This window comes from Sturnira hondurensis, unplaced genomic scaffold (genome assembly GCF_014824575.4).
Source record: "Sturnira hondurensis isolate 20B ecotype Veracruz unplaced genomic scaffold, ASM1482457v3 Scaffold0022977, whole genome shotgun sequence".
NCBI classification, from domain to species: Eukaryota; Metazoa; Chordata; class Mammalia; order Chiroptera; family Phyllostomidae; genus Sturnira; species Sturnira hondurensis.
In genome coordinates, this window is record NW_028095608.1 from 1746789 (window position 1) to 1890967 (window position 144179).

At 46.8% G+C, this 144179-nt stretch overlaps 2 protein-coding genes across 3 annotated transcripts; one reads left to right on the forward strand and one right to left on the reverse strand.

Moving 5' to 3' along the window:
• The first annotated feature begins 15043 nt into the window (after positions 1-15043).
• GPR137B (G protein-coupled receptor 137B) lies at positions 15044-65326 on the forward strand. Its single transcript, XM_037037314.1, has 7 exons — positions 15044-15589; positions 35752-35801; positions 43918-44140; positions 46099-46248; positions 49029-49157; positions 58046-58170; positions 59562-65326. The coding sequence occupies exons 1-7, from the start codon at positions 15221-15223 to the stop codon at positions 59680-59682; spliced, it is 1167 nt and encodes a 388-aa protein (XP_036893209.1). The 5' UTR covers positions 15044-15220; the 3' UTR covers positions 59683-65326.
• Positions 65327-65677: 351 nt separating this feature from the next.
• ERO1B (endoplasmic reticulum oxidoreductase 1 beta) lies at positions 65678-111234 on the reverse strand. 2 transcript variants are annotated; one of them, XM_037037313.1, is made up of 16 exons: positions 110951-111233; positions 103337-103456; positions 96206-96289; positions 92204-92245; positions 90579-90661; positions 89095-89168; positions 83620-83740; positions 83462-83508; positions 80731-80742; positions 78763-78789; positions 76365-76457; positions 75990-76236; positions 75123-75192; positions 72912-72998; positions 71846-71979; positions 65678-68209 (listed from the first exon to the last, which is right to left on the reverse strand). In XM_037037313.1, the coding sequence occupies exons 1-16, from the start codon at positions 111047-111049 to the stop codon at positions 68149-68151; spliced, it is 1401 nt and encodes a 466-aa protein (XP_036893208.1). In that variant the 5' UTR covers positions 111050-111233; the 3' UTR covers positions 65678-68148. The 2 variants fall into 2 exon arrangements, with proteins under 2 accessions (XP_036893208.1, XP_036893207.1); XM_037037312.1 differs by lacking the exon at positions 65678-68209 and adding an exon at positions 68255-68750 and having other exon boundaries at positions 110951-111234.
• Between the last annotated feature and the right edge of the window lie 32945 nt (positions 111235-144179).

Here is a 144179-nt window from a genome sequence, read left to right on the forward strand (position 1 = left end):
TCCCTCCCCAACCACCACCTGTCTCCAGGGTTTCTGCATTACTCCAGGTGCTTCTGCTGAGGAGAGGACTGTGGCTGTGCTCTCGGCTCGACCAATCCTCACACGAGAGGAGCTGAAGTAAAGGGAGTCCTTGATTAGGACGTGTGAGAGTGATCTTGCTCAGAGTCCGAGGGACCAGAATGAACTCTGCCCCTGCCCAGGGGACCGAGGAAAGAGAGGGTGGGTGGAAGGAGGTGGGCAGGGGGGCGATTTCCTCTCAGCCCCAGGCTGGTTTCTTAGCAGCTGTCCGTGGTTTCCTCAAAACCCACCTATCATTTAGGTAGAAGTCTTAATTAGGGGGCGCAGGTGTGGACGGCTGTCTCCAGCATCCTGCTCCCCACTGGGTGCAAATGAGGAGGTGAGGCAGAGCCTTGGCTCCCCAACCCCAACCCCAGCCCCAGCCAGTCGGCTCCACTACTAGTTGGCTGCGGGCACAGGGGTGTCACTCACCAAGGCTGTAGTTTTAGACTTTAATTCCTTTAACACCCACAGCCATGAAAGGCATGGAAAACACGACAATTCCCAAGTTAGGAAACTGGGAGTCAGAGAGGAGTCACCCCATGGCCGAGTCCAAGCCCCGATGGGACCGGTTCTGCCCCTCTGCCCACCCGGATCGCACACCCCATTTCCTGCCCGCTGGGCCGCTGCATCCCACCAGCTGCTGAGCAACCCACACCAGGGCCATCAGCCTCAAACACGCCACGACTGCTTCACGGTTACTTTTCCCTCTTCAAGTGGGGGAGGGCGGGTGTACGTTTCTTCAGGTCAAGGAGCACATCTCCTCCTTTGTTCTTCATCCCAAATTACCTGGCCAAGCCGGGCACATTACTACCTGTGAGCTGGGTGACGGGCCAGCAGGAAACCCACCTACTGCCACAGGTCCGCAGACCACAGGCTGGGGCTCCTGGAGTGACGCTGTGTCCTCAGCTTCAGTCACCTCGTGTTTCAGAGCCTCTTGCAGCCCCTGAGACCACAGCTGAAATGTCCCTCTCTCCGTCTGCTGCTACCCCTCCCAGGACACCTCTTTCTTTCTGTTTTTTTTATTCCCTTCCTCTATAAACGTATTGTTCTTTTTAAACATGTATAAACCGGGTCCTAAGCCACCTGTTTGAGTTATTCTTTCCCATGTGTATGTGAGATGCACATGTTGATAAACTTGGGGGCAGTTGTTTTGTGAATCTGTCTTTTATCACACAGTACCATCTGAGAATCTCTGATTGACAGGGGACTCAAGACTTGGCCAATTTTTAGCCCTGGCTGGCGTAGCTCAGTGGATTGAGCTTGGGCCTGCGAACCAGAGGATCGCGGTTCGATTCCCAGTCAGGGCACATGCCTGGGTTGCAGGCCGGTTCCTTGCAGGCTAAGTACCAGCAGGGGACGCACAGAAGGCAACCATACATTGATGTTTCTCTCCCTCTCTCCTTTCCCTCTAAAAGATAAATAAATAAATCTTCAAAAAAAAAAAGACTTGGCAAATTTTAGTTTAAGGTAAAAAGTCACAAGTCTAGCAAGTAATGTGTACCTTGAAGCTTTTGTTTCAGAAACTACAGATAAGGCCCATCCTGGCTCCTGGGAAACAGCCAGCCTCCTGGGGTACTGGCTAGAGATGACCTCCTGGGGACAAGTGGGGGTATCTGGACCTTTTGTCTTCCAGGGGAGCAAATGACCACCCTGCCTTGGGAACAGCTGACTGCTCAGGACAGGAACGTTGCAGCTTCTGAAGCTCAAAGCCCTCACGGCATTTTGTTTGTCCTCCCCCACCCCTTCATAGAAGATCTGGCCAGGAAAGAGAAGGGAAGATGGTTTGTTAGGGTATGAACCCGCCATCTCCTCGGATCGCAGGCCCTCTGAATAAAGCACCCGTAAAAGATTCAATCACTGTCATTGCTTATTGGACTTGGTAGTGACAGGCAGCCCGAACTCCGGTGTCCTTTCTGATTACAGACTCGCTGTGTTGCTAAAGCTAAAGTCTGATACAACGTGACTAATTATTGGTCCTTTGAGGGATGGGCTCATGTCTATCTTTTTTTCTTTTTAACCTAATTTTTGTGAGTGGGCCACATAAATAGCTATGTGGTTCAAAAAATACCAAAATACACAAAAAGGTGTACGTGAAGAGTCCTCCTTCACACTCTGTCCTCGACTGCCCAGTCCCACCCACAGCAAGCCACTGCTGGCGGTTTCTCCTGGTTCTGAAGTTTCTGACCCAAGTCCAGACACACACGGAACTACCTGCCCTGAAGGACCATGTCTTATACCTGCAAGCTCTCCAGCTCCCGGGCTCGGGGTCCAGCGCCTGGCAAATCCTCAACACATACCTGCTGAGTTTGATTAATGGGTGGGTATCAGACTAGAGGGACTGGAACTTCACAGGAAGACCCAAAGACAGGTAGACGCTGACTGCAGACCCACCGTGGGCACAGTCTGCCCGAGCCCTTCCAGCTCCGGGCCAGAACCAACCACTGCATCCGTTCTGTTTGTTTTGTTTTTTTAAATGGATGTAAGCAAGTCATTGGTTGTTACAAGGATGAAAGTGGTGACTTCATGAGGAAGTCTTAGAACAGTGCCTGGCACCCCAGCACTGGAAATTATCGTCACATTCCCTCTCATCTCTGGGCCACCACTCACCCCAAATGACCTGTTAATCCTATGTCCTGGGCTGAACTGTGTCCCCTGAAATTCAGATGTAGAAGCCCTAACCCATAGGATCTCAGAGAATGAGAGTATATGGAGATAGAAATCTTTGAAGAGGTGACCAGGGTCATGAGGGTGGACCCTAATCCAGTCTGACTGGCCACCTTACACAAGGAGGTGACTGGGACACAGATACACACAGAGGGAAGACCAAGTGAGGACACAAGGTCCCACCTTCGCTGGACACCTCTCAGGCCAGCCTCACCTCTGCCCTCCCTGACCTTTGGATCCTTGGCTCAAAGTTCCCCTTTGTGCTTAAGTTCATTAGCAATGGTTCACTAGGTTTGCTGCACAGAGTCACAACAGATACCGTCTTAAAGAATGAGACGCCGACTCAGCCGCTCCCAGTCAGTGGCTGCTGGCTGGGCTCCAGCCTCCCTCCTGCTCTGCCCCGTTAGTGCGGGGACATCCCTGCAGCCAGGGGGCTCTCACCTCTGGGCCTTCAGACAGGCTACCAACCAGAGCAGCTGCCCTCACGGCATGCCTGCTGACACCCGCCAGGCCTCCCTTTCTGCCATGCCATTCAGATGCTCCCAGGGGTGGAGGCCCCTCCTCCTGCTTCTCTGTGTCCCATGGGTGTGTGTCTGTGTGCCTTGGGCTCTTCAAGGCCAAGGCCAGGGTGGTACCACCTTTGCATTGTTGGAACCTGCCACAGGGCCTGGTGCATGGCACATTTAATTAGCTGGGGAACCCTATCTCTGGTGGCCTGTCCCTCAGCCCCTGGGATGCTCTCAGAGGTGGTGGCCACAGGCCAGCATTGAGTCAAGTGGGATCCTGGCCAAACCCAGACATATGACAGCTCATAGTGTAAATATCTCTACACAATGGTTATTGCTCAAGGGGCACTCAGACTGGGGCGAGACAGAGCCAGCTGCCTTCTGGCCCCAGACTCGGAGTCAGGCCAGGTTGCTACTGAAAGCCGGCAGGCCAGAGGGGACCGGGGGTGGGGGGGTGGAGCAGTGCTCACCCAGGGCGTGGTGGGTCCCTGTGCTCACTGTGTAGTGCTCAGCGCAAGACGCAGGCTTCCCAGGCCTGCTCTGCCCTCAGAGAGCTGCGTGTCTCCAGGGAAGGCCCCTGGCTTCCATGAACTTTTCCTCACCCAGCAGTCAGAGACAGCACTACTGCAGAGTGGTGGAATGAATGGAATACCGCACTTGAAATGGCTTAGTCTGACACCTTGAGAACCATTGTTACTTGGTTTGTTTGCCTGGTTTCCCTGGAGCCTGTTTGACATCAGTCCCTGGCCTCCTCACCCCCACCTCCCTATGTCCTCACCTCAGGATGGTCCCAAACCTGCTTGATATGCTTGATGTCCCTGCCGACAACCCACACAGCCTGTGAAATCGGACCCCTGGTCTCCCTCTTTACCAGACCTTTCTTTTCCTGCTCACACTCCCAGTTCCCACTTGTACCTCGAGCCCTCCCCAACTCTCTACTTCCTTCCCTTTCCATCTCGGTCCTGTGACCCTCAGCCCTGGAGCTGGGGAGTCATATGTCTCCTAAGGGGCTGCTCATCTCAGGGGCACATGCAGCTGAGTCACTTCTGTTACAGAGGGAATGAGGTAAGAGGAGGTGGACAGCCCAGCCCGCAGCCCTCACCATGATGTAAAGGCAGCTCAGGGCCCCTGTCACCTTGGCTGAGTTGTCTGCAGCAGCACCATTCACCACCCTGAGTGAGCGGCTTCTTTAAGACACAGGGCTCAGCATTCAAGTGCATGTCTTATTTCATTTCACCACCACCCTACGAGACTGATTGTCTAGTCTGGACAAGAAGAGCCATAGTGATCTGCAAGGCTATGGTAGAATCAGCAAGGGAGTCCACCTGGGCAGAGCCCAGAGCCTCTCACCTCCTGCCTGAGCAGCTCAGTGCCCGTGTGCCAGGGGCCTGCTTTCTCCTCTGGGGCCCCCACATACTCCCGGCTCCGTCTTGCACTCAGCTCGTTGCAGGAGACCTCAGGCTGCGCCTAATGCACCAGCCCGGGCGGGGGGTGGGGAAAGGGGTCGTCCTTAAGTTTCGTTGTCAAGCTTGCCAAAGCACAGGTGACAGTGTCCCATGACCTAGCCATGCTGAGGCAGTGCACGTTGGCAGCTGTGTCCACTTTGGCCTCAGGGCTGCTCTTCTTATGGCCAGAGGAGATGGCATTCATCCTCCCACTGGGCCCCTTCTCAACACCTGTGACTGCTTCTCCCCAACTCACCTGAGCTCCTTCCCTGGGTTTCCTCCTTCCCTCAGTTTAGTTGGTGCTACGCTGAGCTGGGTCCTCAAATCCTTAGGTGGAAGCCCTATCTCCCAGTGTGGCACAGTTGGGGACTTTGGGAGATAACTGAGTTTAGATGAGGACGTGAGGGTGGGGCCCTTAGGATAGCATTAGTGACCCTTCAAGGACAGATACCAGAGCGCTCCCTCTCTCCATCCTGTGGGGGCACAGTGAGAAGGTGGTCGTCTCAGACGAGGGCGAGGTCTCTCACCAGGACCACACCGTGTTGGCACGCGGACCTGGGACTTCAGCCTCCAGAACTGGGAGGAGATAAATTTCTCCAGTGCAGCATCCTGTCCTGGTGTCCCCAGCAAATGAACATGGTTAGTTTCCTTATTCTGAGTCCAGCACACGGGATCAAACATGATTCCTGCTGGAATTATTATCCCTAGTGCTGTTTTCATGTTTCAAAACCATGATTAGCAAGTACTTTTTTGAGATTTGCTTCTAGATGGTCCAGAAGAAGGCATAGATTTTCTGTCTATTTGAAAAGGGTCGGTCAGACAGTGTGATCCCAGGGCACCTGCTGGAATATGTGGTCCCAGCATTGCAGCTGCCCTGCCACCAGGGTCCATGGTCAGCCTCCCTGCCTCCTTCTCCTGCTCCCTTTTCTCTGTCTCCATAGCATGGGACACAGGAGGCTGCCCCCTGGCATGTGGACAGTGAACATATTCTTCCCTTTCTAAACACAAATCAGCCACTGTGCACACAGAAGGGAAATGCCAACGAGGCTCTGGGTGTGCCCAGGCCCACCACCCACTGGCTTGTATTTTCTGAAGCCAGCCTGTGTTTTCCCTTTCAGCAGATTGGGCCTGAGCCAGAAGAACAACTAAAAACTTCATCCTCCGTGACCGGGACAGCACAGCAAACTGGGTAATGAGTGTCCCTAATTCACAGGCTAAGACTGGTGGGTGCACAAGGCAGCCTGAGGTGCCCAGAAGACTGGGGATCAGAAGTGACAGAAAAGTTCACTGAAGTTTTCCCAACTGACAACAACCCTAAAAGCCTACAGGACTAACAGGAACACGTGGTGAAGATGAAACTCTCTGAATGTCAATAATAAAAGCAGTATCTGATCAATTGTGTAGGCAGAAAAAAACAAGCTTTCTATTCTCTCTACAGAAAATGATACTGCAGATTCTTTCTTACATGAAGACTACGCAGTCGGAAAGTGTAGGGAGGGGAATTTAGAGATGATGCCTCAGACCATCAGTGAGTAACAATGCTGCGTGATTCTGTAACCAGAAAAGACACTAGCATTCAGGCTGCCTGTCACTACCAAACCCAATAAGAATGACAGCGATTGAATCTATTATGGACACTTTATTCAGATGGCCGGTGATCTGAGAAGATGGAGGGTTCATATCCTAACAGACCATCTTGTCTTTTCTTTCTAGGCCAGACCTTTCATAAGGTGGGGTTGGGTGGATAAACAAGGTACAGTGAGGGCTTTGAAATCAGGGGGAATTACCTGAGCGAAGCTGCAACATTCCTGTTCTGGGCAGTTGGCTGTTCCCCGCAGAGGGTGGTCAGTCTGCTTTCCCTGGAACACAGAGGCCTGGATGCCTCCACTTGTCCCCAGGCGGTGATCTCTAGCCAGTGCCCCAGGAGGTCGGCTGTTTTCCCAGGAGTCAGGTTGAGCCTTATCTGTAGTTTCTGAAACAAAAGTTTTAACACACACATTACTTGCTAGACTTACAACTTTTTACCTTAAGCTAAAATTTTTCAAGGCTTGAGTCCCCTATCAATTCTTTTGAGTTTTGTGATGTTGGTAGCACTGGTCAGCTTCTCAAATTCGTAATTGGGGTTGTTCTATATAAACATTCACTTTAGTACCTACTTTTGTAGGTGCAGTTTTATTTTTCTTTTAATATTTTATTTCTTGTTTTATTTTTAGAGAGAGGGGAAGGGAAGGAGAAAGAGAGAGAGAGAAACATCAAGAGAGGGAGAGAAACATCAATGTGTGGTTGCCTCTCACATGGCCTCCACTGGGGACCAGCTGGTCAACCCAGGCATATGCCCTAACTGGGAACCGAACCATGATCCTTTGGTTCACAGCCTGAGCTCAATCCACAGCTACACCAGCCAGGGCTATTTTCCTTTTCTTAAACAGGGTCTCTAACATTGAAGAAGCTTCAGGATCTGTGAACACTGCCTGTGGTGCTGCCTCTAGAATGCTTTCTCAGAAGCACTTCTCCCAGCCTGCCCTTGCCCTTGCCTGTTGCCTGAGGCGGTCAGCAGGCCTTCCTCTATGGCCCCTGGGCCCAGCCACCACCACCCCAGCGCTCAGCGCAGGGTGTGCAGGGGGAGCCCTGGGACAGTCACTACAGCCAGCCCCCTGCTGGACAGTAAACTGGGAACCTGGGTCCCAGGACAGAGTTCCTGGTGGGAGTGGCTCCCTCTCCAGGTCCTGCGACTCAAAGCACTGTTTTTTCTGGAGATGAAAACGGGAACCTAGAAGAAGCACGTGGGCGGCAGCAGGCAGCTGCAAGGCCTTTCCAAGAACAGGGTAGAGAACGTGGGCGAACCACTTACGGTGGCCACCCAGGGCCAAGAGGGGAGTCCATCTGTTTTCAGGTGAATAANAGGCCTTCCTTTATGGCCCCTGGGCCCAGCCACCACCACCCCAGCGCTCAGCGCAGGGTGTGCAGGGGGAGCCCTGGGACAGTCACTACAGCCAGCCCCCTGCTGGGCAGTAAACTGGGAACCTGGGTCCCAGGACAGAGTTCCTGGTGGGAGTGGCTCCCTCTCCAGGTCCTGCGACTCAAAGTACTGTTTTTTCTGGAGATGAAAACGGGAACCTAGAAGAAGCACGTGGGCGGCAGCAGGCAGCTGCAAGGCCTTTCCAAGAACAGGGTAGAGAACGTGGGCGAACCACTTACGGTGGCCACCCAGGGCCAAGAGGGGAGTCCATCTGTTTTCAGGTGAATAAGCCTTGGAGCTCCTGACCCTTGTGGGCCCCCATCCATACTAAGTTTCCCTTTACCCCAGATCCACTTAATACCCAAGTTTTAATGAGATTATTGAACCATTAACAAAGCACTTCTGAGCACCACCCACCTGTCTGCTTCCTGGGTGGGCAACAACTGCTCTAGGCTGGACTCGTTATAAATAATTCCGCTGGGCCACCTGGCTTGGGTAAAACCTGACAGGCTTGGGGTGGGGCCAGCAGGACATGAAATACTCTAACCCAGATTTATGGGGAAAAATGCACCACTAGGTAAAACTACTGCAAAATCACTGAATGGCACACTTGAAATGGGTGAATTTTATTATCCTATAAAGTTTTTAAAAAAAATCTGGTATGCTTCCTGCCCTTTAAATTTAGGAATTACAAGCATGAGATAAAAACAAACAGGTGCATATTTCACAAAAAGTCAGAATTATTTGTTGAAATAGGACATTTTACACCAGAATGACCTTAGCCTGCAAAACCCTCACCGCTTGGACCTTCGCCCCCACTCTCCCTGGAGGGCCCGGCATGCTGAAACCTTCAAAAGCCCTGGCATTTACAGCTCAAGCTTTCGATTTAGACCAAAACCCACAAGGAATGCTGACCGTGTCCCGAATGACTAAGAACAAAAACTGTAGCCAGCAAGTCAGTGGCTCATTCAATAATAAATCAAACACCTGACACGTGTTGGTCATGGAAACACAAAGATCACATGACTTTGTCGTCTAGGCCTGACAAAACGTGGCACAGCATCGCTTAGAGCAAAACAAATTTTTTAGGAGTGAGATCTGGAGGCTGAAGCCACGTGACACCCAGATTCCAGGAGCTGGATTTAAAATACGTAAAAAAGCAAAACCCTGTGGCTACTGGAGCTCTCGAGTCATTTCATCTCACAATGTCCACCTGTCGATATGAATACGTCTCATTTCCACTGTCCGGGAGGCATGCCCTCTTAGTGATGGACACTCCCGATCCGTGTGGCCCTTCTTGGGGCCTGATTGAGCAGGACATGGTGCCGGGTCATGTGGCTCACTGGCAGGAATCAGCCGTACTGAACACAACAGAGGCCACTTTCCTGGGAAAACACCAGCAAGGGTTTGTTTACTGAAATGAACACCTACTTACCACCTTGGGAAGACCCAGAAGTGGAGTACAGATACATACACTCACCTGGCCTAGATCGAGGGTGGGCATCACAAAGGCCAGGAGCCAGGCCTGCTGTGGTCAGGCAGCTGGCAGGGGCAGTTGCTTGGTGGGGGTCCCAGGATTCCGTGTGTGGGTGTGCAGTAGTGATAAGGGGACTCAAGAGTTGGAAAATTTTAGTTTAAGGTAAAAAGTTATGAGCCTAGTAAGTAATGTACATGTTAAAGCTTTTGTTTCAAAAACTACAGATAAGGCCCATCCTGACTTCTGGGAAAATAGCCGACCTCCTGGGGCACTGCTAGAGATCACTGCCTGGGGATAAGTGGAGGCATCCCGGCCTTTGTGTTCCAGGGAGAGACAAACAAACACCCTCCCCCGGGAACAGCTAACAGCTAACAGGACAGGAATGTGGCAGCTTCTGTTGCTTAATGCTCCCTGAACTTCAAAACCCCTCACCATACCTTGTTTATTCCCTGCTATAAAAAACCTTGGCCTGGAAAGAAAAGACAAGATGATCTGTTAGGATATGAACCCGCCATCTTCTCAGATCACTGGCTACCTGAATAAAGCGCCCATAAAGATTCAATCACTGTCTCTGCTTATTGGGTTTGGTAGTGACAGGCAGCCCAAATGCCGGTGTCTCTTCTGGTTTCAGTGGGAACAGGAGGTTCAGAGCTGGGAGACATACCTGGTGGTAGCTGGACTTGATTTGATCCACTAAGGGCCAACGCAAATTTGTCTTTGGCCTACCTTCTTCTCACCTTTTTTTTTTTAAGATTTTATTTATTTATTTTTAAAGAGGAAGGGAAGGAGAGAAATATCAATGTACAGTTGCCTCTCGTGCGTCCCCTGCCAGGAACTGGCCTGCAACCCAGGCATGTGCCCTGACTGGGAATCAAACCGCGATCATGTGGTTCGCAGGCCTGCGCTCAATCCACTGAGCTACACCAACCAGGGTTCTTCTCACCTTTTAAATAAAGGAATTTCAGAGGACAACTGATAGATAACAGAAAAAAAGGCAATTCATGCAAATGTTACACCAGTCTTCCAAAAAGTTAATTCTAAACTTTTAGGTACGTGCACGCACTCGACTGGAAAGGGTTATAACAATATGGGAAGATATTTGTCATAGTGTTGGCCCGCAGACGAGGGAGTTTCCTTCTCTAGGAAGTCGAATCTGAAGATGCCAGCCCCTAGGTCCCCAGCCACTACTGCTGCTGGCTGGCATGTGGGCACACGGCCTAGGCTCTCCAACCAGATGGCGCTGCCCAGACTCTGCACTGGAAGCTCTTGACTCAGAGGTGCATGGAGTGCACCTCATCTATTCTAGAGGGAGGTCCCACGCCCCTTCGCCAAGCTACCCTGCAGCCCCCGCTTCAGAAGCTGGGCCTGTCAAGTCTGTGCCTTCCTATGCTCCTTTGTCTCCACCTCTAGGTGGCGCACGGTGCACTTCTAGGGGGGGATATAAGTGGAGGTCTGTCTGGAGATTTCTTGGAAAACTCTTGCCTTCCTGATATAGGAACCCTTCTGTCTCTTCTCCTACCTTCTGCCTTGAGTGCAAATGTGGCATCTAGGGCTGAAGCAACCATCTTGAGACCTAGAGGGGACCACTCTGAAGATTAAAGCCAAGCTCACGGGAATAGAGCAGAGGGGGAGAGCCAGGGTCCCTGGCAGATTTTTTTAGATGGCTGAATCCATGATTGCAACTCGACTTCCAGATATGTGAAAAAAAAACCCAATGCATTTATTTTAAGCGATTATCGCCAGGTTTTCTGTTCTTCGCAACTGTATTCATTTTGAACTAAGGCAGTGTCCAGCATTGTGTGGTCAGTGGTGCAAACCAGTGCGTCGCAGCCAGCATGGAGCTAGTGTTGTCAGACCAGTTCTGCAGCATTATTTCTGGTCACTCCTCTTTCCGAAGCCTGAAGATTTTATGAGCTATGTAACATGTATTTTAGTACATTCCTTTTCTGCTTAAATTCACCAAAGTTAAAAAAAAAGAAGATGAGGTCATGTAGACAAGGAGAGAACACTGTGAAGATAAAGGCAGAGACTGGGTAAAAAATTAACCAAAGTTTATTTCTGTTGTTTGCCACCAAGAATCCTGAGAAATCCAGAAACTGACCCCAGGGGTGGCGAGGATTTGAGATTGATTATGTGGTCTGGTTGGGTCTAAGGACAATAAAAATTCAGGTAGTATTAAGACAGTTCAGGGCACTAATGATCCTGTGGCCACTTGCAGTGAACGTCACCAGCATAGTGAAGTTAGGGCATCAGGAAACCAAGAGAACAGCACGGGGCACCAAGAATCCACAACTGTGGGCGGAGGGGTCATAGATGAGAGTGACTGGAAAGCGTAAGAAGTGAATGGCAGCGGCCTGCATCCTGGCTCGAGGACTTCGGCAACCACAGCTAAACCAACAGGGAGGTCTGTGGGTTCCTGATCACAGTATCTGCTCACTTCACAGCCTGCTCCCGTCCCATCGACTGTTAGGGGACTGACTGGAAACTGAGCATCGGTGACTCTGAGTGGGGACCTAGGAGAATGAGGACACAGACAGCACACAGCTTCCCTGCTCCCTGGTTAGAGACACTGCTCCCCACTTGCTTCAAGACCCATAGTGTTCTTACCTCACTTTACAAGTCACTTTACAAGGAGGAATGCCAGTCCCTTTGTGCCTCCCTCTTCTGTCTTCAGACCAAAACCCCAGTAGATACTAACATGTCCTTCATGTTGCGAAACCAAACCTTGACGGAGGAGATTCTGTTCCAAAGGAATGGTAATATGTTTCTCTTCATCTTGGTAAAAGCCTTGGGAACACTCGGTGGAATGAATCCTGGTGACCCACACCAAAAGAGGTCAAGATGCCTGAATTTCTTTAACATCATGTAGGAGCAGGAATCCAAGGAACTAGGAACGTCGGTGTGGACACATTGTGCATGACCCGCTCGCCAATCCCCTAACCCCAGCCCCCAAGAGGGACCAGAAGATACCCCTTTCATCAAGGCACTGAGAAATACATTGGTGAGGGAAGGGACACCACCTCTCACGAGCACTGTCACGGCTATTTTACATACGGTGCTGTGGAGAGTGGCTGGCGTTAAACAGACCCCAGGACCCCAGCTTTCAAGGATCCCCACCAGCGGGCGCAACCACCAGGAGAGGGGAGACCATCTCAGCGGAAGTCATGGAAACCACGCCCACGTCCAGGGCTTGTCTGGGGATCAGACTCACCTGCCTGTCAGATATCTTCGGCAAAAAGGAATTGATCGTGAGCCCCTAGGACCAAAACAAATGGGCAGTCCTGTGTGGTCTACATAACAGCCCATGTGACACAAGCAACCCAAAAGTTCTCTAAGTCAATGACAGACAAATCTGGTGCCCATCCTTAGATGGAGCTTGAATGCCACAGGAGCGACACATGCCTATAACACCCCCACAATGGTCCAGTTGATGTAGAAGATGCACAGTCTTGGAGAGTGGCCACAGGTCATCACAAACTTAACAAGGTGGTGACATCAGCATAGCCCCTCAAGGAGAATGATTTTTTTCTCATTCCCAGTGAACAAAACTCCAAAAGCTGCTTGGTCCTGTCTAGCAAGGATGACTTTCCATCCTGCTTCAGAGTTATGGCAGCCCTGGTGCCACGCCAGGATTCCATCTGTAGAAATCCCAGTCACCTTGACGTTCCTTAGGACATCACACTGTGAGGATCTTGGACCGGGAATAGCGGTTACCCTAAATGTTAGTGAGAAACACGCCAATTACAGCGTGAGAAATAAACCTCATGAACCTACAGGGCTGTGACCTCAGGGAGACTTTTCATCTTGTCCACAGTCTCAGCTGAACCATGGTGTCCCAGTGAAGGACGGGCGTGGAACCTCGCACGACTGACTCCGGGAAAGAGAGAGACAATGCTTGGAGGTCCCAGTTATGGGCACATTTGTCACAGCCAGGGCTTCTAATGACAAACTACATTCTTTTCAGTATAATAAAATAAAAGTTGGGGTGTTTTTTGATGTCCTGGTGAGCACAAGGAAGACACTGTTAAACAACACATCGTTTCTATCCTGAGGAAATGCCTAAACCAGTGGGGAGACAACATGCCAAAGATGCTCTGTAGGGGCACCTGTAAGTGCACAGGTGGTGCACCTCACCTGAGCCTGAGTGGATGGTGGCAGGGGTGGTCTGAGAAGACTTCTTGGAAGAAGGGACTCCCTTACAGTGGAGGATTTGTTGAGTTTTTGGAGGACAGGGTGGAGAGAGTTTTCTTGGCCCAGGGAGTTAAGAGGTGTTAACTCTCCTGTTAAGAGAGTTCAGCAGACAAGCTGGGGTAGGAGTTTGGCCTTGATCCTCAGAACAAGGGGAAGGTGAAAGGAATGTAAGCATAGGAATGGCATGGCCAGATTTATTCTTTAGAAAGAACATTCCAGCCACTCTGTGCAGAATGAATTGAGGTGGTCAAAATAGGAGATGGGGAGATTAATTCTCTCTAAATAGTGATATGGAGAAAAGGAAAGGGAACTTGACACGCAAGGTACACTTGCCCCTGATGAAGCACCGGAAGCACTTTGGGAGTGTGTAAACACTAAATAAATGGGAAGAAAAGCAGGGCTGGATTCGGGCTCTGAGAGGCCCCTGTTGGGAAACAGACCACCCAGTTAGGTAGGAAGCTGAATACAGCCATACCCCTTTGTTGGGCTTCACGGGTCTCGTGTTTTTTTTTACGATCTGAAGGCAATACCCTCCACCAGCAAAAAGATTAGCATTCGCTTTATTGTGGCATTCTGGAACCGAACTGGCAGTATTTCTAAGGTCGGCATGTAGTAACTTAAGAGAAGAAACTAAATCACAAGAAATTACCCGAGCTTTGAAGAATCGGGTTCCTCTCTTCTGTATACGGGAACTCCTGGTCTAGACCTGCTTCCAGAGGCAGCGGGGCATCCCCTCCTAGCGCAGAGCGCCCTACACCGCCCGCGCCCCCAGAATAAGGCTGGAGAGGCGTCCTGAGACAAAAACTTAAGTCCACTTCACTGCCTCTGAGCAGCCACTTGCTCAGCCGCAGCAGATGTGGGGTTTGCTGGTCAGGCGGAGGGACAGCCGTACTGGGCGGGTTGGATCGCAAAGGCAGGGCCAGAGAGCGGTGCTACTTCCCTCGGAAGTCCTGCGGCTGCGGCCCCCGCCGCCCTGCGCTCCCGGGCACCCGCTGCACTACTGAGAGGTGAGAGGCGCAAAGTCCCCACCGCACGCACTGTGTGCTAGGGCGCACTGCGTGGGGCGCGCGGCACGGGTCTCCGGGAACAAACGGGCGCCACCCGACCGTTCCTTCCTTCCCAGTTAACAAACTTGACCTCAAAAACAAAAACCGTCTTTGGCATTTCTAGATTTAGAAATAAGCATCACCCCAGCATGAGCAGGCACGGAGTCATAACGTTTTATTTTTAAAAGAAAAAAGACTTGTAAACTTTGTTGTTTTTGAAGTAAAAGAATTAACTTCTGCCAAACAAGTAGCCATCATAAAGTGCGAGGCGCGGAGCTCTACCCCAACAGGGACATGAGCGGGCAGGCGGTCTTGGGGGTCTTCATTGGCTGGGGGCGCGGGGCGGAGAAAAGCAAGGCACAGGGCGGAGCACCTGGGGAAGTGCTGGGGGAGTCGTGCATTGTGCGGGGTCCGGGCGCGGCACCTGTGGGCGCGCAGGGCGGAGACGCGCATTGCGCGGGGGGGCGGGGGCGGGGGCGCGGCACCTGGGAGCGCGCGGGGCGGAGACGCGCAGTGGGGTTGAGGCGCTGGTGGGCGCCAGAGCCGAACGTGGGGGCGAGTGTGGGGCGGGGCACGCAATGTGGGGCGCTGTGGTGGGAGCACAGGGCTGGCCTTGGAGCGAGCGCACAGTGCGGGGCGCGCGCGGGGGACGGGGGCGCGCAGAGCGTGCGGGGGCGCGCGCGGGGCGGAGGTGCGTCGCCGCCAATCCCAGACAAAGGCCGCCCCATAAATCATGTGGTGCCGGGAGGAAGTCGGCTTGTTTTCTTTCCTCCAGCAGCCGGCCGGGCGGAGCGATGCACGGAGACCCCCGTGGGGTCGGCCAGTCCCGATGAGGCCCGAGCCCCCGGCCGCGCCGCAGCGCCCTCGGCCAGATGGCGGCTCCGCGCTGGGACCCACTCCGAAACGACTCGCTGCCGCCCACGCTGACCCCGGCCGTGCCCCCCTACGTGAAGCTCGGCCTCACCAGCGTCTACACCGCCTTCTACTCGCTGCTCTTCGTGTTCATCTACTTGCAGCTCTGGCTGGTGCTGCGCTACGGCCACAAGCGACTCAGCTACCAGAGCGTCTTCCTCTTCCTCTGCCTCTTCTGGGCCTCCCTACGGACCGTCCTCTTTTCCTTCTACTTCAGGGACTTCGTGGCGGCCAACGCGCTCAGTCCCTTCGTCTTCTGGCTGCTTTACTGCTTCCCCGTGTGCCTCCAGTTCTTCACCCTCACACTCATGAACTTGTATTTCACTCAGGTGAGTTGGGCGGGCGGGAGACATCTGGCGAGGGATCATCTGGCAAGTCGCTCCTCACCGCGCTTGGTTGCGGGGGCGATGGCAGCGCGGGGGCCAGTTGCACGGAGACCCCCGTGGGATCGGCCAGAACCCCAGGGGTTGAGAGTGCGGGTCGGGGAGTCACTGGTTTTGGGTCGTCTGAGCCTGTCCTACCTACCTGCAGGCGTTTTTCAGGGAACGCCCTCTCATCCCCAAAAGAAGCGAAGGAGGACAGTGAGGGCCAGAAGGCCACCTGTGAGTCTGTGCCCTTAGTGAAGCACCATCCAGTGGGTGCCTGGCGCGCAGCATCTTCGTTCACGCATCAGAAGAAGTACTAGCAGGTGTGCCCTTTGGGAGATGAACTCTAGAATTTTCTCTCCACCTTCTCACCCCAGCCTGGAAAGGTCATCTGTACATTTGGACCAGACTGGCTTTTTTGAGGGTGGCAGGTGAGACCGTGCTTGCTTGGGTGAGACATTTAGAACCTCCAGGCCAGGAGCCCCACGGACTTAGGACTTACTAACTCACTCCCCGGGAGTGCCGAAGAGCAGTCCTGGGTGACGCCCATCGGGCGTCAGGCCCCAAGCAGGAGCTTAAACATTTGCCCTGGCGCCTTTACAGGAGTCATTTATGGGGAGCATTGTTAATAAGCTAATGGGAGAACACGCATTAGTGAAATCAGAGTAATTGTAAAGTAGTTCGCAAATGCCGTGTTAAGCATCGTGTAAAGTTTAATCACACCCACCACCGCCATCGTCGCCATCTCTGATTCTCACTGGCCTTCCAAGCACCGAAATGTCTGTTCCACTAGGACTGCGCCCAGGGGGAAGGCTCAGGCCTGTCACCTGCTGGGGGTAATTTTCTAGCTGTCTCCTGGGCAGAGTCTTGGTGCAGACAAGCACTCCATTCCTTTTAACCGTGTGTATTTCTCTAAAGAAAATGTCATTGATTAAAAAAGATAAGAAAGGGTAGAAAGAAGATGGATTGCTCTGGTGTAGTAGGAGCCCGACTAAAAATTTGGAGGAAATACTTGCCGATAAAAAATAGCCAATGTACTACTTAGAAGCTATTATACTCATAGCAAAATGGGTCAGCCCTAGAGCCTTCTTACTGGTCTCACGTCTCCACCTATTTCCCAGTGGACAAACGATGTGGGTGATGTCTCCAAATAGTACTCTTCAGCCCCCAAGCAGTTCAGGCAACCAGCTCCTCTGCAGACCCTCCAGCTTCTTAATTGGCTCGAAAGGGGTGGTTTCAGCCAGACACGAAAGTCAGGTGGAGTGATGTTACTTCAAGCACTGTGACAAGGGTCGTATTGCACATTGAGGTCCTCATTTCTGTCCCTTTGTGAGGCTGCCCTGGTAATCACATGCCAAGTCTGCAGGATTGGGGGCAGATGCTGCACGCCCCCCCCCCCCATCTGCTGGTTGGGAGTAAATGCTGAGCAAGGGAAAGAGTGACCAGGCAGACAGCCACTCAAGCCCAGAGGCCTGAGGCTCTGCCTTCTTTGTGTCTCCAGATCCTTTGTCCCGTTTCTAGGGCAGCTGGCAGGAGCCGGTAGTACCTGAGAGCTGGCATCTCGGACTGGCAGGGCAAAGCCATTCCCTGGCCACCTGACAAAACTGATGCTCTGGGGGGTCACAGACAGGCCACCCTTTGGCTCCCAGCTCTGGCACCACTCTGCCCTGCCCCCTCCCCCGACATCTGCCCTGAGACTGACCCAGGTTTTCAATACACTGGAAGCGCCAGGAGAGCTTAGGAATCACTGCTGCAGGGGTGAGGGGGAAGGTGGCATCTCTGAGCAAGTAAATCAGATTGTGGAGTGGGGGATGGGGTGCAGTAACAGCCACTATTTAAGTAGCAGGTGCTGCGTGGTGGGCACAGTTCTAAGGGGTGTGTCTTAGTTTTTCTTCCCCCCAACCCTGTGAGGAAAGTACTGACAGGGACCCCATGTCACAGAGGTGGGTCAGACAGGTCGGATGGTGAGTGCACGGTGGAGCTGTGGTCGCCCACGTGTGCATTATCTGAGCGTGAGGCTTGTCCCTTATGGTACAGTATTCAAAACCCCTCCCTGTGGGAAACACGCCCTCAGCTAAAGCGATTCCTGGTTCTTCAGGAGGCAACCGCCTGGGTGGGGACAAAAAGTGCGCCTGACCCAGTTCAGCAGCAACTCCAGGGATTTCCGGGGGGACAGCCAGGCTTTGGGAGACCTGAGTGGAACCTGGGTCCTCAGGGACGAGGCAGGTTTGCGCCAGCTCCTGAGGCCGGAGGAGAGGGCCTGGAATGGACTGGAAGGGGGTCCTGAGAAGTGAAGGAAGGCTCTTTTCTGTGCCTGTGATGCCCTTGACACTTCCCAGCGCCTGGCCCTGCCTGCTCACCTCCCTGACCGCCCCACAGAAGGGAGGGTCTCAGCACTCACTCCTGAGGTCTGGGGGGCAGGAGCGGCATGCCCGCACTGCAGCCCGCGTGGCACTGCCCGGGGTGGCCATGCTGCCACAGTCCTGTCCGGCCAGGTCTGAGGGCTGGGGTGTGTCCTGTGCCCTTAGCCTCTCTCGTTGTCATCTTTGGAATCTGGCTCTTCTGCGGCTGGCCCAGGGAGGGGCAGGGTTGTCTTGTGTGACTCTGTGCCTGTCCACCTCCGGGTCTTGCTCTGCCTATGCGAGGTGGCTGTGTCCACGTCATGGGGTCACCTTCATCCTGGCTTCCTTCCTCTGCTCTGTCCTAGTCCTTTCCCTTCTTCCATCCCAGTCTCTTCTTCAGGTGGGGCCACACAGGTGATGGGCTGTTCCCCACCCAGTGCCTCCCTGAGGCCTCCACCTGCCCCTTTTCATTCCCTGCCTGTCCGGGGGCCCTGCTACCTGCAGATCCAAGTTCCTGGGACCCTCAGACCTGCAGGCACAGGCTAGCCTCTGCTAGGACACTCTCCCCACGGCCACTTCACTCTGGTGTCCGCATCTGCGGGGCAGCGCATTCCCAGCTGAGCGAGGATCTGTCAGGGAGTGGGGCTGGACTCCTTTCTTCCTCACCCCAAGTAAGGTGCTGTGTCCTCAGTGACCTGGGGTGAGGGCTGGCATCACCCTGAGCACTGCACTCCTGGGCACAGGTTGATGACTTCTCTGCTGTCCTCTTCCTCCAACCTCTCCTTCGTCCGACCTCTTCCTCCTCCGACCCTCGGACCCTCCTATGGGCTGTGAAGGGGGAGGTGCTGGTAGCTGAACTGGTTCTGCCCACTCTCAGTGGCTGTGTGTGTGTGTTTTGGGGGGGACATGTCTGGCCTGAAGGCTCGAAGTTCTCCTGGGAACTCAGAGCATCGAGAACCTGGCGTTGCCAGCTCCGGCCGGCCTGCCTGCCAGTCCTGGGAGACCCCCAGCTCCCCCCTGCCCCAGCAGCAGCAGCAGCGGGTTAATGGGCCTCTTGATGGGGTTTCGAGTGGGGCAGGACCCTGAGGCTTGAGTGTTGTGGGGACCCCTGCCACCCAGCCGCAGCTCCTAGGCAAGCAGGTCTGTCTGCAGAGCTGGGGAGAGGGCCATGGGTGGCAGGTTGTGATGTGGTGGAGGGCTTATTGACGGCCATTGGGTTCCTGAGTTTGGTTGAATGGAGCAAGACCCTGCTTTGCCTGGGCTCAGCCTTGCCTTGGGCCCTGTGGCAGAGCCCTGCAGTGCAAGGCAGGAAAGGAGAAGTGAACCCTCTGGAGGGGGAGGTGGTGTGACTGATGGATGCTGACGCAGGAGCCCACACCACACTGTGCCTCAGAAGGTGACTGGGGAGCCACAAGGGGGTCCTTGTGGGGGCCAGGGGGCGTGGGGGGCCTGGTGCATGGTGGGTGTTGGCGCTCTCCATGAGGCCTGGGTTACCGTGTGCCCGTGAAGGCCTGTGACTCAGGAGGCAGCCTTGGAGGGGAAGGAGCAGGCACCCTGTGGGCAGAGCTCGGTCCGAATCCCAGCCTGGCCCCCAGAGCGCCAGCCTTCCTTGCCAGGAAAATGGCAGCCGTGCAGTTCCTGGTGGGCGGGGGCAGCTGAAGGGGATGCTCACCCCCCTGCTCTGCCCCCTCGGGTAGGCCGCCCCTCCTGGGTCCAAAGCCCGGACCCAGGCTCCTGAGGGTCAGGCCCAGGTGTTCTGCCCATACCAGTCCACATGTCATCTACTTGACTTGTCCACCAGGCTGCAGCTGTGTGTGTGACCTGGCTGCGATGCTGGCCTTGCCTCAGGGAGAGCGTAGGGGTAGCAGCTGCTCCCAGTGCAGCCTCTCAGACCTCAAGCCGAACATACCTGGAGCCAGCACGTGAGCCTCTGGGCCTGGAGGATTCTCGAGACTTGGCCCAGCTCATGAGCCCAGCAGGAGGGCAGAGCCTAGCTGGGCTGGTGCCCTGCTGCCCACACACCCTAACTGGACAGGCACCAGGGCCCTCACCCCTGCTCACTGGGAACCAGGTGGCACCGGACTGCGAAGCCGCGGCCCTCCACCCACCAGGAAAGGGGTGTGGGGTCTCACTTGTGGCTCAGTTTCATCAGGGGTGTTCACCAGACCCCTGTGGTGTGCCCCAGTCGGGGAGCTGGGAAGGGGGAGCCTCTAGGCCTCTTGGATTACGAAGACAGAGACTTAGAAACTCACGCCGCTTGCCAATCCCCGGGTGCCTGACTTTAGAGCTGGGGCCCATGGTTAGTCACTCCGTCCAGCGAATGGGCGTGGCTTCGCCTCTGCACTGCACACTGGCCCTGGCTCCTCCTGGTCACTCGGTGGCCTCACAGCCACCAGAGCTGTGTACACGGGGTGGACAAAAGTAGGTATATAGCTCTTTGTGTGGAAAAGAATATAATAATCAGTCAATAACAACACAAGGATGAACTCTGTGTTTACATACCGCTGTGAAGCTACCTTTGCCCCACTCTGTGTGTGCACCTGTGAGGGCCCGTGTGAACCCTTGTGTGTGGCTGTGTGAGCACGGGTGTATGTGCCAGAACACATGCCTGTGTGAATTCCTGTGAGTGTGGGTGTGACTGCCTGCATACACGTGTGTGTGAGCACAACGGCAATGGGACCGGAGACGTTTCCTATTAGCACCCAGTCTGCCGTCCCCACTGGCACCCCCAGGAAGCAGCAGCCGCAGCTCCCTAACTCCAGCTCACAGCCCGCTGTCTCAGACCTCTCTCCTCTCTGCGCTGACGTTGCTGCTGCAGTGCCTGAGGGTCCCCTGGTGACCTCAGGTGATCAGATGTCATGGGGAATGCCCTCAGTGCTCCTGGGGACAATGAGACTCTCATGGCGTGACTGAAATACAGCCTTGCTGACCACAAGGTCTGACTTCCCACCTGCAGCGGCCAAGCTGGCATGGCCATGTCGTCCTCGTGCAGGGCCCCACCGGCCCCAAGGAGGCCTGTACCGGGACCCACACTCGCTGGTGCCTGCCGGGGTTTGCTCCTGGGCCTGCCCCACAGCAGGACTAGTAGGAGACGGGGATGAGCCCTGGGCTAAGGTGGGCTTCACTCCCTGGGGTTGGGGGTTGTCAGGGCTTTGCCCATTGGCAGAGGCCCATCCTTGCCAGGGTGCCCACCACCCTAAGCGGCCAGTCCCAGGAGGGGCTCCTCTGGAGGTGACCAGAGAACACGACAGAATGGAAGGCTGCTCCTCCAAAACATCACGAAGATTCTTAGGGCTTGAAAACATGTCAGGTGATCCCCAGATCGGCGTTGCCTGTCACCTGGTCCAGTGAGAGGGGACAGCCCCTCCCTGGTGTGCGAGGCTGCCTGCGCCCCGACAGGCCGGCCTCCTCCAGACAGAAGGCGCCGTAGCAGACAGGTTGGACAGCCCGGCACACTCCGGCCATGCAGAGGTCCGTGTGGGCTGCTGGTCTTTCACTTTATATTTAATCCGGTGGCTGAAGTGGAGAGGACGAAGTGCACTCGTTCCGCTGGGCTGGCTTCCTCCGACTGGGCACGTGGGCTTCACAAAGGACACCTGGTCGGAGTCAGGTCAGGGCGTCAGGCCTGGGGAGCCATGCACAGCCCTGTCGCATATTTGTGTAACATCTCTTTAAAAATATAAAAACTGGCTGGTGTAGCTCAGTGGACTGAGTGCGGGCCTGCGAACCAGAGTATCGTGGTTTGATTCCCAGTCAGGGCACATGCCTGGGTTGCAGAGCAGTTCCCAGCAGGAGACACACAAGAGGCAACCCTACATTGATATTTCTCTCCCTCTCTCCTTCCCTTCCCCTCTAAAGATAAATGGAAACAGGCTTGGTGTCTGGTCTCGTAGTTAGAGGGCCATTCACATCTGCGGGGAGCACATCTGACCCATCACCCACCGACCATGTCTGGAGTCAGAGACAATTTCCGTGCTGAAGGGCCACTTGCTATTGAGAAGGACAGGTGCAGGCAGAGATGTGCCATGGGCCACCTGCCCCCACCCGCCCAGCACACAAAGGGAACCTCTGCCCTTGGGAGCCAGTGGCTCGGGACATGAAGACTGGGGTGGGCTGGGCGTCTTGGGCTAGCCTCAGCACCGCCCTGCCCCCCCAGTGGCAGATACCTGGTAAGCTCTGCAGCCAGCAGAACACCTGATGTCTGCATGTGACAAGGCCAGCTCCCAGGTAGCGCCCCGCCTCCTGCTCTGCTCTCCCTGCTTCCCACACCAGAAAGTGTCAGGGGCCGTGTTGCCCATCATGCGATATGACAGTTGCTTTGTCATGTGTGACCTGGGGCAGAAAGGGAGAGGCTCAGGCAGCAAGTGAGCCCGGGTCAGGACTGCCTGATGAGGCACACACACCTGTCCCCGCAGAGGTCCCCGTCCTGGCTTTCACACAGTGACACAGGTTTCCCCCGCCACAGGGATGTTCATTGCATCCACTCAACAAGCATGTCTTTAAAATTGGGGTAAAACTCTCGTGATACAAAGTTAACCTTTTAATATGAACAACTTAGTGGCATTTAGTACAGTCCATTATTTTGCAACTATCACCTCTATTTAGTTCCAGAACATTTTCATCACCCATAAAAGATGACACCCCGCACCCCCTCGCCCCAGCCCCTGGCAGCCCCCACCAGCCTGTTGTCTCTGGATCCACCACTTCCGGGTATTTCACATCAAGGGGATCACACCACGCGTGGCTATAGTGTGTGTCTGCTGTCACTTGGCGTCATATCTCGAGGTCCTTCTGTGTTGCTGTGTATGTCCTTCCTTTTCAAGGCTGGATAGCATTTCCGTGTTGTGTGAAATGCAGCTCATTCACTCCGCCTCTCAACGGACATGCAGGCTGCTTCCCACGTGGTTTTACGTGCCTTCGCTCTCTGGACGCTGTGCAGACCGGACTGAGGTCAAGCTTCTGCCTTTGTGGAACTTAGCGTTGAACAGGCAGAACAGGGTATATAAATAATGTGTCCTTTGTGCTGTGGGCCTTTATTACTTAAGGACAGCCCCTACTGTGGTGATGGGAACTGCGGGAGGTTTCTGGTTGAAGGTTGGGGGCTTAATTCACCCTTTCGCTCCTGTAGGAATCCCCTTCTAGGATACTGATTTTAAAAACAACCAGTGACTCTTGCTGCTGTATCAGTAGGAGTCAAATCCATTTGCCCTGGTTTGTTTGCGGCAGCTTCCTGGGGTCCAGACCAACAGGAGGACGGACAGGTGGTGCCTGCCTGGGAGGGTGCTGGTTGGTGCCATTCTCACCCAGCAGGTCTGCCCCTCCTCCACAGCAGCCCGCCCTTCACGGATTTGACGGCACATGCGGTCCCCACCCGAGGCCCCTCTGCTTCAGGTGGAGCTTTCTCAGTTCCTTTTATCTCTGATGGGATGTGGTTTCTCTCTGACCATCCCAGTCCCTGTCCCCAGAAGCCCTGCCCAGTGTCCACAGTGAGTTGGGGGCAGCCCAGGGACAGACCACCAGAGAGCAGTTTCTGTCACCACTCTGGAGGAGGCGTGACGGCTGGCAGGACACCAGGAGGGTCTTCTGGGAGAATCATCCGACTCTGCCTCAGTCAGCTTGAGCGGCTGCGGCAGCCGACACCCGTTCCTCAATTTTGGAGGCTGGACGGGCGAGGTCGGGGCGTCGGCAGGGCTGGGTTGTGGAGCGGGCCCACTTCCTCTTTGCAGATGGCTGCCCTCCCCTGCTGTCCTCACGCAGTGGGAGAGAGACAAGGACAGACAGACAGCTTCCAGCAAGGGCTGGAATTCCAGGCCACCCAGAATTGTCACTTCAGAGGTAGAAAGTTATTTAGGGGGAAAAACCGAGGAGTATTCCACGTGACTTATTTTGTGTTTTTTGCATAATTTAGCACTAGGATCAGAGTGGGTGGTGATATGATGCCCTGCATGGGGTGGGGGGGGGGGGGGGGCTCTTCCTTCCTGGAGTCTTTGCGCCTGGCTGGCTTGCTCAGCTGTGACACCTTGTTTAAGCTCATTCGGGACAACCAGAGGCAGGGCCCTGGCTGGTAAACGGAACAGCATTTGTGGTAGGAGCAGCATCAGAATCAAAATGAGGATAATGGTACCTCGTGTGGCCACAGCCCTGTCCGCTCATGAGACCGAGAGGCTGATCCACATGGTCTCAGTCCACTCGGGCCAGCGAGCAGGCAGGAGCTCGCCCCTCGGAGTCAGCAGGATGGCAGGGGCAGCTCGGGGCCTGTGTGACCTGGCTGCTGCTGGGCTGCTGGGCTGTGTCTGCCAGGCATCAGAACCGGAGGCTGCCCTCTTGGAAGGCCCTTCCTGGTGTAACGTTTTCAAAGGAGGCGCCTCAGAGTCTATGGCCATACCACCCTGAACGCGCCCGATCTCATCAAAGGAGGCACCTCAGAGAACAAGGTACTAACCTTTGACCTCACATATGGACACAGAGGTCAGGGGCAGAGAGAGTTCATCAGGGGCGGGTTCATGGCCGTCTAGCCAGCCACAGCCCCAAATCCAGATGCTCAGATGATAATGTGGAAAAGCAGGGAAAGTGAGACCAGCGGTCTGTGTCATTTGGTTCGTTTTGGGAGCCTTCGCAGGGAGGGGTGTGGCCCTCTGCCCCTCCCCGGCTTCCCAGTGCAGGCCCAGCCCAGAGCCGTGGAGGGTGGAGGAGAGAGGGGAACTGGAAACAGGAGGGGCCGTAGGAAGGGGGGAACTGGTGGAGATGGGTTCACCTACGGGGTCTCTGACGCCTCGCCATTTACTGAAGTACAGAGTAGGGTAGACAGGTAAGATGAGTTCCCACTTCATGGGACTCCTAGTCTTACTGGGGGTGACACACATGTACAATACATGCATGCACATGGGTATGTGCATGTATGCACTTACATGTGCACACATGCTGGAGGGGGGCTTCCCGGGGCTGGGTCAGCTGGGTGACAGGACACTGCAGCTCTTTGGGGCGCTGGAGAAGCCGAGGATACCCTCGGGGTGCTGGCCTTCGTGGAAGCCCAGAGGAGGGACAGTGTCAGTGTCACTGTTGATCTGAGGCCACAGATGAGGAAGTGCCCCTAAATTCCCGTAGCTCCGGTGGTTCCGTGTTCTGAGGGTCAGCGTGAGACCAGGAAGTGAGTAGGACTCACTCCATGAACCCCGTGCTTGCTGGCATGGTGAGGACTTGACCCAGGGGCCTGACACCCCTGGACACAGCCCATTTGGCTTCAGGCTGCTGCACTCAGAGTCCCGTGGCCGGGACCACATGGACTCCAGTGGCTTTAAGAAGATGGACAGTCTGCAGACAGACCCGCTGCTTCAGAGAGTGGACCAGGTGAGCCACACATGGGGAAGAGCCCACGTGTGGGTTTACGATGGGTGACAGTCGCCAGGACGCCAGGCCCCCTGGTTTGTGTAACTTCTGCATTGTGTCAGGAAGTGGGCAGCGTAGAGCGGCCATGGGAGTGAATGGCAAATGTGTCAGTGGGGCCTAACTTTCTGAGTGTGGAGGCTCCTTTTATGGTCAAGAAAGCGTCTGTGCTCGAGGTTTAGAGTTACGGTCTGAGAACTTACACAAGGCAACTGGCAGTGACAAAGGCAGCAAACACAGCATCCACATGCCCCGGTCCACCTCACCCCCACAAAACCCACCCACTTTGCAGATGAGAAACTGGAGGCCCAGAGAGGTTAGGGGATGGCCCCACAGTCACAGCTGGTCACTGGTGAAGCTGGGATTCAAAGCCAGGCGCGTGAGCCCCCAAGCCCACCTTCTTTTGTGCATCCACCATGGGCGGATGCAGCTTCGGCCTGTGTATGGTGGGGCTTCATGCCTCAGTGTGTGGTGCATGGCCTGGAGCTGGCCTTCAGCATCCACACGTCGTGAGCACATCACATCATGACGGGTGAGCAGACAAGTTGCAGGCCGGTTTGGCAACAGGCACGATGGGACGAGCTGTGGTCTGTGAATACACATGTACATGGCAGGAGAGTGAGCCTGCCTGGTGTGGCAGCACTGGGTTGAGGTCGTGGGGACCTCGGCAGAGCGGTGAGCACTAGAGGGCCGGGGAGGCGTGCTGCGGGCTTTGGTGGTGCCCAGCGTGGCGGTATTACGGTTTGACCGAGCTGCGTGGCAGGTACGTGAGTATTTGCCATGTTATTCCTTTGTGTAGATTTGACGTATTTTATAATAAAGTTTAGCCCTACCATAAATTTGTAACAGGCAAGTGAATTTGCATATGCACTAATTTACAAATTGTGTGCGTGTCTGAGATACTGGTTTCTTTTCTTATGTTACTCGGTATTCTTTTTACTTTATTAATTATAGTGAAATGCCCTCCACGTCACCTGATCTGTTTCCCCCCCATCTTCCCACTTCTCTCTGGCAACCATTGGCTTGTTCTCTGATCTGTGAATCAGTTTCTCTTCTGTGTTCTTTATTCTTTTGTGTTTTTAGATTCCACATCTAAGTGAAATCATACGATATTTGTCTTTCTCTGTCTGACTTATTTCACTTAGCATGATCCCCTTTAGGTCCATCCATGTTTTCACAAATGGTAAGGTGCTATTCTTTTTTATGGCTGAGTGGTAGTCCATTGTGTAAATGCAGCACACCTTTACCCACTAGTCCATCCTAGGTGCTGGGCACCTAGGCTGCCTCCATATCTTGTATGTAAATAACATACTGGTTTCTTTAGACTCTGGCCTGTGCTTGACGCAGTTCAGACTGGCTCTGTTATTCCTGGGGTCTCCCGGGGGCCTCAAGCCCCAGGCTGAACTGTGTGGCACATAGGATCAGGGGTCCGGCTTCAGGGTCCAGAACCTCTTAAGGAGGGAGGACTTCGAAGTGGCGAAAGGAGCAGCACTCCAGGGAGTGGTGGCCTAGGAGTGGGGACACAGAGACACGGGCCACGTTTTGTTGGGGTGTTTGTATAAAGCAAAATGTCTACATAGAAGTTTTGAATAAAGTCCATGGATGCACAGTGCTTCATTTGGTTGTCATACACTGCCTCTGGAGACAGAAGTTACTCTTGTTAGTTTGGTAAATGCACAAGGGTCGCTGCCCGACCCACGGAGAATACTCTGGGGCATTTCTACCAGAAGCAGCCGGCGTGACATTACGAAAATGTCAGACAACAAATGCCAGCTTCAGTAGTAGGAGAAAAAGACAGGAGGTCAAGGTTGGGAACAGAGATGGTGACATCGGGGCCTGTGATTTATTGGGGAAGTGGGGCAGAAGTCAGCAACTGCTTCTAGCTCCTGCTCAAGTGCGTCACATACCGCTCCCTGGGCCTCCTGCGTCATCTGAAAGGTGGTGTGCAGGGCCTGGGGTCATGGAGGGCTCTGAGCATGCCCACAGTTGGGGCTGAGGAGGCTGGGCCCTCGGAGGAGGGAGCAGGGTGGGAACTGGCAGGTTCTGCGGCCTCACCTCAGGCCTTCCTGGAGCTCAGACCTGAATGAAACCTCGGAGAGTCACCGGACTTTGCTTTCATTGGCATTTTTCTAGGTAGGATCTGAAGTGGGAGGAAGGACGCTGGGACCTAAAGGGGTTTATGATCTGGGGAAATGCCTCTCTGCTGTGAGACGATGGAGGTTTCCCACAGAAACTGCTGCTTTTCCCCGATGTCATCTTCAGTCCCGCTCCCTGCCCATCCTCCATCCCTTCACTGCCATGTGGGACCCTGGGAAAACTGCTGTTTTCACAGACAGTGTAGGTGTGGAAGGGAGGGGAGGGGAGAGAGGAGCCTGGACCCTGCCTCACTCACTGTGGGTTCCTGGTCAAGTTTCCCCAACGAGCAGCTGGGCCTCTTCCTCTACCTCAGGGTTCTAGCCCGACCTCACCGTCCAGAATCCATGGCCACCTTCTGCTGCTGCCCCCTCCTTCTGGCCTCAGTGTCCAGCCCGTCTGCCTCCCCCATGGAGCCCCTCCACCTTACCCCTGCTCCACTTCTCCCTTGCTCTGCCATGTTGGGGCCTAGGCTCCTCTGCACACTGGGTCCCTCAAACCTAAAAACAAGGTCCAGCCCTGGCCAGGTGGCTCATTCGTTTGGAATGTTGACTTGTACACTAAAAAAGGTGGGTTTGATCCCCAGTCAGGACACATACCTAGTTTGTGGGTTCAATCCCTGGTTGAGGTACATATGAGAGTCAACTGATCGATATCTCTTTCTCCCTCCCTCCCTAAAATCAATAAAACCATATCCTTTGGTGAGGATTAAAGGGGAAAAAAGTAGATCCAGTGCCCTTGAAGAACATTTCATTTTGCAAACACATTTTTAAAAATATTTTTTATTTATTTTATTTATTTTTATTTTACTTTTTTTATTTGTGCTTCCTTATATTTGTGGTTCTTTTTTAAAAATTTAATTCTTGTTCAAGTACAGTTTTCTGTCTTGTATTCCCAGCCCTGCCCCCTAAAGTATTTTTTATTGATTATGCTATCAGTTTTTCCAATTTTCCCCCTTTATTCCCCCTCTGCCCTGCTTACCCAACTCTCCAGCGTTCCCCCCACCCTAGTTCATGTCCAGGGGTTGTACATATAAATTCTCTGTTTCCCATACCATTTTTATCTCTCCTCATCTATTTTATGCCTCCTAATTATACTACTTCTTCCCTGTATTTCCCCCTCTATTCCTCCGTTCCCCCTCCCCACTGAAATCCCTCTGTGTGATGTCCGTTTCTCTGATTCTGTTCCTGTTCTGGTTGTTTGCTTAGTTTTTGGTTTTGTTGTTTTTCTTTTCTTTTTTGGTTCATTTGTTGATAGTTGCGAGTTTGTTGTCATTTTACTGTTTATATTTTTTATCTTTTTACTTCGATAAGTCCCTTTAACATTCCATATAATAAGGGCTTGATGATGATGAAATCCTTTAGCTTGACCTTACCTGGGAAGCACTTTATCTGCCCTTCCATTCTAAATGATAGCTTTGCTGGATAGAGTTATCTCGGATGTATGTCCTGCCTTTCATGACTTCAAATACTTCTTTCCAGCTTCTTCTTGCCTGCAAGTTTTCTTTTGAGAAATCAGCTGATACCCTAGTGGCACCCCTTTGTAGGTAACTGTCTCCTTTTCTCTTTCTTCTTTTAGGATTCTCTCTTTATATTTAATCTTGGGTGTAACTTAATGATGATGTGCTTTGGTGTGCTCCTCTTTGGGTCCAACTTCTTTGGGACTCTCTGAAGCTTCCTGGACTTCCTGAAATTCTATTTCCTTCACCAGATTGGGGAAGTTTTTCTTCATTATTTTTTCAAATAAGTTTTCAATTTCTTGCTGTTCTTTTCCTTCTGGCACCCCTGTAATTCAGATATAGGAATGTTTCAGGTTGTCCCAGAGCTTTTAATACTCTCTTCACTTTTTTGAATTCTTGTTTCTTCATTTTGTTCTGGATGGATGTTTATTTTTTCCTTTTGTTCCAAATCGTTGCTTTGAATCCTGGTTTCCTTCCTGTCACTGTTGGTTCCTGGAATATTTTGCTTTATTTTACTTTGTGTAGCCTTCTTTTTTTTTTTCTTTTTCATTTTTCGACCAAGCTCAATCAGATCTATGAGCATTTTGATTACCAGGGCTTTAAATTCTCCATCAGATAGGTTGGCAATCTCCTCTTCGCTTAGTTTTCTCTCTGAGATTTTGCCATGTTCTTTCATTTGGGCCAATTTCTGTGTCTTGGTGCACCTGAGAAGTTGTAAGGGGGTGGGCCTTAGGTATTCACCCAGGCAGGGCAACCTGCCCTCTTTGCTGCCCTGCAACGCTGACTTTGGGGGAGGGGCCAGAGAGGGAGCAGTGTAGCTGGTCTCTAGAGCACTCTTCAACAAACCCTTGTGTAAGACTGGAAGTTTCTTTCACTGTGGCAACCCCTGCCATAGCCCACAGACAGCTCTGAGTCTCAGTTTCCCCTTCAGTCAGCCCTTCCCATACAACCCGCCACCAGTCCACAGCATCGCTGAAGTTTTTTGGAGTCGGACCATGTGGTCCAGAGTCTTACCATTCTGGTTTTTCTGGTTGATTTTTTCTTTAATTCCTTGGTTGGAGTTCCATGCAGTTTTATTTTCTGTGCTTTGGTTGCTTATTGATTTTAGATTGATTGTTATCCTCCTTTGGTTATGCGAAGAAGTGAAGGATTTCTCTGTAGGCCTTCATCTTGGCCAGAAGTCTTGCAAACACATTTTTAAAGCACAGTTGATGCTCTGGAAGTGACATACCTCGCCCACTTCGTCCTGCCACCAGTCCCAGTGGGCTCCTTTCTCCTCCATTGGTGAGCTGCCAGGCTCATGCTGTTGATCCCGAGGTAGCACAGACACCCCGACTGTCCTCCACTCAGACCCCTTTCTGCTGGGGTCTTTGGGACTTGACCACCAGGCCCTTCCCTGCTGCTGGCCGGCTCCTTGCCTTCCTCTCTCCTTTACAGGGTTCAGACGTGATTCACATTCTGTCCAGTTTCCCAGCTACATGTTCTGTGTTCACTGTCACCATCACTCACTGGGCCCCAGTTACCCCCTTATCCACCTCCCCTCACCTTCTCAAACTTCCTCACACCTCCCCTCACCTCCTCACACTCCTTATACCTCCTCTTTCCTCCCTTCATTTCCTTACACCTTCTCACACTACTCATCACCTTCTCAACTTCCCTCACCTCTCCACACACCTCCTGACACATCCTCACACCTCCCCTCACTGCCTCACACCTCCCACCTTCTCACACCACAACTCACCCTTTCCCTCACTTCTTCACATATCCCCTCACCTCCTCACACTTCCCAACACATCACATTTCCCCTGACCTCTGTGCACCTCCCTACATATCCTCACATCTCCCCTCACCTCCACACAACTCCTCACATCTCCCCACACATCCACACACCTCCCCGTACTTCTCCTCACTCCCTCACACCTACTTGTACCTCCCCATAGCTCCTCACACCTCCCCTCAGCTCCTCACACCATACCACACCTCCTCACATTTCCTCACACCTTCCCTCCTCCTACTTCCACACACCTCTTCATACCATCACACACCTCCTCACACCTCTCCACACCTCCCTGTATTTCCCCTCACCTCAATTCCTCATACCTCCTCACACACCTCATAGCTCCCAACATATCCTCACATGTTCTCTCACTTCCACACTCCCCCACACCTCACCTCCTTATACCTTATCACCTGTCCCCACAGCAGCTCACACCTCACACCTCTCCTCACATCCTCAAACCTCCCCTCAGCTCCTCTTACCTCCACACGCTTCACACCACACCTCATCTCCTTACACCTCCTCACACTACCTCACACCACACTTCACACCTCCTCACACTTCCCAATACATCCTCTCACATCTCCTTTCACTTCTACATATTCCCTCACTCCTACCCACACCTCCTTACTCATCCCCTTACCTCTTCACACCTCACACCACATCACAGCTCCACTCTGCTCAGACTGCTGGCATGTCTGTATCTGGCTGTGAGTTTCTTGAGGGTGTGGATCAGCTTTTCCTTATGTTCACAATTCTGGAACCCAGATTTAGTGCTCATTCCAGTTGAATTATTGTGAACACCACCAGTCTGAATATGGAACCGTTGCATTTTTATCTGGCCGTGCATGCTCCCTCGGTGCTCCCTCGGTGCTCCCTCACAGAGTCCTGGTCTCCCTCCACTCTGAGTCTGTGGGCCTGGCTTTGCACCTGCAGGCCGAGCCCCTGCTGTGGGCAGCATGGTAAACCGAGGCTATGGTCTTCTCTTTCCAGCTGAGTCCCTGCTGGGGTCAGCGGGAGCTTGCGCAGACTGCAGGAGGTGGGCAAGCCAATGAGAGGTTCCAGGCCTTGGCATGGAAGGTTTAGTTGCAGTTCTGGGCTCTCATCAGTGTAAGTGAAGTCTTTTGGAGCCCAGATGGGGGTGGGGTGGGTCGGGCAGGCAAGTTTGGATTTTTTTTACACTTAGTTCAGACCTTTATGCCCTTAAATTAGTGAGGACGAAAATTGTACTGTAATTAATGTATGTATACACATATGTATGTGTACTGGTGTATACCTCAGTTTAATATGCCAGGAACTTAAATACAACTTTGAGGAACTTTAAAGATTAGCTTGAAGGGTAAACGAAGTGTTTCCAAGCATAGCGTGTATACACCCAGTTGGATTCAAAGCATATTAATTGTCAGAAACGATCGAGGGTAGATAGAACTTTTTTTTCTCTTTTTTAAAAATATTTTATTTATTTATCTTTAGAGGGGAAGGGAAGGAGAGAGGGAGAGAAATATCAATGTATGGTTGCCTCTGCCGAGGACACACAATGTATCGTGTGTCCCCTGCCGGGAACTGGCCTGCAACCCAGGCATGTGCCCTGACTGGGAATCGAACCGCAATCCTCTGGTTCGCAGGCCCATGCTCAATCCACTGAGCTACACCAGCCAGGGCTAAGGGTGTATAGAACTTTTACAAATCACGGTCAAGGTTTGTTTGCAGATTGTCTCCTTTGCTTTCAGTTTAGAGAGGATAGAATGATTATTGACTGCCTGATTGTTCCTTTACCGGTGACAACTGTCTTCCTCTGGGCAGTCAGGGATGTGATGGTGATTTGAGTTTGAGTTTTGTGGAGCTTCCCCATCTTTTATGGCACAAGTCACTTTACAGGGTGGGGCTGTAGGTCCTTTGGGGGTCGCCAACCGAGTGGAGCCCTCATGCTTGATTTGGGCTCATGTTCACAGGGGTAAACACTCAGCATCATTTAAAAGTTGTCATTGCTTCTCATTTGTGGTTATTTTATTATTATTGTCATTGTCTATTAGGGCTACATTGTCATTGTCTAATAGTAGTGACCGTTGTCATTGTCACTACTATTAGGGCTACAGGGAGCATTCCATTTGTGCTTAGTGCCCCGGGGCAGTGTTCCCCGTCTGCACTCCCAGGAACACTCACTACTGGGAAGAACTACAGTGGCCAAATCAGTTTGGAAACTGCTGTAGCTCCATGTTTTGCCTGAAGGTTCACACCATATGAGCCTTTCAAAGGCTCTGGGAGTCACTGCCAGGAAGAAAAACTGTTTGGCCATACAGCTCTCTGTAGGCTTGATCACAACACTTACTTCCAGTAACATTTAAAATTTACAGTTCTGTGGGCACACTATGAGAAGCCCTGCTTCCAAATCATCTCTTACAGGTGGAATTGTTGAGGCCAAGCATCTGATTGCTTAAAAGGCTGGAGTACTGGACCAAGTATTGGACAGTGCTGGCTGGAACCGCTGTCCTTTGCAGTGTTCTGGAAGGGTGCGCTAGGGTGCAGGCTGCCTGTAGAGGTCACTTGACTGCGTTCAACCCCCCCAGCACCATCAAACCAGTGGATGGAGCTGCAGGGGTGGGGCTGTGGGAAGTCTCGCAGTGCCTTGTTTTGTTTTATACAGGAAGATGGTTGGAGGAGGGGGACTACACTTCCAGTTGGGAGTGTCACCTATATTCGCAGCTCTTGGCTGGATGGGTATGTCATCCTGTGGGTTTCACATCCCAGAGACACCCAGCACTGGCCGAGTGGTGGGAATGAGCTGGGAGCTGAGTAGGCTTAAGCTGACCCTGATACAATCACACACTCATGCTGACCTCTGGTGACCAGGAGCTGCCTTGGCCAGCTGGGGCAGCGTGTGGCTGAGAAGGGCTGACGTCACCATGAGGCTGAGTCTGCGATCACCTCCGTGAGTTCCCATGCTCCATAGCTGGAACCTGCTGGCCAGCCTCTGTTGGTTCTTCCTCTGTCCATGTCTCATCCCTTCACGGTGACTGTGAGCCCGTGGAAGGCAGAACTGGTCATATTTTCATTTGGTTCCTGACAGCACCTTGCACAGAGCTGAGTCCATGGGCGGGGGATGCTGTGGGTGGTGGCAGGGCTGCTGGGACAGACTGTGGCGTGTGAGAGTGACTTGCAAGTAAGTGACCTGAGTCCCCCTGAGTGTGGCAGAATATTAAACAATAGTTGCATATTTCCCTGACACGGTCAAACACTTTTAAAAATCCTGTGGTTTCTTCTGCTTTGATGACTTCTCTTGGTTGCCGAAAGTGATATCCCCAAACAGCTATCAGCAGGAGGGCACATCTCTGAGAGCTTTGTCTGTGGGGCATGCATGAGTCGGTGTTAGATTTGTGACAGCACCTTGCAGTCACGTGTGTGTCTGCTCCATGGTCCTGAGAGACTCGGAAGGGGATGGGAGCAGCCTGCTGTCAGACAAAGCTGCCTCACGACTCCCATAAAGTAAGGGCCCTGAATTCATGTCGTCCATTTGTCTGACTCAATACTTTCATTCATTTATGGTTCCACCCCTGCCTCCTACCTGCTTCCCAAAAGGACTTAGGACAGAGATAAAACTCATGTCCAAGTTTGGATTGCTTCCCTGGGAAGCTCTGAAAATGATTTTTTTGAAAGGGGAGGTGGGTATGCTTTTTGTAGGGTCTGTAGGAAGCTGTGGTCCCCTGCCCCAGGCAGGGATTCTGTGGGTCCTCCCTGGGGGCACCCGACTGATAGGTGTGTGTACGAGGGTGGGCTGCCCAGGCCCCTCGAGCTCTTCATCTGTTGTCAGCCTCTTCCTGCCTCTCTTGGTGTCGTCTTGCACAGTGTGTTCTGGAATCAGCCTGTAGAGTTAGGCAGAGGGTCCCCACCCCAGTGGCCGCTGCACTAGCAGGTCTGGCTGGACACTTGGGATCCACTGGGTGATTTCTAGGGTTACTTTCCAGGATCCCTGAAGGAAACTGATTTCTCATTGCTTCCTCCTCAGACAAGGGGGCAATAATATCTCACCCCTGTGTGCCCCCCAGGGTCCCAGAGCAGCTGTCCCCTCCTCAGCTCCCACCAGAACCAGGCTCCTGCTCCCTGCCCTGTTTCTCAGGAAATTCCCCCTCAGGCAACATCTTTTTCCCCTTCAATATTTGCAGGCTAAGCAGATTCTGAGGAGTTTTAAGAGAGCTAAGCAGAGGGGAGGGCTCGTGGCTGGGGGTCTGTGAGGGGTCAGCAGCCAGGAGGGCTGCCACCAGCCGAGGTCTTGTTTAGGAACTGCACACAGAAGGCTTCGCTAGAAGATTCTCACCAGATCTCCTCTGAGAAAGTGTCCCATTCTCTGTCCTTCCAACCCTTTCTCTCCTTCTCCCAGTGCCTCCCCCCAACCAGGACCCAGGATGGCGAATGCCTGAGCATATGCTCTGCCACTCCACCGCCCCCGGCCCCCAGCCAGCCCTCCATCCTGTGACCACCTGGGCAGACCAGCCCTGTCCTCTGGGGCTAGAGCTGACACCTGCCTGTGGTCCCCTCTCCACCTTCTCAAGGCTCCGCCAGGTGGTTGCTGCACCTGTGGGCAGGTTCAAGGGTGTGCAATCTGCTGAAGATCTGGAGGACTTCCAACACACATTTCTCCTACAGACCACCATCCAATTTGACATGTCTGTGGTCCAGGGGCAGTTTGTGTGTGCAGCAAAGCTGGAGGCCTGGAGACATGCACACTCGGTCAAACTGGATTATTTTGGTGCTTGGGAAAATCCTGGTAACGTGGGAGGAGGGCACGGGGTTTATCTCTGGGACAAGTACGGATTCGCACATAAACCTTAAAGTCACAGAAAACCTTTCCTTTTTTAAAAACATTGTAACAATTTAACTGCCTTTATTTTTAAATTGTATGCACTGCCTAATTTAGCTTAGCAAACTTCCTCATCTGGCGCCCAGGGAGAGGGGGAGGGGAGTCCAGAGCGTGATGTGAGTGCCTCAGGGTCAGCCTATTGCGTCCCCGAACCACTGTGTTTTTCTGTCATTGCAGGTGATTTTCAAAGCCAAGTCAAAGTATTCTCCAGAATTACTCAAGTACCGGTAAGTACTGGGGCGGTCTCCTGAGAAAGCAGGTGAAAGGCTCACACTAGAGCTGCCCCCACAGGCGACAGGTGGCTGAACTTTCTGGGTCTCACAGCATGCCCACCTGGTTTAGGAACGAGAAGCCGGTGCCTCTCGGAACCCAGGAGGACGGGGAGGGGAGCACACCCAAAGCCCATGTGGGCCCTGAGCATGTGGGAGGCAGAGGGTCCCTGATGCCCGACGGGCCTGGCATCCCTCCTGTCTTCTCCCCACCCTCCTGCAGCGCAGCTGTGGTAGAGCCTGCCCCCTGCATTCCACCTGGTGGCCTGGCCCCAAGAGTAGCCACCACCTGCCTGTGGGCTCTGTTCTCCAGAGTTGCAGGGCCTGGGTATGGCAGTGGTCACCCCAACACCATCCGGCAAATACAGTTTTGACCATTAAGCACTCAGCTGGGTACCCTGAGGCAGGGCAGTAGGCTGGGTCTTGGTGGGGCAGGTGGTAAACACTGAGGGTAAAGATGTCCTTAACAGCGGAAAAACTTGCAGAAGCAGGCCAAGTGCCCTCAGTGATATGTTGCGTGCGTGGGCGTCTGTGCTGTGGCCTCTGGGGACTGGGGGGTTATGGGAATGTGGTGGAGGAAGTGAGGTCTGTGCCAGGGTGAATGGGAGGGGCTTGCAGTCTAGAAGGGAAGGCCTGCATTTGTGGTATATGCAGAAGGCTGTGGCTCTTCCCAAGTGTGCAGACTGCTCTGTGACCCCCAGGAGAGAACTGGGGGCTGAGAGAGCTCGGACTTGGGCAGAGGGGAGGGAGGCCAGGCATCTGGAGACGTGGGGTGGCGTCTTGATGTCCCTGCCCCGGAGACCTGCATACTGCGGGCAAATGTTTGAGGAAAGGCGACTTTAGCCACTTACCTCCTTGAATCAAAATGAAAATTTTATTATTTTGTTACTTTAAAAATATGCAAAAAAGGTATACGCATTGTATTTTATTTAAATATAAGGTCTATCCAGAAGGTGTCCAGCCATGTAATATGAAAAATAGAGACACTTATTGAAGAAGATACAAGATATAAGAAACATTGTACAGAGGACAAGGATACCTCAGTCTCCTTCAAAGTAGGCACCTTGGGACCTCACACAGTTCTCCCAGTCACCATCAGCTGCCCCATCACATTTTCCTGGATCTCATCAATGGTCTGAAATCTCTTTCCTTTCAAAGGGGATTTTAGTTTTGGCAAAATCCACAAGTGTCAGGGCCCCAATTCTGGGCTGTTGAGGGGCTGAGTCACCTGGGTAATTTGATTTTTGGCCTAAAAACTCTGCAGGAGACATGGCCAGCACATTGTTGTGGTGAAGCTGCCAATCACCAGTTGCCCACAGCTGTGGCCTCTGAATCATCTGAATAGTTTTTGAGAAGGAATGTTCAAGCTTAACCCAAAATTTGATGCAGATTGATTGCTGTACTCTCTCAGTCATTTTAAATGTGATGGCCATACAGTACCCATGCTCACTCAATGGCATCTACTGCCCCCACTGACTAGTACAGTGAAGTTGTCATTGTTCACGCATGAGCATTCCAGTCCACTCTCCCTGGCTGCCAGGTTACATCAGTGTCACCCAAACTATTCATTGTATTAACAATGGCTGGACTTATCTCAGACTGACCTTGCATATATTTTAAATTTATAAAGACTTTAATTACAATTCTAAAGGTGTATATTTTATTTCCCATTTTATATCTAAAGAAACTGAAGTTCATAAAGTTGCATGACAGGATCAGCCAAGGTCCAAGGAAGGAGACTCGTGGTGCGGTGTTGATTTTCCTCTGATCTTGGTGCTGCCTTCACTGCCTTTCGGGTTGTTTGGTTCATGTCTCTGCCATACAGCTTCGCTGGTGATGCTGGTCCATGGCAGGAGTCCAAAGGGTCCAGGTAGATGGTCCTCCCATCTCTGATCGGTAGCCTTTCCTCTGAATCCTTAATCTCTTCCTCTCCCTCCCTCTGCCCGCCCGCAGTCCCCACCCCTCCCCGAATCACAGGAGGCTGGGGTGGTGCGGGGCTGGGAGCAGAGAGTGTGAAGGGTGGGGTGGGGGAGAATATTCTAGTTGGATCACAGAGCCTACCTTGTCTTTGGTGCTTGGTTGAGGTTGGCGTAACTTGATGTGGGAGCTTCCAGAAGAAAACTGAGAGCGCAGGTCAGAAAGAAGGATTTTACCTATTTTATACCTCTGCTCTTGGGTGATGGGTTTTTCAGGTGAGAAGCCAGGTGCCAGGCAGACTTGCTCCTGGAACGGGGGTAGGGTTGGAGAGGCAGGCTGCGCTATCGGGGTGGGGTGGGGGGCTTTCGCTGGGAGGGGTTTGCAGAGTGGGAGGGGAAATCAAATGGAGTCAGTTGTTGGAGGGGAAGTGTGTGGGCTGAGAAGGGCGTCTGGAAGCCAGGAGGCTGAGGTCCCAGCGGGAGAAGCCAGTCAACTCAGATCAGACCATTCAGTTGCCAGGTGTGAAGAACCCCTGGGAGTTCTTAATTTCTCTCAGGCAGGTGCCACTGCAGCATTTCATTCAGGAGAGGCCCTTGGACACATTGGGTTCCCACCTCAAGCTACAGCTGCGGCCCCACTGTGTTTGTGAAGCTGAGTGAGTCAGCCCCGCCCCGCCCACTTTCTCACTCACGCAGCCGCAAGCTCCGGTGTTGGGGAGATGCTGCCCATTTGAATCCGATTTGCTCCTTCTCAGTCTGTGTGTTTGAATCGTTGGCTTAGGAAATATGAACACGGGGCACGGGAGTGCACTAGAGTACTTTGATTTTAAACATTTTTAGCTGTCTTTCCTCCATTTTTGGTTTCTTTTTTAAGTAAAAAGTATAACGAGCCACGCTCTGCTTTTCCCTTTCTGTAAGAAATCGGAGGCGTTAGAGCTTCATTAATGCCGTCCCCTCCCGTGGGGAGGTGGGGAGGTGCTAGCACCCGACCAAGCGGGAGAGCGAGAGCGAGGGGCGCTGCCTGAGGACTCGCCTCGCTCTGGGGCGCTTGCTGACCTGCCGGGAGCCGCTGCTTCTGGCCTCACAAGCAAGTGCTCATCCCAGATGCCAGGCCCCACTTATTTTCTTTTCCTTTTTCCATGTAATCAATTGATGATGCTATTCCAGTTGTCCCACTTTCCCCCTTCATTCCCCTCTGCGCTCCACCTCCCCCCACCAGCATTCCCCTCATTAGTTATGTCCACGGGTCGTACATACAAGTTCTTCGGCTTCTCCATTCCCGCTGGTTTTCTTATCTCTTCTGTCATCATGGGCTGTTTATTCTGACCTGTGGTTGGGGTTGAAAAGAAGTCATTTTTAGGCACAAAATACTGTTCTCGTGGAAACAGCCCTGCTGTTCAGCCCTGCTGGCTCTGTCCCTGGTGGTACACTCTACCCTCCGGATCTCCCCCTTTCTTCTGGAGCCACAGGCCAAGGGGGAAGCGTTATGCTCTATAAGGTACTTTTTCACTATGAAAGCTGTATGCGTTCACTAGGAAAGATTACGAGACAGAGAGAGAAGTTGTGAATTTACACACATGGAAAGAAGTGGTAGAACACGATACCGGCCCCTCCTCGCAGCGTGATTTCCTCGAACCCTGAGGGAACGAAGTGACGTGTTTCTTTGTAGGTTCTCAGTGTGCGGTTTCCAGGACAGAGCTGGTGTTTTATCTTTCTCAGTTTTGCTTCCTCACTTTTCTCTTACCGACAGGTCGTTAGTACTTTTGCCACGTTGTTTCCGTAAGAGGGCAGCAGGCTTTTCTGTAGCAGGTGGTTCTTTAGGCGCTGAATTCGGATTTGATAGAAGTCCATGGGCGGGAAGGTTTCAGGGAGAACGACGGGCTTGTGTAGACAGGAGATGGGGGCTGCAGGACAGGTTTGGGCACAGGGAGGAGACTGGTTTAATTAGCACGCTGTGCACCCATCGGTTGGTCTGGCTGTGGGCTGCAGGGGGTGGGCAGGCGTCAGTCAGGGCACTGTCGTGTTAGTTCTGGTCAGAGGACACGAGGCCCGGCCGTGGTGGCGAGAATGGGAAAGGGGCAGAGCTGGGGGAGCGTGAGTAAGGAGCCTATGCGGTTGGACCAGTGATTGAAGGTGTGTGGGTGAGTGTGAGTGTCTGTAGTGTGTTTGTGTGTATGTATGAATGTTTGTGAGCAAGAGAGTATGTTTGAATGTGTGTTAGTGTGTATGTTTGTATGTGGAAGTGTGTGAGAGTGAATGTGAGTGTATGTGCATGTGTGTGTGTTAGTGTGTATGTTTGTGGAAGTGTTTGTGACTGGATGTGAGAGAATGTGTGTCTGAGTGTGAGCATGCACGTGTGTTGGAATGTTAGTATGTATGTGTGTGTATGTGCGTGTGCTTGAGTGTGTTAGTGTGTTTTTATGTGGACGTGTGTGTGAATGTGTATGTGTGCATGTTTGCACGTGAGTGTGTCTGTGACTGTGGTCAAAGAAGCAAGCTCTCTGCAGTCTGAAGTGTCAGGGTGGAGATTGCTCATGGTGGAATTGTGGTTGTTCCGAAAGCTGGGGGAGGAACATTAGGGAGGAAGTGTGGACATGGAGGTGACCCCGGTGGGAGGCTGGTTGCCACAAGAGTCTGGACGAAGGACAGAGGCGGTGGCCCAAGGTGGCTTTTAGAGCTTGGTTGTGCAGAAGCTGTCTCTGAAGGAAGAGGGTGTGGAGGAGAGAGCCCAGGACGTCATTGTCACTTCGGGGAAAGAAGAGGAAGAGGAAGCAGGGGCTCCCCAGGGCCAGGTCAGAAGAGGAGGCGGGCCTGAGGAAGGTTAGGGAGAGGGTGCCCCGAGATTACACCTTTGAGTTAGCGAGTTGGTCATGGGGCCTGAGAGAATGGGGTCAGCATTGGGCCCAGAACCCCTGTGAGGAAGTCATTTTCGGGAATTTGCTATTGACAAAAGGAGGGGCTCTGGGGTGAGGACAGAGGGGACAGCACGAGGCACAGAACCCCCAGTCTTCGGGCAGTTCTCTAAGGAGGGAAGGGGCATCGTCCACCTCTCACAGGTGAGGACGTGTAGCCCAGCATGTGACAGCCTTGCTCTAATTGTATCTGGCCCCTGTCTCCCTGGTCACACCAGGCCCGTGAGGGTGAAGGCCGAGGCTGGGTGATGAGTCACGGCATGTGACAGTCTGAGCTGGGAAGGGCATGGGGGCCACCACAAAGCAGTGGTGGAGCCACCGTGGGGCGCAGGCCATGCCTGCTCCCTGGCACAGCACCGCCCCAGGCCCTGCGTCGGCCGCACACCACTTTCATAGCAGAGGACGAAGACTAGGAACTTCTCTCCATGTGGCACCTCAGGCCACCCCAGGGGCAGCCGTCGGGAATGCCAGGCGTCCAGAGGGCGCTTCCTCCAGGGGCCGTGCCCTTGTGCAGGTGGGAGTTGCCCATCACGCCCCACATCCACCGCAGAGGCACAGCAGATGGTGATAAATCCATGAAAACGGAGCTTTCGAGGAACCAGGAGGCAGATTTTCTGTGACTCCCAAAGACCTGCCTCTTTTCCTGTCTCCCTGCCCCCGACTTCCCCAGCTGAGGCAGTGTGGTTTAGAACAGAGGACAACACTGGGCCCGCTGCCCGTGGGCTCTCTCCCTGGCCGCCCTCCTGGCAGCCCAGCACGTAGCCCCACCTCAGGTCTGTATGTCTGTCTGGGGGGAAGTGGAAGCCTGGCCTGTTAGGGACCTGGCCTAGGGTGCCACAGGAATTTCCTGTTTCCCTGGCTCTGACCTACCCTCTTCCCTAAGCCCCACCACAGGCCTCACAGACGATTTCAGGAAGAGAAGAAACATTCCCACGTCAGAGGGACAGTGTTCCATGTGGCCAGGGTCCTGGTCTTAGCAACGGGAAAGCATGGAACAGAGTCCAGGGCCTGAAGATGAGGGCGGGCGGTGTATTGAGCACGCGCCGTGGTTCCCAGCCTGACATTTTGGCACAGGGGACACAGTGTGGGGCCGGGGGGCCTTCCTGAGCTCAGTCTGCTCGGGGAGATGGTGGCACCCAGAACTGAACAGCCGTACCAGTGTGCACTCCGTGATGGGGACCGCAGTGGACAGTATGGAGGGCCAGCTGGGAGGAGCTGGGGGTGGGGTGACGTGGGCATGCCACCCAGAGGGACCGGCAGGGACATGACAGTTGGTGAGAGTGAGGTGGATTAGAAGGGCCCTGAGCAGTGATCATCACATCCTATGTTTATTTTTCCAACAAAGTTTGTTGCTGCTTGAAAAGCTTTCAGTGTGTAACTGCACATGAAAGTGCATCAGTGAGACGGCCGAGCCCTGCCCGTCACCGTCCCTGCAGCACCGCTGGACCCCGGCCCCTCCCGCATTGCTCTCAGTTCCTTCAGTGGCACTGCCTGCCTAGGTCCTGCCAGTCACGCTCCCTCCTCAGCTCCGGGCCATCGCCTCCTGACCGGAGTCCCGTCATCCGGTCCCGCTCCACTGTCCCTCTGCGTACCCACCTGTGGGCCACCAGCCCCTGCAGCTTCTCTCCCACCCCGTCTGCCCCTGCAGGCTGTCCAGCCCCAGCAGGGCTGCAGAGGGAACAGCCTCCACCCTCTGACTCCACCTTGAAGGATGCAGCTGCTCCAGGTCAGGTTGTTTCCCCCAAAGGGCTGGGCTCATGGTGGCTGCAGGAAAGGAGAGGGACCCACCTCCCAATTCTGATGCAGACGCACGTCTTCATGTGGACTCACGCGTGTTTCCGCAGCCCCTGCTGGCACAGGGTGATGGGGCGGGGTAGGCTGACAGAAAGCACCAAACCTCCATCTCCCCAGGGAGGCGCGTGGGTCAGACTGTCCACGTGCTTCCGAGTCAGGGGGACCCGTCTGCGAAGTTAAAGCACAGGGACCAGGAAGGCACAGGCGGAGGTGTGCCTTTGTGCATGTGTGTGCATGCATGTGCACGTGTGTGCCTGTAAGGGGTACAGGAGGCAGGAAAGGCTTCTCGGAAGAAGTGATATTCGAGCTACAAGCTGAAGGATGAGGAATAAGGCCGAAAAAGTTCCTTAGATAGAATGTTTGTTCTGAAAAATCAGGTGAGGGACTTTGCTAGTGGACAGGAAATTACTGCGTTCAAGTTAGCTGGGGGGCCATGGGGTTGATCACAAGGCCCTGCCACCGTAGCTACTCCTCCGTCTCCTTTCTCTGTCTCTCCCTGTTTTTCTGTCCATTTCTCTGTGCCTGCCCCCCCAGCCTCCTCACACGGGCTCCTGTCACTGGTGTCTGAGCTGGGACTTGAACCCAGGTCTTCGTGTCCTGGTCTGTGACAGCTTTAAAAACACCATCACTGTCTGGCTGCAAAACCACTTCAGGCTGATGGTCTTTTGCCTTTGGACTTGTGAACGTTCAGTCTGAACCAGCCTGGTTTCAAGCCCAGGAAGCCTGTCTCTCATTTGTGTGCCTGTTGACCAGTGTCCACCCAAAGGAAGTGCAAGGTGGACAGGCCATGGGTTGCATTGTTAGCAGGTCTGAGAAGTCCTCATAGAAACCTTACACAGGTCACCGAGGAAGTGTGTGTGGCTCTGAGAAGCTACGAGTTCACAGTGGCCAGTGGCCAGGACAGCCGGCAGCACCTGCCTTGGGCAAGCTGGTGTGAGGGGCTATGAGAGTGCTCCCCGACTCCCACTTCTTCAATGACTTTTTTTAATAAACATGACCTCAGTCCCCAAAGAATGCGTGCAGGGTATAATATAGTGTGTTTTCGGTTGTTGGCACCAAGGCTCCCACAGGCTGACCTTGCCCCAAGTCCCCGGAGCCCAGGGTGGTGGCTGGCTCACTGGAACCCACTCTGCAGTCCAGCCTGCCCTCCAGACTCCGGACGCTTGGACACAGTGGGCGGGTGTTCATGCCCTGTCCAATCCTTAGTCCGCCCAGCAACAGGGCAAGTGAGGCTCCAAGAGCTATCGTACCTTCCTGAGGGCACAAGAGGTGGTCAGCCTGTAATTTGAGTCCTGGACTGGCCACTTGCACAGCCTGCCTGTGAAGTGTCTGTTAACGTTGGTGGGTTCTGCATCTGCAGTTCACCAAAAGAAGTCAGTTTTTTCTAGATTGACCCAGACCGTGCAGCCACGTGCATGTCCTGCTGCCTCACATGCCTCTCGCCACTTCCAGGTTGCCCCTCTACCTGGCCTCACTCCTCATCAGCCTCGTGTTCCTCTTGGTGAATCTCACCTGTGCCGTGCTGGTGAAGACGGGCAGCTGGGAGAGGAAAGCCATTGTCTCTGTGCGCGTGGCCATCAACGACACGCTCTTCGTCCTGTGTGCCGTCTCGCTCTCCGTCTGCCTCTACAAAATCTCCAAGATGTCCTTGGCCAACATTTACCTGGAGTCCAAGGTAAGGCGGAAACATGATCAAGAGCCCTCCATTCAGCATGTTCTAAAAATAGTATCCCGGTTTGCAAACAGACTCAACAAACACTTTTCACAGGTGACCTGCAAATGACCAGGCACACTGTGGTGGCCAGAACCCAGCGGCATGGGGGTCACAGAACTTTTCATGCAAGAAGCATTCCATCTGGGTGGCTCTGTGTATCAGAGTGGGAGGAATTATTCCCTGGTTTATAGATACGGTGGTTTAACCACATTTTAAAGGACAAGTGGGGAGATTGTGCTAAAAATGTTACTGGAAACACACATCAGTGTTCACTGGGTTCCAGGCGCTTTTCTGAGTGCAGGACAAGTGTCACCTCATGACTCTGCGAGCCCATCTTCTCTCTGCTTTGTGGATGAGGAAGCTGAGGCACACGGGTAACTAGCCACGCCCCCCCCCCCCCGCNCCCCCGCCCCAGGCGTGTAGCTGTAGAGCCCAGCGTCTCCCCGGCCGCCTGGCTGCAGGTCTGCCCTCCCCATCCCCGGGTCGCACGGCAGTGGAGACTTGGGTGCAGGCTCTTGTGGATGGGCGAGGCCCTTGAGGGTCTCAGTGGCAGTGGGAACTGGCCCTGGAGTTCAGGACGCCTTTGCTGTTGCTGACTGTGTGGGGAGGGAGCCAGACAAGCACCACACAACCCAGGTGTTTTCCTTTCCCAGGATGCAGAGGCTCTGACAGGCTGCTCAGGCTGGGGGCCCAGCACCCCCACCAGTCTGACCCCTGCTCTCCCTCCATTGAGAAGCCTAGTGGAGTGTGGTGGGTGGGGAGCAGATGCTGGGTGCTCCTGGGCTGTGGGACCCCTGCCCACATCACTCGGCCTCTGGCTCAGTTTTTGCACGTGGAGAAGGGTTGAGTGGTCTCTGGTGCTCCTGGAATTCCGCGGCTGAGTGTCCTGGGCCGTCCCCTGGTCTGTCCCCTGGTCCCCCTCCTCTGTGCTGGCCCCTCTGGCTGTGGGGCAGCTCTGACTCCCTCAGTGTCTTCAGTGACCGGTTGGTTCAAAGCTGTTCTTCTAACTTCAAAATACAAAGCTTTAATCAGAGCCCTCTGTGAACTGGCTGAACTCTTGCAAAATCCTGGCAAGAAGTGAGTGTTGCAGACTAGTTTTCCATCTATAAACTTTGATGAGTTTTAAACTTGATTTTGCCTTAATTTTCTGTTATTTACATTGTCTACCACCTAGGGGCCATCCACAGCTTTTAAGAACAGAATTGTGGCTTTAAGAGGAGGGTTAAGTTTTACATTGTCAGCTACCCTTGGGGGTCACTTCCATGGCAAACAAGCTAACAAACCTCTGCTGTCAAAATTGAATAGCTTGGATTGAGTTAATGACTTCCAAATGCAAAACTCAGATATGAATTTAAGTTTTCTTTACCTGTTTCTAGCTGGGGGTCCCCTAACTGACTTTGGAAATGGACAGCTTCATAATCTGGGTCACGGTCACTGATTCCCACCTACTCCAAGCCCAGAGTCCATCAGGACCCCATTCTCCCAGCCTGGAAGATGCTGGGTTTTAAGGAAGCACTCGCTGCCCAGAGCTGCAGGCATCTGCTCGGCTCTCTCCAGGCTACCGTGCCCCAGAGCATATCTGGTTGTCCCTAGATCAGAGGTGGGCACTGGGCTCCCAGGCTGCTCTTGGAGCTGTGTGGTGACCCTTGGAGATTGCACAAAGAAGCATTCTGACCTTGTTCTTACCAGCCCAGGCCTTGGGTTTGTGGCCCACATTTTAGGCCTGTTCAAGGAACCCCCCTAATCAAAGCCCAGGTTTCTCTGTGCAGATACTTTGAGATTTCAGAAGGGCTGCGGCATGTGGGTCTGAGGTTGAGGGTCCTCAGGGTTGAGGGTCCTGACGGGCCTGGGGTGGGCACAGGAGGAAACCCCTGTCCTCACCAGAGCGGGCGTGCCCCTCACGGCTTTCACTCTTCCAGGGCTCCTCCGTGTGTCAAGTGACCACTGTCGGTGTGACTGTCATCCTGCTGTACACCTCCCGAGCCTGCTACAACCTGTTCACCCTGTCCTTCTCTCAGAGCAGGAGCGTCCACTCCTTTGATTACGACTGGTACAATGTGTCAGACCAGGTCAGTGGGCGCGCGAGGCGTCACCAGCATGGCCCCTCTTTGCTTCGTGGCACCCGAGGTGGCAGAGAGTTTGAAGCTCTTTGCTGTTAAAGAGCTGGGTCACCCTCAGGGTCACTCACCTGTGAGGTATCTGCCTCCTTATCTGTGAAGTAGGATCGTAGCACCTGCTGCTCCAGTGCAACTGGGACACACACACCCCCTTTTCTCCTTTGCACCTTCTGGGGGCTCCTGTTAAGCTGCTTAAACATTTTTAAGTGCTTCCATATAAATGTAAATGCTCATACTAAAACATTATATTTAGGTTTCAGAAAATACACAAAACTACAAAGTTATGAGAATCTTTTTTTTTTGATGGAGTGGGAACACTAATGGCATTTGAGAAAGTCCAGAGGAAAGTGCTCGAGGACATGAAAGTGTTAGCAAAAGCTTATTTTTTCCATGGTCTCAATGGGATACTCTCTTTCTCCTTAACATATTTAGAAGGTCATAAATTATAAAGCAAAAGTACAAAGGTGGTGAAATATTAACTGGCAACCATGTTCACAGAAGCTCAGAATAAAAAGGAATGAGAACGAGCTGGCGTTTCTCTCATGTGATGAACACCGATTCCCCTCCCGTCCTGGACAGAGTGCTGGGCGTGCGGGAGTGAGCAGAGTCCCTCCTTGCAGAGAACTGGTGTCCCCAAGGAGGAGGCACACAGACGCCATTACAATAAGGAAGTAGGACTTGTTAGAAGGGAGTCTGTTGGATTGTGTTGCAAAGGCTTCTCCGCTTTCCCTGGAAAAGCATTGAATACCTGCTGCATACACATGTGCTTCTGAAATCCCCAGCAGCGCTCAGAACCTGGGCTGGGTTAGGGCTGTGGGGGAAAGAAGGGAATGACTGAGATGGGTTAAACCTGTGAGGACAAGCTGTCTTCAGAAGAGGCCAGTGAGGTGTTATAATTAGAAAAGATTGAAACAGCAACACAGCCCCCCCTCCCAGACCAACAGCACACGCAGGACGGGAGGGCATTGGGCAAGGCACTCCAATGCCTTGTTGAGAAGAAGGTGTGTCCAGTGTTGAGAGTATCACATATATAAAAATGTAAACTTTAAACATGATGCTCATAATACAGAAAGGATTGTTATTGTAGTAAAATACAAAATTTACTTTTTTAACAACTTATTGGCCATAGCGTGGTGACATTGCTACACAGCTGTCAACACTGTCCCCTCCAGAACTTTCTCGCCTTCCCAAACCGAAACTCTCAACCAATTACAGAACAGATTTGGTTTTAACAACATTATTTCAATTTTGAGCTTATAACAAATAAGAGCTTATAACAAATTTAAAATATGGTTACAATTTCTGAGCTTCTGTTGTTTTTAGTGAACATTTTCTTACAGACATCTAGGCTGTGTGGGGCAGCCAGTGGAATCTGGGAGCAAGACTGGGCTGCAGTTGCACATGCCGTCCGGGAGAATGGTGTGTTGAGACGTGTCACAGGTGGAATGCGAGATGCAGGTTTTCTGAAGAGTTCATGATTTGGTTTGGTTACCATACTTAAATACCCTGTGATAGTGAAGGAAACAGATCCAGCTTAGGTGACCGGACCCCTACAGCGGGGTCTTGGTGCACTGGTTTTGAACCTACGGCCTTGCTGGTCAAGTGGCCCAAACACCCCCTGCGCTTCCCCTGCATGCCTTTCGTCTGCCCACAGGGACAGAGCATCCACCCGAGGCTGCTCGGCCATCGCTCTGGTCCAGAAGCTTGATGTCTTGGACACAGAACTGTTTTCTAGAGGTTCTCACCTGCACGGAGCTCTGAAGAGTAAAGGATAGGACAAGGCTAGTGTGAAGAAAAGTTTACACACTGGCACGCTTATCCTAGGGTGAGAAGTAGGGTGACTCATACATACTTCCCTTAAGAATTAGGCAGAAGGCGACACATTCTTACTATTTAGCTGGTGAAGAAAAGACAGTCAGCTTTCATCTTGGACTTAATGTGGACCTGAGGAAGGATTTGGAAGGGGAAGTAATGAAACACCAGAGAGCGGCAGTTTGGGAAGAGGAGGACCTGTGGTTGGGACCGTTAGTGGTGGGTTGGCCAAAAAGTGTGTTTGGTTTTTTCTGTACTAAGATGGGTTTAGTAGCGCTTAGTTGTCTTTAACTTCAGTGGAAACTATTTTTTAGATTGTATTGTGTCAGCTGTCATATTAGTGTATGTTTAAAACTTAATCAGAATTGGTGAATTTTTGTGTAGCCATTTTAATATTAAAGATTGAAGAAAAGATGCAACATTGTTCAGCCTATTATGCTTTATTATTTTGAGAAAGATAAAAATGCAACTGAAATGCAAAAAAAAAAAAAGATTTCTGCAGTGTATGGAGATGGTGCTATGACCGATCAAACGTGTCAAACGTGGTTTGTGAAGTTCCGTGCTGGCGATTTCTCACTGGTCGATGCTCCATGGTCGAGCAGACAAACCAGCTGAAGTTGATCGTGATCAAATGGAGACATTAATTGAGAGCAATCAACATTCCACCACGTGGGAGACAGCTGACACATTCAGAATACCCAAATCAAAAAGTTGTTGGTAAAATGAAAAATGTGTCTTATTTTGCAGAAAAAACTAAACAGATTTTTTTGGCCAACCCTGTGTTACCTGGCTTCAGCCTGCACATTTTAGGGGAATGGATCACACCGGATCAGAGGTGCTCTCTGTTCCAAGGTAGGAAGACTGCGTCCAGCCAAGTCCCTCCACCCTCAGCCTTGACCCTGCCGCCTCTCTCCCCGCAGGCGGACCTGAAGAACCAGCTGGGAGACGCCGGCTACATCGTGTTCGGAGTCGTCCTTTTCGTGTGGGAGCTCCTGCCCACCACCTTAGTTGTCTACTTCTTCCGAGTTAGGAATCCTGCAAGGGACCTTGTGAGTAAACCATTTTATATTTACAGAAGATACCTCCTTACTCTAATCACAAACACATGGTTGGAATTTTTTTCTTCAATTTTTTGTTGGAGAACCTCTTCCGTCCTGTTGTGAGAGAAAAAGTTCCCATATATAATTGAAACTGTTATCCACCCTGGCTGGTGTAGCTCAGTGGATTGAGCGCAGGCTATACGAACCAGAGGATCGAGGTTCGATTCCCAGTCAGGGCACATGCCTGGGTTGCAGGCCAGCTCCCAACAGGGATGCACTAGAGGTAACCATACATTGATAGTTCTCTCCCTCTCTCCTTCCCTTCCCCTCTAAAGATAAATAAATAAAATCTTTTTAAAAAGGTAAGAATCTGTTATCCCCCTTGATTCTTTTTTGAGGGAAATGTGTTTTGCAGTGTAGTTTTATTTTGAAAATGAAATTGTAAATGAAAGTGAGTTGTATCTCAGGGCCTGGAGAGAGGGATTAACTACTTTTCCTAATGCAACAGCAGCCTCAGTAGTATTTGAGCCTTGACTTGCCAGGAACTGAATCTATTAGCTTCTATTTTAGCAAAGGAAAATGGAAAATTCAGTTCTTTATCCCTATCTCCTGTTGAATGGGGTGATAGGGAATTTAAAACATTGTGGGAAAAAAAAGACTGCTAAAGCCACTCCCCTAGTCTGGTCACATTTCTACTCACTGACTTTACATAAAGTGTTTATGAGGGCAGACAGAAAATGCAAAACCCGGCAGTGAGGATGCCTGGGAAGCTTTGCTCCATAAATTATTCCAGGCACACTAACTAGTGGTAGCATTTTGAATCACTGGTGTATGAAACCCATGGGAAAGTATAATGAAACGTAGTTTTTTGTCCAGTGTGAGCAAAATGTGAGTGGTAAGGAGAGCTAATATGTAATAACCAGTCTGTGGTGCTTTGTTTTGTGTTTTTCTTATTCATCTCTGCATAGTCACTAATGAGCCAGGAATAGAAGAAGATAAGTGAGACTGGAGTGGGCAGGTGGTGGGCCTTGAGAGACAGTGGGCCCCTCTTTGAACATTTGGTGAAATTCACCTGTGAAGCCGTATGGTCCAGGGCGACATTTTCTAGATCTCAAGACCTGTTCCTGCCCTTTCATTTTCATTGTCTGACCTTGGTGTGCTTTGAGAACACTCAGAGGCTTCTGTCCCGTCAGACCCTAAGCACTTCCTCATGGGATCAGTAGATTGCTTTGCACAGTGTGGACATTTTGATGTTGTTAATGTTTGCTATCCATTGGCATGGTATGTGCTTCCATTTATTTGTATTTTCAGTTTCTTTTTTTTTAATATACTTTATTGATTATACCATTACAGTTGTTCTATTCCCCCCTTCATTCCCCTCCACCCGCACACTCCCTCCCCCACCCTTCTCCCCCCTTAGTTTATATCCACGTGTCTCAACTTCTTTAGATTCTATATTTCCCCCGCTATTCTCACCCTCCCCCTATCTATTTTCTACCTACCATCTATGCTATTTTCTGTGCCTTCTCCCCCCTTCTCCTCCTCCCACCCCCCTGTTTCTAACCCTCCATGTGTTCTTCATTTCTATGGTTCCACTCCTGATCTAGCTGTCCTCTTGGTTTGCTTTTGTTTTAGGTGTGGTTGTTAATAACTGTGTGTTTGCTGTCCTTTCACTGTTAATATTTTTCATCATCTCTTTCTTATATAAGTCCCTTTATCATTTCATATAATAAGGGCTTGGTGATGATGAACTCCTTGAACTTGACCTTATCTGAGAAGCACTTTATCTGTCCTTCCATTCTAAATGAAAGTTTTGCTGGATAAAGCAATCTTGGCTGTAGGTCTTTGGATTTCATGACTTGGAATACTTCTTTCCAGCCCCTTCTTGCCTGTAAGGTCTCTTTTGAGAAATCCGCTGACAGTCTGATGGGTACTCCTTTGTAGGTGACTGTCCCCTTATCCCTTGCTGCTTCTAGGATTCTCTCCTTCATTTTAGTCTTGGCTAATGTAATTATGATGTGCCTTGGTGTGTTCCTTCTTGGGTCCAACTTCTTTGGCACTCTCTGAGCTTCCTGGATTTCCTGGAAGTCTATTTCCTTTGCCAGACTGGGGAAGTTCTCCTTTATTATTTGTTCAAATACGTTTTCCACTCGTGGCTGTTTCTTTCCCCCTTCTGGTACCCCTATAATCCGGATGTTGGAACGTTTAAAGATGTCCTGGAGGTTCCTAAGCCTCTCCTCATTTTTTTGAATTCTCATTTCTTCATTCCTTTCTGGTGGGATGTTTTGTTCTTCCTTCTGGTCCATTCCATTGATTTGAGTCCCAGTTTCCTTTCCATCACTATTGGTTTCCTGTGCATCTCCCTTCATTTCAATTAGTTTAGCCTTCATATGTTCCTCTAATTTGTGACTCTGTTCCTCTAATTTGTGACTATAATCTACCAGTTCTGTGAGCATCCTGATAAATAGTGTCCTGAATTGTGCTTCTGAGAGGCTGGCAATTTCTCGGTCGCTTAGAGTTATTGGCTCTGGGACTTTGAGTTCTTCTCGCACCATCTTTCGGGTTGTTCGTGCCTGTTCCATAGCAGGATCAGAGCCCTAAAGTGTTCACTAGAACAGGGCAACTAAGTCGCTGGGTTGTGACGTTGTATGTGGGGGCGGGGTCAAAGAGGGACAGTGGCTCTCACTGGTATTGCAAGGCAACTAAGTCGCTGGGTTGTGACGCTGTATGTGGGGGCGGGGTCAAAGAGGGACTCTGGCGTCCGGTCTGCCGCCTGCCACCCCGGCCCTCACCGGTGCCGAAGGGCAACTCAGTCGCTGGGTTGTGACGTTGTATGTGGGGGTGGGGTCAAAGAGGGGCAATGGCTTCCCTCCGGCGCCCGCAGCCGTGACCCCCACCAGCACCGCAGCCACCACTGTCACCAGGGCCACGTGCCCCACTCCACTGCACGCGAGTGTGCCACCACTGTCAGCCCTTCACCACTGGGTTCGCCCCCTGGGGCCTGCGTGGTCCGTCTCACTGTGCGCGAATGTGCGACCTTGGTCAGTCTGCCCCGCACCCCGACTAGGTCCGGGGTGCCTGTGCTTCTAGGTCTGTCCTTCCCGACCCTGCTCCGCTGCTGGCTCTGCCTCTCTTACCATCCCCGTTGAACAGTTCGTAGCTGTCGGACTTGCGTATAATTCGGTTTTCTGGTCTCTGGGTGTGTCTTAGTTCTCCAAAACTTTTGTTGTATCCAAACTTGGTTGTGGGAGAAGGCACAGTGTTTCCACCTATGCCTCCATCTTGGCGGAAGTCCCTGTATTTTCAGTTTCTTTCTTCAGTGTGTTACAGTTTCTGAGTACAGGTTTTTGGTTAACTGTATTCCTAGGTACTTTGTTTTTGATGCAATTATAAAGGGCATTGTTTTCTTAATTTCTCTTTCTGATAGTCTATTATTGTTATATAAAAATGCAACCTATATCTGAATATGAATTTTGCATCCTGATGCTTTGCTGAATTTATCAGTTCTGGAGTTTTTGGTGGAATCTTTAGGGTTCTCTCTATATAGTATCACATCATCTTCAAATACTGACGGTTTTACTTCTTCCTTTCCAATTTGCATGCCTTTTGTTTCTTTTTTTGTCTAATTGCTGTGGCTAGGATTCCCAGTACTATGTTGAATAAGAGAGGTGAAAGTGGACATCCCTGTCTTATTCCCGATCTCAGGAAAAACACTTTCAGCTTTTTCCCATTGAATGTGATGTGGCTGTGGGTTTGTCATACATGGGCTTTATTATGTTGGGGTATGATCCCTCTATTTCCATTTTGCTGGGAGTTTTTATCATAAATGGATGTTGGATTTTGTCAAATGTTTTTGTATCTATTGATATGATCATATGATTTACCATATTTTGCTGAGTATAATGTGCACTTTTTTGGCCCAAATTTTTGAGGGAAAAATAATGATATGTTTTATATGTGGGTAATACTAATTCTGTATTTATATAAATGTTTTTAATTCTTTTATTTGTACTCATGTGTTGAAAGTGTAACTTGAGGAAACAATAACGATATCCGTATGCAAAATAATACCCTTGAATACGATCATCAGTTTTGTTTCTAAATAGAAATAAATAAATAATTGAATTTAAAAATTAAAACGAAAGATTTTTTTCCCTGAAAGTTTGGGCCAAAAATGTGGGTGTGCACTATACACTGAAGCGCATTATACATGGCAAAATACAGTATATGTTTCCTTTTTGTGTATGTTGTGATCATGTTAATTGGCTTGCAAAGAGCGTACCAACCTTGCATCCCAGGAATAAATTCCACTTGATTATGATGTATGATCTTATAATGTATTGCTGGATTCATTCTGATAATATTTTGCTGAGGATTTTTGCATCAGGATATTGGCCTACAATTTTCTTTCTTCATAACGTCCTTGTCTGGTTTTGGTATCAGGGTGATGGTGGCCTCTTAAAATGGGCCTGGGAGCCTTCCCTCCTCTTGAAATTTTTGGGATGGTTTGAGACGATAGGTATTAATTCTTCTTTGAATGTTTGGTAAAACTCCTCTGTGAAGCCATCTGGTCCAGGACTTTTGTTTGTTGGGAGTTTTGGGTTACTGCTTTGTTTCGTTAGCAGTTACCAGTCTGTTCCTATTTTGTTTCTTTCTAATTCAGCCTTGGAAGATTTTATGTTTCTAGGAATTTATCCAGGTTGTTTATTTCATTGCCATACAATTGTTGTAGTATTTTCTGACAATCTTGTTTCTGTGGTGTTGGTTGTCACTTCTCTTTCATGTCATTGTTCTGTTTCGTCCTTTCTGGAGTTGTGTGCTTTCTTTGATGTAGGACATATTTTCTTGTCTGTTTGTTTTGGTTGACAGTGTTTGTTTCTGTGTATCAGGTAGACCTGCCTCACCTTCTGTTCTGGGAAGAGTGGCCTTGTGTAGAAGGTGTCCTGTGGGGCCCAGGGGCACAGTACCCCTGGTCACCTGACCTGGGTGCTCTAGCAGTGTTTCCGGTGTGGATTTGTGTGTCCTCCTGTTGTAGTTGGGCCTCATAGATGCTGGCCCGTGGGGGATGGTGTTGACCCTCAGGCAGGGTAACTGAGGGCTGCCTGTGACTGTATCGGGGTAATTGTTGCTCAGGGGCTGACCCCATGGTGCAGAGGTTGCTGTGGGGGGACTCAGGTGCCAGCTGAGGCCAGCCATCAGGTGTGTTGGTTATGGAGTCACCTGGGTCAGGTCTGGTGTGTGGTCTGAAGCCTGTTGGGAGGGGCTCCAGTGTGGGGTAGGGCCAGCTACCACTTGTGCTGGCTTTGGGGCTACTTGGTGGGGGTTATGATGAGTAACAGGACTGGCCACCATTCATGTGGAGTTTGTGGACCTTTGGGAGAATCTGCAGTGTGAACTAAGACAGGCCACTGCTCTGTGGAGGGTCTGCAGCCTCTGGGAGAAGCCCTGGCTGGGGGGTGGGTGAGGGGACATCTCAGAGAGACATGGGGGCAGAGCGACCAGTGTTAGCAGGTTAATGGAGTGTGACAGATTTTGCACCTGCTTGTCCTGAGCCAGCTGGGTGGGAGGAGAGTTTACAAAGGAACAATGGTGCCTGCCAGCACTCTATCCCCCTGCGAGTTCCCCGCCCCCTGCCTGTCCATTCCTTGCCTTTCTCCCTGTATGTCCCAGTTGCCTCTCGAGCTCTTGCCCTGTGCTGGAGCTGGGAGCCAGTAGTTAGTGTGTGAGCCTGCTAGGAGCAGCGTCTGGCTCCCATAGCCCTTTGTCTCTCATGGACAGGATCTGCTGGTCTTCAAAGCCAGATGTTATAAGGCACCTCTTCCCGGCACAGGAGCCTCAGGTCAGGTGCCTGGTATAAAGCTGTGCCCCTTACTCCCCTGAAGAGACCTCTGTAGCTGAGCATGTCTCCGTTTATTAATCACTGTGTGTGTGTGGGACCGTGTCTGACCCTCCTACCTGTCTTGACGTGGCTTCTTAATATCCTTAGTTGTAGGACTTCTGATCCCAGTCTCCAGGTGGCTCTCAGTGATGATGGTTCTGTAGTTTTGTTCAGGAGTTCCCAAGCCCCAGTCCTCAGACCAGCACTGTTCCATGGCCTGTTAGGAACCAGGCTGCACAGCAGGTGCAGCAAAGGACTTGTTCCCCCTTCCAGCACCCGCCACAGTCCGTGGAAAAGTTGTCATCCACAAAACCAGTCCCTGGTGCCAAAAAGATTGGGGACCGCTAGTTGTAATTTTGATGTGTTTTGATGAGAGAAGGTGAGGTCAGCATTTACCTACTCCACCATCTTGTCTCCGCCTCCTTTTTATGCTCATTCTTAGATCAGAAAACTGAGGCTTGAGGTGGCCTGGCAAGTAGGAGACAGAGCCAGGATTCTAACCAAGTAGGTCTGGCTCTGGAGTCCATGATTTTAATTATTGCGCCACCCTGTGGCTTTCCTTGGCATAGTAAGGTTTGGAGAAGAAACTCAATTCCTAACACACTAAGTCCTCAATTAAGGTTTCCGATAGCTTCTGGGGCTTTAAGTGGAATGATGTATAACAAACCGATTTTAACCACTGACTGCCTGACAGAAACCAGAGAGAAGCTCCTGTGGCCTCTCAGCAATGTTACAATGAAATGTCAGTGCAGGACCTGCTGCACGCAGGTCTCGATACTAATGCTGTTACTGTACGTCTGGACTGCTTGGAGGAAAGTCGCCTAATATCCTTGGGGGAAATTCACAACTTATGCTCATCAGGCTTAAAAGGGCACACTACAGGTGTGCTTTTAGGGAAAAGACACTACAGGTGGGGCATTTCTGCAGAATGTGATTTACCGTTTGTGTCCATAATTCAGCAAGTGTAAACCAGCCTCTGCACTTGACGTTGTACTCAAAGGGTGGCTGTGCTGTCCCATCAGATTACCGTGGGGCTCGGTGTACAGTTCTCAGGCCCTGTCCTGGCCCCAGGTCAGCATCTCTGAGGTACAGTTTGAGAATCTCTTGCCGTAATTTTTTTTTGTATAAATAGCATTGAGATATAATTCCCATACCATAAAATTCACCCATTACATGTGTACGATTCAGTGGTTTTTTTGTATATTCAGATATGTACAACCATAGCCAGTTTTTAGAACATTTTTATCACCTCACAGAGAAACCCTGTACCCTTTCTGTAGCACTCCCCTCAAATCTACTTTCTGTCTGTGGATTTCCCATTTGTGACTTTCATGAAAATGGGGTCATGTCACGTGCAATTTTCTGCGACTGGCTTCTTTCATTTGGCATAATGTTTTTAGAGTTCATCCACGATGTAAGCATGTATCAGGACTTCATTCCTTTGCATGGCTGAGTAATATTCCACTGTACGGATATACCATCTCTTGTTAGCCCTTCATCCATTGACAGACACTTGGGTTGTCTCTATGTTTTGAGTTGTGAATAATGGTGCTGTGAACATTCATGTGCTAGTTTCTGCCTGAACACATCTTCATTTCTCTTGGGGATATAGCTCAGAGTATAGTTGCTGAGAACAATGTTTAACTCTTTGACAAGGTGCCAGACTCCTCCCCACAGAGGGTGCACCGCTTCACACTCAGCGGTAGTGTGTTCTGGGTCCTGCGTGTACTGTCCAGCATGTTTCCTGATGCTTTGCTGCTAGATGTCCTGACGGCCATGCAGGGGTATCTCACATGCCTTTTCCTAATGACCAAAGATGCCATGCACCTTTCCATGTGCTCAGTGGCTTTCTTGGAGAAATGTCTCTTCAGATCCTTTGCTCATTTTTAAATTGAGTCATTTTTTTATTGAGTTGTAAGAGTTCTTCACATTATTTCAGATGTGACTCTTTGTCAGGTATATGATTTGCAAACATTCTCTCCTATTCTGTGGGCTGTCATTTAAATTTCTTGGTCGTGTCCTTTGAAGCACAAAAGTTCTAAATTTTGATGAAGTGCAACTTACCTGTTTTTTCTTTTGTTGCTCATGCTTTTTATCTCATAGCTAAGAATTCTTAGCCAGATTCTAGGTCATGAAGATTTGCCCCTGTGTTTTCTTATAAAAGTTTTATGGTTTTTACTCTTTACTCTTACTTTTAAGGTCTTTGGTCCATTTTGAGTTACTTTTTATAAGAGGTAAGGGTCCAACTTCATTCTTTTGCATAGGTGTTCCTGAACTGCTACAAATAGTAAATTATAAGGTATCACACCTTGTGTAAGTTCTACTTTGCTCCCCACATTTGGTGGATTTGTCTTAGAGAAGCAGGGATTCACATATGGATACCTTCCATAACAACTTGGGTTCATTCTCTGTTGGTTAACTTTTATATGGGCCACTGTGACATGTATGTACAAGGACGTCAGACAACTGCTGGTTTCTATGCCACACTTGGTTTGCCATATCGTATAGTCCTGACCTGCCTACTTGGAACCAGTCATTTGAAATTCTTTGAGAGGTAAACTCAGCTTGGGAACAGAAACAGGATGAAATAATTAGAGAGGCAGGGTATGGAAGCCAATAAGGAACTTTTTCAGAATTATTTCACCATCATCATTTTATTATTTTATTGTTTTATTATTACTTTATTATTTTATTGTTGTAAATGCCCACTTTATTATACAGGTTTAGATCCAATGTGGGACTGTCTGGTCTGGCTGATTTAGGCATTGTCTGTTTTTTTGTTAAGGGATTGATACTTGGAGAATTCATTGTTGTCAGCAGAGCTCTGAAAGATTTTGTCCACACTGAGTAAAGAAATAGAGCCTCTTATAATAAAAGTGAAATGGACATGGTCATGGACAGGGGGCCTCTGTCCGGAGGAGCAGAGCATCCTGTGTCTCCCGTAAGAGGTCTTGTTGTTCTTTGCCTGGTGAGAGGCCCAGTGTGTGAACGTGCACTAACCCAGCAGCTGTCTTTCTAGACCAGTCCTGGGATGGTCCCCAGCCATGGATTCAGCCCCAGATCCTACTTCTTTGACAACCCCCGAAGATACGACAGCGATGATGACCTTGCCTGGAACATTGCCCCTCAGGGATTTCAGGGAAGGTAAGCCCCTCCCCGTCGTGAGGTGTGGTGAGGGCTGCCCCAGTGAAATGGACTGCAGCAGGAAAAACCGCCTGCATGGGAGCCCTGAAACCAGGGCTGGGTGAGAAGCCTGCTTGTGAGGTGACCTGTAGCCAGAGCACAGCCCCTCCCACGATCATATGCTTCTTACCTGGGCCAGGTCACGGGCACAGTCTGCAGACAAGAGGGTGGCAGCCCCTGGGGCTCCTGTCCCTTTACTCAGCCACACACCACTGCCCAGTAATCATCATGTCCCTCTTCCAACCTGTGCCTCCAGGACTTTGAGGCCGCTAGGATGAGGAGGGGAGGACAACTGCCAACCTAGTGCTTGGTGTCCCCAGGACCTCGCACTGTTCTTGTGGAAAGGAAGCTTCAGGCCACTTAGAAGTAAAAGCTGATTGTAGGCAGTCCTTTGTGGGTTTAAAGATCTATCATTAACATTTTACATAAAACCCTTCCTCTCCCCTCCTCCCAGGAGGAAATGAAAAAGGAGGAGATGTAGAAGACCTTAGAAAACCATAAAAGAGCTCTGAAGAAAAGGGCCAGTGTTTTAGGGACTGGGGAGTGGAGTGAGAACCTGGGAGAACACATTGCTTCCTAAGTGGGCTGGGTGGCAGAGCACCTGGTCAGATGGAACAAAAGATGGTGCTTGGGCAAAAGCAAAGCAGACCCATCCGAAATGTAGGGGATATGGGTCATCTGGAAGTGAGTTCATAATGGACAAGGTGTTCCCATGTCCAAAGTTGTCCTGACCTTTCCCCCCTAACACTGTTCCCTTACCCAGTCACCCGGCTGCACTTCCTGCTTGGCATGTTCCTCTGTGGGTGCCCTCACCTGCCGGGAGCAGCAGAGCTGAGTGAGTCCTCACTACCTACGTGGAGGAAAGAAAGACCCCTGTCCCTCCACAGACAGAGGGAAATAATAACAATTGCACATTATCGAGTGCTCATTGTATATTAAAATACTGTTCTAAGCATTTTATAGGTACTAAATTTAAAAAGCCCGACAGGGTAGTCACAGGTGATAACACTGAAAGTTACCTGTCCGAAAGCACACAAGTAGAGAATCATTCGCGCGCTGTGTTGGCATTCAGATGCGGTTTGTTGCTAGCACATTTTGTTACACACCGTGATTGGTTTATGGTCCAGTAACACTGTACTGGTGAACTCTGAAGAGCTCAGTAGACTGTTGTGAGTGGACTTCTAGCCACTGCACAAAGCACCGTCTGGTGGGAAAATGGGTGACAAGAAACTGCTTTTAAAAACCTTGGAATTGCCGGGAGTTCACACAGAATCCCAGTGCTGTTTACCTAAAGCAGACATGCCATCGGTAATAAGCACAGTGTTTCACTGAGATACCTCTGTCTTTTTAAGTTTTGCTCCAGACTACTATGACTGGGGACACCAAGCGAACAGCTTCCTGGTTCCAGCAGGAACTCTGCCACCAGACTCAAGTTTGGATCCTGACAAGCCCAGCCATGGGCAGCACCAGTGAACGGTTTCGTGGACGATTCCTCAGGTGGAAAGCTTCAGGAAGACTAACTTAATGACAGCTGACTCTTTAGGGCACTTTTCCTTAAGAAGTAGGACTTGATTTTTATTTGTTATAGGTTTCTGAGGGCTCCACAGGACTAAGCAATAACTTAGAATCTAAATTTTAGATTGACAAAACCTTAGTACTAAAAAGGGAGCCTAGCTGCCTATTTCAGTGGGTATAATTTAAACTTCAAAAATTCCATACTTTTATAAAAATGTATTTTATATAACTTAAATAGTAGTGCTAAACTATAGTAGGGGGTTTTGAGAATGTTACTGCAGTATGTTACAGTTTGCACAGTTTTTTATGCATAACTCACTTTAAAAGTAAACAGTATATGGTCTGAGGGCTTTTTTAGGCTTTTGGACTAAAGCATTCCTTGAATCCTTACCTCTTCCATCACTCGGATCCTGGCCTCTGCGATGGCAGCCTCTATGCACGGCTCCAGTGGCGAGGGCCACACTCCAGTAGAATGTCAGCGGGCCACGTACGAGCTCCCTGGCTCCTTACAGTTCTACAGTTCGTTAAGGCCCAGATAGTTGGTCCCTCCAACATCCCAATTTTGCCAAAAGCCTGGTACTCTTTTCAGGAGGGCGCTAGTGGGTACATTCAGATGATGGTGTCGAAGGTGCTGGGAGTGCTGACTCTCACCCGTAAACTTCCTCCGCTCCCCTCAGAGATGGACGGCCGTTCTTCAGCTCTGTGAAGCAGAATTACCTCAGGACCCAGCAGGGGCGCGCCTTTCCCCGCGCACGGAACGCCCCTGCCGCTGCAGGAACGCCAAGGGGCTCTCAAAGGGGGTCAGTAAGAAAGACCCCGGGCCCTTGAGCTGAAAGGCAGCCTGGAACCCTAACTGAGTTCCCTTAATCTCCACCCACATTTAAAACAACGCCCTTTATTTTTCAGTATCTCTGAAAGCAGCCTGCTGGAAGCGGCTGCTTCAAGTGGGAGAAGCCCGGGGCTCTGTCACGTGACTCCCTCCTCTGTCACGTGAGGGGCGCTCCAGTCGGCTGCTGCTGTGTTGTCTCATTGTAGAGCAACACCAGGGAATACTGGTTCTCCAACCACAAGTGCCATTCCCAAACCTCACATGTGTGTATACTCGTATTGTGCAGTGGTAAAACTGCCCGTGATAGACTGTGGCTCTTTGGGGTGGCTACACAGAGATGAGGTACGAGAGGAAGTCGTGTTGGCAGAGGGGCAGATGCTGCTGTGCCCGGAGTCTCGCCACTGGGGAGGTGAAAGGAACTCGGTCTTGCCCGAAAGTCCCGCCTCCACGAGGAAGCCCCGTTTTGGCCTTCTGGAATAATTCATCTCTGGGCACTCATTGCACAGACAGCAAGCCCACTTCTCTCATCTCGAAGGGATTTACAACTGCGATCTATCTCCAGTTTTAAACAGGCCACGACTGGGTTTTCATTTGTGCAGGGCCTCTCTTCCCTGTGTAACCCTCCTTCTCACCTTTCAGTCTGTGGACGAGCTGGAGTCACACGTCATGTAAAATAGTCACTTCAGGGGAAGTTCTACACTGAAGCAAAATTTGCACTGATTATTCAGGTCACCCTAAGATATAAGTTGTTAATCTAAATAGCTCTAAGAACACCCTTGTCACATTTTGTCGCTCTTCTCTGTGACTGATCCTTAGGGGAATTTACAGGTGGAGCTGGCAAATGCTCAGAGCTCCTTTAAGTCAGGCTTTTGGGACGTGCTGTCCATTCAAGGGTAGAGATGTTTTTAAAGAATACAGTGATTAAAATATCACTAAAACTATGTAGTTATCACATCCATCCTATGATACTTTATTATTCTGTTATTACTGGCAAGAAAATTGGAATACCTAGCATTTACTGGTAAAAACCATAATCTGTTTTTGTGATAAAGCTACTAGTATTTATTTGAACTATTCTTTTTTATTAGAAAGGACAAAAATGTTCTAAGGGCCCAATTTTCTTTTTAAAAAGTAACGATAAAGCACATCTAGATTATTAAACACATCTAGAATATTAAACACTATGTATCAAACTATTTTTCTCTTGTAGTAGATGGTCATATGTACCCTGTGAAATGTGGCTGATTTGGATGGAAAGGAAAACCAAAACTTCCTTTAGTTTCTTGTGCTGCTAAGTACACTAACAAACACAGCAACTCCTTATGTGGAATAGTAAAGGCTAAGAGAAGGCAAGGAATGGCGATTTCCGTCCTGAAAGCACCCAAATGTCCTCTGATTTTAAGGACACGAGGAAATTAAAGGAAGAATGTCCGGAGAAGAGTCAGTATCCCCGCACGTTTTGTACCATCACCCATCTTCAGCCTGATTCCACACTAATTCCATCGCCTGTCAGGTTTCTGAGCAGCTGTTGGAATTCTGTGAAACAGAATGATTAAATGTCCAGAGTGTGTTACACACAGAGCTGTGGTCTCTTAAATTTTGTCTTACAATGTACACAGCAGTCACAGGACACTTCCCACTTGGGCGTGTCAGGCACGTGGTTAACTGCAAGTTACCATGTTCAGCTGCAAAGATCAGGAAGTCTCTAGGACACTCCCAGATTCTGCTTTACGGAAATCCCCAAGAACTGCTTTCTGGGCCTTGAGCGCTCAACCCCTACTGAGAGGAGAGGACTAAGCATTAGTGTGCCCGAGAGTGAGAAGTGCTTTGAGAAAAGGGTTCCCACTTATAGTCACCCAATGGATGACTACAATATCCATCACTAGAATATTGCTTTTATTTTTGACAAGAAAGGTGAACTTACGTTAGAAATAAATGGGTCTAAATATTTGAAACTTTACCAAGATTTCCAACGGAAGAGACTTGGTTAAAAAACACCTTGCTCCCCTTTAGACTGCAGCCTGGTAAAACGTAGACTCGTGGGGTCTGATTGAAAACACAGCTAATAAGCATTACCATCTCTCACTCCACATGAGGGAGAATTTTATTCATCAAAAACATTTCTAACTGTGCATACAGCTACTTCAGACCTCTCACAGTCCACATGGAGGAGCTGTTGGAAAGCCTCAGGCAAACAGTGGAATTCTCATCAAAGACTATCAATGAGCTGATTAAAGTGAGGAAACATTAATTTAGAAAGGGTCACTGAGGACGAGGGAGTGGAATTCAGTCATTGTCTACCAAGTGCCTATTATATGATGGACACTGGGCTTGGTACTTGCCACGTGCCCTGGGTCCAGTCCGCAAACTCAGCAGTTTGCATCCACACCTGGATGGCGCCATCAAGCAGACACCAAGCCATTCACATGGAGGGCACCTCTCCACTGGACCTGCTTCTGTGTGAGCTGTTCCCCCTCAGTCCATACTCTTCTCTGGGTGCATCTCTCTAAACTAGACAGGACCTAGTTAGGCCGCAGATCCACGTTCCACGCTGGCAGGCATCCTCGTCTGTTTTGTTCACATCCCCAACTTAGAACGGTGCGTGCAGTCGGACCCGTTCTTCCAGTGACATCGTCTAAGCTAACTCCTTGCACCTGCACTTCAAGCCACGCGTGCTGACTTAATAGGTATAATACTCATTTATAAATATCCAACTTTTGGACAGAGAATTCATACTGGAATAAAAAAGGACCTAAGGATTCTATATTCAGTTCTCAAATTAGAAGCTAAGTCTTAGAAGCAGTGAGGTGAAATTCCATCTATACAGGCCATGTCTTGCCTCTCCCCTCACCTCTTGGGAAATAACACAATAGGCAATAAAAAAAAATCTTTATCAAGTATCAAATTAAAAGAACAGGGACACATTAAGTGGTTAAAAATGCAACCCTAGTGAGAAAACACTGAGTAAGGCAGAGTTTTAGCATGATCCATAATGTTCAAGGGTTTTTTAAAGTCCATGTGGAATAAACAAGAACAACTAAAGCAAATTGTAAAAGAAAATGGAGGGGGAATGAGTTGGGACCAATGAACCGGATATTAGAACACAGACCCTGAGTAATGAAACAGTGAGGTGCATCAGTAAATAGACCAGTGAAACAGAACCCAAACACAGAGCCAAGTCCACATGGGACTTTGGGTATGATAACTGCAGCATCTCACACAGGTAAGGAAAGGACAGACAGTTCAATAAGTGATACTGAAGTAGCTGGGTAACCATCTGGGATACACTCCAAAGGAATAAAAATTTAGATCAAACAAACTAAGCTGTAAAAGTTCCAGAAGAAAATATAGGTACATTATTGCTATGGAATGAAAGGGCATTCTAAGTATGACTTACAGTCCAGGAATCACTAAAAAAGCAAAGTCAAAAGACAATACATTGCAAAAAATTTTCAGCTCATTACAGTGACAGGATGAACATCCCTAACCCGAGAAAGCACTCCTGCAAGTTCGTGAATAGATCAGCCAGGCAGTATGAAAATGAGGGAAAGAAAAGAACACAAAGGAAATATGAATGGCTCAAACATTAATGGGAGCCAGCCTTGGCTGGCTGACGTACACGGGTGTGTAATTTGCATCCATCACAATGGCAAATACCGGAGTTTTGAATAACACCTGTGTTGTAAGTTGGTGGATGAGCAGGCATTGTCTGCATTACAGGTGGGTGTGGGGATGGGCAGCTTCCACCCATGGAAGGCAATGTTCTAAAATCTCTCAAACCTACAAACGCATGTGGTCTTTTATCCCCAAATCCTGCAAGTGCATAATTATATACATGTGAAATGACATATACAAGATTTGGGAAATATCCAAATTCCCATTAATAGGGGATTGGTTAAATGATTGCATGTTCATATAATGGAATACCAAGCAGTTATGGAAAAAAAGAAAATGAGAGTAAGCTATTTAGTGAGATGGGAAGTCTGCCAAGAAAAATTAAGGGGGGGGAGCAAACAGTGTATACATGATACCACTGTGTAAAAATTAGGAAAAAATAAGACTTCATGTTCCTATTTGTTTATATATGCCTAAAACAGTAGGAATGGAATAGTAAGAAACCAAGACCAGAGGTTATTTTTGGAGGCAGGGGTAAGGTGTGCAGTACTGGATACAAAGAAAACATTCCACCACGGAGCTTTCCTATTTTTTGGTTTTTGAACCATGCGAATGTATTACCTGTTCGAAAACTTAAATCAGTATACTTAAAAAGCCTCGTAACTCAATACAATTCAAAAGATGCTGAAGTGACACAGATGCAGCACACTCTGAGGAGGCGTTAGAGTCAGACTTCCTGGTTCCAGATTCCCGTCCCACAACCGGGGATTTGTGAGTGTAGACGCAGGACTTAGCCTCTCCCACTCTCAGGGTTGGTGTCTGTGAGCAGAAGTGATCGAATCTGCCCAGGCGCTGCTGTGAGGGTGGAATCCTCCACGCACAGCCCCTTACCCACGGGCTGCCATCAGGATGAGAAGGGACAGCCTCAGACTACCCAAGATTTTCTCCTTTCTCCACAAATTATAATCAAATCCTCATCTCAAAAAAAGGAAACATTGAAAAGGGAGGGAAAAAAACAAGAAAAAGACGACAGAAACATTTACTTTTATTCACGTTTTCTACTATATGGTGGGTACGAGAGCATATTACTTACAATTCTGTTCAAAATCAAAGGTGCACCTGTAGATATTACTTAAAATAAAGCACCCATAACTTGCATGTGTGTCCGGGTTTTGTTTCACCAAGTAAATTCCACAATGCCCACGCCCGGTCTGATCTGGTGAGCAGGTATGGTTTCAGCAGGCAATTCAGCTTGCAAACTGCTGAGCCCAAGTTCCCAGCTGAGGGCAGTGCTCATGAAGACCAAACCAGCTGTCCTGAGGCCCAATGAGTGGCCCCTAGGTAAAGCTGGACAACATGGGGCAGTGCTTCGGGTACACAGAGACTGCAAGTACTAATTCACAATGTCAAAACATCGAAACGTTTGACTTAACCAGCTTCAAAGCCGTGAAAGCTATTACCATTCTGTCTGATCCTCCTCATAGTCTAAGAATCAACACAGGAGAAATGTTCAAATTTCACCAATTTTAATATATAGTATTTCTAACTTACATAAATGCCACTTAAACAAAGAAAACCAAAAAAACTCATGCCATGGAAGGAAGGGATATCTTCCTTTTCTTCATTCTCATTACTTCATCCACTGGTACAATCATTTCTGCCACTATATTGTCAAGTGCTGGATGTTCAAACTAGGTGGTGAGATAAAGACAAAACGGCAAGAGGCACTACCAGCCGAGGGTTTTTACAAAGCAATCAATGCTCTTACTACCACTTCACAACAAAAGGTGCTCGGACTGGAAAACCAGCTGCTGTCACATGAACCATAAAATATCAACAGGCTCACAAAACAGTTTCTTAGAGTTTACACAATTACTTAAGAAATACACAGAGACACAAAAATGTAGGCTGCACCCCACTGTCTAATTTATAGTAAAATAAAAATAATATAAATTTCAGCTTAAACATACTTCATTTGTTTATTTTTTGGTAGTGAAAACATTTGTGTAAATTTTGAAATGAACCTTTACCCTAACTAGACTTTTGGATTTCCTAGAACTCACTCTAATACACAATTTTTTCCCAAGCCTGAAGCAAATCAAAAGGGAAAAAAAAAGCAATAAATGGGAATGGCCGAGGATTTTTTCCAGTAAGAGTTTAAATAATAGGCTTTACCTTTAACCAAGGGAACAGCGAAGAAATACTACCAAAAAGATTTTAAAATTTACACTAAAAACAGACAAAGTACAAAACTCACATTTTCTTAAACTCTGAATGGACACTAAGAAGAATTCTTATACATTTACCAGCAATTTTACTTATTCACTTCGCATTTACCTGAAGGTCCCCCTCTCCCACCATATGATCCTTAAAAATGGAAAGAAAAAGTGGGGAAGGCTCTAATCAAGCCAGCCCATTTTATTTCACTTAAAAAAAGAAAAACACCATCACCATCAACAACAAAAACCCAGCTCTATAAAGATTACAAATTGGGTAAGAAAATAATTAGCTGGTGAGACCTTCCTCCATCCAACCACATCCCTCCCTCCAAGGGTGACTACATATCTTTAAGAGGAGCGAGCCAACTGAACACAGTTAAAAAACGCACTGCTGTACCAGTGAACACACTTCCGACTTTTGCAGAAGAGAATGGGGTTAAGAGCACTTATTTACTTCATAAGACTGAGAGTCCAAGGAAAAACTCTATTTTGTACCCACATCACTTCCACATGGATGCGACCTTCCAAATTAACCACCCTGCATCTACTAGCATCTTCTAACGTTGCATCTGCTAACGTATTTTTAAAGAATCGATATTTTAAATATTGAGGATATTTAAATCCAGGCTTAGAAAACGACTGTTCAGGTCAAATGAGTCATCTGTTGGTACGAATCCCCTGAAGTACCGTTTATGCACTAGGGCTACAGAGACACAATAGGGGGAGGGGTGCTTAAGAGTCTCGAACTGCTCTACCTGCTTAACACCCACCCCCCAAAGAAAATCAGACTGCGAGGATTGCATAGATTGTGTTCTAAAATAAAATCCTTAAAAATGCTTACTTTAATTTAAAGTAGTACAGGTTGTGCATATTATGTTTTAAATTGGCAGTATAAACCCATAAAATCCCATTTAAATTTTATCAAGATGGAAACTTAAATATTTATGCATTTTTTTGTTTTGTTTTTAGAGTAAATGAGAATTTCTGAAATTGGAGTAGAAACAAAGAAACACAAAATCAGAAGAAACTCATGTCCAGGTTCTGAGTAAAGAGCTCTCCCTGCCTTCTCCACACAGGAAATGGGTCTTGGTGGCACACGGGACAGCACTTACTTACCTTAACTGCAGCAGGTCCTTTAGACCAAACCAAAACTACAACAGCCACTAAAAACCGAGATAACAGCCAATGAAATGGAAGCTGAAGCCCTGAGGCTTCTTCAGTAACTTCTGAAATCACACACTGGAAGGGCCAGTCGTCACACGAACATCCTGCACATCCTAGAAGGTGACACCGAGCCAGGAGAGGCTGCCCACACGTCAGAGCCACTGATGAACTGTCCCCCTGAGACGGGCCCTAAACGACACTTGTTCCCTAGCTCCCCTTTTCCCTAACAGATAGTTGACAGTGTTACTAGGATGGAGACATAGTCATTTCAGTTTGACAACTGGAAATAAAACATAAAAAAACAAGAGCAAAACCAATTCTAAACAAATAGCAGAATATTCAACAGATGGAAACATGAAATTAAACACAGAATTAGCATAACTTACACGTTTTAAAAGTATATACTTCTTTTATAAATACCTCTAATGGACAGTCTATTAAGAATCATAAATATTCAAGTGAACATTTGAATTTTCTCTTTATGAGTTCGGAATTCTTGAAGCCTTTGAAGATTAGTCTCCTTTTGCTGAATGTCCAGGAGTAAAAGTTCTGACGTAGTCTCTTTATGTCTCTAATTAGACATATAATAAGCCTTTATTACCTACTGTGTTGTAATAAGACTTTAAAATTCTGTAACTCTCTTATACTTGTAGAAAGCCTATTGGAGGAAAAAAAGCATATTAGTACAGCTAATATGATATGCACATATTTCAAATGATTGATATTGTATATGAGCTATAATTCAAAGGCAAAATCCAGAATAAAAGAATGCATTGAACACTGAACACTGAAACTTTCATTTTAAATTAAGTAGGCTGTAATTACTTATTAAGCATTAATAAAACACAGGGCTATGGTTCTTCAGTCTTGGTTAAGAAGGGGCAAAGGAAGCCAGTTACCTCTTATTATCAATACATTAATGAGAGGGACAGTGACAAGAGTAGTTCATTATCATAAAAAAATCTCAAAACACGTACACTTAGTCTACAAATTCATTTTGCACATTTCTCCCCAGATATCTGCTCCTTTCTTGCTGCTCCACAACACACTAATTTGTTTTATACTGTTAGTTCCTAAATCTTTAAAGGTAAAGATTCTGTTCGTATTGCCTACTGCTGAATCCCACATTTATGGTGTTCGATAAATAAATAAAGATGAATGAATAGAATGCTTCGGGTCCCAGGTCCAGCGGGAAAACTCTGGAATGGGAACCACAAAATAATTCTATAAGCTCAGTTATCCTTATGTACAAGTCAGGGTGGATACAATGAATATCTAACGTCTTCTTTCTATAACTGAGGATAATACAGTATGCAGTAGGTAGCTCCTTTCTTTACTCTAAGTACTTAATAAATGATAACTTTTCCTATGCCAAGAGCTTATATTATGCCAGGCAATGTTCTAGCTAGCATGTCACCACATAACCTCATTAATTGTAAAAAAAAAAAACCCTACACAGTAGATAAAATTAACCCTGATTTTACATTTCGGGAGAGCAGTTCAAGTTACTTCCCAGCGACGGCCAGCTGGTAGGTGCATTCCAACCAGTTCATCAGATGCAGTACCACATGGCTGCTCAACAGATCCAGGCTCTCTGAGGCCTCAAAACCATTCATTGTCTTTATATTCTGACAGGTTGCAGGACTAATAGAAAATGGATTCTTACTCTAACCATCAGAATATTAAAGGACTGAAACAGATTTTAATTATTAGGAAAATACAATATGGTTATTAAACAAAATAAATGTATAAAATCATATGCTGTACCTCAACACAGCAGGGTTAAAAAAAACTACCAAAATATACATGAAGATGCAGTAAAGAGCCCAAGGCCTGACTCACTAAAGAAGAGAGCTTAGTAAATAGCAGACGTGTTCAGAACGTGCAGACCACACTCCACATCTGGATTAGGCAGAGAGAGGATCAGGGGACCCAACGGTTACCGGGCACATTAACTACGGGTGTCCCCTCTCCCAGGAGCACGAGCTGGCTCGCACTGCAGTGCAGTGTCTGGGGAGGTGCCGTCCAGACCTCCCGGTTTATCACCCAAGAGATGTTTCCACCTTCTCCAGTATTATTCTAATAGACACAGGAAGGAATGTGTCTACCTCCTATTACTTTACGCTTTTAGAGAGGCACTAAAATACACTGTAATATCCAATCGGTATATTTATGCCATATGTCTGTTCCCGGGAAAATAAACCATTTGATATAAACAATGAAAGTATCAAAAAGGGCTGCTAGTATAGGAAAGACCCTTGTAGTCAAGATAAAGAAACCATATTCTCCAAGGATTCAGTGGACAGAACCAAAGACAATGCTCATTGTATGTCTCTGCCCACTAGCATCACATGACAAAGCCACGTAGTGCTGGGCGCCCTGAGATATTAATTAAACAGGCATTAACTGTATTAAACAGGTTGTCAGACAGAGAAAACCACCAGTCTACTTAAGAAAGACTAATGCATATACTCCCCAAAGTTAACATTAATTTTGTGCATCAGTATAGCCAAAATTTATTATTTAAATGGCATGATAATTAAGTGGAACATAGAAGGAAGTTAACGGATCCAATTAATTATTAAGAACTGTAACATTCATTAAGGGAGAAGAAATGTACGGACTCTCTATGAAGGAAACAATACAGCTCAACTGATGTAAAAGGAGGATGGCAACCATCTGTTTCTCCCTGGGGAGGAAAAGATTAAATTAGGCTGTACCTTTCCGTGTGACCAGCCCACCCTCAGTGTCACCATCCCTAAAGAAGACAGGTTTCTCCTATATGGTCTAGTCAGAAAGAAAAGAAGCGCCCTAACCACCTAATGGTGTTTGTGAATCACCCTCAGCAACACCCACACTGCCACGGGATTCAGGCACCACCTCGGAGTTTAAGAGGTGCTGTCACATATAACCACCTTGTATCTTCAGGGGGAACTCTGCGAGGAAGGTTTGCGTCTCCCTCACTTTGCAGAATGAGCAAGGTGGACAGAGGGAAGTGATTTGCGGGTGCTCACACTCTGGAGCCCAGGGTGCAGCAGGGTCCGGGGCGCCCGCAGCCCTGGCTCTGAGTCCAGCGCCCTCTAGAGAACAACGGAGGTAAGACCGGGCTTCTAGTAGAACTAGAGCAAGAAGATGAGAAATTCTGAGAAAGTTAACACCTGCGTCTTTCTCAATTTAATGGTATTTGGATTTAAAGTGTTTAAGTTGTTAAAAAACCTTTTCATTTAAATTGAATTTTAAATTAATTTTCTCCTGTTTTATCTTACTGCAGGCCTCATAAGTGGATGGACTGAGTTTTTCATGAAATGCCAATTACAGCTGGACATTCTATGTCTATCTTATCTAAAACCTCTGCTTACACAGTCATCTTCAAATACAGGGAGGCAACAAGTGAAATCTTTGCTATTAAGACAAGGAATGAGCAACTAATTTATTTTTAATTTAACTGCCTCTTTTTAGCTTAAAAATGCATTTTAAGGAAACATAAGAAACAATCTCTGCATCACTTGGTTCTCTATTTATTAACAAATTCTTCCTTAAGTTGACTTTTTCGTATTTTTTCCCAGGGTAGCTTAGTATAATTTTTCTAATTCTGTTCCTTCTGTTCTGTATTACTCAGTTGGTACTACATGTATCTCTACCGGCAAATTCAAATTATTTTTGAAACCATCTGTGGTATAAACAACGTAAACTATGTATCTGTATACAGAAAAAGTGGGGTAAGAATGAATGGAAGAAAAATGCCTCCTCAGCCCTGGCTGGCGTAGCTCAGTGGATTGAGCGCAGGCCTGCGAACCAAAGGACCAAGGTTCGATTCCCAGTCAGGGCATTGCAGGCCAGTTCCCAGCAGGGGACGCATGAGAGGCAACCATACATTGATATTTCTCTCCCTCTTTCCTTCCCTTCCCCTCTAGGGATAAATAAATAAAATCTTAAAAAAAAAAAGAAAAATGCCTCCTCAGTTGAAGAAATAAGAGCAGCTGAAAGTTGTCATCTCTCTTTCCTTTGGCACCTCTCCCCCATGCTCTCCATCAGCCACTGTTCTTGAACAAGGGATGTTCAAGATGGTCAGTTAAGGAGCATAATATCAGGGGAGAATTTCTTCCCCACACAACTGAAAGGCAAACTGGGAAACAGTGGCAAACAAGTGTGGTGAGCTGTAGAGAAATTGGCTTTTGAGTATAGCCATAATAATATTTGATAAAAATTTTCTCTTTGTCCACAAAACAAACTACCTCAGCAGAGAGGACCTTGCGGTTGGCCGGAAGCAGCAGAGAAACCAGTCCCACCTTACCTTCCAAAAGCATTTAAAAGAGCAACTATTTCCTGACGAGTGAGTTGGAAGCCTTTCGACGGGCTGTTCTCTGGAAGCTTTTGGATTTCTTTTTCAGAGAATAGTATCTTCAGGGCAGTTCCTAAACCCTGAGTCTAAAGAAAATAGTGATAAACTTACAATCAAAATCATACCATGACCGCTGTGAAGGCTGACAGGAATACTCAGTTACTGAGATGAGAGTCAGGAAATGCACAGGAACTGAACTTCACCGTGTTATTAAACTATGCAAAAAGCAGTTTCTACTTCCCCTCGGACTGTGCACATGATAAATTTATCTCAGCTCAATGGTTTACCCATACCATACTACTCCAAATTACTAAAACACCTCTTTTTACCTAGAAAATGAGAATAGGATTACAATGTTCAATGTGTAATCCTGAAAGCATCCTTTATAGCCCCTAGCAAGTCAAAACTTAACATCATTAGTGATACCAACACTTAATAATTTCTTAATTATTAGCACTAGAGGAAAAAATCTGATTTCTGTGTAGCCTCCATTACAATAATTCTGTCTCTTGATTTTCTGACTTGTCTTTGTAAAAAAAATACACAAAATATCAATCTTTTTTATATAGAATGTAAAGGAACTCTATACTGGTATATAAAGCTTGGCAGAACTTTCCTATTTTGTGACTAGGTAGCCTTTTGACCATTGAAACAAATTCAGTGACCAAAATTTCATAATTGTCTTTTTATGTAATTATACTTTACCTTTTATATAGGTATATAAAATACTAACATACTCTATTTATAACCACCAACTTCAGAAATGAATTTGAGATTATATCAACAGAAACAGATGCACTGACCAAAAATCATTAACACAGAGTAACAGGAAAAACGCCCTTACACATACACCTATAAGCCACGGAGTTTAATATTAACTTTTTTCATCAATAATACAGAAAAACCACACTTCAGATCTCTAACTCAGTGAACAATGAGGGCCTTGAACAAAAAGTTTCGGCTCCTCAGTGGGAAGATGTAAGGCGAGTAAGAGTTCCAAACAGAAGATGACACACACCTGTAATTTCCCCCACAGCCTGCACTTGTCACATCCGACGCAGTCCATTATCCGGGAGATGTTCTTGAAGTGTAACCGGAATTCCTCCTAACGTGCAGAAAACATTTGTGTTCTAATTACATACACATTTAAAATGACACTGCCTGTGTCTAAATTATAGGAAAGAAAAGTTTTGAAGTTTTGGTGAATGAGTTGTTTTCTAACAGTAAAGAAGAAAACTATTTGAAACTGTACAGCATAAAACATGAATGAAAATTTAGGAAATTTAGTCCATGTCTTAATTCAACAAACTTCACTGAGGGGCAACTCTATGCAAAGCATCAACACAAAAGCGAGTAATTCCCAGTCTTTACTTTCCGGACCTCATAGCTGCCTCCACTTAGTATGTGCGTATGGCCAGCGGTAAATAGCTACCCTATGGTTCACTAACTTTTGACGGATTGCCTTGTGTGAGTCAATCAGAAAACTCGCCCTAGAACAATGCTGACCCCTGCCTCTCTCCCTAGGACCACACTGCTTGTAACGGTGCCCCACCAGCACGGGCGATCACAGGCTGAATGCTGGGGGCGCGGGGGTGGGGGGTGGGGGGTGGGGGGTGGGGGCGGAGTCTCACAGCCCCAAATCCACTAGGGTGGCCCCTCAGGAAAGGGCCCTGGGGTTGTGCCGCACGTGAGGAGGCTCCTGCCTGAGGGCACCTGTACATGTGGCTGTGACTAAGGGCAGGCTCATGTTACCTGAGGACAACATTAGTTAAGAGAAAGTTTCTTTATCTTTTTCACACGGCAAATTTGGAAATAAAAATCATTTTACTGAACCAGGGTGAACATTTTGTTGCCTGCAGCTGGACATGCGTCACCTGAAAACTGGCCACGACAAGCCCAGAGGGACCAGTACCCTGGCCAAACCAAGACAATGTAAGCACAGCACAAAAACTCCTTTGCTGTCCAGCCTCACTCACTTCATGTTTTTTGAAGCAGATGGAAAAATAAACTTAAGTTCTACTATACAAGTCTTCAGAAAACAGCAAACAAAATTTCCAGCATTTTGTAGCTGACAGCTAGCTGTACCTTAGTGCTTTATCAGCCTCACCTTCCTCATCTAGAAAAAGATACGTAATAATGGTGGCCATGTCTTTTACACAAGAGCGTTGTGAAGGTCAAAAGTATAATATTTGTATAAATACGTAGAAAATAGGAAGCACCACAAAATGAATTAACCACTTTAGATTAAAAATGAATTATCATATTAAATGCCAAAATAGCAATATACCTCTAAAACAACCATGAAACAAAACAGCCTTCCAAAACTAAAATGTCGTGTGGCTAAATTATTTCATTTCAGAAATACCAAGAAACTCTTACCAATGGAGACCACTCAATGCTAACTTTTTAGTTCATGTAGTATATCCACATCTAAAATATCTTGGGGACGAATGTGTTTCAGAATTTTTCAGGTTTAAACAAACGCGCATTCACTATTTATTAAGAAACACTTCTCCAGAGTATGTGGTAACACCCCGTAATCAAATATATTAAAGCTTCTGTAAGAATATTTACATAAACATCAAAGAATATTTACAAAGCAAAGTTTTTTGAAAAGACTATAAATACTCTTACATCAATTCAAGTTATGTTTTGCTACCTAATTTACACCAAAAACAAGAAATATGATTCAGTTTTTGGAGCCTTCTGGATTTTGGAATTGCATAAACAAACAAACAAACAAACAAACAAAAAAAGAAAAAGACCTCCTCACATGAGGCTTTATAATGTTCCTAAAATATGTTCTCCTTCTTACATCTCAGGTTACAGGAAATCTTTGCCTTTTATGTTAATCCATAAGGACAAAAACCTAAGTGTTTCATAAATTATTAACATTCCATAAAAGAAGCTTTAGAAAAATATGCTATTTATCGCCTTCAATGTGGATTAAACACAATGTGATTTTGAAGTAAGAAAACTCTCGGAACCCTGCCCTCAGAGGCACTTACAAAGGCGCCTCAACCCCTTGGTCACAGCGGTGCCCGCCAAGCACTGGGTCAAACAAGAGAGGAACTGAGAAGCAAGTGTGGAGGAGGGGATGTTGCATGATTCACAGGGGACCCAATCAGACCAGCTCCAACAAGGTGGGCTGGCAAAGGACCGTGCAGGCGAAGGGGGTTAAAACACAGCCAGTGAACTTCCCCACACACTGTCCCCCAGTCATTTTTACCTTCAGTGACTTGGCCCCCTTTTTGTCACCTGCGAACATGGACTTCTCATCAAAGTGCATGGGAAAGGACCTGATGGGAGGACAACATTGTTAAGTTGCAGACAAAACTCAAGTACTGTGTATTAGCGCTCTGGCAGAACTTTTTAGCCATATATTTAAATTCATAATTTACTCATATGTAAGATTTAGTTGACAGCAAAGTGACAGTTCACATATAAACCATTCAATAATAGACTAAAGCAAGATAAAGACAGCTTTATCATGTATAAGCTTGTAATGTTTTACAGAAGTATATGAAAAATAATCTAAAAAATAACTAAAAATAATTTATGTAAAAAGTGTACATCACTCTTAATAGTTTAAAGACCTTTTAAAATGTAATGTGTAGTTTACATTAAGCACTTTAAATCCAACATTCCTCCATGCTCATTTTAATGGCAGTAAGCTCAAGCTTTAGACCTGACAGTTTTTAAAAGGTTACATATTGTAGAAGGCAGGGCTAATGATGTTCCCTCAGAGATCTACAGACACAGTAACATACATTGCCATCTGAACTTGAAGAGCAACCAGAAGACTATGAAATGGGCTGAAAGAACATTAAAGTGGTGTTAAATTTAAAGTTATATTTTAAAGTGTAGCCCATTCTCAAGTGTGGAACTGCAGTGCTACGTTACACACGATTTTCAGTGACCATTTTTAGGAGGCAACCTCGAAGACTGTGATTCTGTTGACCACTCCCTTCTCCGTTCTTACTCTCCCTCTCCCAGTAACTGAGAAGCCGGCGGGGGTCGCGTTTCAAGCGCTGCCCCAGCGCTGCCCCATTCACCCAGCGTGGAGAGTGCAGACCTGTGCGGCCTGGATCCTTACTTTGTGTCCTGGAAGATACTCAGGAGGAGGGACTTTGTGTCGGCGTCGTCCTCCACGTTTCCGGTGTAAAGATCTACAATTGAGCGCTCAAAATACGGGGCCACCTTTGACAAAGCTCGCAGCTCAATTAAGTATAAGAAGTACAGATTCTTTAACCTTCTTGGCCCTTCTCCCTTGGTTTCCACAGGGTCGAAACGGCGTTTAAATTCTTTGATATTAGGTCCCCAGCTAGGTTTACCCCAGGTTTCTAAAGAGAGAGAAATACGTGACATGCTTTTAATAGACAGGATTTTATTCTCTATAGAAAATATATATTCACCCCCAACAATTTTCACACTGATAGAGGGCAAAATCTCTATGTAAAAATCTGATTACCTTCCAAAAGATAATTTGCGCAGAGATGTAAATTGATACTAGCATGAAGTCCTGATATAAGCTTATAGAAGACTCTTTTCTCCAGACACAAACCTATTCAGAAAAAATATTGATAAAGATGTCACATCCATTTAGATGACAGAAATACTGAAGATTGTATACACAGGCTTATTTTTAAAGTTAAGATTCAAGGACATTATGAATAAATCAAAGAATATTACGAAAAAACTGGATTGAGATTCTCTCACTAGGCGAGAATACAAGCTTCTGACTTCCAAACGGAGTGGACCGAATACTAACTGGACACAGAATAAGACAGAAAGTGGGGGCTCCTGGGGGTTCAACACTCTGGATGCACTTGGCAGGTCCCAAGTTGCCCGGAAGGCAGCAGCACAGGTTTTTCCTGGTTTGGGTTAAACTAAAGCAAATGTAATTATCAAGTCCTGTTTGGCTTAACAGTACCTTGAGATCTCATTCCCTAATTCAGAGTTTTGCTAAAAATATTCCTATTGTCATGGAGACCAAAATGTAGAAATTAAATTCTGTTTTGTAGCTTCCTCCTAAAAGTATATGGCCAGTTTGGAATGTTTAGGGTAACAGGGAATACTATCTGACTTAATTTGGTAAGATATTAGGTGTTAACTTCTCCTTCAGTAAAACCTCTAATCTCTGTTATCAGAGAGCAAAATGATCCGATTTGACATTCGTCACCTTTTCCTGCCCACACCTCTGCATGCAGCACTGACTTGTATCCAGGAAAACGTCTAAAGTCTGGTGAAGGGAGAACAGGCAAAGCAAAGCTTGTGAAGATGCAGAGGCCCAAAAATGAGACAGGGTAGCCTAGAAGGCAACTCTAACTGGCAAAGCCCACAAAGGCCCTGAGTGGGGATGGGGGACAGTGAAGAGGGAGGAGCGGAAATGTACTTCCATAAACATGAAAACCAGGTAACTCCAAGCAAAATGGTAACAGTGAAAGGTCCTCCAGCCAGACACACGACACACTTAGGCAGCTCTGGCTGGACAGATTCTCCCACTTGCAGGCTGCTGGGCCCGAGCAGCAGCTTCAGTCACATGTTTAAGCAAAAAGGCAAATTCCTCTCAATGCAGAGCAAATTCACTACCCTGTTTTGAAAGTGGCTCTCCTTTTTTTTTCCTGCATTTGATTTCATTCAAATTCATTTTCAGCAACTGGATTGATTAGAGGGCGCTGATCTTTCCTTTCACAAAAGGATGAGGTTTTCTGTGTAGTTTGGCACGTGGACACACAGTACCTGGCGGCTAAAGGAAGATTTACAGGCTCAACCCACACTCACAGTTGGATGGCTATGGCTGCTTTCATTCTCCAGACGAGGAAACTGAATCTCAGAAAATGTGAGTCAGTTGCCTGGAAACAGGCGTCCTTTCCACAGGGACTCCCGTCAGTCAGATTTGACCAGAGCAGCTGGTACGGTACACCCCAAAACCCAGTACTGCCCATAAATATCATTCTCATCCCTCATTCTCAATATTCAGAATCTCTGACCACCTCTTATAACCTAAATGTTACTTTTTCACAACTTGCATCTTTAGAATAAAACTAATTAAACAGAGCTAAGCATCTTCTCCCACACAAGTATTTATCAATACGATTCCTAGCTGTACCTATGCATTTATAAGTCACCTTAACAATGGCCAATATGTGTACATAGTTCAGTAAAAACAAAGGTACAACAGAATTAACTATTTAGTTTAACTCTATAGTATGTCAGGTTATGGCTATGAAATACCAATTTTCCTATTTCATTCAACTTACTTATCTTTCATTATTATATTTTAACTTTTGGTTTTGTAAATTAATGGTAATTTGATAATTTTTTAAAAAGCATCATATATCCAATTGTTAAAATCCTACAATGTTTCAGCTCTCCATTAATAACATCTTATATTCCTAATATTTTCAATATTAAAAATATAATAATACAAAATTATATGGTATATTGGGACCTATACGGCTAATCCATTAATTAGACAAGTTTAGACTATATTAACATATATAAAAAAACATGTTTAAAACCTTATAAACCCAACTTTGCCCTTTGTATATAAAAGGTCCCACTTGAAATGCTGGGTCTGTGTGGTGGCTGTTAGACGTGGCTGGGAAGAGAGGGGGGTGGGGAGGCATCCTGGGGACCTGGTGACAGTGTCTGCTCTGTGTGTTTCCATAATGCTGACTTTTGGCCTCAACATTTTCAAATAACTCTATCCCAAAATATAATAACCTAAAACATGTCATTTTCTTTCAAACACTGTCAAAATTAGTTGTCTAGGCAATGACTCCTAAAACTTACAAAAATATGTTCAATAACTCAAGACATTTCTTGCGAAAATCTAATAAATTTAAAACATAGACATTGTTTACCTTCTAGCCACGTGTAGAATGATTCTCCTTTAAAAAAGAACACACATACACACAGAATCAAGTTAAAATATTTAAATAGTCATTTATATATTAGAATAAATTATCTATAAATATTTTTATGACAGATTAAGGAATATCTCTAGAAATATCCATTGTTTCATGTGAAAATAAATCCCAAAAGTAACTGAAGCATTAGAAGAATGTTCTTATATTCTGACTAGTAAAATTTTTGAGAGAACACTTAGTCAAAATGTTATATAAATGTTATTCACTAGAAGGCTTAAACATCCATAAGTCTGGGGGAGGGGGAGACTTTAATAATCTTAAATTTGCTTTTGATGATAACTATGGCACTTTTTTAGAATTTCAGAAAAAAACAGTGAATTATAATGAATACAAAAATCTTATTATTATTCCATTTTTCCTGCTCCAGTAAAGCTAGGTATATTTCCTCAATTATCTAAGACTACTAACTTTCAAGGGACAATTTTTAAATCCCTTCGTCTTTAAGATAATTACTCAGCAAAGCTCACAACTAGAACATGCAGGGCCCCAGCTGATCTGAGTACTCACACTAAGAGATCGGTTTCTAGACCAACACCGTCACTTTGAGAGACACGGCGACAGTCAATAAGGTGAAAAGGGTTAATGCACTTCCTGGGTTACCGACCCTTATTTTGTTTGATTTTAACTGAGAAAAGCAAGGCATGGTAAGAAAACCCAGCACACAGAGGAGCTGAGTGGGACTCTAGGGGGCACATTAGATGAGGGGGTGACTGTGCCTCCTGGAAGTCAGTCCCCTGCAAAACAACATCTTCCTACAGATTCCTTCATTCAGCAGCCTTTTACTAAGGACCATTCATCACCATCTCCCTTTTTTATTCAAACAACCCTAACAGCTAGCGTTCCTATCAGCTCCCAAGATTCTCAATAATCTGGCCTCTACTCATCTTTCTAATTTACCCCTGTATAAAGCCTTCCCTACTGCTCACAGGGTGTCTGCCCAAATGTGCTTGATTTTTCCCTTCTCAGCTCCTAGGTCCATGCTATTTCTCCAAACAGCACATCCTATTCACTTCTAGCACCTCAGCTTTCCCAGATCACTCCAGTGAAATACGGTTTTGCCACCTCTCCAGAGCTATATTATGAACTATTTGTGCTATGTATGTGTAGTACTTTTTAAAAAAAATTTACTGATTTTTAGAGAGAGAAAGAGAGAGGAAGGAGGAGGACAGGCAGAGGGAAAGGGAGAGAGAGAGGAGCACTGATTTGTTGTTCCATCTATTTATGCATTCATTGTTGATTCTGATATATGCCCTGACTGGGGATCGAACCTGCAACCTTAGTACTTCTTTATCATCATTTATAGAGCTCATCCTTCTTGCTATACATTGTCAGCTCCTAGAGGGAAGGCATCACTTTTTACACATCTTTCTATCCCACACAACCTCACTATGAACAACATGCCCTTGAACACAGATTTAAAATAATTATTCATTTGAAGTAAGTATTTAGGCAATTTGGAGGCATCTTATGACCAATAGTCATTTAGTAACCCACAGCTGATAAATTAGTATTATTCATCAGAGTAAAACATGATAATAAGTGAGGCTGTAAATTTCAAAGTCAATAAGAAAATAAATAAGTCACAAGACATATTATCTGGTCAGACTATCCTAATTTCTGTTCCTTCAGAGCACATCGAAGTAGATTATAACAACCAGAAAGTGGAGAGGTTGGCATGTGGTCATGGTTCCCATTCTAAACATTAAAGGAAAATGATGTATATATTTTTTAACATAGGGTAACTTTCTATTACTAAAACTACTCAATTTTTGTCATTATTTATTTATAGATATCTTCTAAAAAATAAGATAAATGCTTTCTTTTGAATTAGGGGAAAAACCAAACTTTGATCATTAAAAACATTTCCTCTACTTGAAACAAAAACACAGATGTTCAACTCACCATCATCTTCTCCTGAAAGAGAAAACAGTAGACGAGATTTTAGAGAATGTCTCACACAGTTCAGCTTCCAAACCTGTTAATTTTAACGTGGGATTAAAACTTCCTGTGTGTTCACCTGCCACTTACACTGTGAACCCTGGTCCGAGTGCAGTCGCCCCACAAGGGAAACTTCTTAGTGAGGGTACAGCCTCCAAAGCACAAGACTTTCACGTTTCACACAGTAAATAGTATCAGAAAGCAACCTCAAATAATCACAAAGCGCACTGGCGTCCACCACGGACTAATGAATACGCAGGAGATCATGCACCGCATCATCAATACGCAGGAGATCACGCACGGCATCATCACGTGCAGACGCGCTCTCTCGGACACCGTCCTTTCCTCTGGGACGCTTGTCCTTCAATTACTGCTCCCAGGCCCACACGCCTTGACAGAAGTTCTTCCCAAACTGTAATCAGTGAAACCCCACTGCCTCTCATTTTTGTAGAAAAAGGTTCAGTTGTTCACGAGCTGTTGGAAAGCCAGCTGTAGAGCCCAGCGGTTGTGGCTGAGGAACAGTTCACAATGTGAGCGCTGTGGTCAAGTCAGCAGTTCCCATGGAGACAGCGCTGCGCTCTAACAGCTCCAGGGAGCCCACCTTCCCCCTTCCCCGGCCTCCTTGTCTCTCTCCTTCATACTTCCTTTTCCTCCTCTCTCTTCTGTCCCCCTCCTTCTTTATATGGCACTCGCCCTCCCCCCTCAATTCTCCAGCAATCTCATAGCTCTGATTTATCGTAATAAATAATTACTAAGTGAAGGATTTCTTAGGATTTAATGGTTTTATTAAACAAACAATTATATTTGCTGCTTTAAGAGTAAGCGATCATATTACTCAGCCATCGATAAAAAGTGAAATCTTGCTATTTGTGACAACATGGACGAACCCTGAGGGCATTGTACTAAGTGAAATAAGTCAGACAGAGAAAGACAAATATACCATGGTTTCAGATACGTGCAGAATCTAAAAACAAAAGAAAACCAAAAAACCAAACTCTTAGATGCTGAGAACAGATGCCAAAGGTGGGGGTGAAATGGGTGAAGAAGGTCAAAAGGCACAAACTTCAGTTACAAAATGAGTACCTCCCGGGCATAGAACGCACAGCAAGGTGACTATAGGTAGTAAGACTGTGCCACACCTCGGGAAGTCACTTTAAAAGTCCTCATCTCAAGAAAAACAGATTTCTAAGTGGGTGGTGCTGGGTGTTGACTAGACTCGCTGTGGCGATCACGTCTCGATAGAAGCAAGCAGCAAACCACCGTGCTGTGTGCCTGAAACTAACATAGTTATATATTGCCTATACCTCAATGGAAGAAATTTTAAAAGTTCCAATCCTCACAAAAAGGAAGTGATCACAGGAAACCTGTCCAACAGTGTTCCAAGCTGTCCCGTGGAACAGTGTGGAGGCAGGGTGGGGTGGGGGTGGGGGGCGTTCTCTTTTTAGTTTATGTAACTTTTGTATTGTTCTAAGTTTTGTAAGTCTTATGTAATAAAAACATTTAAGTTGAAAATAGAAAAGTTCCGAAGTAGAAGAGGCAAAGGCGAGAAGCCATGTGCGCCTCCTTCCTGACCCGGTGCCCTCTGCAGGAGGCATGAGGACAAACTGGGGAGAGTGCCCGTCACGCTGTGATGCAGGGAGCGTGCAGGAGCAGTCCGCTCGCCCAGCCTTCCTAAGTAAGTCCCCCTGGTTCTCAGAAATGCCTGAAGATACAAACCTACACTAGGAAGTTCAAGTTCTTACCACCCTGGTCTGCAGAAAACACTGGAAGGGCAAGTCAGTTACAGGGCTGCTCCCCAGGGTTGGCTCCTCTTGAGAAGAGACTGAAGACGTACCCCCAGTTTTATACTGAGTAACCCCCAACTGTCTACAGCTATGCTGTCCCACAGAAATACACGCCAGCCACACATACAGTTTTAAATTTTTTCTAGCAAAAATTTCTAATAAAATATTTCCTAATACCACATTGCAAAAAGCAAGCGGTACATGCACCCTGCAACACAGGAGTTTAAGCAGCTCTACCAAAACAACAAAGTTCTGTTTCATAGCAGATATGTCTTACATTGCTTCTGTGTTTAACTTTAAATGAACTAAAATTAAGTAAGCTGTAAAATTTAATTTCCTGTGCTCAGTAGCCCGAAGAGGCAAATGGCTGCCTTCTCAGATTGTGCAGGTTGCAGGCAACCTAACGTGCCGAGACGGGGGCCTTACCCAAGACCTAGAGAATCAGAACCTGTATTTAACAAGGCTCCTTGGTGACTGGCATGCACACTAAGTCTGTGAAGCACACATCAGCCCTCGGTTCTTAAACTTGGCTGCATACTGGAATCACCTGGAGAGTAAAAGAATACCGATGCCTGGGTGTCAACCAGAAATCTGGGCTCCGCTGGCATGGGCTAGGGGCTGAGCTTCCAGGTTTCTACGAGCTTCCCGGGAAACTGCTGACACAGGGATTAGCTACACAGTAGAACTAACTGTACATAAAGCTCCTCATTTAGGGCCTGGCACATCTCGGGTGCTCAATAAAAACACGTAGTAATCTTGAGACTTAACTAAGAGCACTTAATATACTTTTGAATATTCAAATTAAACGACATATAAAACAGCTCAAACCTTTTTCAAATTAAGTTTAGTTATAATAAAGACATTTTGTAAACAATCTCTAAAAGCATAAAAATGTATTAAAAAAAACCCACCTCGGCTGGGTGCCAGGGGATTTAAAGGACGATAAACAGATCTAGGCCTGAAAAAAAAACACCCCACAAAACTCAAACATGAAACAAATTGAGTTGGTTCTATAATTTTTCCCAACAGACACAGACGTGCTCCTTCCTCCCCCGCCCCTGCTAGTTACTTGAAACAGTTTTCTTCATAGATGCTGTTCCACACTCGCCACGCAGACGGCCCTTTGTAGCCGGTGTAGCGCTCCGGGTTCAGCAGCAGGTCCACATACTGGGCAGCTGGAGACCTCTCGTCTAAATGAGAGACAATGCATAAGCCATCCTTGTTTCACAATTTGTCTCAACGTAAGCGCCACAAAGCAAACGGGACGACTGGAAGGTTACAGAAATGCTACACTTTTCAAATAGTCTCCAACTGTTAGCGCAGAGTGGTGAGCGCAGTTGTGACTGTACTTGACCCAGGATTCAGGATTCATAGTCACTTGGATTTGAAAGAGGAAAAACCGCCCCTCCCTCGCCTCCGGACAGTGGTGCTCTGAACTCGGGCAGGGCCTTCACCTTGTTGGAGGCCCTCTCTGTGTCTTTGCCTTGACCACCAGGATTGAAAAGACCTAGCAGAATCATCACCTGTTTTAATATTTTATTCGATTTCTTCCTGATGTGTACACCTACCTAAGCACAAGTTTGGAAACACTTACTTGTTAGCATGTGCTGTACTGAAAATAGAGATCCTGTGACTCGACCTCCGACTCAGGAAGTGGATGGTTCGGTAACTTTGTGATTCAAATTCGATTATTCCTAAACTTACACAACAGTCTAGTTCTTAAAAACATCACTAATTTATTTTTTACCAATGTTAACATATCAAAGTGTTTTTTTCTCTTCTCAAATCAATACAATAGGCTCAATTACGAGGACTTGTTAAGACATTTAAAATTAAATAACCATTTCCTTTGTGTCAAAACCTAACTGAGCAATTTACTAGATCTCCACCATTTGGACAATATTTCAATAGAGATCACTGAGGGACACAAAAGATAGAGAAAAGCGGTCCTTACTACGGAGGCTCACAACCTAGGGAGACAGGGAAACACACGCTTTGTGCTTATGAGAAGATCGTAACGACCATGCTCACAAATGTTTGCTCATAATACACATAAGCTGAAGTCCTACACATGTAGGCACTGATGTGTTCCTTTATCTATGTGCTTCCTACTTCTTCGACACATGGCAGTAAATCAATAGTATGCAGACACCAGAATTAAAATAGTGGTCAAATATAGTCATTAAAATATGACCCCTCTTCTTTTCATGACCTGATAAGTGTACCTTCCTGTCGGTCAACATGCATTGGCCATTCTGTGACCACAGACTGAGATTACCCACAACCACAAGGGGAAACAGCACCCCAACCCATGCTTTCCAAGAACTATCTGGCACTTATGTGAAACAGGAAGAGCACAGAGATAATTACAACTGCTCGTTCCTCAATGAGTTGTGTCAAACTTAGAGTCAGCGGAACCCTGATCTTGGAGAATATCGACTCTATTTCTAGTCCTAACATTGTATGGATATTCCAGTTTACAAGGCACTGAAAACTGTCAATTTATAGATGGATGAACAGAAACTGCCTAAGGTCACAAACTGACTCAAGACTTTAAAACCAATCATGTAATTTTTAAGTCTTAATTTAAAAACAAAGATTCAGCCCTGGCTGATGTAGCTCAGTAGATTGAGCACGGGCCTGTGAAGCAAAGGGTCACCGGTTTGATTCCCAGTCAGGGCACATGCCTGGGTTGAGGGCCAGGTCCCCAGTAGAGGACACATGAGAGGCAACCACACATTGATGTTTCTCTCCTACTCTTTCTCCTTCCCTTCCCCTCTCTTTAAAAATAAATAAATAAAATGTTTTTAAAAAGAAAATAAAAACAAAGATTCAAATTAAAAAGTTAATAATAAAAGTATGGCTTTATATACGGTAAAATTCCAATGAAAGTTTTACAATTCACTAGCTTTTGTTATACATTTTTAATTTCTCTGAGTTATTCTTGTGTAAATTCACTGGCAAAATTAATCCAATTATGTACATAAGTTTTACAAATATTATTAAACACACATACGCCTTTACTGACGGAAGTGTGCAGGTGTACACGCATAAGGAATGTGTGTGTGTGCATGTAAACCCGTGCCTTTGCAGGGTCACCTATGAATATGCAGATTGGCCTGGTATCAACCTCTTTGTCCAAAAAAAGCAACTAAGCAACCAGATTCAAATATTAAAGTATAAAGATTTAAAATATATTTTAAAGGAGCAGAAGAACACAGGAGCAAAAATCAATTACATCAACTTTTAATTACCTTCTTAAGTAAAACTTACTTTCTCAGGGTTCTTAACATGTATTCCCTCACTTCGATCAAAACTTGTTGAATAATTTTTAGTACTTTTTCAAAACATGAAGAAAGTGGGTTTTGTTAACGGGTAGGAGGGGTCAGCAAACCATGGCCCACGGAGCTAGTCTGGTCTGCCGTGCAGTTCTGTAAAGGTTTTATGGGAAGATGAATCATGCCGTCTGCTCGGGGCTGCTTTCACTCTGTCAAGGCCGAGTTGAATGGCTGCAAGAGGGACCATATGGTCCCCAAGCCTCACGTGCTCACTATTTGTCCATTTACAGAAGTGAAGCTTGTCCATCCCTGACCTGTACTGACAGGACCTCACCACACCCAGACGGAGCACTGTGTGGGGGAGAAAGCCCCCTGTGAACACACCGGTGCTGGTGCCCATCCTCACCCCTGGCCCACCCGTGACATGATTTTAGCTCATTTGTTCCTAAACTTTAACTTCTTCCCATTCGTTCGGCAGTTACCGATCATTCCACCAGTTCTCTTTGGATCCTGATTACGTCCTCCTCCCGAAGGGTTTTCTCTCCTGTCTCCCTCAGCAAAACTGTTCTATTTGCCATGCTAATAACCATTCCTCAATATTCAAAGAACTTCCACTGAATCAAAATACACAATTCTGGGAATTCATCAACTTGAACTATGTTTTGCCTCCTTCTCAAGTACACCTTCTTTCCCCAGCTGGGTTTTCTTCTCATTGTCCTAATTTAGTGTCAGTGTTATGAGGCTACGCTGCATTTTCTAGGATGCTATGCGCTCCTTCCCGCCTCCTAAACCAAATCTCTTTGAAAACAGTGGCGGCAGGTCAGTGCAGAGTGCAGCCTTCCGCTTCCGGACACCAGCTCAGGGCTGAGCCTACAACCCTCCACCGCCAGCCCCACCCCTGCTGGAACATGATGGGCTCGGGGCACCCCACAGTTTGTGAGGCACCCACATCATTTTGATGCACCGCCTGATTTTAAAACTACTGTGTGAGACAATATTGCTAGGAATAAAAGTAAAAACATCTATCACGCTCTGCAGGTTATCTCTGAGCCAACGACTCACTTCAGCAAATGTCCTGCTACTGTCCTCCGCACGGGGCATGCAGTGGTGAGCCACAAAGGCCGGGTCCCTTTCCTCACATGGTGCCCAGCCGGGCTGCAGCAGAAAGACACAGATAAACGAGGTACGTGCCCGGCACCCCCAGGTAGTTCTCTGAGTGAGCAGGCCGCACTGCGCAGAGTCAGGAGTGGCAGTGGTTGCTTTTGTACAGGGAGTGGCAGCAGGCTTTGGTGCGGGGACATTCAAGCGGAAACCCGAAGCAAAGGAAGGAGCAAGCCATGCATAACGACAATAACAACAGAAAAATGGAGAGGGGTAGGGGCAGCAGCTTACCTTAAACTGCTAAATTATTTAAAAACCTACTACTTGATCTGTGGGGATCACCTTCCTTTCAAACAATGACAGATCAACAAAAGAGTAGAGAGCTGGGCTGCACGGATATGTCCCAACAAACTGGGGTGCGTTCTTTAGATTTCTCTTTTAATCCAACGATTTCAGACAGCGGAGACAACCACAGAGAGACTCTGAACCACTCTGAGAGTATCTTTTAAAACTATAGGTCTACACCATGGCGACAAATGGACATTACCACTCAGAGGAAGAACGGTAATCCAATTAGTGGTGTGCTTGTGTGTTTAGGAACTACATAAAATATAAAAGTTACTTATTATTATATAAGAAGCTAATGTTAAAAAATTAGTTAACACCATTTATATGACAGGTAATGAGCACATCACTTAATCACAGCAGCTGATCCCTCAGTAGTATTTTTATTAAATACCTATAAGAGAAATATATATTCACATTTACTATAAGGAGAATATATATTGGCCATAATATTCTTTTATTTGAAAAGCTGTTAAATAAACACTATTAAAACATTTTCATTTTAATCAAAGAACAGGGAAAATGAAAAGTTGGGCAGAAATGACTATACGTGTTAAACATTCAAATATAATCAGAATGAGAGCCAAAGGGCAAAGAAGGGTAAGCAGAGGTGTGTGTACCTAACCTAGGCACAATGGCTTGCTTTGCCAATTCTAAATACCGTTACAGGGGTATTTTATTATTATACCCAGATAGTTATTATATCCAGATAACCCAAAGAAACTGCGCTCAGATTTCTCAAAAATTTCCTTGCAGACTTTGTAACCGTGGTAGTAACACTGCATCCCTCAGCGTCCTCTCCCTTCCCCAGACTACTACAGCGGCTTGCTGTCCCCCTGCGGCCTGCGCTGGCAGCGTAACTGCGCACGAGTCTTTAGAAACCTTGAGCCCTGGCTGGTGTAGCGCAGTGGATTGAGCGCGGGCCTGCGAACCACACGATCGCGGTTCGATTCCCAGTCAGGGCACATGCCTGGGTTGCGGGCCAGTTCCTAGCAGGGGACTCATGAGAGGCAACCACACATCCATCCGTCTCTCCTTCTCTTCCCCTCTAAAGATAAATAAATAAAATTTAAAAAAAAGAAAAAAAAAAGAAACCTTGAGAACGCAGCATGACCACTCCAGATGCTCTGGAATTCAGGAGAACATCTGCTGTCTGTAATGCCTGCCTGAACTCCAAACTCTTTTCCACTACCAAAAATATAACAATGCTAAGGTAAAGGTAAAGACAGAAGCCCAATGAATAATTTAAGCCTCCTTAACACAATTCTTGGGATTATTCTCCTACAGATAAAGAACTCTGAGTCACCTTCAGTTAAGAAGAGGGGTAGTGACTGCTGAGCAGCACCCTGACTTTGTACCATGATATGTTGTACCATGTTGTACATGCCGCGGTACAACATATCCATTGTACCATGCTGCAGGGAAGTCGGCCAGTCTTCCCCAACACTGGAAGGGGAACATGTCTAGAATAACATGCACAGATCTGCAACTGAGCGGCTTGACTGGAAGTCTACAGGAGATGGACTTTATAACAGACAGAATACAGGCTTTGGATTCAGTCAGATCTGGGGGAAATCCTGCCTCGGCCTCCCACTCCTGGGTCATCTCGGGCAAGTTACTTAGTCTTTCTGAGACTCGGTTTGCTCAGACATGAAACAGCACACACGATCTTCTGTAAAGATCGGAAGTAATATACTTAAGGCATCAGCATGGGGTGACACGCCTGGTGTTTAAAGCTCCGTTGATATTTTAATTGATTTCAATGTCTTATAAAAGGTTGAAAGTAGAAATAATTTAATTATGATAGTTTATTTTATTACCATCAAGTTCACAAAAGTGATCCTGTGAGTCATCGTATCTTGCCCAGTCAATGAAAGCTTCTTTGCTTTGATTACTGTGGGAAGGAGGAATAAAGAAGAAAATGATTAAATCTGGAGTTGCAAATTTTGACGATGTACTTTAGTATAATTAAAAATAAGATAGCCTGAAGTCACTTCTTTATTAATTTCATGGTGCCACAAATTCACTTAATGGTTATATGAAGGAATGATGAAGACACGTTATGGGAATATGAAAAACACAGACATTAACTTCCACTGACATTTTTCCTTTTAATATACGGCAACAAGACACTACTGAGGATGTTCAAGGTAGCACAGTTTGTAGAAGAAAAAAACGGAGACAACCTAAATGTCCATCAGTAGGGGAATAGATAAGTAAAATGTAGTACATTTATATCAGGAAAACTATTCACTGGTTAAAGGAATGAGCCAAATCTCTGTTTTAACAGGGACAGATCTAGAAAGCAAAATGTGCAGTATAAAAAGAAAGTTGCAGAACATTAAATACAGTATTATATCATTTACATAAAGGAAAAGGAAAATTGTATGCACAAAACTATACCCATGTGTGTGTGATAAAGGCAAAAACATGGCCTGGATATATACTACATTCACGACAGTCATGACCTCTGAGAAAAAAGGAAAGAAAACAGGATGAGGAATAGAACATGGGGGATTTAAATTTTATCTTTGATACTCCTCTTTTCTTAAAAAAAAAACATTGCAAGAGGTAGAAAATGTTAACATTTATTTATCTGGAATGGAGAATATATGGGTATTTATTATCCTTTCTCTTTTTCTAAATTAAATTTTTTCAATAAATAAGATAAATAAAACTGCTAACTTCATTAAGTTTATAACAATTATAGTACAGAAATACAAATCTAAACAAACAGGGAAATGAAAAAGAATTTCTGTAATATTCTATTCCCCACATTTTGGTATGTCCAGTCATTTTATACTGCATAATCTGAGACCATTTACAAATTATTCATGTTAGCCTTCAAAGGCAGGCTTGTCCTTAGAGCAAATAAGGAAAACTCAGATAAGGAGGGTATTAGGACCTTCACAAGTAAGTGCAATAGTGAAAACTGCATGTGTACTGTTATGTTAATGGTAACTTTTATTCAAAATGTAACAGATAAATTGAATTACTATTTACAAAAGATTTAGAGATTCAAGTTCCTTTTCCCATAATAATCAGAAAGGACAGACCCATACATCCTGCAAAAGCTGAGCAGTCTTCTAAATTTTTACTTTTTGACAGAGGCACTATTGATGATTTAGAAATTTAAGAGCGAATCAGCCAACAAGAGGAAGCCCAGCTCGCACGGCCTGCAGGATAAAGAATAACTTCTTCCTTTGAAAAATTAGTTGAAACCTTAATGTTTTAAAATCTCAAGAAAAACAGGAGATTTCTGATATAAACAGAATTTTTTAAATATTACTAAAACAAAACTTACCTTAATGTGCTGTTAATCGCCCCCAGCTTATTAGCTTGTTCACAGTCTTCTAGCTCCCTGGTACTGTTTGCCACTTTCAAGTACTGAAAGGAAGTTCACAACAGACAAGTCTGAGTAATAATCATTACCTTCCTTTTTATTTCAGGCTCAACTGGCAGGACAGGCAGTCTGTCCATGATAATATACACAAAATATAGACACATCCAATTATTAACAAATATGAGAAATACAAGTGAAATGAATCACAGATTTCTACTAATAAATAAGCAGGTTATGATTAAAAACATAATCAGCATGTTGATGATGATATAAACTCAACCTTCTCAGGAACGTCATTCACAGCATTTATGAAGAGCTGTAAAAATGCATAAACCCTTGAACCAGCAGCCCCACTCTGGAATCCAAATCCAGAGCCACACTTAAAAATAAACAAAATGATGTGCGACCACTTTCGAAAGTTCTCTGGTACCGGCTCATGAAGCGGAGGTCGGCATACGCCATGGCCCGGCCATCTTATTTCTACTCCTACGCCCAGAGACATGTGTGCACAGTGAGACAGAAGACAAAGATGCCAGGGCCGCACTGCTCAGGAGAGCAACACCAAAGACCGCTGAAATGCCCACCGATACAGGACATGGAATACGGTCGTACAATCGAACACTACACAACTGTCAGAATTAACTACATCGACCCATCAACAGAGACGAAACCCCAAAAGCATAATATGCAGTAAAAATACACACTGAAAAAATGTTTTAACTGGAATGAATACAAAACTATAGTCTTCAAACTTTTAAAAATTTCACAGAAAAGATGTATATACACTGTGGATGCTTATACAATAACGTGTGAAAATAGAAGGTGTATCACAACACCACACACGGACTTCAGAAAACGCCTCACTTTGGGGAGGGAGGACACAGAATGGGGTTGGGGAGGAGTCTGGAAGAGACTGTGACTGTCTTTACACTGTTTATTTGTCTACTTGAGACCTGAAGCAAGAATAAATAAAAGGGAGCGAATGCGAACCAGAGCCCCCCCGGGGAGAGAGCCATAGTGGAGAATGGCCGATGCCTCACATACGGAAGCAGAGAGGGAGGGGGTGGGGACCTCCACATGTATGCATGATAGCAAAAACTACATGTGTACTATGATCTAAAAACACGGGAATGCCACAGTAAGTTACAGCCTACTCAGGAGAGGAAAGGGGTAATCTTTAGTAAAAAAAAAATAGCTTCATTCCATTTAAAAGCAGTAGGCTCAAAATATCTTGATAACTGTTTACCAGGCACAACATAATCCTGAATATGACAGACTGACTAGTTGAAACAGAAGACTAAAAATACATGCACAGTAACACACCTGTCGAGGAGGCCACCTGACTTTGTAGGAACACTCTGTAATTCTTCTAGTTTCCAAAAACAGAACTGAAGCTATGTAAATTTAATTATAAGAATATACAACGTCTGTGCTTGCTGCAAAAATTAGGAGTTCGGGAGTTTTGGATAAAATGTGGCCGTTTCCAATCAACCATATTACTGTTGCCTTCTGTGACCCTGGGCAACCAGTGCATGGTGGGCTTCACCACACAAAGCAGAAATACTCAAGGAAGAAAAGTGACTCACCTTATTAGCACTCCCAGCTTTAATTCCGACAGGAATTTTGCTCTTAAAAGAACAACAACAAAAAAATTTTAAGCAATCTTCATTTTTTGAGACTTCTTCACCAAGCAGAATGCTATTGCTCTAACACAAAAACTATTTTATTCCATGAGGAGAAAGTGTACATTCATTCAACTTCTGTCCTCATACTACCTCTCTGAGGTAAAAGGTAAAGAGTTAACACCAATTCAGACCTGGAAATCACAGGACAGAAAATTGAATGACATACGCAAGATTGCAGCAGCAAAATCAGCTCTAATTTAAACTCTCAATGTGGTATTTGTTTATATAATGTTTAGGTTTATAAAATGACTAAATCACTTTTTCCATAAACTTCCTTACCACAGAAACAGAAGTTTTAAAATCTTCAAGATTATTTGAAATATGTTATGCTCAATACATTTTTAATTTCTGCTCTAAATTGACATTTAAAGTTTAGGCAATTTTGGATTAATGTAGGCAGCAAGAGTAAGTTCTTTGGCCCTTTGATTGACCTAGGGTCTACCACAGAAGAACTGCACGTAGGTTCAACTTTTTTTCCTCCAAAGTCAATAATTCGTTTTAGACTTAAATCTGTGAATTATTATACTTGGTTTATCAAACACAATTTTAAACAGAAATCATATCTGAAAGCAGACAATCACAGATTGATCCTCTGATCAACCCAGAGGACTGATTTTTGATGTCTGAATTTATGAGTTTAGCAAATTAATAGAAAATTAAGCTGAAAAAATTTGCATTTTACATAAATTTTAACCAAATATTCAGAATAAATATTTTCTTGTCAGGCTGAAGTATATAAATAATAATTATCATTATGATAAAAGATTTTTTCTTAATCAATCAAAAAGACCCCATGTATGGTAACAACGTTACTTTCTGCTGGCATTTCACCATTTCAGTGTTTCCTACCGGTGCCTCCAACAAAGGGCAGGTGAGAGAAAGCTATGAGACTCGGGGCAAATCCAGCAGGCACAGTTGTAAGACCCCGGACTTAAACAGGGAATAAATACTAGCCAAAAGTGCCCTCTGACCACTGTAGCGTAGTATGGTATGATAAAATCAAAATCTGCAGCAGCTTTTTAAAAGGTCTGATGCTAAACGCAATAATTTGCCTGAAACAAATCTTAACACAAGCCACCTGAAAATATGGAAGTAGGTACTATAGATGAGCATCATGAATAATATACAAATCACAAAAAAGAATGAAAAGTAATTTGAAATATAAAGTTAATAGCTAAAACCAAGCATGAAGCAACCCTGTCTGTTGCCACTAACACAAGCCATAAGGAGCAGTCTGAGCAGTACAAAAGGAGGCAACCATCCCAAATTAGACTCCAGATTATGGGATGCAAAATTTCACTCCGTATCATGACAAGTTTGAGTTCAATACGAAATGCCTACTACACTTTCCCCCAAAGACAGAGAAATACAAATATGGTCTCATCACTTAAAATGACCAACAAAAAGCGACCAATTTTATCTCTGGGGAAAAAAGGGAGGGAGTGGGATTGGAAAGAGAATAGACAGGAATTTTTAAATGCATCTAAAATGTTATTATTTCTTGTGTCCAGGATTCATATATAAACATTTTCATTTATTCTTAGTAGAAACTTAAGACTAAAAAGGGTAATCTACCATAAACAATAAATATTCTAATGTAAAACAATTTAGAAATATATTCTGTACAAAGCCAAATAACTCTTGCAATTCAGCAATAAAAAGGTAACTCAATTTAAAAACGAGCAAAGGTTTAAGAAACATTTCTTCAAAGAAAATATACAGATGGCCAATAAGTACCTGAAAAGATGCTTAACATTACTGGCCATCAGAGAAATGCAAATCAAAACCAAATACGATACCATCCACAGGATGGCCCAGATAAAAAAGACAGATGACAACCACGGCTGACAAGTGCGTACAGAAATCGAAACTATCGTACACTGCTGGCGGGAATGGGAAGTGGTGCAGTCACGCTGGAGACAGTTTGGCAGTTCCTCAAACAGTTGAAGTTTCAATATGATCCAGCAATCCCACCCCAAGGTGTACGCTCAATAGAACTAAAAGTATATGTCCACACAAACACTTGTAGCTACATGTTCACAGCGGCATTATTCCCAGTAGCCAAATAGTGGAAACAACCCAAACGCCCATCAACAGATGAACAAATAAGACAAGGTGTATCCCTATAATGGAACGTCATTCTGCAACAGGAAGGTGATGCTATACACGCTCACATGCAGAGGAACCTTGAAAATGTTACACTAAACGAAAGAAGCCAGCCACAAAAGGCCACATATTGTGTGATTTTACTGACATGAAGCGCCCACAGTGAGCTTAGAGACAGAGTAGATCCATGCTCTCCAGCAAGGAGAGGGACAGGGAAATGGTGAGCGGCTACTAATAAGCAGGGGATTCTTTTCCGGGTGGTTAACAACGTTTATGAATGGTGATGACTGTGCAATTCTGTGACTGCTCTAGAAACCACTGAATTGTACCTTTTAGAAAGAGTTAATTTTATGGTATATGAGTTGTCTCCATAAAGCTGTTACAAAAAATAAAATATTAAATAAATAATTCAAGTTCATACTGAAATAAATAAGTAGCCAGAAAAATCTCTTGCTTATGGTAGAATACCAACTGATAAGTGTGGAAGAAATGGAATAAGAAAATCACTATTTGGCAAACACCCCCTAAATAATTATTTCAGGCAGGAGTCATTCATGAATGCTAAAACTATAATGGTAAATGTATAATGAAAAGTAGGAAATTTTCACAGGCCCAAAGACTTTTCCTACTTTATGGTGAAGAAATCTGGCCAACAGCCCCTTAACCCAGTGATGAAGGTGACATTGTATGACTCCGAACATGACATGCTGAGGACACATCATCATGTCTATGGCATGCCCGCTGAAAGTGCGTGGCCTGGATCTGGTCATCAGAAAAGACCAGAAAAGCCCCCAATAAGGGGCGTTTTACCAAACAACTGTTTTCCTGAAAGTGAGGGATGGGGGAGAAGGAGGGAAAGACGAAGAGCCCCCGAGGGACTATCCCGGGTCCAAGGAGAGCTAGAGACGCAGCATCCAAATGCTGCATGTGCTTTCGGATCAGGAACTTTTTTTCCTAGAAAGCACATTGTTAAGTCAGTTGGCAATATATGATCAAGGTCTACAGATTAGAAATCAATATTCTATTAACGCTAATTTCCTGATTTTGTTAATCATGCTGTGCTTAGGTAAAAGAATAATCTTGTTTTTAAGGACATATACACTGCAACATTTAGGGGCAAAGGACCGTGCTGGGAACTTACACCTAAGTGGTTCGGAATATAATGTTACTAAATATGTACATACAGAGAGAATAATGAAGCAAATGTGATCAACATTTAGGGAATCTGGATAAAAAGTATATGGGAATTGTGTGTACCATTCTTGCAAATTTTCTCTAGGTCTGCAATTATTTCAAACTAAAAACTTAAAAAACATACTATATTCTTAAAGGGAAATTAAAATAATATGTTTTTGGAAATTTTCCCATTAGGAAGGACATTCATTCAGATGGGTTTTCCATATTTTTAAGGGCAACAAACTAGGCTAACTGGTTAGGTAAGAAAAGCAAAAAGTAATGTGAAAATATAGCTAGTAACTAATTACTAATGAAAAAGAATATAATTAACTATGCTAGATGTCAAAAAACAAAAACCTAAAATGTAAACATTCCATTACTAATAAATGTAGCCTTTTTTCCCCATTGTAAGAAGATGAATCAGAGACCTAATTCCAAGCCTGAAATCTCCCCACTTTATGTACTTTAATTCCCACTCTGAATTTTACATTTAAAGTTCAGTAGCGCTTTTTGTTGTTGTTGTTTTTTGCCTATGACATAAGACACAGATCCCAGAAGCATGGATAAGGGTAAGCCAGTTGCAGACCCATCCGAGCGCAGGCCTCCGATTCAGCGTGTTACCTCCGGACAAGGCTCCACGTGGCAGTCTTTGATGGAGCAGTGGCCGTCCTCAGCCCAGAACGGACACGGTCGCTTCAGATTGACCTTGAGAGAAAGAATGAGTTAACATGAGTACACCCGTGTCACAGCCCTGCAGCGCTCTCTTCAGTGTCCCTGCACTGGGCACCGGGGACATGGTGACGAATGAGCAGAAGCTTCCTGTCCTCAGGCACCTTGCCCAGTTCAGAATTTAAATGGCTGCTATTCCCTAGACACCCAGATGAAATACCAATTTTTAAAATTAAGTGATGCTGTTAGTTCTCTGACACTTCAAAAAAAGAAGAAAGCCAAGTGCACAGCTCATCTGGAGAAGTGGAAAGCATTTCTGGACTCCACACCTCAATGCCTCCCAGGGTCCCTGACGCCCCCATCACTGAATGAGTGTGTTTGAGCCCCACCATGTGTCAGGGCTGGTGGGCTCTGGGGGGAAAGGCAGAAAAAGCACTCCCCTCCCCCCAAAACCCTCACTATCTGCTGGAGGGCACAAAATTTATATATTTGTATGTTTCTTTAATAACAAATTGCGAGGAAAATCTTGACTTTCTGATGGAAACCACTGGGGCCAGTGGCTGCAGGCCATGGAGGAGGTACTGTTTCAGGAGAGAGGAACATTGGAGGGACAGATGTGTTTGGCTAAGGAGACAGACCTCAGACACTTCTGAGAACTGAAAACGGCCAAGTCACTGACGTTTGGTGGGGATGGGGGCGGGTAGAGTGCAGGGAGTGAGGGAGGCACAGGCAAGGGACAGGTCAGGCAGGGCATTTTAACCACCGTGACAACTGTTCTAACCATGATGGGAAGACAGCAACTTAACAGGACTTGCAGAGGGATTGCCCAAGTCCAAGAGCACAGTTTTTAATTCTTGTTTCCTCCCTTTCCACCCCCTTCACACAGCTCACTATCTGCTCCTCACCGCCCCCCCAGCACCCCTAGTCCCCCCACCCCCTGCACACCCCCACCCCCGCTCATGTCTCACCCAGACTGCGGCAGGTCTCCCTGCTCCCACCACCTCCGATTCCCACACAGCAGCCACCATAACCCCTCTCTGAAACATCACTCAGATGATATCGGTCCCCACTCCAGACGCCCCTGTGGCTTCCCAGTCTGCAGCCAGCTCACCAGGCCCTCGGTCACCCTGCCTCCTGCCCACCCCACCCTCGCCCTCATCTCCAGCCATGAGCCTCCCGGACCTCCTGCTGGGCACCCATCAGGGGCTCCTTTCTGTCCCCAGGTGGTGACAGAGGCTGTTTGGTCCTCCAGGACATCCAGACCCGTATCTGGATGTCCTGGAGGACTCCCACAGGACATTCACTGCCGAATTACTAATATGACCAAATCTGCGCTCTTCCCTCCAGTGATTCTTGCCATCTCAGTAAATAGCCATTATTCCCGTCCCTTAAGCTAAAATCTTGTTGGCATCATCCTTATCTCCTCTTCTCACCCCACATACACCACCTCAGAAACCAGGGTCAGGTCAAACTCCAAGTTCCTCCCTGGCCGAGAAGGCCCTGCAGGGTCTGCTCCCCTGCTCTCTGCCCTTGTTCACTGGCATCCTGGTGGTTCCTCAACCACAGGAGACACCTCGTGGCCTCAGGGCCTTTGCTCCTGCTGCTCCCTCTGCCCGAAAGCTCTGCAGATGGCTTGCTTTCTCAGTCCCTTTAGGTCTTCTTCAAATACCACCTCTCGGTCTGCTATTTTAAGTTGCTAAATTTCAGGCTAATTTTTAATGCAGCAGTAGATAACGAACACGTAGTGCAAGGAGAGGACTGCGGGAGACACTGTAGCACGCTGCTCAGGTCACCCTTCAGGAATGTTGCAGGCAGGCAGCCTGAAGAGAGCCACTTTGCCCCAGGCCCCCCAACCCCTGCCTTTGGTGGCCTTCATCCAGTGACTGGCGTGGGGATTAAAAAGCCCAGACCCGTGCCCTGGCCAGCCCGATTCAGTTGGCTGGAGTATCATCCCCTAACGAAAGAGCACCGGTTCAATTCTCAATCGGGCCATGTGCCTGGGTTGTGGGTTCCATCCCCAGTCCAGAAGCATATGATCCCTGGTCTGGACACATATGGGAGGCAACCAATGGATGCTTCTCTCTGGCATAGATGTTCCTCTCTCTCCTTCTCTCTCTGAAAAAGCAATGAAAAAGTAACCTCGGGAGAGGATAAAAATAAAGGTGCAGACCCTCCCTCAGGTGGTGATAGCTCTGGAAGGTCACAGAGGTGTCCACTGAGGCAGCACCAGTTTTCCTTCTCCCTCCCCGACCTGACTTCCTCCCTCTCTTGTCCTTCCCTCACCTGGATGCAAGGGCAGTCCCTAATTAACTTCTCACACACTAGTAGCTGTCTCAGAGTTGGCTCCCCCTGGGACTTAGCCTGTGGGAACTTGTCCAGCTCCTGAAAAAAAAAAAAACTGCTGATATTTTAATAGGATCATATTAAAATTTATACATTAACTCGGGGGGGAATTAACATCTTTATACTACAAAGACTGCCTGCCCATTTGGTCAGACTTTTTGTGCCTTTCAGGAGTGCTTTGGAGTGTGCTTCTTGCCTCAGGTTTTACACATTTCTTCATATATTTATTCCTATATATTTTATCTTCATTCATTGCTAATATAAATGGGGACTTGTCTTCTAGTATATTTTCTGACTTGTTATTGTTTATAATTATGAAGATACTGAGTTTTACTAAGTTTATATCCTACTATACATTTTTTATTATTTGTGTTAATTTTATTATTTCCTTTGACTTTTCTAGATTTACTTTTGTCATTTATAAGTGGAGATAGTTTTAATTATTCTTGAAAATTTTTTGTCTCTAAAAATGCTTGCTTTTTCTTGTTTGGTTATCCAGGCCAATGCTTCCAAGAGCTGAGGAGAGCACAGGCACTTCTTAGCTCCTGACCAAAGTGAGAATTCCTTCAGCAGCTTCCTGTAAGTAAGAGGCTGGCAATACTAATGTGAGGGCTGAAATGATTGTGTTAAGGGAGTACCCATCATTCTTAATTGATTAAATTTTCTAAAAATCAGGAATATGTGTTGAAAACCTAAAAGCCTCATCCTTGCTCTCTTGGAATAAAATCCACTCGGACACATGTTTTTAGTAATATGCTCAAAACTTGGGCATTGCATTTGATATCACTTCTAATCTCACATTCAGCCCCTAAGGCTCGTTGGTGTTACCTTTTATACACAACAGGAAGTTGATCATTTTTCTCCTCTTCCAACCCTACTACCCGGCCCCACCTCCATGCCTCCTCTTCTCCTGGCTGATGCAACAGCCTCCTCAGTGGTTCCTGTATCGCCTGTCTCACACCATTACAGTTGGTCTGCTTTGTGCAACTCTCTCCAGCAGCTCCTCATCACACCTGGAAAGAACCTCGACACCCTTATGTTTAATAAGACCCCCTGCTTGTTCTCCTCTGGCCCCGTCCGCCTCTTCAGCTTGGTCTCCCTAGCTCTCCTCCAGCCACACCAGTTGTCTCATTCCTCAAACACTGAAACCTTCCCACCTGCAGCTCTAGTCCCCTTCCCTGCATGTCCCCCCGGGGACTGCCACACCCAGCCTTTCACATCAGGAAGCTCCTTGTTAAGCTGCACAGCACGAACACCTTCAATGCCTTCTTTTCTTGACCAACCTCTTTCCAATAAGGCTACTGACATCCCCCAACTCCATTATGCTCAATCTCCTACTCTGCTTTATTTTTCTCCATGGCAGTTATCCTATAACCACATACAATTATATTTTATTGTTTACTAGTTTATTGTCAGAATAAAAGCTCCACAAGGTCAGAGTCTTTGTCTTAGTCTGTGCTGGACCCACAGCACCCAGAATACAGCCTCCTAAATCAATGAATATGGGGTGAATAAAGAAACGGAACGGATAGTGCAAGACAGAATTACATCTGCCAGTTACAAGAGCCAACTGACGAGCTGACAGAGGTATATAGTGTTGCTTCTGCCTATAGTTCCCTGTAGCATAAATATCTAAATGTGTTCAAAATTCACCTCTTCTCTTAGCTTTCCTTTTCTGCCACTGTGATATGTAGAGAATACCGGTTACATTTCCTTAGACCTGGAGCTGAGTACATTAACCAGACAGCTGCACTCTCCTCCTTGGGGAGAGGATATGAGCACATTCTGGTTACACAGGGAGGAGTTTCATTATGTTGGTAAGAACATTTTAAAAAGTTCACGTATAAGGATACCTTGTATGTTGGCTGGCCAAGGGCCACGTTGTACAATAATTTTTGCCTGCCCAACTTTCATTTTTCCTTCTTCTGTAACATCCTGTAATTTCCAGTTCAGACACGATTATTTCCTTTATATTAATGCAAATAGGACTGTTAGCCAAAGTGTCTTTCCCTCTTTTGGTCAAGGGGTCACATGACCCTACCTGGACCACTGAGACCCTTTCTCCCAGGAATCTGACTCATATGAAGTGGTGGATTTGACCCAAAATTCTGGTGGAACCACTGAGAATAACAGTCAGTAGCTCCTGCTCTCATGTCTGTCTTTTCTGAAGTAGGCTGCTTCAGCGTGTCTTTCACTTTTGTGAGCTGCTCCATGTCTTTCTATTATGCAGCTTCTACCTAGAACCCCAAAACCATTGTTTTTTCATTTGTAAAGTGTAGCTAATACTGACCCAACAGTGCTCAGTACAAACATTAAGTGAGATACTCAACTCATTCCTTTAGTCAAATATGTGAGTACCTACTATGGACCAGGCCTGTGGGGACACAGAAAGAGAAGATACGACCCCAAGAGAGAGGAATGCATGAGTGAGGGTGACAACAGACTGTGGAGATACAGGGTCTGGATGTTCAGTGAAGGGGTGACCTTCAGTAGAAGTGACACTTCCTCCACTGCACTGGACTGAACCATGTGTCATGGGCGACAGTCAACTGTTGTGATCTGTAACAACTCCGCATGGTTAAACCTAATAGTAGAAAGAAAACAGGAGAAAGCAGCTACAAATGCAGATAGATTTATGGCGTTAGGGTGAGAATCAGAAGAAGCCACTCTGAACTACCTTATTTGTCAGGAAAATGCCCAGAACACTAGACACTCTATTAATAGTTTCTTTAGGCAACCACCACTCTGGGAAACGCCTGTGGAATCTGCGTTCCTAAGGAATGGTGTGTAGAGGAGAAACAGTCACCTACTTTGGATACTGTTGGTGCTGATGGAAAAAAAAGAGGATGCATTCCCTAATTTTTAATTCTCTAACTTGTTATCTTTCTGCACAACTTAAAACCACCAAAATATTGGATTTTTTAATCCTCAGAAATATATTTTTTAAGGTTTTACTTATTTATCCTTAGAGGGGAAGGGAAGCAGAGAGGGAGAGAAACATCAATGTATGGTTGCCTCTCGTGTGTCCCCTGCTGGGAACTGGCCTGCAACCCAGGCATGTGCCCTGACTGGGAATCGAACCACGATCCTTTGGTTCGCAGGCCTGCACTCAACCCACTGAGCTGCACCAGCCAGGGCAATCCTCAGAAATATTTAAAGAACTAAAATAGCCTATATAGAATCAGGATAACAGAGAAAATCAATTTTTAAAATACACTAAAAATGAAAGAACTTATCAACCCAATTGAACACTTAGAACAAAAACACAGGCAAGGCCTGAGAGCAGCTTTTAAACTACTCTTCTTAAATCTAACTTACTGTTCTTACACTTCAACTACTGTCCTTAAGTTTAAACTGCTGTTCTCTCGCATACTGCCTCGATGCTCCTGCCTTTGCCCGGTCATCAGTCTCTCCGTACAGAGTAGACTGCCATTGGATTTAAGAACCAGTCCTGCAGTATCACGGTGGGCGGCATTCGGCCTGCATCCTCAGCTGGATTAGTGCCTCCCGGGGAGCCACCAGTGAACGTCCACTGTGCTGGGTCCCTTACACAGGGGGACCCAGCACAGTAGATAGCACCATGAAACTTCTACCTAGAACCCTGAAAGCATTGTTTCTTCATTTGTAAAGCATAGCTAATACTGACCCAACAGTGCTCAGTACAAATATTAAGTGAGATACTCATTCATTTAGTCAAATATGTGAGTACCTACTATTGACCATGGCGCTGGCACGTGACACTGTGGTCAGCTCAGCTCAGAGCCCGGACAAGTGTGTCTGAATGGCAGAACCTTGGTTACAAGGCCGCTGACCGGGTCAGTCTGTGGCATTTCGGCTTCTGTGGAGGCTGGAGTCTCTGCCTCACAGTCCAAAGCAAAGATGAAGAATGTCCCAAACATAGGGAGAAGGTTCAGATTCTAAGCGTTCCAAAAAGACTAATAGGTTTTCTTTTTAATATATTTTTTAAAGATTTATTTATTTTTAGAGAATGGGTGGGAGAAAGAGAGGGAGAGACTAACAGGTTTTCAGTATAAGGCTTAATACATTCCAAGAGCAGATATATGGAGTTGGCCAGGAAGTTCATTTGGTTTTTCCCTAAGACGGCTCTAAGACGGCTCTGGTAGCACTTAGTTATCTTTAACGTCACTGGAAACAATCTGGTTAGACTGTATTGCGACAGCTGTCATATCAGTGTGCATTTAAAAAAACTTGCCAAAACCGGTGAATTTTTGTGTAGCCATTTTAATATTGAAGACGGAAGAAAATACACATTTTCGGCACATTATGCTTTATTATTTCAAGAAAGGTATAAATACAACGGAAATGCACAAAAAGATTTGTGCAGTGTATGGAGAAGGTGCTGTGACTGATCAAATGTGTCAAAAGTGGTTTGCGAAGTTTCATGCTGGAGATTTCATCACTGGACGATGCTCCACGGTCAGGCAGACCAGTCGAAGTTGACAGTGATCAAATTGAGACATTAATTGAGAACAATCAATGTTATACCATGAGGGAGAGCGCCAACATACTCAAAATATCCAAATCAATCAAGTTATTGGTGATAATGAAAAATGAATTTTTTATTTTACAGAAAAAACTATATGGACTTTTTGGCCAACCCGATACATACAGTGCTGAGGAGAGTCGAAAATACGTTTTCAAAAGGGTAATAAAAGTCCCATCAGTAGACAGTTATATAAAAATCTTTGGTAGCAACAGAATAAAAAATCATAACCATACCTTGTAATAACGGAAGTAGTCCCGCTCTTGCAATTTTTTTATTTTGGGGAAGATTTTGAAGGTGTTAAAGTTATCGATGCTATCGATATCGCACAAGCAATCATCCAGGACTCCAACGACCTAGAAAAAATATATATATACATATAAAATTTAAAATAAATAAATGATGCTTGAATCTGACAAATCTGTACTATTACATAAACAGATAATCTGTGCATTCAAATGAGCTAGGAATTGCTAATTAAGATACATGATGAAGCAGTCACTTACTTTTTACTATGGTCAAGTCAATAAAACACAACAGAAGGATTAGATGCACCCATTCTGAAGAACTAAACATTTTTGTTTAGTGGTCAAAAAGAAAGACATTGAATGAGTTTTTCCTTTGCTTACACGCGCATCAAATCCAAGCAGCTGTTGGGGTGCTACACAGTTTCTCCCAAAACTAACCCACAAGTCACAGACTGAGCAACGTGGCTGCAGTGACCCTGGCTTTCTTTCAGACGGCCACTTACGGCACACCGACGCGGCAGGCACGGTGCCAAGAGCAGTGTGTGTGCCATCACGTTCTCTAAATACCCATTTTACATACAGGGAAATTAAGGCTTAGCAGGGTTAAAATAATTTTTCCAAAGTAGGAATGAGACTTAGTCCCAAGTCATTGCACTTTAAAACACACGCTCTTGTCCACTACTCAAAGTATCCATTAGTGAAAGAAAAACTGGCTTTTACGAAGTAAGTTCAGAGTCCGAAAATCCCATAAAACATTCTTCGGCTTATTTTAAAATGGGACTCACTGACAAGCATGGCTTAGGTGAGTCTTCAAGAATCATACTAAATAAAAAATGCTAATCCCCAAGGGTTCCACACTGTATGGTTTCATTTCCATAACATTTCTGAAATGACAAAATTCTAGAAAGGGAGCACAGATTATTGGCTGGCAGAGCTTAGGGCTGGAGTAGTGGATGGAGCTGGGGTGGGGGCAGGGGCAGGAGGGCTCCGTGCAATGGAGCTGCTCATTACCAGGACTGCGGTGGTGGGTACAGGGACCCGCATGTGGTGAAGGTGTATGGAACCCATATATACACACACCAATGGGACAAAAACAACAGGAATACAAATGTAAAGGCCCCGAGGCAGTAACTGGCCCAATGATTTTGAGGAACAAAGAAGAGGACTATGTAGTAGGTAAAAAAGAATGAGGAGACCATTGTAAGATTTGGGCTGTCACGAAGTCAGGTTTTCTCACACCAGCCAACTCCCCAACACTAACTGGGTGCCCATTCAGCTCTGCAGGCATTAGGTATGAGCAGAGCAGAACCACAGGCCGGGTGCCGGAGGTCACTGAGCCGTGCCTAGCAGCAGACGACTGTAGGGTGGGACCTCAGCCCCAGGGAGACCTTTCCTCCCCCAGCAGCTCTCCAGTCATGTGTTGCAGACCCCCGACCTTTCACATCCAGACTGGTCACACGGTCTGGACCCTCCCCTGCCCTTTCCTCCCCCAGCAGCTCTCCAGTCATGTGTTGCAGACCCCCGACCTTTCACACCCAGACTGGTCACACGGTCTGGACCCTCCCCTGCCCTTTCCTCCCCTAGTCATTCAGTAGACCACCTTAAAGGAGGAACAAAGGGGCCGGAGAAGAGGCTCACTCCGCTCCCACACAAGCGCTTGCACGACCACTTCCTTCAGCCCTAAGCTGTCAAGATGATGAGCTTCTGACCGGCATCAAATAATCTTAGTAACAAAAGCCTCGGGTCTGTTGACCACAGAGTCAGAGTTTTGGTCCAACTGGAGATGACGGTTAGGTCTCAGCTGTGCTTCAGCTCCGGCCCAGAAAGGCAGCACATCCAGGCAGGACGATGCCATGGCTGACCTCAGGATGGACTGCCTTGGTGCCAACCAATCGCTAGAGACCATGACCCTGAAAGGACACATCTGGAAAGCTGATGAATATGCTACTGGGATCCTCCCCTGGGACCTCCCCTAAAATCCCCACTTTTAGAAAACAGATAAAAACACTCAGGACAGAGGACCCAGCACAGCTGTCATGCCTGTGCCTCCCCCCCCCCCCGGCCCCCCCGTCCTTCCCCTAGGCACGGTCTCCGCCTCTCTTTTTCCTAAGCTCCAAGGGCCATTNATGCCATGGCTGACCTCAGGATGGACTGCCTTGGTGCCAACCAATCGCTAGAGACCATGACCCTGAAAGGACACACCTGGAAAGCTGATGAATATGCTACTGGGATCCTCCCCTGGGACCTCCCCTAAAATCCCCACTTTTAGAAGACAGATAAAAACACTCAGGACAGAGGACCCAGCACAGCTGTCATGCCTGTGCCTCCCCCAGCCCCCCACCCCCCATCCTTCCCCCAGGCACGGTCTCTGCCTCTCTTTTTCCTAAGCTCCAAGGGCCATTCTTTTGCCTCTGGAACTTGTTTCCTGAGCCCATACAGCCCAGCTGGCTCACTTCTTCCACAACTCACTTCTTCTACCTCTGTGACTTTCTAAATAAGCTTTTACTTGTACTTGAGTCTTGGCTCTGAATTCTTTCTTAGCTGGAACTCAAGTACCAAGGTTGCTGAACCAAGATCAGTACCATCAGTACCATCAGTACCACCAGTATCATCCTGGTGCTGTTCTGCTGCTAACAATACATACTATCTGCATTTCGAGCAAAGCCCACAGACCAGGGGCTCAGTCACGCAGTTCTTCTAACTTAATGGCTGGTCTCAAACCTCAGGCCACCCACACTTGAGGACTGTAAACCCAAGTTTCCCGTGACTCCCTTCTCAGGTTTGATAATATGCTAGAGTGGCCTACAGAACTGAGAAGAACACTTTACTAATGTTCTCTGGCTTATTGTAAAGAATATAAGTCTAGAACAGCCAAATGGAAGAGATGCACAGGGCAAGGTACTGGGAGGTGCAAGGCAGCGCTTCCCTGTCTCTGAGCCACCCTCCCACCAAGTCTCTGTACTACCAACCTGGAAGCTCCTTAAAACTCATGTTTTTGCCCTGGCTGGTGTGGCTCGGTAGACTGAGAGCCATCCTGCAAACCTAATGGCTGCTGGTTCAATTCCCAGTCAGGGCACATACCTGGGTTGCAGGCCAGGTCCCCAGTTGGGGGCGTGCAAGAGGCAGTCAATCAATGTACCTCTCGCACATTGATGTTTCTCTCTCTCTCTCCCTCCCTTCCACGCTCTCTAAAAGTAAATACACAAAATCTTTAAAAATATATATTGTCCCGAGTCTCTTCATGTCATTCTTCTGAATAAAAAATAATTTTTTTAACTTGTGTTTTTAAGAGCTTTTACAGAACTCCATCTCCAGCACGCCTGCCCCATCCTGGAGGTTAAAAGTTCCCACCCTCTCATCCCTTAGTCTCTCCAGGGCAGTGCCACCCTGAGGCTACCCAGGAGTACCCCGCCTAAATCATGGGCATTAGCATTAACTGATTAAAAGGGGCTTGTTATGAATAACAAAAGGCACTCCTATTCCTAAGAAATTCAAAGGGTTTTAGGATCTCTGTGCCAGAACAGGTGACAAGGACCTAATACGTTACCAGATTATACCACACTGAGTGACACAGGAAGCTACTACTGTCTGTGTAAGCAGACAGTAAAAGGAACATGAAGTACAAGGCAAGGAAGGAAGGTTTCTCTTTTATTTTGTATGATCAAGGAAGGTAACAATTCACATAAGTGGACAAGTGTGATAACGTGACACTTTAACAGAGACCGAAGTGAGCCAGTGAGCCACAAAAATACACGAGAAGACTATGTTAGGCATCCAGGCCTCGAAACAAGAACACACTTGCCTTGTTTGAGAACAACAGCATGTTTAGTGGGAAGACTGGGAGGAGCAAATTTGAGGGAAAAGATCAGGAATTTGGTTTCTGATACATCCAGTATGAGCTATCTAGTAATCATCCAAGTGGAGACAGTGAAAGGTAGTTGGATATTCAGATCTAGAGCTGAGACTCCTAATGTGGAGATTCTGAAAGTCAATTATATATATATATATATATGTATATATGTATATATATATATACACACACATACATAATATATATTTATATATACTCATTTATATATATAAATCAATTTTATAACACACACGTGTGTATATACATATATGTATGTATGTATACACATTTTAACTTGTGTTTAACTTGTGTTTAACTGTTCGTGCGGTCCTGACAAGGGCATCCCCGGGGAGCAGCAGGGACAACAGTCTGCCTGGCATGGGCCGAAGAAAGGGCCAGGACAGGAGAGACGGAAGCAACTCTTCGGGTTTTTTCTACAGAAGGTCTAGAAGAATGCAACGTTCAGAAGAGATGGGTGGGTCAAGAGAGAACTTTAAAACAGTAGAATGAACAGCACGTCTTATAATGGCAACTGTTCATTAGAGAAGGAAAAATTGATGATCCAGGAGAACAAGGGCAGGCTTGCTTGAGCCGGGTCCCTGAAATGGGAAAGGGGGACTGGCCTGTGAGCATGAACTGTTCTCCACAGTAATAGTCGACAGAGGTCGAAACAGGTGGGCACAGAGACCGCAGATGCACAGACGGGGGTCACTCCGTTACTCTAATTCTGTGAGTGACATCTGAAACGGAGACTGAGAATGAAAGGTGTGCTGCAGGGCTAAGCAGAAGGAACGAACAGCAAATGCTGTCTAGTTCAATAACCCTGTCTTCTGCCACATATACGCGGCTATTTAATCCACCCGTTGAGTCTTTCGTTTCATTTCTAGAACTCTTTCATTGTTGTCATCTCTTTGGTCATTCTTTAATGTGGTCTCTCGTTGCCTTTTCAGACTTTCAAATCTCTTTTTATTTACACACAATGAACAATTTAAAATTATATCTTGTATTTTCAGAGCCTAGGTCATTATGGGTCTACTTGTATATTCTATATTTCTAATACCTCATTCGTGGTGCCTGTGAGTTTTGTGATTTTTGACTGTCAGCTGCTATTCTTCCCAGCACTTTACCTCCAATAACTCTTCCAGATCCTGGTTGAAAATAAACTCCTCCAGAGAGGATGGATATTTGCTTTTACCAGTAAGCTTTTACCAGTAAGCTGGGGGCATACCAACCTGGGCCTGCTAGAAATTAAATTTTCTACCTGAACCCTTTCCCAGCACAGGTGGCATGGATTTGGCCTGCAAACCTGTGTAAGTGGTTCCTGGTTACAGATTCTCAAGGAGCTTTTCCTCCCTCCCCAGGCAACTTTCCTTCCTGGTCCCTTACTCCCAGTGGGAATCATTTCTCAGTCACCCATATGTTGAGGATGTAGCCCTTTGGAGTCCAGGTTTTAAGGGAAGGTCTCCTTTTAGTTTCCTCTCCCTGAACAGACATGGCCTTAGGTCTTGTCCATTCCACCCCACACAGCTGTTAAAGCAGAAGCTGGAGGTCTTCGGGGCTGGGGAAAATCCCCAGGGTAATGGACTAGAACAACAGTGGCTGAGTCCCAAGGTTATATATGACTTTCCTTCCGGGGCAGGGGTGGGGGTGGGGTGCTCTGTGTATTTCTGGATTTCATGCCACCTCAGAAATGCATGTAGAAAGATTTTAAAATACAGCCAACTGAAACTACTTCCTTACAAGAAGTCTAACTTATTATATCCCCTGTTTGCACTGTCTTTGCTTCCCAGGGCTTTGCCACACACAAAACACATTTGCATTTCATTTATAAGAAAGCGGGGTTGAGATATACAAATCCCCATGATTTTGTGTGCTTGAAAATAATTTTACACTTTTATTGCAAAGATACATCTCAGTGATTTCTTGTGAAGAAAAGTATTTTTTTAAATCTACTCTTCCCTTTATGCTTTACTGTTCTGCTTCCAAGTTAGCATATGGAAGAAGAGTAAAAGAACGGTCTCAGTTCCCCTTTTTCATTTTCCTGGGTTTCCTGCGCATTATTTCTATTCCAAAGCAGCAAGCAAACTGGGATGTGCAGTGCAGATCAGAAAGGGCCCACTGGGGCTCCGCTTCCCCTTGTTCACTGACTTACTAAGTGTGATGTTTCGTCATGTGGGCTCCTTGAACTTCAGTCACCTCAAGAGCCCCATTTCTGAGATGTATCAAATAAAATGAGAGGATGTATATTGTAACTTGGTATAGATTAACGTACTATCTAAAATATGACCAAACGGTATATTAGAAAGTACCACCAGAAACAAAAACCAAACGCATTCATGTTTGAAGATTGTTTGGCACAATGCCACTTTGAATATGCACAACTCTTTAATTTCATTGGGTGAATGAAATGAAAATTATACGTTTACTTGTATACAATAAAAATGAAAGGTTGGATGCAATTATGAAGCCTTAATGTACATAATTAGTGGTATGTGGAGAAACCAAAGAGAGAAAATGAGAAAATTTCATGTTAAAAAATATCTGAATGTAAATTCCATTCTAAACAAACATCCAACTAGTAACTAGAAAGTAATTTTGCCCAAGTTTGCTTTTCATAATTCTGGTAGGTATATCCATATCTCCACCACCTCTGTTTCAGTATTTTCCAAGTGGGTTGGACAGGTAGTTTGAAGGATAACTGTGCTACAGTTACCCGCAAGGCTTGTTTTAAAATGCTGACTCCTGGGGTCACATCTGGAGCCACTTAATCAGGATATCTGGCAGTGGGGCCAGAGAACCTGCATTTTTAACATATTCCCCCAAAGCAAAAGTGTGTCCCTTTTATTTTTATCAAATCATTCATTAAAAAGTATTCAAACATGGGCACAAGTGGAATATTCAGGCATTCTGGGAGTTAGCGCAAAGCATCAAAGGCCATGAAAAAAAGTGTCTGAATAAAGTCAGAAAAACATATTTACACGGTTACACTCAGTTACCTGGAATTTTTCTTAGCAATGAGATTTAATTGCTTGAAATCACATCTCCCCTGGTTATCGGGCCACCTGAGCCACCTTGTTTCTCTCTCAGTTCTGCCACTTCGCCGCAGGTGCAAACAGCAGCACCTGGCAGCAGTCTACCCAAACTCGACTGTGTAACCCAAAGCAAACATGCCTCTTAAGGACAAAGATCTGGCCACCTACCCTCCGATTTCCAGCTTGTTGGGAACATGTGTAATGGAAGCTTCGCAAAGGAAGCCCCGAACTCTGCTCTGGGGCCACTGCCGCCCTGCTGAGACCACAGGCCGACCCAGACCCCGGCTCGCACGTGGGTGCACCTGGGTATCGCCAGGCAGACCGCACAAGTTGATGTGACACGGCGGTCCTTAGCGGGGGTTGACAGCTAAGAGACGCTCTAGTTCTAGGGGACGGGAAGTCCCGTCTCCTCCCTGTCCGCTGGGCTCCCGCAGGCCACCGGCCTCTGTCTCCCAGTCCCCTCAACTCTCCAAGGGCGAGGGGGGCGTTTCAGCGCGGATGTTTTCGCTCCCGTCCCTCCCTCCTCTCTCGCCGCACTCTAGCGGTGCCACAAATCAGCTCCGAACGCACACCTCCCGGCCCGCATCTTCTTCCCCCTTCCCTGCCGTCACCCCGAGTGTCGCCGCCCCGCGCAGCGGCGACTAGCCGGCGCTTCCTGGACTCCTGTCAGGTCGTCCGCTGTCCAAAGGCCGCCCGGCCTCCCCACCATCGCCGGCTCACCTGGGCCTCGACGACGCCCCGGAGGAGGCTCAGGGTGACCAGCAGCCGCACCGCGGCCGCCCCCCGCTCCGCGCCGGCCGGCCGGGTCCCCCGGCTCATGCTGCCCGCTCCCTGCACCGCAACCGGCAGGGCCCCGAAGGGCTGGGGAACCGTGAGCGGACCGAGCGACGATCCACGGGGGCTGCTGCCGCCGGCGGCGAGAGTCCAGGGTCAGAGGTCCACGAACCCCGCAGCTGCCAGTGAGGCGGAGAGCCCAGCGCCCGCACCACATCCCCGGGGGCCCCGCCCCTCGCCTGGCCCCGCCTCGCTCCAGGCCCCGCCTCCTCCCGGCCCCCCGCCCCGAGCGCGGGGCCTTGTGGGAATTGTGGTCCCTCCTCCCCGCCCTCCTCCCCACCCCGAGCGCAGAAGGCGGGATCGCGGAGGAACGAACCGGGACGGGCCTCTGCGGGGTTGCTCCGCCTCCTGGGGCTCGGCCTCCGCGGTGGCCAATGAGGCAAGACCACGTGAGCTCCAAAACACGAGGGGCACAGGCCAGGATTTTAGGAGGGACATCCTTCCCCATGAGGTTGTCCTGGAAACAGGGCCTGGTCTCCGGTGTCGTCTACCCCGACCCCGGATTCGGCCAGTACTCACGTACGTTAGCATCTTCGACTTTGAACCCTAGGCGTTTTCTCTGACGCTGGCCAGTGGCCTCATCCAATGCGGGGGCCTGGTGAGACCCCGCGGCTCCGGCCCCTCTTTCATTTGATGCTGTCCGGGGTCAAGAGGTTTCTGCCTGTCCCGCTCCCATTCCTAACGGGAAGCACGTTAGAGAGTGAAAACGAACCCCAGTGTTCAGAACGTAATGTGGGAATAGGGACAAAAGCACAGAAAAACTTGTGATATAGACAGTGCTCAGCGCCCACCTGTAAACATTCTAGCTTATCATGTGATTCTAGACAAGTTACTTAATATCTGGATGCCTCAGTTTTCCTGTCTTTATGTGAATACAATGATCCCCTTCTCAAAAGTTGTTCCAGGATGACATAACAGAAGTGTTCAATCAGTGATAGGTGCTATTAATTTTATTAATAGGCTTGACCTCCAGAGAACTAGAAATACAGCACTTTAGTGTGTATTAGGTACCCATCACTTCTGTAACAAATTACACAAATTTATAGGCTTAAAACAAATGTATTATCTTACATTTCTGGAGGTCAGAAGTCCACACTGGATCAGCAGGGGCTGCCTTCCTTCTAGACACTTCAGAGGACAATATATTTCCTCTACTCTTCCTACTTATGGAGGCCACCTGCATCCCCTAGCTCAGGACCAGCATCGCTCTGTCAGCTCCTGCTCCCTCTGCTGCCACTGCCCCCCGCCTCCTCTTTCTGAGCCTCACTCCACTGCCTGCCTCTTACCAAGACCCTTGTGGTCACATAGGGTCACTATGTGAATAGCGAAATCCAGAATAATCTCCCCACAGAAATCCAGAATAATCTCCCCACATCAAAATCCTTGATTTAGTCCCCTGTGCAAAGTCGTTTGTGCCGCATGAAGTAAAGGACACACGAGTTCTGGGGATTACGGCGTGGGCATCTTTGGAGAAGCAGCAGTCAGCTACACACAGTGCTTGGTTCTGTTCAGAGCACTTTCATAATTCACGGGGCTCAGTGAAAAATGAAAATGCAGGGTCCTGGCTCCAAAAATACAAAGAATTTCAACACAGCGACAGCAGAGCATAAACGCAAGTGCAGGGGCCTAGCTTAAAAACAAGAAGAATTTTTGTTTGATTAACTACTTTTCTACCTCTCCTCTTCTTTTCTTTGCCAAACCTCTATTTTCTAGCCTCCCAGTCCCCTTTCCCTCATATGAATGTGCTCTGTCCCTATCATGCTACTAAAGTGTTTCTCTTGTCAAATCTAGTGGACCTTTCCCAAGATTCTTGTCTCTGTGCTGCATTTCATGTTATTGGTTACCCATACTCTCTGAGGTTATATTCTAAAACGTCCCAGGTATTTTCTGTTGTGGCTAAAGTGAATTATAAATTTTCTATTTATAAAAATCTTAGGTCCTTTAACGGGCCTTTAATCTCAGGTCCTCTCATGCGTCCGAACTCAAGTGTAGAATCTATGGCCTGTGGGTAGAACCCCTCTAGCTTTATTATCAAGTGGTCAGTTGGTAGAAAGGGGACAGCAGGCACAGAACTCCAGTGCAGGGCTCAAAGAGTTTTTGGCTTCTTGGTGGCCTAACCCAGAAAATAACAGCAACAAGGATACTGCCCCTGCCCCGCCCCCGCCCCTCCCCGCACTCCCCCATTTATTTTTCAGCCTAGAAGCCAGACACACTCATCTTTTGGGGACTAGTTTTTTTCTTGGGGGGTGAATTTTGAAATTCCAAGTGTTTATCAGCAGATACACTGTAGCCAGATTCATTCATAATGATGCCTGCGGGGATCTGTTTTAGTGTTCATGTTGCAATGAGTGGTGTGAGGGGTAGTTCCTTAGGGAGCAGACAGCCACCTTCTTTGTTCTCTCACCCTGGCCTCTTCGTTCACTGTCCCTAAAATCAGCTGCACTCACTGAAAGCAGCACCAGGAGGCACCAGTGATGTCATCTCTGCGTCCTGCAAGCCCACTGTTTGAACCTTTCCATCCCTAACACTGCAGCTGGCAGTTGTAACGGAGAGAGGAAAGTGTATACTTTAATCCCCTTTTTGGTTGCAAGCCACAAAAAATCACCTCCAGCTAAATTCTTTTTTAAAAGAATAGCAACTGAAAAAAAAAACTGGAATAGCTTATAGCAGCGATTTTTAATGGGTGTGCCACAAGAATTTTTAAAACATGCAATACCTGACTGCTTAGTCAGAGCCACTAACCTCTTTTCCCTTAGGCTCTCAAATTTAAAAAAAAAAAAAGACAACAGCCAACACAATGATAACTATCTGGTGTGAATGACTCAAAATTATACCTTTTTTGGGGGGTCAGATTGGCAAATATTTTTGGTATGCCACAGAATTTTAGTAATTAGTTGATGTATGCCAGGAGGTGAAAAGGGTGAAGATCCCTGGCTTCCAGTATCGAGGAAGATGTCACGGCTCATACCTCGGGGAGGGCAAACGCATCAGAACAGCATTCGGGGACTCTAAGCCGGGTCTTTCTCAGGCACTGCCCTTAGACAGATCAATTCTAATCCCTTTTAGCCCTTTGTACATTTGTTCAAAATTCGAATTCCTTCCAGAGCTTAGCTTGTGGGGAGAGAGCAAGACTGCATGGAGTGAGCAAGAGGTAGGCAGACAGTGAGCGCTCTGCCCTCCACCGTAGATGGCGGGTGGGAGCTGCTCGGGGAGAAGCAGCAGCTGTGTCCTCCAGGAAGTCGTGTTGTACCTCAGGCACTCCGCTCCCTCTTTTTCCTCACCTTGGCTGTAGCCGCAGGTTTCTTGAGTCATCACAGACATCTTGAGTATGGAATACCAAAAGGTACACGTCAGAAAGAGCCACAGTATGTCCACTATAATTTACATAATTTATAACTTACTGACACCACCCGGGTTAGGCAAACTTAACTATCTGGAACTAAGGTATAGAAAAATTGACTACATTTTTTCTTTTTTTTCTTTTTTCTTTTTTAATAATTTTTAAATTTAATTCTTGTTCAAGTACAGCTTTCTGTCTTATATTCCCAACCCTGCCCGCCCCCCACCCCATGCTTCCCGCCTCCCTCCCATTTCCGCCCCCCCACCCTTAGTTATTGTCCATGTGTTCTTTATACTTGTTCATGTGAGTCCATCCCCTTTTCTCCTATGATTCTCTCCCCTCTCCCCTCTGGACCCTGTCAGCCTGTTCCGTATTTGAGTGTCATTGGTCATATTATGCTTGCTTGTTTGTTTTGTTTATATTCCTGTTAATGGTGAGATCATATGGTATTTGTCTTTCATACATTTTTCAAATGGAAGAATTTATGACTTAACCCCAGATCTATTCAGTTGAGAAGAGTCAGCACCAGCAATAAAGTCTATCAGTACAATCTGCCCCACCCCACTCCAAAGACAAGCAATGATAACTTGGAATTGATTTGGACGGGACAGTTTGCAGGAAAAGGTTAACCTGGAGAAACAATCTTAGCATAGATGGAAATTCCACTAGGGCCCGCCAGGACTATCTGTTTCCCATGATTCTTAGTGGAGCCAAACAGGATCAGTGTGGGCGACCTCGGTGTGCTTTGTCTCTTCAAATGAATAGCATCAGAAAGGGCTTAAGTCACTCTGATGTTATGCATTTAATGAGTTAACCAGTCTTAGTGGTATTTGCAATGCAGGCACACTAACTCATGCACACAAACACAGGTTTATATCTGTCGCAGATTCACTTCATTTTGCTCAATGTGAACGATCCCCTCACCCCTCTTATCCCTTTGTTCCCCCACCACCCTCCTCTCCACACTGTCTCTGCCTCTTCTGTCAGAGGCTGGCCTCACTACCTGGTCCCCTTGCCCAGAGTGACTTGTCTAGACTCTGACAGAGGTCCTTCCTGTGACCTTCGTGGAGCCCTAGCAGTCTGCTCTCTGTTACGAGTATGTGTGCATATATTATAGACATCCATGCAGCCTCCAGAGTATGAAGTTTTAGAGGACTCTGTCTTCTCGTACCAAATTCTCTTTTGTGGGTATTTAGTTCAATGAACAGTCAACAAGTATTTGTCAACTGACTGCTGTTCATTTGTTACTGTTATTCAGGATCTCAGTTTATCTGAGAAGACACCACTCTGCAAACCAACCCCTGAGTGTCTGCTGCAGACAGCTGGGAAGCAGCTGCCTGGAGCAGGAACATCCTTGGAGAAGGCAGCAAGACGAGACTTTCACAAAGGCAGGAGATTACTGCTCCTGAAAGAGAGGTTTGGGGACCATCAAAAAGACAGGGTGTACCACACTCGTCAAATGACTGGTTAAGACCCGTTACTGGAAACCCATTACTTCAGGAGTTTGGGGTTTTCTTTTTGTCAAGCACAGTTTGAAATGTCTACAACTAATGGTTTTTGAATCAAAGGCTTGAGCAGGGTCTTAAGCAGATTACTGGAATGCTTCAGTGACTTTGTGAAGTAACAAAATTGAACCAAGTATTTACATTTCCAAGGCATCATTGTGTTTCCGTAATTTTATGGTTTGGTTAACTCTGTGACTTCTAATGGAGGAGAAACTCATTGATGAACGTTTCTAAATAAAAGTCAAGGTAATGGGGTGGAAATTTAATAACACTGGTAATTTTCAAGCCGAGTTGCGATCAGTGAACCTGCTGAGTCCTGACAATCTGTTGTGTTTGAACAACTGTATTTGCAGGGAGCACTCATGCGCCAACCAACTGGCCACAGCAATTTTTTTAAAAGTGGGTTTCTACCTGTAACTTAGTCATAAGGGGAATTTTTGTGTGATGGTAGGATTTCTGAATCATTCTGAGAGAAGTTCTCCCCCTTTTCTTTCACAAGTAATAGGGATTAAAAGTAACTAAAGCAAAAGCACTTGGCTGGCCTATGGCTTGTTATTAGTTATCTTCCTCAAGTATTTGTGTTTTTCTTTAACATTTACTGAGCTGTGACACTGTCAAGCATTTTCACTTAACAGCATTAAAGCTGATAATCTTAAATTTAGATTTATTTCCATTTCTAAAGGAGGCAGTTTCAACAAAAGCTTCATTTGCATAACACACATTGAGGTATGCTGTAAGTCAATATATGATGGGGGAATCTATTAAATCTGAACAATTAGGAAAACTGGAATCATAATTCTGCCAATTTCTTCCTCCCCCCTAATTTCTATGACACAAAAGACTTCTCATAACCCCAAAGTTCTGACGAACTGCCTGAGGGTGGGGTGGTCACTGATGCCCCTCCAGACGGCATCAGTGAGGGCAGCACCCAGAATGTTTGGAAGAGGGAAAAACGCATGTCACAAGGCGCAGAGACGCACGAGGTTATGGACACAGTGACTGCGGGCAGGGGAAGGCAGGAAGGCCATAGGAGGTCCTAAGTGGAGGTTGGGGTGTTCCTGCGAGGCACTGACCTCTGCCCTCCGGTCAGTCTCTACTCATTGTCCCTGGGACCTCAAGAAGTTCGCTTCTCCAAATTTAGTTGCTTTTTCCTGGGTTCGGGCTGTGTGTGAACTGTGCCCTATCAGTGGCTTTGTGCTGCGCCCCTTTCTCCGAGGGTCACGCTCACACTTCCTGCCCAGCTACCATCCCCTCCTGCTCACCCACCATCCCCTCCTGCCCACTCCTGCCTTGGAGGAGGCTGGTGTTAACTGTGCAGTCCCAGCAAGCGGGGCCGGCCTCTGGTGCCCCATCCTCTGACTTGCCACCATCTTGACGGGGATTTGGAGTCCATGTGGCCCTAAGAGAATCGCACACTGTCTGGCTTCCATTTTGTACTCTTTCCTTTGTTCCCTTCTGGGACTTGTCTCCTCCCTGGCGTCCAGCAGGACGGCCGTCTTGCATTTAGAATGTTACATAAACAGCCTGTGTTCTTTTCTGGAAAAAAGACCAGCCCAGCACACACTCTGCCAGGCACCATAGGGCCTCTTAGCTGATGTCTCCTTGTCTGTCACTGTCCACAGTCCCCCCAGAGCAGGACAGCCATTGTATTAAATGACATTCTTGGGACTCTTCTAGTTCCCCAAGAAGAAAGCAGGCCATTTGTGCCTCCCCTTTCTTCCACGATTCCAGGGATTCACTTTCTGTTCTGCTACACAATAAAATCAACTTGCTCTCTCTTAGAAAACAGTACCTATTATATTTCCACCAGTCCATAGTGGCCACCAGTTTATAAATCGATCAGGAAACCCCAAAGAAATAGTCAGTCATTTCAGATTACTTTAAATTACTTGAGAGGAACATCCCCCCCCCCCCCCCCCCGCCCCAGTTGTCAGGTTGTTTTTTAAAATGTCTTAAAATGTGAAGCTTCTAGCCCTGGCTGTGTGGCTCAGTGGATTGAGTGCCAGCCTGCAAGCTGAAAGGTCGCTGGTTCAGTTCCCCATCTGGACACAGGCCTAGATTGTTTCTCTTACACATCGATGTTTCTCTCCCTCTCTTTCTCCCTCCCTTTCCCTCTTTCTAAAAAACAAACAAAAAAAATCTGAAGCTTCTAGTCTGTGGTGCTTTTTTCAGACACCCCTGAACTAATTAGAGCGATATTTCATGTACAAAACAATCTATCAATGAATGCCTTCATTGTAGTTTTTTAATTGCCATGTGTAAAATTTTACTAATTTATCCAAAAATTGCCCCAAGTTTGTTAATAACTAAAGGCCATTTTGGATATTAGTAGTTGTATCTATTTTAAAAACTTACATTTATATCTGAAAGCTTTGTGAAGTCATTTTAAAATATGTCTTTTGATTTTAGAGAAAGAGGAAAGGGAAGAGAAAGAAAGAGAGAGAGAAACATCAGTGTGAGAGAGAAACCTTGATCAGTTGCCTCCCACACATGCCCCGACCAAGGATTAAACCTGCAGCCTAGGTACCTGCCCAGATGGGGAGTCAAACCCCCAGTTTTTCGGTCTATGGAATGATGCTCCAACCAGCTGAGCCACACCAGCCAGGGCTGAAGTCAGTTTTTAATAGACTATTTTTTAGACAAGTTTAAGGTTCACAGCAAAAGTGAACAGAACACACAGTTCCCAGTTACCCCCTGCACATGCCAGCCCCCCCCCATGGCCAACAACCCCCACCAGGGTGGGACGCTGTTACAGTCAGTGGACCCACACTGACACATCATCATCATCCCAAGCCCATCCTTTACATCAGAGGTCACTTGGGGCACTGTACGGTCTATGAACTCTGACAGATGTATAATAACAGTGTCCACCACGGCCCTGTCACACAGAATGGTTTCACCGTCCTTAACAGGTCCTGGACTCCACCTGTTCATCCCTCCCTCCCACTGAAATTATTTTTTATTTTCTCAATGTTTCTATCAGTATAGATATCTTTTATTTGTCACACTTATCATGACATGAATCTGAAATCATTTTTCAGCAAACTTCCACCCTGAGGTCTATGTTACAAATGGAAAAGTCCGTATCAACTGGAATTAACTCTAAGCACACAGATGAAAACAAAATCAAACATCAGATTCGTTCAACTAAAGTGGTTTCTCTTCACTCTGTGTGCATCATGTGCTTTCAAGAGAAAAAAAATGAGGAGTAGTCATGTCCAGTTGCCTCATGGAACGTGAAACATCATCTACTTAATCTTCCGACCAAAATTATGGCCCAGGAGGGTTAGCTCTGAAACCGCAGCACTGCAGGCTCTCCGAGCCAGGCCAGAGGTGAGCGTCTGCCGCAGCGACGGTCAAGGCTGCAGGAGAACAGCACAGGGAGCTGCCTCGGGTGCACCCTGGAGCTCCAGCGTCCCACCTCCCTCTGTGGCCTCACCTGTGAAGGGAGTGCGCCTCACACCACAGTTAGCTTGGGGTTCTCTGCACCTCAACCTGCTGCACGGGGTATGCATGGCACCTGCTTGTCCCCGTTTTACATCCATGCAAAAGGCATAGCTCTGATTTGTATTTTTTGTGTAACAACTGAAAAATCTCTCAACTGTCCTGAAAAGTGACATGCAACTTATAATAATTTTAAATGAAAACCTACTAGTGGGTCCTGGCTGGATAATTTCTATGCCATGGAGAAATGAAGCGGGCACTCCCCGGGACTGGAGCTAAGTAAGCAGAGTGGGCAGCCCTCAGCAGGAATGTTAAAGGGGAGTTTGAGCATCAGATGAATGAATGGGCCACATGGTCTTTTATGATTTTTTAAAATAAAGAGCTTGTTTATTTAATTTTAGAGAAGGGGAGGAGAGGGAGAAAGAGAAACATCAATGTGTGCTTGCCTCTCACGCACCCCCTACTGGGCACCTGCCCCGCAACCCAGGCCTGGGTCCTAACTGGGTATTGAACCTGCGACCCTTTCATTCACAGACTGGCACTCAGTCCACTAAGCCACATCAGCCAGGGCCATGAGTTTTTCAATCCTGACTTTCAATAACTCCACCTAAAAAGCAGAGAGCTGTACCAAGCCTTTTTCAACCAAGAAGTCTTTTTCCAATGTAGTAAAACATTTGAAAATGATCCCTTCCCACTCTCAGGGTGAGTACCAATCTCAGCAAGTCAATGGACAGCCTGTCACCCTGTGTTCCCACAGGTAAGAGCCTAAACTGGAAAGCAGCTGTGAATGTTGGGCGAATGGAGCAACTGGCAGGCACATTTTACCACTTTCTCAGGAAGACCAGACTATGTGTAATAATTCCCAGGAAACAGGAATAGAGTACTTTGAGGAACAAAATAGCAAGAAAAACTTTCTGACTCAAAAATCCAAGCTAACAAACAGCTAGGGTTTAATGAAGGCGACTAACTATTATCAGGTTGTTTTCATAGAGTTGGTTATTAAGGAAACACTTTAAAGCACCCAGATAGCAGGGTCAGAAGGAACTGTTGGGAGAATGGTTGCCAGACCGTCTTGGACCATCAGTTCACCGAGTCTCTCGATGTTCACAGCAGCAGCAGTGGCGCTAGGACTTCCCAGGCTTTAAAGAGACCCTCTCATCCCAAAGTGAGTATCTCGACCATCACTGTCATTCTATTTAAAATATAACTATGGCCCTGGCTGGTGTAGCTCAGTGGATTGAGCATGAGCCTGCAAACCAAAGGATCGCGGTTCGATTCCCAGTCAGGGCACATGCCTGGGTTACAGGCCAGCTCCCAGCGGGGGGTGCACAAGAGGCAACCATACATTGGTATTTCCCTCCCTCTCTCCTTCCTTTCTCCTATAAAGATAAATAAATAAAATCTTTAAGAAAATAAAAATAAAAGTAAAATATAACTATGTTCACCAAAAATTTTATTTCATTGGCAAAAAGCACATAGAAACCAAAGCACAGCCCTAGGTCTCCCACCTCCCCATCGGTGCGCCAAGCTGCACGCGCCACCCTGCCCTACGACCAGGGCGTTCTTTAACGCTTCTTCCACCTCTTTCCTATATGACCAGTTTCCCCTCTACAGACTTATTCCATCAACATGTAAAAACACGCTGCGCCTCAGCCATGCCTCTGTCTTCACGCAACACTCCTTGATGCAGCTATCTGCATTTACTGCCTTCACTTCTCTCCTGGTCTCTCTAGAACCCACTCCAGTCAAGTGTTTGCCTCACTGCTCCACTCAAACTGTTCTCACCAGGCTCCCCACCGGCCTCGCACGCACGGCTGCATTGCAAGGCCAAGTCTCTGTCCTTATTGACTTGACCTACAGCAGCATTTGGCACAGCCGATCACCGTCTCTGTGAGACGCTTTCTTCCCTTAACTTCCAGAACCTGCTCCCCTGTTTCTGCTCCAGCCTAGGGTCTTCAGTCGCCTTCGCTGGTTCCGTCTCATCTCCAGGGCCCTAAACAGGCTCTTCTGTTTTGTCACTTTGACTCCTTTGGTTACATCGTCCAGTTTACTTTAACTGCCATCCTGTGTTAGTGACCCCAAAATTTATACCTTCAGCCTTGACCTCTGCATTCAACCCCAGACTCGTGTCCACCTGCCTACTGGACACGTTCACTTTGATGCCCACATGCTGCTCTTGCCATCTCTCCCAGTTCAGTAAATGGCAGCTCCCTTTCCTGGTTATTTAGGCCAAAATCCTTGGTCTTTTGCTGTCTTCTCTCCTCTCTCACCCCAGTCTCATCCAGTCCTGCTGGCTCTTTCTTCCAAATACACCCAGAATTTGATAACTTCTCACTGTGCCTGTTAAGCCTGCCCCCATTTGTGTGAATTACTGCCATAGCCTCCTCACAGGTCTTCCTACTTCTTTCCTCACCTGTCTTTAAATTTTTTTTTGGCAGCAAAACAGCCGTAGAGCTTTTATTAAAACATGTCATCCATCTGCTCATAGCCCTTCAATGGCTCCTGTCAGGCTCGTCCCCAAAGCCCAGGTGTTTACAGGGACCTGTGAGGCCTTCTGCAATGTGACGCCCAGGATTCCCTAACCTCGTCTCCCATAGCTCTCTCCTTGGCTCAGTCACTTTCAGCCCTATTTCGCTCCTTGCTGTCCTTCAGACACACTGAGCGAGCTTCGGCAGGGCCCCTGCAGGCACACTCCCCTCCAACCGTCTCTCCGTGGCCACCCTCTTCAGATGGTCGCTAGGAATTCCACTTTAGCACGGTGATCCCTCTTGCCCAGTGCTTCCCCTCTTGTTCCTCTGCTCTGTTTCCTTCTTGGCACATTTAAACACACCACACATGTTACTTGTCTTCTTTCCTTTCTTTTCCACCACAATGTAAGTTCTGTGGGGTGAGGACAGTGGTTTGATGTGTCCTCTGCTGTATCCTCGGCACCCAAACAGCCCCTGACACACAGTAGTCATTCAGTAACTAGCTGTTAAATAAACTTGCGCTCCCCATCCTTTTTGGCACCAGGGACCAGTCTTGTGAGAGATCATTTCTCCATGGACCGGGGGAAAGGGTAGGGGATGGTTTCAGGATGATTTAAGCACATTACATTTATTGTGCACTTTATTTTTATTATTATTACATTGTGATATATAATGAAATAATTATACAACTTACAGTAATGCTGAATCAATGGGAGCCCTGAGCTTGTTTTCCTGCAACTGGACGGTCCCATCTGGGGGTGATGGGAGACAGTGACAGCCGAAGTGTGTTGCATATGTCCAGTCTACTCCTGATCTTGTTTTGGTGGCTGTCACTGAAGAAAACCCTGCTTCACAAAGACAGGATGTTGGAAACTGAAGCAGGCTTTTCAGTGCTTTTGTGGCAACCTCAGGATATTCCACCTTGCCTTTAATCCAGAATGTATGGAGGTCTGAAGTTGTCTCAAACATCCTTTTAAGGCCACCGTCATCTGCGATCTCCAGCAGTTGGTCCTCTTCCAGCCCAGACAAAGTCCATTCACTCGGCTTATTCACACATGGGTCGCTGGTCCATTCCTTCCCAGTTCGGGGTCTTCTGTGCTTAGGAAGGAATGCCCAGACTCTTTTGAAAGCTGAGCTGAGGAACATGCACCGGCTGGGAGAGAGAGGGCCCTGGCTCGGTCTCTTTCAAAATCACTGCTAATGCTTGAAACGTGTCAGGAACCCCAATGTTTGCTTGTCATGCACAGTTCCAGCTTGGCTTTGAATGCAACCACTTTGTTGGTCAACTTGAACAACGTTGTTGCTCTTCCCTGAAGGGACAGATTGGGTTCGCTGAGCAGGTCGAATGTGTCACACGACTAAGCAAACGCTGGGGACCATTCTGTGTGGTTTCAGACACTGTAGCCCCGCAAGAGCAAGCCTTGGAAAAGGTCACTAAGTCTCACTGGAAATCCAGGAAATGCAGGTGGCAGGCATGACCCAACACTAATGCCAAGGATCCCCGTGGGAGATCAGGCCTGATAAATACATTGTATTCTTAGAAGCTTGTTTTGTTTTGTATAGCCCTGTTGATATAAACTGGATGTTCAAGTTCAAGGCATAAGGAATAAACTCCTCATTTCACGAATCACGTCTTAAAGACCCTCTGGCATCAGCATGACTAATGGACACGGACCCTGAGGCAGATCTCTGTGTTCGCTTGATTGTTATCTGTAGACAACACCTGTTGGCATTGACTGATGAGCTATACATGCATACTGTGTGCCCCTGCACCTTCCCACCCCAAGAAGAGCCATTTTGGGGAAGGGCTCAGGGCATTCCCCACCAGAGAGAATCACCATCCTCTTTCCTACCAGAACAACAAGAGTGTGTCTGGGATGACTTATTTCTCATCCACGGCAGCCGGGAGAGCTCCACAGGACAGAGTTCATTTCACAAGAAAGTTCTGTGACCCATTGTGTGTCCCTGAAATGTGCTGCCAGTGGTGACAGTTCTTTTAAAAGAAATCTCTGGAGTGAGTGGCTCTTGTAACTCAGAAACTCTGGGCAGTGATCCACCTTTAGTAAGACACCTCACTTCTGTGTGGAAGAGAAGGCGTGTGTGCTCTGCATCCATCTCCTCACAGAGCCACGCGAACAGATGTGAGTGAGGGGCATGTGCTTTATTTAGTGTGGTTGATAATTCTAACTGCATCCTGCAAAACATTGTTAAGTTCAGTTTTTGTCTAGCCGGCACTCCTGTGTGTATGACACAGTGCGTAGACTCACGTTCAGAAGTGAAGTCTTTGACCCGAGTAGTGAAACCAGAAAGCCGTCCAGTCACGGCAGCAGCTCCGTCCCTGTGGAGATACTGACACAAAATGACCAATTGTTTTCCTGTAGTTCTGCAGCTGTGGTGTTGGTCGGCAACAAAAGTGCACATAACATACCCTCATGTACACCCTCCCGAAAAACACATCTCAACAAGCATCATTGCCTTGCCAACGTTGGTAGATTCGCCAACCTAGATTGTATACCATGGTGACTCATTACTCCTCTCTAACAATTGCACCTCAATATCCTCTCCTATTTCATCAATTTGTCTAGTTATGGCCAAAATTCGTCTAGTGCTGGCCAAAAGAGGACTGCATGTCACCTTTTGAACTGCAGCCTCTCCTAAAAGTTCACACCAAAAGTCCTTAGTAGAAGGCAGGATCAACTCTTCACCAATAGTAAAGGGATTCTTAGCTTTAGCAATGTGGTCAGCCAGTAAGAATCATGCTCTCAGTGCAGACACATTTGATGAAGTGGTGGCCTTCAATATTGCTTCTGTTCTCTGTGTGCATGTTTTTTCTTTTGGAAAACTCCAAAGGCTTGTCTTTTAATGCAGGGTGTTTGGTCTCCATGTGGCAAAACAGTTCTGGAGGTTTCATGGCTTTGTTGGATAGCTGGCCATCACATGTTATACAAAGTGGGCTTGGAGAATGTGAATCACCTGTTGCAATGAACCCATAATTTAAGTAGGATGCTTGGTATTTTCTTTGACATGAAGCTTTCTTTTTGTTAGCACTCTTAGGGTCTTCTGCTCTCTCATTATTGGGTCTTCCCCCTTTTCAAAGGAGCTTTCTGGGAACATTTGTGTGGTACTCATTTTGGCTGGGGTCAGCTTGTGGGCTCGCCAAAACTGTGACCTAGACAAGTGCACAGTGCAGGAAAGAGGTGAGGAAAGAAGTTGCAAATGAAATAATGGGTGGGCCAGGCATGGACTATAATTGTCGGATTCTGTCTTAAAGACTGCCACCAGATGCAGCTTGATTGTCACTTGTCACCCACTGACAGGGTTTGATAGGAGTCTATGAGCAATCCCTTTGTTCCCATCTCTGTGCAGTCAAACATCTCTGCTAATGATAATCTGTATTGGTAGCCACTCCCCAGCACTAGCATCCCTGCTTCGGCTCCACCTCAGATCCCCAGGCATTCGATTCTCAGAAGGAGCGCAACCCAGATCCCTCGCTGCAGCTCACAGCAGGTTTTTGTGCTCTGATGAGAATCTATGAGAATCTAATGCTGATCAACAGGAGGCGGAGCTCCGACAGTAATGTGAGCCATGGGGAGCAGCTGCAAATACAGGTAGAGCTTCGCTTGCCCACCTGCCGCTCACCTCCTGCCATGCGTCTTGGTTCCTAACAGGCCACAGACCAGTACAGAGTAACAGTGCAGGCTGCTTGCCAACCGCTTTCTGACCCACAGTGCATGAACACCCTACAACCCCCAATTACAACAGTAACGTGTGACCAGGTGGGCTGATAGAGCCACCCTGGCAGAGGATGGGATCGGGTCCCTCTTCAGAACAGCTGAAACAGTGTCCCAGAGATAAACTGCAAGGGATCCACGACGGGTTTTCCCGGCGCTGCACGCAGAGGGCAGGCCTCAAGAGAGGCGGGGGCGGCCCTCTCCAGGACACGGACACTGCCTTGGTGGGGACACAGCCACAGCCTGCAGTGTTGCTCCGTGAGCACAGTCAACCCAATGCCGTCCTTCTTATCTGAGAAAGGATGAACGACTCCCTGCTGCACTCATCTGCATTCTCTCAGAAGAGGGATCCACCCAGCGGGCATACAATGGAACAGGGAAGAAAAGGGACAGTCGCAGAAGTCAAAGTGACCCATGAAGCTTAGTGACTTTTGCCAAGACTACGAAGCCTGCGAATCATTCTTAGACAGCCCGTAAGCACACTTACCTATTGCAACTCTCTGTCTTGGCGCAAAACTAATGCAAGTCTACCCGAACCAGTTCAAGTGGAAAGAGAGAACGTACTGCAAGCTGTGGGAGTGACTTGTGGGCCACAAGAGCAAGGAGGCAGCCTGGCTGCAGGATAATCTGGAAGGAGGGGCTCCAGTCCCACAGGAATCTCCGTGTTCTTCATCTCGCTGCCCTTTGGGGGTTGTGAGCTCTTCTTGTTCGCTGCACAGCAGCTTTCCCTGCTTCTCGGTTCATGTAAGCAGAACATGGCAGCCCCTTTCTCTCGCTAGGATTTCCTTCTCTTTCTTTCTAGAACGGAAATGCAATCTTTTGGTGCCAAGTCCCAATTCTCAGGACCTACTCGAGCCCGGTGTCCACCCCAGGATCACCATATCCATTCACTGTATTCGTATGAACACGGATGCTTTCATCTGAACTGTGAAGTGGGCCGTTGCCAGATGCTTGACTGCGGGCTGGGGAGCAGGTTGATCAACACAGCCCAGCAAATACCTACTGTACTTGGGCGTCCTGGAAACTCATGATAAAAGGTCGCATTTGTAACAACACCTTTTCTCCTACACCGCAGGTGAAGGCCAGACTTTGCATTCTCAAGGAAGGCAGTATTTCAGAGTCAGACTGTGGCAGGCAGCCGTCCTGTCTTTGAGTGGCCCTAGTGAGGTTCAGTAAGAGAATGGCACTGTCCAAAAGTAGAGACGGCTTTAAGCTCAAAGAGGACAAGGAAGGATCTTGCCTACGTGTTCACTGCCAGCTCCCAATTCATAGTACCAAGCGTGAGGACTCTGTTACCGTTAGCGGTTTCTGTTATAGTAAAGACTCAGCAAAACTCATCGAGTACAGTTGTTGTGGAGGGACAAGGGTGATCAGAGAGGAGGGAACAGTGCCCTCAGCAACCGTCTCACATGATGCAGAAATTTCGTCAGTATTTTCTTCTGTGTTTTATGGAACCGAAGCATGTTGTGCCATAGCGATGGCAATCCCCAGGAGCACCTAATGTTATTAGGGCCATTGCAGAAGAGCCAGAGTTCACACAAACAAGTAAGTAAATAGCCAGATAGAGTATCCGTATTACATAAGCCATGGCGTATTTCAACAATCCTAAATAAACTTGCCAACTCCCAGTCCCTCGCATCCCTTAAATCACGTCTCCAGAGACCCCAAGGGTGTCAGTTCCTCGCCATCCTTTGAGCCGATGTTTGGAGTGTGGAGTAGCATTTCCATTGCCACTAATCTCGAATGCATCCTTATCACAATAAACAGACATCCGAAACAAAAGATCAAATATCCCCAGCGGTTTCCTTGGCTCAATTTCCCTCTCATGTTGCCACACTCACAGAAACAGTAACAAAAACAACCCACTGTCATTTCACTGGAGGGCAGGAGTTACCACCAGGAATTAACACAAACCTATTGCAGCTGCCTCACCGCCCACGTTCTGAACAGCGGCCTCCTGAAGCTCCGAAGGTGGTTCAGCAAAGGCTGGGTTATAACCAGGGGAGGGATGTTAGCCTCGCTCCACTTCGAGATTTTCTATCAACATACTCTCTCCATGCTTCTATCGAACTAGCGTTGGGGCCCTGCCTAACCTTTGCTCAGTGCTCCACCTTCCCTACAGGCCCCTCTTCTGCAGAGGAAAGGGGAAGTGGCCTCTCTAACTGCAGGTGGGAGAACTACGATGTACTCGATGTACTTGCAACAAAACAAGACAATGCCTCATGCTGTGAGGCAGAGGAAGCTGTCCTGTGCTTTATATTGTCAGGAAGTCATTCCACTCAAATCGACTGGGAACCAGGGAAAGTGAAGATAGCAAAAGGGCTAGTGGGTTGAGAGCTGGTTGATGAGTAGAAAGCAAACAAAATAAGCTGTGTTCTCCCCGGGGGAAGTGGAGACAACCCTGGTCTGGTGGGCAGGCTAACCCCACGCCCACTGCGAGAGGCAGCTCAGTCACGTGCAGCTCAGTTCCGAGAAACGTGTCCTTAGGCCCTTTTGTCCCTGTCTGAACCTCTCGAGGCAGTTACGCAGACCTAGCGGCCCACACCAAGTCTGGAGGATCGTCCTGCTGCCCTGGGCTACAACCCAGTACAGCGGGTTACTGTACTGAATGCTGTAGGCAACAGCGACGCAGTGGAGAGTATCTCTGTGTGTAAACTATCTACACCTGGAAAAGCTACAGTTAATTTCCATTATGACCTCATGGGCCCACGGTCGTACACGTGGTCAGTCACTGACCGAATGCCTGACTGTAGTCCAGTCCCAGGCTCCCCACTTGGCCAAGACTCTCAACTCAGACCAAAGTGACCACACATTGGTAGTATCTCTGGCTTCTGTAGAAACAAAAGAAACAAACTCGAAAGCTCTCTTGGAGGAAAATAATTCCCCACAGCTTCACCTCGGTCAAGCATGAATTCACAGTTTTTAGACAATCACCAAACCGTCAGGAATCTGACATAAAAGTCAGCAGAAGGAACAGATAACAGATTTTGGCCTCTGAGGATTCCAAGTGTGGGAATTACCAGATTCGGATGTAAAATAACGATGTAAGACATGGCTAACGGATGATCAAATTAAACGAAGACCAAATTTTTAAACGGATGACCAAATTAAAGGAAGACCAAGATGCGCAAACAGCAAGGGACAAAGTTCATGTAAAAAAGAACAACAACAACAAAATAACATTTGAGAATGAAAAATACAATCACGGATATTTCAAACTCAACAAATAGATTAAAAAGTAAGCTAGATTCAGGTGAGAGAATTAGTTAATTGGAAGATAATTCTGCAGAAATCACCCAGATTTCAGCATAAAGCTGAGAACATGAAAAAGGTAAGAGGTAAGAGGCCCAATAGCCACTGACTCACAATCCCAAGAGGAGAGAAAAGACAAGATGAAATAAAGGCCATATTCAAGCAGATGGCAGGTGAGAATTCTTAGAAATAATAAAAGACACCTACCCACAAATTTAAGGACCCCAGTGAATGGCGCAGGATAAATAAGAAGAAAGCACACAGTGGAATTCTGCAGTGAAGTTGCAGAAAGTGAAAGATGGGATCTTGAAAGCAACCCCAGAGAAAGGGCAGGTCGCTTTCAAAGCAATGACCACTAAACATACGCGGACTTCTCCCAGCAACAACGAGAGTTGTTGCACCTTCTCCGTTGCAACAACGGGAGTTGTTGCACGGGAATGAGGTGACAGTGCACACACAAGGTCGGCATCCGACGGCAGTCAGGGTTGGCCTGGATCCACGTCCCATCAAACCTCTTCCAGAAATGAGAGCAAAATAAGGGCATATTCACAGGAACTAAAAAACTGTCTCCTACTGGTACTGAAAGAACCCACAGACATACACTGTCGGAGGAAGAAGATGTCTCAGACACAGGAGTACACAGTGAGTAAAGAAGTCAGAAAACACAAATTAACAAAAATACACCATATGTATTTTTAAAAATAACATTGATGTCTAATAAAAAGTTAAAAAGACAGCCAGTAGCAAACACCTTGGGAAGGACCGATAGGTTATATTCTATTTCTTGGCCAATGCAATGATTATATGAGTAAAGTTACTTTGTGAAAATCAAGGTACACTTTCGTGTCTTTTGCACTCTTGTGGGTGTATACGATACTTCAGTAAACATACACACATATATGTATACATAGAGTTAGTTACCTGTGTTTTATATACATTTTTAAGCAAAAGAAAAATACCTACATCTGACCAGGTTAAAAGCAAGTTTTACCAAAATTGAAAGGAAGAGACTGTTCAAAACTAATAAAACCTCTTCTGGAAGATAAAGACAGAGGAGATGGTCTTCAGTTCCTCCTGTTAGATTATAAGACGTTAATAGTAAACCAGACAAGGACACCAGGAACATGAGCAGCCAGTCCCACTCATGAGTCAGATGCCAAAAACCCCAAACCAAATAATAGCAGAATGACTTAGCATGAACACCATAGAAAGAAGATGACAAAGCTGAGTTTATTCCAGGTATATAAGAGTGGAAAAACACTAAACAATTAATGAATACATTTTGGATGGGAGGAGAAAAACTTCATGGTCAATAGATGCAGAAAATAATTAAAACTCAGTAGCTGTTTATGATTAAGGGAAAAAACTCTTAGCAAATTAAGGATAAAAGGGAACACCCTTTACTCAATAAAGTTTATACACCAAAAACACTGGCAGCACCATGCCGAGCAAGGGAATCTTTCAGCTCCCGGCCAGCACGTGTGACAGCTGATGCCAGTGCCGTCACCGCTGTCCTCACAGTGCCCTGCGACCCGAGCTACCAGCTCACGGCAAGGAGAGAGACAAAAAGGGTGAGTACTAAACAAGAGGAAGACATCCCGTGGTTTGGCATAAATATCTGTCTATTATAAAAAATATCAATTCTCTGCAAATTAATCTCCAGTCTAGTGCCATACCAAACAAAACTCCAGTTGGATTTTTCTTGAGAAACTCGGTGAACTTGTTCTAAACTGTATATACAGACATAAATAGGAGGTTCATATATAATGAAGTCATTCTTTAAAAAGAAAAGAGGGAGAATTTGCCCATCATTTACTGACATATTTTGAGGCCATTTAAATGAACTTTAAAATGGTGATGGGAGCCAAAGAACAGAAAAATAGCCCGATGGAACAGAAGAGAGAACTTTGAGGTGGACTTGTGTGCAGATGGGAACCACGTACACCACAAAACCAGTTTCACAAATCAGTGGAGGAAGGACAGATTGCTCAATATGACACTGTTGCAAAGAAGCAGTTTACTGATAAAGAAAAATTAAATTATTTCTGCATAGTACTATACAACAGTGTTCTGGATAGACTAAATATCTAAATTGGAAAGACAAAACTGTAAAGTTCATAGAAAATGATGTAGAAGAACATCTTTGGACCCCAAAGGTAGGAAAGACACTATTAAGCAGAACTTCAAAAACAGAAACCAAATTGATAAAGTTTGTTACAACAAAACTGAGCATTTCCGATCCTTGAAGGAAACCATCAACAAAGTTATGGTCTCTAACAAGGCTGGCCCGTTGTCCTCAGAGGCCCTGCAGTGTGTGAAAAGCAAGATGTATCTGACAAGATCTGTTACATCTTGTACACGCTCCTTTGTCCGCTTGCCTTTATTCATCCAGACCACTGTGCAGCCATTCAATAGCCCCGCAGTTACGCGGTCTCGTGGCCAGGCCCTGCTTCACCAGCAGCTGGGAGCCTTTTCACTGCAGATGCCCTGCAGACACTTCCTCGGGCCAGGAACAGCAGGCACTGGTCCAGCTCTGCCATGCGGTGCGACAGAGGCCGAAAACAACAGCCAACCCTGGTCATAGTGCTTGGGATGAAGTGAATGCCTCCCTGGCTCCCCTCGGTGGGGCCTCTGCCGGGCTCCTGGCACACAGACACTCGGGCAGTCGTAGTGGCATCACTGGTCAAGCGAGAAGCACCTGGGAAGGCTGGCGTCCTCGGACAGCGCTCCCATCGGGCGGGAAGTGGGACATCCCTAGTTTGTGAACCTTCTTCCCAGTTTTGGTCACTGTCAAATGGAATCACCTTGTACAAAGTTAGTGCGAGGTAGACGGGGACTAAATTGGAAACTGCTGGGAAAAGAGCCTTTTGATCCCACAGGCCCCTGGTAAAAAGGGGCCTTGGGCCTGGAGCACTTCCGTGAGGAAACAGCCCTCACGGCAGGTGGGAACGTATCCCTTGTGTGGTCGGTGTATGTTCCCTGCTTTCAGACTCTGTACGCGGTCTCCTATGTTCTGCTAAAGCGGTGCCTCTTCTGGCACCTGGCCCCCACTGCGGTGTCTGTCCCCCGTTGGGGCTGGGGTGGGAGTGGGCCCTTCTGTTGCAGCTCCAGAGGGCGCCTGAGAGCCAGGGGGCCTGACGCCCACGCCTCGCTGAAGCTGCCCTGGCTCCGCCTCTCCTCTGTGGGAGTGGAGCTCTGCCCCCGGGGCCTGTGCTGTGTTTTCTTCGGCAACTCCAAGATGCAGCAGCGGGCAGAGGTGTTGGGACTTAAGCAACTGATGATACTTGCTCATCAAAAACTTAAACAAAACACAAGACACACATATTATGCAAAGCACGGACAGATTCGGAATTGTAAACAGTGCCCTCCAGACTGCTGCTCGGAGAACACTGTCGCCGGGAAGTTCGGAGTTATTATTGCTATGGGATTGGGGTGGGGCCTTTCTCTTTATCGTCAAGTCAGACACTCCTTAGCCCGTTTTTAATTTGCTCTAAGTACAGACCAACACGAAAAGATACCAAGTCTGACAAACCCCTTCGCGCATGTGTCTCTATTCAGGAAAATCAAAGAAGGATCCTGCCTTGGGGCCTGGGAGCTACTGGCCCAAAGTTGCCAGACAGCGAATCCTAAGACACTGGATGTGTTTGGCTGTCAGGCTTCTGGACTCCAACGAGCAGTCAGTCACTAGGAACCTTGTGACAGGGCAGGCCCCGACTCAGGAGGCCTGCGGTGAGCCTGAGGTTCTGCATGTCTAGGAGCTCCCGGGCTGCCTGCCGAGGCTGCAGTCCTTGACTGCACTCTCCCAGCAAGGTTCTTGCCAGTCCTACAACCCTCTGTTTGACCAGTCCTGGTCTTGAGTGGCCGGAGGGCTGGGAGGAGGCTCGGCATGTAATGATTAGCATCCAGTCTCAGAAGAGCACATCGAAATCACATGCGCTCCAGACTGCAGCGAGGGCAAGAGTTACAGCTGCGGAGTGAGCACAGAAGTGACGCCCCAGGGGCCTTTCTCCTCCTCACCACGAGATTGGGAGATTGTTTATGGGGCGGGGGCGGGGGAGGCTTAGCCTCTGACAGTTCAGGGCATGTGCTTTGCCAGTGCCAAGCTGTGTGACATCTCTTGAATTTTCGCCTTTTCGTAACAAAAGATTTTATTTATTTGTTTTTAGAGAAAGGGAATGGGAGGGAGAAAGAGAGGGAGAGAAACATTAATGTGGCAGAGAAATATCAATCGGTTGCCTCTCATACACTTCTGTTTGGGGACCAAACCTACAACCCAGGCATGTGCCCTGACCGGGAATCGAATCAGCGACCTTTCAGTTTGTTGGACGATGCCCGACCAACCAAGCCACACCAGTCAGAACTCTTTTTTCTTTAACATGAACTTCGGGGCCCTGGCCAGGTAGCTCAGTTAGTTAGAGCATCGTCCTGGTGCACCAAGGTTGTGGTAGGTTCGATCCTCAGTCAGGGCACATACAAGAAACAAGAACGAATAAGTAAGTGGAACAACAAATCAATGTTTCCCTCTCTCCTCCCCTTCCATTCCCCTCTCTCTAGAATCAATTTTATAAATCTGAACAATATTTTTGTGTAATTTGTCTACCATCAGTTTCAAGTGTATGACATCAAGACTCAGGACCCCCATAGATTGTGAAATGGTCAGCTCAAGCCTACGTCACACTTGTCCCTTGGAGTTGCATCCGACCTCAGCTTCTGGGAGCAATGAATGGTCTGGAGCTGGGGGAAAAACCGGTGACACAGATGGATTGTGATGACATCACTAGCACCTGGTGTCCTGGTGTCTTTTCACGAAAAGCAAGCCTTTTTCTGTTCAAATGGCTGTTTCTATCGCGGAGCTGCACAGGGAATTTGTTACAAGATCACACATATTCAGAGTATATTTGTTGATGAAAATACCAGCTCTACTGTATTTGACAATTTTATATGATTATCGGTGTTGTAAGAGAGCATGCAAATCAACCTTTCCTTTTTTTTAAACTTTAGATTAATTTTAATGGGTCATTTATTGCCTCTCTTCCCCAAGGATTTTTTCCTTGTTCTGTTCTTCCGCCTCACGTGACCTCACCTCGAGGTACTTCCCACAGGTAAATGCAGAGCAGTGCCCACCTGCCTTCGTGGCCTCTGACCCATGAAGGAAGGAATTTCTTACAAAGACTTCATTCTTCAGTTCAGGGTTCGAGTGCAGAGCAATGGCCTCTGATTCCTTAAATCAATCCTTAATCTTTTAAGTGAATAAAATGAGTGTTTAAACCACCTAGGGCATTATTATTTACACACATTTTTAAAAATCAAAATTAAATCATGACTTAAAACAGCACAGGGCATTTGTACACACCTGGATGAGATCTGGGCAGAAAACATACACAAATGAAAGCAGTTTGATATGCTTATGAGTATGTAAATTTAAATGTTTTATTTAAATTTATGTTCATGTATCTACCTTACACATAAAATAAATTTGTAAAAATATTAAAGTTAGCAGTGACACTCAAGATCTACTGAGGAGGAGGGGAAGGCGAGGCTGGGGGCGGGCGTGTGTGCAGCCTGCGGGCAGGGGACACCTGCCTGGCAGTCTCAGCCGGCGAGACTGTGGAATCAGTGTTCTGAGCACCTCAAAGGGCCAGAGAAACCTTCCTCCAGCTGCCAGAAGCCCTAGTGAAGGCTGAAAAGTAGGCGCCTTCGCTTGTCCCTCAGCCACACCCCTCCAGGGTCCTTGCACTGTGGGGTTGGGGTTTTCTGCCCAGGGTCTCCAGGTCTGACAGCACAGCAGAGGATTTGTGGGGAGAGGGAACCATCTGGGGAGTAGGCAGAGGGGAGCCTGGGACCTGCGCACACAGAGGAAGGCACCGTGGAGCCTGGGCACACAGAGGGACCCTGGGAGGCAAAGCCAGAGGACAAGGTGGCCATTGCTGCTGCTCCTGGTGGCCTCTCCCCGCTCCTACTCCCAAAAGAAGTGAGTATGTCAGCCCCAGTGTGCGCAGATTTGCCTGTGCACAGAGTCAGACTACCCACCAAACCCATGTTCGCCATCCACTCTTCATGGATGGAGTGAGCCTGACCCAGGAGAATCTCACCCAAGCAGGCCAGGTGAAGCCCAGCAGGTGGGCCTGCCCGGGCTTCTGGACTTCCACAGCTAATCTGAGTTGACCTGGGTGGGGAAGAAAAGCTCTGGAAGTCCCTTTCTTTCTATATCAGCTTAATTAAACAGTCGGTTGGGGCCATTCTTTACTGATGGCTGGCACGTGACTGTGTAGTCAGTAACAGTCACATCTGAGCACACACTACGTGCCAGGCTTTCCAAGGATCCACTGTTTCTCTGACAGCTGCCTGAGGCCAGTGCTGCTCTTCCTCCTGACGCTCCGAAATCGTCCATAGCTCCCCAAATCCGCAGCGGGGTGAAGAGGTGACACAGGACTTGATTCTTGCGATCTGAGTCCCAGGCCATGGCCTGAAGCCTGGTTGGCATTCTGCCACAACTCACAGTGGGACCTTGTACCCTCGGTTCCTCTGCGCAGGTCCAACTCTCCTTATCTGCTTTTAAGCTGCTGCCCAGCTGAGGTCTTTAGACTATTATCTGAGTACGTGCTCTTTGGAAGGGCTTGGCAGGGGGAGGACTTGGAGAGAGACCTGTTTGGGGTAGTTAATTCTGCAAGGCCACTCAGCTCTTTAGTGCCTGGTCCACTCTTCAGCCTGAGCGACCTACTACACCCCCAATGAGCACCAGAGATAAGCTTCTGGTTTTCTCTGCTTTTGGCCAAAGCTTTTGACTTGGAGTCCACGGTCTCTGGGGAGACTTTTCTTCTCTGCCCTCTGGTTTATAGGACCCACGCCAGCTCTGCCTTGTAAAACTTCCCTTGTTGCCTCGAATTCAAACTCAAACTCGATCATTTACAAGACTACTTGCCTGGAAGTACCGCCATCAACGCCTATGACACACTGCCTTCCAGGGCAACCAGAGTTTGCAGCAAATCACTTACGTTAACCAAGCAGACAAACCCAATATCCTAATGAGAAAATGTGGGGTGGGGTAAACAGACCAAAATACTGCATTTGGAATTAGAGAGAGGGGGTCCATATCTTAGCACCTACTTTTTTTAAAGTAGTGTGACTTCAGACAGATCAACTGGCTTCTCTAAGCCCCAGTTTCCTGTATTTCCAAAGTAACATTTTTCCTGTAACAGCAAAAACTGTATGGCACGCTAAGCACTAACTCATTTAATCTCCACAACAACCTCTTAGACAGGAATTTTATTCCTGCATCTCACAGCTGGGTAAAGCTCAGTGGTGAAGTGAGGGGGGAGTCTGAGTTTGACCCAGGGCAGTGGGTCAGCCGTGAGGCTCACCAACCGTAGCAGAGCCTTCGCCGGCGCTGCTCCTGGCTCCTGGCTCCCGGGCCTGCCTCTCGCTCCACACTCCCAGGCACCCATCACTTAAGAAGCCAAGCCCTGCTCAGTGTACGGGAGCAAAGAGGAATGCAGGGAATATCCAGTGACTTTCACGCTCTCAGACCCCTGGCAGAAGTCCGCTGCAGCACCCCCAGCCTGGTATTTCACTCCGAAGGTTCACCAGTGACTTTGGGGAAGGACGGCCCCTGCTTGTTCTAGACGCGAGGGGACTTGAGTGTTGTCGTCAAACTCCGCATTCAGGGAGCAAGCTGGCTAAGCCCATAAAGACGCTTCGTGTGCACAGAGTAATCAGGGGGCGTCCACAGGGGGCAGAGGAAAGTGGCCCCCCTTTGTCTTCAGATGCTCCCGCTCTGGGAAAAGTTCTGTTGTGAGGGTGTCAAACCGGTGTCCTGTGGCCTCACATGGCCCTAGAACTAAGCTGTTAGGCTTGCAGATTGTTGATCTACAGACTTTTTAAAAAACGTAATTAGTTGTCAATATTTAGCAATGAGAAGAGTTTACATTTATATCAAGTTGCTGACCTACTGAAAAACCTGAAGGTCTGAGAACAGTTTCACATGTCAAACGTCAGCTGGGGCTCAGCAGATGCTGCTACCTTGGGGAGGCCATGTGCCCCCCTCCCCTACAGCCCGACCCTGGCACGGCCCTTGCAGTCCATTTCACTAATGTCATACCCCCCCGGACTCCTAATAGCGACGGAAGCGGCAGCCCCCCTTCTAGCCTCTTCGAGCTCCTCCCTGACTTCTGCCCATCACAGCTGCCTAGCACCCTCCTGGCTGAAAGCTGCCCCCATCAGCTGATTAGGGACTATTTCCAAATTAAACAATAACCTAGCCTTCCTCCAACGCAAACATCTCCTTAGAGGCCATTAAGGACATGGTGTTAATAATGAGGGTTTCAGGCATCCAGAATATCCATTTTATTGAATAGCCTTTTGGTAGGGCTTGCTTGATAATAAATCATCTTCAGGGCATAAAATATATACATTTTAAGACTATAGACTTTTTAAAATAATTTTTTAATTTAATTCTTGTTCAAGTACAGCTTTCTATCTAAGACTATAGATTTTTTAAAGATTTATTTCATAAATGAACCTTTTGAAAAATGAATGCCAAAATACCAGAATTTCCTAGTTAATATGCTCCAAATGTCATATCTTCAAAAAATAAAATGATCATCAGCTTGTAGCTAACTTTGGAAGGCACTGCTTCTTGACAACTCTTGAAATCTTATGTTCATAAGGGAATAAAACAGAATCTTTCATAGAGAGAATTTTCTTCATGATAATTATTCTCAAGAAGATTTTCAAACCTCTGAATTAGGATATGTGGTCTGAGATTCTTTGATGACTTACCACTTTCTAAGAGACTACCCTACTCTGGATCACTTTTAGGCGTACTTCACTATGCACTGGTTAAAACATGCAAAATCAAGATCTCTGGGAAATCTGGGACTATAGTCCCACATGTAGTGAAAGTCCATTCAGATGGAAGTGGATGGGAACCCACATAGCAGTGCCATCAAAGCCACCACTGGGAATACGACTTCTCCAATTATCAATCAGTAATTACAGGCTCATGTCAAGCGCCTCTTGGTGCATACAGTGCGCAGTACAGGAAGCAGCGTGAGTTATGTTTCCAGTAGGAGCAAGAAAGCACTGCTGACAAGAAAGAAGTGTACATGGTAGTCTGAAGCCTTATAGTTTCTACTTTAGTCCTTATTGTGTAACATTTGACACAATTAATAGTGTTCTCTGTCCTTTTCATATTTATACAGCAATCCCTGGTCTCTGTTTAGCTTTAATCTTTACAAAATAGCCACAGTGCACCAGAAGGAAGGAGGGTGGCTGTCCGCTGATGTTTCAGAGGACACTCGACATCACTGGGCTTTGAGGGCCCTGGAGGCACAGCTGTCTGGAAGACACAGTGCCACCTCTCTTGCCTCGGTGCCCTTTCAATTCCTAACATAACATGTCCGCAAAATACAACATCCACTCATGATAAAAATCTAGCAAAGTGGGAATAGAGGGAACATAGCACAACATTATAAAGGCTTTAGATGAAGAACCCAGAGCTAATACCACAGTTAACAGTGGCGAGCTGAAAACATTTCCTCTAAGATCAGGAACAAGACAGGGATGGCCACTCTCACCACTTCTATTCAATATAGTACTGGAAGTCCTAGCCATGGCAATCAGACAAGAAAAAGAAATAAAACCCATCCAAATTAAAAAGAAAAGGTAAAACACTCACTATTTGCAGATGACATGATACTATATAGAGAAAACCCTAAAGAGTGCAAAAAAACTACTAGAACTAATATATGAATTCAGTAATGTTGCAGGATACAAATTAATATACAGAAACCAGTGGTGCTCTATATACTAATAACAAATTATCAGAAAGAGGAATGAATAAAAGAGTCCCACTTACAATTAATTTAAAAAAAACACTCTAGGAATAAATTTAACCAAGTAAGTAAAAGACCTTTACTAAAAAAAAAACAACAACAACAGTGCAATCATTATCAAAAGTCCAACAAATAATCCTAAAATTTATGTGGAACCACCAAAACCCCAAACATTAAGAAGCAAAAGACCCAAATTACTATTGAGAAAAAAGAATAAAACTAGAGGTATCATGCTTCCTGATTATAAGCTACACTATAAGACTATAGTAATCAAAACAGCATGGTACTGGCATGAAAAGAAACACATAGATCAATAAAACAGAAATGAGATAAAGATAATCTCTTCAATAAATGATCTTAGGAAAACTGGACAGATACAAGCAAAAAATGAAGCTGGACCACTTTATTATACCATATATGAAAATAAACTCCAAATAAATTTAAAATTAACTGTAAGAACTCAAACCTTCTAGGAGTTCTTCTAAAACTCCTAGAAGAAATCATAGGCAGCAAACTCTGATATCAGTCTTAGCAATATTTTTTTTTCAGATATGTCTCATCAGGCAAGGGTAACAAAAGCCAAAAAAACCCCAAAAACCCCAAAACAAAAATGGGACTATATAAAACAAAAAAGCTTTGCACAGGGAATAAAATCATCAACAAAATGAAAAGACAATTTACTGAATGGGAGAAGTTATTTGCAAATGACATATCTGATAAAGGGTTGATATCCAACAATAAAGAAATCATGAAATTTAACACCAAGAAAACAAACAATCCAGTTAAAAAATAGGCAGAGGACCTGAATAGACATTTCTCTGAAAAAAGACACACAGATGGCCAACAGACATGTGAAAAGATGCTCAACTTTAGTGATCGTTAGGAAAATGCAAATCAAAACTATAATGAGATGTCACTTCACACCTGTCAGAATGGCTACCATCAATAAATGAACAAACAACAAGTGTTAGTGTGGATGTGGAGAAAAGGCAACATTCATGCACTGTGGGTGGGAATACAGACGGGTGCACCCACCATGGAAAACAGTATAGAGGTTCCTCCAAAAATGAAAAATAGAACAATCATATGTCCCAGGAAATTCCATGTCTGGGTATTTATCCAAAGAAACCCAAAACATCCATTTGAAAGAACATACGCACCCCTCTGTTCACTGCAGTGGAATTTACAATCGCCAAGATACAGAGGCACCTAAATGCCATCGATCGATGAGTGGATAAAGAAAAAGTATTACATATGTACAATGGAATATTCATTGGCCATTAAAAAGAATTAAATTTGCCATTTGCAACAAAATGAATGGACCTACAGGGTATTGTGCTAAATGAAATAAATCAGACAGAGAAAGATTAATATCACACGATTTCACTTAGATGTGGAATCTAAAAATAAAAACTGAATAAGAAAATCCAAAACAGAAACAGACTCATAGATACAGAGAAAAAAGCAATGGTTGACAGAGATGAAGGGGGTAGGGGAATGGGAGGAAGAGGTGAAGGGATTAAGTGAAAATTCCAGTTTTAAAATAACTAAGTCAATAATACCTTAGTCAATACCTCAGTTAATACCTATAGTCAATAATACCTTAACAGCGAGTGGCATGGTGACAGATGGTTACTAGATTTATCTTGGTGATCACATTGTAAGGTATAGAAATGTCTAACTGTCGTGAGCCCCAGCTCCTGGGGTCCACCACATTGTGGATGAGGCCTGAGAAATTCACATGGACTACTGAGTCCTGTGGAGGAAAAGGGATGGCACAGCCACTCTCTTGAGAGGAGAGCACCCCAACCCTTGCCTAGATAAGCTTTTATTGGGTTCAATCTGCACAGGAATCAAGTTCATCAATCATTATCAGGCAGAAATGATTAAACAATAGATAACATTCAAAGAACTCTGAGGGCTTATTCTGAGTAAGGGTCAGATAGTTAAAGGGCTATAAAACTTTGGGGAACGAACTCACTTCCTGCTTGGTCCCTTATTATTTAAATTGAGGGTATTAGCAAAGTAGGTTTCACAGGATTTTGTGCATTCTTTCTTAGGCCTGATAGCCCAAGGAAAACACCCTTTCTAGCACAGGGCTGCACCGCCCTCTGGCATTGTTTCAGGCTTAAGTCAGGCAGGGGAAGTAAGGCAGCCAAGCAATTAGGAGACTTCTTACAGACAGAATGAAGACCCAGGCTATGTTAAAGCTGCGGGGCAAGGGTCCATCACCCCCTTTTTCTATAGCCTCCAAGTCCTTCCCTGGGGCCCCCTGAGATCATGCCTGTCTTAGGTCGTCCCTCCCTTGAGGAATCTTACCTGTCATTGGCTAATCGATCAAGCACTGGGGGCCAGGCAGGGTGAAGTAAAAGAAGTAGAGGTGTCACCCCTGCCAGGGAGATAAGCTTTGTCTCCTTAGTGGCTTATGGTTCCAAGGTCTCTCACCCAGCCTTAGCAATGGGGGGTTACAGCTCCTGAAACCAGGCAGGGTGGTTCCCAACATCTAATCACTATGCCCAAACCTACGATAGTAGGTACACCTGAACCTACTATAATACTAGGTGTCAAGTATACTTTAATAAATAATAAAAAATGTTAAAAAGTCTGCAGACTCGGCCACATGGAGAACCACTGCTCTGTCATGTCAAAGGATTTCTTATCTATTTGTATGACTTAACAGGGCACCATTGGGTCCAAGTTAGCAATAACTAACCCAGAAAACTGTTGACATATATGACCAACTATCAGGGTTGGCCTACTGAGTGCAGGCTACAGTGATAATACTGACAGCTACTCATTTCTCTGCACTCAAAATTAATCCTCTCGGTAACACACCTTCAAAATCCAACAGACACTCCCCCAATTTTTGAGAAATAAACTAGTGAATTCTTACAGTTCCTCTTTTTCTATTCCTACCCTGCACTTCTGCAAACCTTCGCCACGCCAGGGCGGTACAGAGACTGAAACCAGCTTGCATGGCCGCCACCACTTCAGTCGCTGCCGCCGCTGGTCCTGCCACATGCCAGGCGCTGTCCTTTTCTCTTTACAAGTATTAACCCATTGAATTCTCCCAACACCTTATGGGGTTAGTCAGACATACCAAGAAATGAAGCAAATTGCCCCAGACCACTTCACAAATGAGCGGCAATGCAGGGAGTGTGGCACCCTCTGCTTTGTCTAGTGAAACAGGCAACTCCTGGGCTGACACACAGGGTGGGGCGACAGTGACAGGGAAGTGTTCTCTGTCACCTGCGTCCTCAACCAAGAGGAGCGGTGAGGTCTTTGAGAACAAGCAGACCTTTGTGTAATGTTTCCCAGCATCCTCTAGTTTGATTTTTTTAAATTTCTGGAGCCCTGTGTACTCCTTGTCCCAGCCCCGGTGGGTAAGATCATGGCTGAAGTCTGAGATGGCAGGTCTCTCACCAGCAGTCCTTAGGGGAAGATTCTGAAGTAAAAATGACCATTCATTGACCCAGGGGGCATCGGGAGACAAAGTTCTGAGCAGCGCGCCGCAGTTCACAAGACTGTTAACTAGATGGAGGCCAGGATTTGAGACTGGCTGAGAGGAAGGTCAGACATCCTGATGCACACTGAAACACAGCACCGGACATGGGGCAAGGGGCAGCCTGGTCACCTGGGACAGGAGAAAGACTGGGGGTGGGGTGACCTCACCACGGCCATGGCCCCTGCCCTGTGGCTCTGGATGGGGCTAAGAGATCAACAGCGCATGCTTTACCTTTTCAAAGGGGTATTGTGAAAATGTGCAGATCGCTCTATTTAAAATATACTCAGATCTAATTTCCCACCTACTAATGCACACGCAGATTCACTGCAGATCCTTTCGCTGGAAATACCACCCTTTTTCCCCCTTCATTGTTTGCTGTTCCCTTCCCTCCATCCCACCTGACCCTTAAACTAGTCCTTCAAGGCCCACTGTTACCCTGAGACATAGCCAACCCCTGGACCTTAGGCCAAGCACTGTCTTCCTGTCCTTTGAAGGCCAGTGGCGACTGGAGTGCATGGCACACACAGTGCGGCTCGGGAACACGTGTCATCTTTCACATGTGTGCACCGAACTCATCCAGACTGTGGCGTCCTGGCAGAGAGAACGCCTCACACAGGGAATAGGCCCCTGGTTATTTTCCACAGAACACAGACACAGCAGCCAATAAACATTCATTGACTGAATCATTAATATTGTTTGAATTTTCCATCCAATCCCAAAGGATAGCCCAAATGACCATCTTAGAATTGGTGCCCCTTCTGGAAAGAGGAAATATAAACCCTGAATACTTGATTTCGCTCTTAGTTAACTTGAAGCCATAGGCAAAAAAAAAAAAAGTACAATATTTCTTTGAGAGGATAAGAGGAGGAATGCTGCACCTTAAAAAATTTATTTATTTATTTATCTTTAGAGGGGAAGGGAAGGAGAGAGGGAGAGAAATATCAATGTATGGTTCCCTCTTGTGTGTTCCCTTCCAGGAACTGGCCTGCAACCCAGGCATGTGCCCTGACTGGGAATCGAACTGAGAGCCTTTAGTTCGCAGGCCTGCACTCAATCCATTGAGCTACACCAGCCAGGGCCAATGTTGCAACTTTTGAGGAAGCAACAGTGAACTTGTCATCACCTGTGGACAGAGAAAAAGGAGAAGGCTGAACAATATTCACTCATCAGTCACCATCGCGACACAAAGAGCATTAGCCAGAGGGGTGAAAGGCTGAATGTATTCTGATTTTTACCTTTATGAAGCTGAGTTCTTGGCTAATTTTTTCTCTATGAAGGGCAAAGCACTCTCCTGTAATAATTTAGCTTTAAGTGCACTTGTATTTTTTCCCTCTCTATGGAATTTAACCCTTAACCTGGATTTCAGGGTTATAAGCTGGTTGCAAGATATGCATTTATTATATGCATTTGATAAGAAAATAGAATTTTAAATCCATTTGTTGTAGAAATTTAATTAATTCAGCCGAGCTTTATGTATACACCATGACAATGTTGGTTAGTTTGCTATCTATGACCTTATATGTTGTTCTGTAACTTCACCACAATATATGCCACATAAATTCACCTTGTAGGCAGAAAGTGCTAAGACACTTTGTCTTGACATATTTTCTCAGGCCTGTTCAGAAAAATACGTTTTATAATTTTAACAGACTTATTGAAGTAAAATGTGATTCTTGTTTCTCCAATATCCTGAAAATTTATTTGTTTATTTTTAAGTATATTTTATGGATTATGCTGTTACAGCTGTCCCAATTTTCCTCCCCTTTATGCCCCTCCACCCTGCACCCTCACCCTCCAGCATTCCTCCTCCCTTAGTTCATGTCCATGGGTTGTACATATAAGTTCTTTAGCTTCTCCATTTCCTATACTATTCTTAACCTCCCCCTGCCTATTTTGTACCTACCAATTATGCTTCTTATTCCCTGTACCTTTCCCCCTATTCTCCGCCCTCCCCTTCCCCATCCATAACCCTCCATGTGATCTCCATTTCTGTTATTCTGTTCCTGTTCTAGTTGTTTGCTTAGTTTTTGTTTTGTT

Coding starts and splice junctions, on each gene's coding strand:
- GPR137B (XM_037037314.1), top strand. CDS start 15,221: ATGGCGGCTCCGCGCTGGGACCCACTCCGAAACGACTCGCTGCCGCCC. Junction 15,590..35,751: donor TGAACTTGTATTTCACTCAG/GTGAGTTGGGCG, acceptor CTGTCATTGCAG/GTGATTTTCAAAGCCAAGTC. Junction 58,171..59,561: donor CCTCAGGGATTTCAGGGAAG/GTAAGCCCCTCC, acceptor TGTCTTTTTAAG/TTTTGCTCCAGACTACTATG.
- ERO1B (XM_037037312.1), bottom strand. CDS start 111,049: ATGAGCCGGGGGACCCGGCCGGCCGGCGCGGAGCGGGGGGCGGCCGCG. Junction 76,237..76,364: donor CGCAAATTATCTTTTGGAAG/GTAATCAGATTT, acceptor CTCTCTCTTTAG/AAACCTGGGGTAAACCTAGC. Junction 68,751..71,845: donor CTTTTAAATGCTTTTGGAAG/GTAAGGTGGGAC, acceptor TTCCCATTCCAG/AGTTTTCCCGCTGGACCTGG.